Raw genomic sequence first — 144,179 nt, 5'->3', positions numbered from 1 at the left:
GGTACCCAAGGCTGCCTGTCTACAAGCCTCATACGGCATCAGAGACACCCAGACAGAGGGAGGGGAGGGGAGGGGAGGGGAGTTGAGTAGAGGATGATACAGGGACGAAGGGAGAAGAGGATGAAGGGTTGTCTGGAAGTCACCCAGGGCTGCCTGTCCACATTGCTCATAGGGCATCAGAGACAACCAGATGGAGGGAGGGATGGAGGGATGGATGACAGTGTAAATGATGATGAAAATGATAGAGATGGGTGAGGAGGGGAGCGAGGGAGGAAGGTATATGTGGAAGAGTGACAGAGAGAGAGACAGAGAGAGAGAGGGGGGGGTGTCTGGAAGAGTGACAGACAGACATAGAGAGGGAGGGGTGGTGGGATGGAGGGAGGGAGGGAGGGATGGAGGGAGGGGTATCTAGAATAATGACAGACAGCTGGGATACATAGTGGTTGTGTGACAGCCAGAGGAAGGCGAGGCTGTCAGATTCCTGTCAAATCACCTCGGTCATCAAACATTGCAGTTGCCAGTGCAGAGGCAGGTAGTCAGTGCAGAGAAGGGTAGGGTAAGGTAGTCAGTGCAGGGAGGGGGCAGCCATGGAGAACCACAGGACAGTGGGGAGGGGAGGGGAGGGGAGGGGATGGCCCCTGGGACTGTTGTCACCTTGTTCGTAAAGCCTGGGGAAATTCGAGGATAAGTGTGTTTAGCGAGGGGTGGAGACCTGTAACGTGTTTGCCCACACTCCCAACCGGTCAAAAGGCAGCTCAATACGGAACAGCCCAACCATTTCACTGATCCCTACGTGGGCAGTGTTCCAACAACTGAATTACAATTCCAGGAAAAATAAAACTGATTCAGCAATGTCCATTTTCAAAAATATAGCTTGTTCGCTAAGTTGATTGGCTAATCCTTCCTTCTTCTAGCATTGTGACTGCCAAGGGCACCTGGTCCAAGCATCGATTTTTTCTTATGATTACTGATGTATCGATGATTCACTTTCTTTAGACAAATGTACTTATTGTAAGTCGCTTTGGATAAAAGTGTCTGCTAAATGTAAAAAATGTAAAAATGGAGGATGGTCATGAACATAAGTCTGATCTGCCCCAGAGCCATGATGCAGTACTATACTCGGCAGAAGTCAGTGTTTTACCGTGCCTTGTCTCGTAACAGGCCTCACACCCCTCACATGTTGACTGAGTCTAGGATAACTCTTCACCGTTTGCCCCCAAGGTTTCAGTGGTGAAATACCGCTGTCTGTTTAACAGGAAATGGAAAGAAGGCAAAGAGCTCGAAATTAATCACCAGAAATAAATTAGCCTAATAAACAAAATCCATTAGAGGCTTTTTAATATCCAATATGATTGTATTGTTTGATCTGAATAACCCCTATGTATATAGCTTTTTTCCTGTGCAGTTTTTAATCTATTTTACAATAGGTTAATTCTGACTGCTCTACAAAGTAATTTATTTCCCCTTTGATTTTCCTGTGGAGTTTGAAATAATTTGTTGCCTGCACTTCCCGATTGCTTTTTTTTTTTTGCATGTCTGTGCTGAAAAGTAAACGAAAAGTCAATTTAGCATCAGGTGACTTAATTAGAGTTCACGGTATTAAGGTCATTTCAACAGATGAACGTATGTTTTGTGGCGTGTCGGGAGCTAGAGGTTGGCGTTGTGGGCTATGCTATGCGTTGTCATCATCATTACCCTACCCTTGCCTAATCAAGTACTCATCGTTAAACACAAAGTGGACTATTGTCTCTGTCGGTTTCTTCTCACGGTGCCCTCTAGTCTTCCAGCTCTCTCTTTTAAATACACCAAGACATCCTGTCCTTTATCCGCCTGGCCTATCCCCTCTCTCTCTCTCTCTCTCTCTCTGCCAAGCCAAGTCTCCGAAATAGATTTTTGGAAATTAATAAATAAAATGATTTATTTTTTCAGCGGCCAGCTCTTCAATTTAATGTGTCCTTGAGACGTGGTGTGTGACTGGGCAGGTGAGGAGGTGATTTGCCTTCTAATTGCTAATCAATGTCCCAAAGTTTCAGAATCTTTCATCGCCTGCTCTGATCCCAACTGTCTCCAACGCTACAGGACGAACCGACCCTGGCGTGTGTGTGTGCCCGTGTGTGTGTGTGCCCGTGTGTGTGTGTGCCCGTGTGTGTGTGTGCCCGTGTGTGTGTGTGCCCGTGTGTGTGTGTGTGCCCGTGTGTGCCCGTGTGTGTGTGTGCGTGTGTGTGTGTGCCCGTGTGTGTGTGTGCCCGTGTGTGTGTGTGTGCCCGTGTGTGTGTGTGTGCCCGTGTGTGTGTGTGTGCCCGTGTGTTGTCTTTTTAGGTCCGATGAACTAACTAGCCAATGCTTACAACATTTTAATAATGTTGCTGTTGCTGTGAGTCATTTTTGCCACAGAGGGAGATATGCCAGGACCATTATTGTCGTCTCCTGCTGCTGTTGCACAGTCTGTGGAGCAGTGAATAATTAGCCTAGCCTACCCCCCAAGAACACTGTTTGTACTACTGGGCTATTTTTTTCCCCGTAGAATGACGGGTGTTCTGGGTTCAGTTTACTGAGAACAGCTTGAGATGAGAACCCACCCAATAAAGCTGTTTATTCAGTTTATTCTTTGTGAAGAAAATAAAATGAGTTGGCATCTGTGTTTTGTTTGCACCCATGCACCAGGAAATGAATGAGCATGCTGGGGGGAAACTTATTTTTGTGTGTGTATCTTTCGGCATGAGAAGCGTTGCTTTTTAAATATTCTGTCCAAAAACACAAATGTAGGCCTGAGTATGTCGGCCTGAGTCATCATAATTGCCTGGTTGTCACTACAGTGCAGAGATACAGAATGGCTGAATCGACAGCCCCCAGCCGGCTCTAACCCCCCCCCCCCCCCCCCCCCAGGGTACGGTTGGCTCAACTCTGCAAACACTCTTGTGATGCCAAGTTGAGCTCAGGTAATCATAGAAACATAATCATAAAGACGTTTTTTTTTATCGTTCTCTTCGTGAACCCCACCCCCCACCCATTAAGAATCGCACTAGAATCAACGACTTCCAAGAGCAGGCCTCGTGGCGGTTGTTATCTTCTCATCGATTCCTCCACAAAGTTTCCCTCGTCTCCAGCGATGCAAACGACCTTCAAAGCTCGCTTCCCGCTCGCCCTGATGTGGCGCTTGTTAGGGAGATCAAGGGAGATGTTACAGTCACTTAGGAGATGAACTACTGTCAGATGACGGACCCCTTTCCATCAAAAAGAGAGCCGCTGAAGCCTCGTCGGAATATATGAAGTACCTCATTAGCCACTTTATATGCGTTGCCTTTGACGGCGACTTCAGCCTTCAGACTTGTACAGTCTCCCCTTTCGATAGGACAGGGACCCAGTCGAGCAATTACTGTTTCCATTAGAATGCCATTTAGCCTGACTGCTTATCTTGACCTTGAAGTGTCCTCCGTCACTCCATCCTGTTGGCACTAATGTGCTTGTCTGTCTGTCTGTCTGTCTGTCTGTCTGTCTGTCTGTCCGTCTGTCTGTCTGTCCGTCCATTCTTTGGTCCTCTTCTCCCCTGCCATTCGTTGGGTTGTGTGTTTAAAGGGAGAGATTGTAGAGACGTCTTTATTACTCCCTCACCTGTCATCCTGGTGGCTCTGCCCCCCCTCCGACCTGCTGTAGAAGAAAACAACCTGTCAGGCACATTATTAGACCCCGGTGCCCTGTCACATGCTGTGTGTGTGCCTGTGTGTGCGGGTGTGTGTGTGTGCCTGTGTGTGCGGGTGTGTTGGTGTGTCACCACGACAGGTAAGTGAGTGACTGCCAAAGGGATCTGAATGGAAGAGAAGGACCCATTTGGGGAGTGTCACACTGTCACACTGTCATTCTGACGTATGTCCAGTTGGCCTGCCTCTTTCTGTTGTTAAATCCCCAATAAATTGCCTAACGATTGTTTTATACTCATACAGGTTTTGATTTATTGACCAGGTGTTGATGATGTATAACGGCTATTTAAAGGCTTGACATTTCGGTGAATAAAAAAAAAAAGAAGAAAAAACTGAAGCCAGACGTGAATGTCAGTGTGAGAAGTTCTGACTGACATGCCCATGCCATTTTCCACCTGCATCAGGCTGTGGAGAACTATCGCTGGGGTTTGTGCCGGTCTCCTTTTAGAGACTCACGTCAATCCCTCAAGGCAGAAAGGCTTTTGAAATTTCTCTCAAGACCCCTTTAGATGACCTTATAGACTGTATTCAGCCTGAACATTCCTGTCATCACAGCCACTGTAACTGACTCCATCTTGTTGTGTCTCGTGTGCAAGGAAAACAAAACGGCTAGCAGACAGTGAATTGATGACATTTTGTGCAGAGAGAGGTTTTGTTTCGGTTTAATGTCATTTGACTCCCAGATGATAACTGGCAGTCTTCTAAAGTTTGATGGCACAGCAACAACTTCTATTGTCTATTGTAAGAAAATCTATTCTCTCAATGGCTAAGACGGTTTACTTGCTGGTCTCATGAGAAATGAGGAATAACATTTGACCCTTGTTTGTGGGGTGGTCCTGGGGGGTGGTCTTGGGGTGGTCCAGTGGTCTAGCACCACGGCCTATAGTGCACACATATGCCCGTGTCGGCATGGGTTCGAATCTGACATGCTGACATACCCTCTCTTCCTTAATTTCTTGTCTTTCTCTACTATCTCTATCCAATAAAAAAAATAAAAAATATGAAAGTGGGACTAACACACTCCAAAAAATAACCTTGAAAAAAAAATCTTTAACTGGCAAAGTGGTAGCGTGCAAAGAAAATTGCCCCTGCTTATGCAGACTCTTATAATGCACAATTAGAGAAGCCCATGCTCTTTCTCACATCCTCCATCCCTAGCCGTAGTAGTTTTGTAAAGAGTGGGAGCCAGGCTGTGCCTCCAAGCCGTGTGTGTGTGTGTGTGTGTGTGTGTGTGTGTGTGTGTGTGTGTGTTCTGTACTCTGTACTCTTCCTTTGTTTGGTTAAATGCACCTCAGCCGTGTGATCCTAGATTAACAGGTGGATTATGGCGGTTATGATTGCCACCTTTCCACCCTCACCGCGACCTCACAATGGCAGTCGAAAGGAAGCTTTTTCTCACCCGCTTTTAATAAGCTTTACTGCTGTTGATACATTTTAGTGGCGTTTTAGTGTCGATGTTAATCTTTATTTTGGCCGCAGTTTCTTTGGCTTCTTATATTCTCTGGTTGAAGAGGTGAATAGTTATGTACTAAAGCAAGTAATATGTGCCGCTTATTACTTTCAGCGAGGATGTCGAGGAGAGAGAAACGCATGATTGGACTGAATTGAAGGCCTTTTTTAGCAGGACTTTGACTTTCTTTCTCTTCATCTTAAATAAAGGGCTTTATACCTGTCTTTGAAACAATGAGTCAATTTGGACACTAAACCTTTTAAAAGATTCAATTTTGTGACTTGATCAAGGTCACTTTGAATTCAGAATGAAACGGCTCTTTTTTCCAAGATGGCTTGTTGCACCAGTTTTGCCTTGTGTAATCTGCAGTAGCCGTCATTCATTTGTAAAGGACATCAGAGAGAACATTCCCCCTCTGGTTTTCTGGGCTTCTGTTCAATGAGGATACAGCCCCCCCTTCTATCTATCTATCTATCTATCTATCTATCTATCTATCTCTCTCGCTCGCTCTGTCTCGCTCTCTCTCTCTCTTTGAGGATTTGCTACCCAGAGAGAGAGTGCTCTCATTCGACACCCCAAATCCATCCAAGGAGGGGGAGAGAGAGAGAGGGGAGACTTCCGTCATCCAGGATGAGCAGCATGTGTACAGTAGAGCTCTCTGCAGCCTTTCATGTATTCCAGGCCTGCAGTCCTGCTCTCCACTAAGATGTTATCTACAGTGTGTATCTAACGCCTCGCATATGTCAGACAGATCCTGGATCTCTGGAGCAAGCTCTGCTTGTTTTTATCCACATTCATCCAAAACTTCAGTGGTGAGGTTATGCATGGTGGCTGCTTATAGGCGTCGGTGTGAAATGTGTGTGTGTGAAATGTGTGGGAAATGTGTGTGTGTCTGTCTGAAAAGCCCTTCATCCATCCATCCATCTGCATCCCATTCCATACCCCCCCCACTCTCCACGGATTTAAAAAACAACAACAACAAAAAAACCTCTGGATTGATTCAAGCACAGGATAGAGTGAGCTTTTTCCGCTGCATTTCCCACAACAATCCAGTGATGGGAACTCCATGAGGAGAGAGTGAATGAACGCACACTTCAGTGAGGATGATGGAAGAGAGAATGAGACTGCAGCGGTTCTTCCCTCCGCCATGGAGTGATGCAGCGATGTTTCACTTCTGCACTTATGATTATGATGCTGCTGTGAGGCGTTGAAAGCCTGGCCTTGTCGGTGGTGATATTTAATTAGACGTGGTACAAAAGACTCATTGTCTTTCCTCTCTTAGAAATTAGAGGCACAATTAAACCCAAATCTGCCTGGGACTTTAATTCACCAAGACGGATTGAACCACTTTTCTCTGGGCTTTTCGCGAAGTCTCCTGTGGTGATTTTTTGTATCCTGCGATGGTTACTACTCATTAAATTGCAGAGATGATTAAGAGCTTTGGTACATCAAACGCTGCATGGTGCAGAGATGTCTTACCTCTAACCCCAGTATCGACTAGAGACAACTATCTCAATCTTGTACAAAGAAGGGATTTAAGAATGGCAGTTGTTTGGTTCTGAGGTCTTTGAAGTCTTGAACGTCAGAGACGAGGGGTGGAGGCGAGTGAGTTATTGAACTAATGGAGGGGTAAAAATCTAAATGAGGAATTTGCAGGCAGTGTATTTTTCTTCGTTTTGATTTGGTTTTCTTCACTGTTCAACATGCAGAGCCATGCTCCTTCACTGTTTTTGCATTTTAATGTCCCAAATAAGACCCCTTAAATGGCTTCTAATTGTTGAGAAACTTTGTTTTCTTTCTATTAATTGCATTGTTAGGCCTAGACTCCATAATAGCAACGATGACAGAGAGAGAGAGAGAGAGAGTGAGACAGTAATGTATTCTGTCGGGAGCTCACTGAGTCGAGTGAAGTTTATGTAGTAGCTAAGTGTTCAGTATTCACAGTGCATTTGAGCCGCTTGCCAATTATATGCCCGAGTCACTCAGGCCTTATTGTATTCCAAACAAAAATATTTGCCGCAAGCAACACGAATCCATAACAATTACCAAGGTCAGTGAAATTCTGTTTCTTTTCAGTCTTTTATCCCTACTTACATTATAGGGGGAACAACAGCTGAGACTAGGGACAATGGTGTGAGAATTCTGGAGACCCGCTCAGACATTGAGAGTTTGAAGAACTGACTGATTTGATCTGTACCTTTTTTACTACTGAAGCCTCAAAGCTCACATTCGGCACTTAGTGTGCTGAACAATGACTTGACAACCTTGGACAAAGGCTACAGTACAGGCTGAAAAAGGGTTGGTTTTAACACTCAAGCATCATTTGGGCAAGTTTCATGAGTTCCAAGGTGGAGTGGAGGAGTAAACTGAGGTGAAGGGTGAGGTAGTGTCATATTTCCTTTCCCGTTACATTGCATTTACATTTACATTGATGGCGTTTGGCAGACGCCTTTATCCAAAGCAAACAAATACATTTGTTTAAGTAAGTGAATCATCTATCCATCAGTCATCATAAGAAAAAGGAATCTATGGTAGGACCAGGGGCTATTGGAGAGACACTTTTAGGAGAGAAACTTGTAGGGGGGGTAGTGGGAATGAAGAGGTCTTTAGGAGGGACAGTTAAGATGTATTTAGGTGAGACAGTTAAGATGTAACATTGACACCATTCAGCACAGAAAAATGCCTTGAGTAAACTAGAACTATCATTAAAGAAATAAGTACACAATATTGCTTGAAAGTGCGATGGAGTGTGTCTCTTGACAGTTCACAGTACACAACAGATTTGTATCAATGCTATTGTGTGAAGTGAATCTGTTATTATAACACTGACTGTCAGTGGAATCCTAATCTGACATTTATTGGATTCCCCAGGAAGGAGGACTAACACGGCATAGACGTGGAATCTAATTTTGGGTGCGATATCAAATATGGTGAAATATTAAAAAGGGGGTGTTGTCGAGGTTCTTATTCCAGTTTGTGTGAAGTCTAATGCGCCTAGCTGCCACCGGTTGCTCCGCTTCGATGATACGCCTCATAGTTAATTCATGGCCCCGCACTTGATTAATTCATCGTCTGCAATTTAATTTCAACCATACATTTTAATTTACTCTCTTTATTCATATCCCAGATCCCTGTTAAGACTTAATGACTCCGTTACAGGGAACTGAGAGAGTGGCAGCTGGTTTCGCCAGCCTCAAAGGAAAGAGCAAGTCTCACACTTCTTCACAAGTCTAATCATGCTAGTTAAGGCTAAAAACGGGCCGCAGTTTTTCTCTGTATTTGAAGTTGATTGGATTCTCCCACTGCTCTAGCTAGAACTTAGACATACCGTATATCTCAGATTTGATACTTTTGCACTTTTAAGTCGTCGTCCCTGGAGAGCCCTGTCATCCTAATCGTTCGTTGGCCTTGTAATTAGTAAGAACCGCGGTGTGGCAGGAGATTGGAGCCCCATAAAGGGGATGTTCCCATTGGACTCGTTCACAGTGAAATATAGTCACAGTCAGGCATAATGGCAGGTAAGGGGGAGGGGGGCAGGGGATTTATGCATGTACAGTAAAGTCTCCCCGTGGAAGTATGAATCATCGACACTCACACTCGCACCTCTCCATTCCCCCATTATCTCAGAGCTAAAGAATATGCAGCCGCCATGTGTTTGGCAATGATGATGAAGGGTTTGAGGGGGGAACAGAGACAGTGTATAATTACAGGGCACGGCCACTAAATTCTCCGACCCCGAGCATTTTGGAACAATATTGCTCCGTTCATCCGGCTACGGTCTCCCTGGACCAGTAATAACTTGTGTTTCGACGTAGCTTTTTACTGTGTGGTGATTAGCGAGTTCCTAGGGAGAAGTGCTGTAAAGTATGTAGCCTAGCCCTCTGCTCATCCTCTCTGCTGTCTTATTGAATCACTCTCGCCTGGTTGATGTTTGGGCCAATGAGGCGAGGATGTATTTCAGGGGCTCCTTTGCTATCTCAGTGTTTCCAGAACTCATCGAGGCCTAGGCCAAGTCGTTATGCTCTTAGGCTAGATGATAATGATCCTTTGTCTGGCGGGAAGAAGAATTGCGTTTAGACAGCTTGATTGTCCACAGCTGTGGTTTTAGCACCTCATTTTACGTTTTTTAATTCAGCCTGTTGAAGGTTTGTAATTACAACTTTATTCCTCAAACCACACACACACACACACACACTCTCACTCACACACACACATCATGAGGAAGGTGGGTAAGAGGTGAAACAGATGTCTGATTTGAAGCTTGAGTGCAAGGTGGGTACTACTCAGTTCGCCCTCCCAGCAGGTAATTCATCTGAGCTTCTGAATTGGTGGGAGGGAAGGAAGTGAGGGAAGGTGAGTGTGTGAGTGTGTGAGTGTGTGTGTGTGTGTGTGTGTGTGTGTGTGTGTGTGTGTGAGTGAGAGTAGCTCCAAGATCTGCAGCCAGGGCTCTAAAAGCTTAGGGCCTTTCTGCGTCCCGCTGAAGTCAAGCACTTAAACCTGCCACATCAGGAGAAGACTCAGAGAGGAGGGTTCCACGCAGACCTAATTGTGTTCAGAGGTTTGGAAGAGAAGACAGCCTAGGTAGTCATCGTGAGCAGGCAGTATTGTTCTTAATTGCGGTCTTGAGGTAGACTAGAAGTTTGATCCAAATCATGTCAAAAACAACATTTATTTTGTAGCGTTCAGTCGAGCTCGCAACATCACGTGATGATTTTAATTACAACTACTGCTGTGGTCCTCACTGTTTGTTTTTATGACATTTCACGTTAATTACTGAGCCATTATGACAGGGCAATCATTGTCGCGATGCAATTACTCCGACATCCCTGAGTGTTTACTTGTGGCCGTGTTCCCAGGCTTCTCTCAGCGCCATTCCTAATCATGGCTAATAGAACCAGCCGGGCTTGATAAAGGAGTCACTCTCGCTCGCTCGCTCGCCCCGCTGGACTCCTCTGCTCCATGTTCAAAATTAGCATCTCCTTTATCCGCTCCCTTTGATTCACATGCTACTGCCGTTTGAAGTTCAGATGGTCCTTGCCTTTGGGAACTACCTTTTTCTTTCTAAAAGATTTGAATAAAAAAAAAATAATAATAATAATAATAATTATGATATGTTGTTTCTTGTGTTTATGTTTTGTATTATGGGATTCATAATCCCCGGTTTAGTATTTTTTGAGTGTCAACTGTGGGTTTATCTGACAGGTGTCAGCCTGTAGTCAGGTAGCAACAGGTATGATCATGCCATTTGGCGAAGCCTCATTTGGCCCATGGAGCAGAGGGCCGGAGATATGAGAGGAGCCGAGACTAAGAACTCCGTTATGATGACTATAATATTGATAATGCATCAAATTTATAAAGCACTTTTTGCATTACAAAAATAAGTGACTGGTACGAGGGGAAATATCAGTCAGTGGCATAGCGTTGGTCTCAATCAGTACTTTATTTGTTTATCTGTTAAAACAGAATACAGTATTTTTCTGCTCTGCTCCCATTGAAGCCCATTAGCAATATGCAGGGCTGGCTCGGCAGTGTCATTGGTGTGCTTCTACGAAAGATCAATCCTGTATTTCACATCACTCTTCTATCTTTAGTTTGTGTATTATGGGCTCAACAATTTTGATGATTCATATTGCGGCTGGCAGGGGTATTCGGTTTTGACGTCTTGCATCGAGGCCTTTTTTTAAGAATCATTAGTTTTAAAATTGTCAAACCCAGCTCCATTTCACTGGCAAAGCTGTGGTACTATAGCTTAGCCTGCAGTGCTGCTGCTGCTGTTCTATTCTTATGTTCCCCTGCAGATTTATTTCATAATAAACAGCCTGAACCACTATTTGTTTGCTTTCTGCCCCCACAGTCTCACGCCTTCTCTTTTGGGAGGCCGCTTAGATCCTCGGAGGCAAGAAGAATGCCCCTGGTGAATCTCTCCAAATACTGTGAAGAAGCAGCTGAAATCGGTAGATTTGTCTGTCGACTCACAGCAAGACTCTATTCGCTAATAGGGTTTCTGAGCACAAATCTGAGAAATCATTTCTCTTTCTCTTTCAGTCGGTTTGACCCCTCACTGTGACCCCCCCCCCCCTGCCTACTGCCCGTCCTATATATAGGACCAAGCAAGCACTTTTCACTTGCTGATTGTCCGAAGAGTACTGTAGTGTGTTCTCGTAGCTAGCTACAACTTTACTGGGCTGGCTGGTGGGCCAGATTACTGGGGAGATGGGGGGCTAAGTGCTGCAGGGACCGGTCTGGGTCTGCAGCTCCTCACTGAGACATGCCTGCTCTTGAAGCTGGAAGTCTTAAATAAGTGAGGATCATTTGCTTTGAACCCTGACCCGTTGGGAAATATCTTCAATCATATCCCAGGATTTAAAGTGTAGAATGCATAATACAGTGCCCTGTGTAAGTAATGGGACAGTGAACCATTGTTTCTTCTTTTGGCTCTATACTCCAAAAGTTTAAATTTGAAATCAAACAATTACTATTGAGGTTAAAGTATAGATTGTCAGCTTTTATTTAAGGGCATTTTTTTTTACATATCAGAATTTACAACACTTTTTATACACAGTCCCCCTATTTCAGGGCACCAAAAGTAATTCATATAATGTCCAAATTGAGGACATTACTCATGTTTAGTATTTGGTCGACAATCCTTTGCATGCAATAACTGCCAGAAGTCTGCGACCCATTTACCCCACCAGATGCTGGGTATCTTCTCTGGTGATGCTCTGCCAGGCCTGTACTGCAGCCATCTTCAGATGTTGTTGTGAGGTCTTTATGCCAAAAATGTGATGATCAGAAAATGTTCAGTTGGATTTAAATCTGAAGATTGACTTTGCCAGTCAAGATCATTCCACTTTTTGACGTGATGTTATAGACGTTATTACACTTGTCATTACACAAACCGTTTAACTCTTATTATAAAGCAATAACTCATGTATGTGTAACAGCATTTTAATACAATATTATTGCTATGTAACTAACGACATAGGTACAGATAGGGGCAACTTCATGTGAAGTGTGACTGTTATCTTGTTGTCATGTATATCAATTAAATCCTGTGCCAAGAGCAAGAGCCAACAGGTCTGCAGGTGGTTTTAAAGTCAAACATAGCCTATTTGATTAAAGTCTACTTTTAGGCTTTTGACACAGCGTCTTTACCAACACTTTCCCAGTCAATGTCGATGCTGAGACGCTGAATTAATTGACTCTTTCCTTTTCCCTCCCACCTGCCGTTCTCTTCAGTCACTCATTGTTCACAAGGTGTTGCTTTCATCTCCAATGGATTCATCTCGTTTCCGTCTATCTTCTCCCCTTCCTCCTCTCACCGTTTGCTTCACGCTCATTCCAAAACTAGTCCTTGAAGTCGTGAAGCGTTGAGTTTTGCCAGGAAGGCTTATTGATGGTCCCTTTATGCAATTTAACAACCTTACTGAGAATTTCTCAAGTGGGGGGTTAGAACTAGAGCAAGGGAAGGCATCGTTTCAAAATTCAAATAAAAACAGGAGGAAAAAAAAGAAGCTGCTTACAGTATTTATCCTGTGGTTAGGGTTAAAATAAAAAAATTAAAAAACTTCTCTGGGATCTAAAGCTTAAAAAAGTTTCTTATTAAACTGAAGTCTTATGAATTGTTTGTTGAACATAAACATTTAATTGGAGGCAATCTGCATAAAGCTCCCCCTTCAGACATTTCAATAACCCTAATGGCGAGTGTTAAAGCTCTACTTTTATCTTACAGCCGTAGAAAGCTGCCGGCTGCTTCGGCCCTGATATTGTGCAGCGGCTGTAATAAAAGTACCTTAGTGAAAGACTTCATTATTTATTTATTTATTTATTTATTTATTTATTAAGGCCTTTAGACCGCCTCAGTGCTATTTCCCTGGATTGTGGTACATGTCTCTGTGGAGGGTAAAAGCTTGCCTCCCTATTCTCTGAGGAGCTTTTGTGCTCAGCGGGGCTCTCGAATTACTTCCAAACTCTCCCCCGGTTTACAATAGCATAGAGATAGAAATGGGCTCAGATGCCTCTTTTCTTCATTTTAAACCTGTGCCAATTCACTGCAGGGTAGTGTGTCCTTACAGTGGGTCACCATAGGTCCTCAGGCAGTATTCAGGCATGTATTATCAGGCAGCATTCAGTAATGAACACATGAGCAGGAGGTTAAAGTGGTGTTCAAGCCAGCGTCCTTGATGTGTTCCTGTGAGATTCTCCTGTGACGACCTGGTGACAGTGCCACTGTCGAACACCAGCTCTGAAGTCCCCTGATGGGGTTTAATTGAGTGTCAGTAAAGAGTCCAGATGAATTGGCCTCATTAGCTGGCTTTCCACAATGGGGCTTACGTTGTGCTTGCCAGTGCCAATTGCTTTTCCACAGTCACTCCAGGCTTTAACAGTGCTTACTCCAGGCCTATTCGGTGCTTAAAACTCAGGCTTTTAGCCTACTCTACTCGGTACTCTACTCTTGGTACTTATGAGGCAAAATGGGGCTAGGGCCATGGTTTAGAGGCAGGATATATTCTTATCATCCAAGTGCTTTCGTTGGCTAGTGAACTTGATAAGTGGCAAGCATAATCCACGTTAGCTCTCTGTAACTACACAATCTAATGGATTTTAATAGAGCTTTTTACAAATACAGTCATACAGTCATATAATTATACAGTCATACAGTGCCTAAGTTACCAGAAACTGTTGGGAAACCAGAGGATTTGATTTGTTGCTAGTCTCCATAGTTCGCCACCTTACAAACTGCAGAATGTAAACAAACTGGAGATCATATGGGGTGGGACTAAAAAACCCAACTGTGGAAATTCAAACAGGCTTTTTCACTAGGCTTGAAGAACCGGCTTTGAGCGCTAGCTGGCCGCTAGTAATCCTTGGCATGCACTGGCACCGCTGTCGAAAAGCAGCTATTGAAGGACTGCCTGCCTATTACGCTCTGCTTTGCCCTCCATCCAAAATGGTCGAAAGCGTATTTGGCCCATTGTTCAGAGCCCCATTTGCTGACTTTTATTTTTTTTTCTCTTCAGGAAAACTGCAGTCAGTGAAGTGCGAAATGGACTTCTGTACCAAACACAGCCTTTTAAAGTTTTTAATAGGAGCTCCACAGCTCTGGACGCACTCCTTCCAGTATAGTAGCCGATGCGTGAACCATGAGGTTAAACACCCGGCATTTTGTCTTTGTCAGAAAGCTGTGTACACATTTGTTTAAAGTTTGGTCATGCACTGTCGAGACTTGCTGAGCGAAATTCTGAGGATCTTTTGTAACTAGAACTAGGCTACTACTTTATTTTAGAGCCAACCTGACCTCCAGAGGTTTTAGACACAGTTAGCAAGCTTTCTATCCACTCCAGTTGCTCTCTCAAAGGGCCAGGCAGTAGCTGAAGCGTTCCTTCTGCCTATGGCCCAGAGTTTGCTTTGTAATTGCATAGTGATGGGCGTGAGCAGAAGTTAGTCTATAGTTAAAAAAAAATAAAATAGGTTAATGTTGTTACTAGAGTGATTAAGCTTTACTACACATGTGTAGGAGCACCTTGATGAGCTTGTAGTTAGTTTCAAACCCTTCATTTACAGCCTATGGTCTTCTTATAGTACCTTTAACTATGCCACAACTCATCTTTGACTTCTTTATGGGCCTTGGGGATGGAGCACTGGGAGTCTCGGGAAGACTTTATCAGACAGTGCTGCTCCACTTTAAGATCTGAAGCCTCTGTGCCCCAGCAGCCTTCTCCAGCCCAACTCTGGTTTATGTGCTCTTCTTTGTCTTCATTCCGTCAAACTCGGGAGCTGTGTTGAGCTAATAAACTGGGCTGCTTTTATTGCCTGCTTCCCCCTCAGGCCAAGCCCAAACAGAGAAGGAGAATACGTAATCGAAGTTCAACAACTCTTGTCTGTTTCTTGTACACCGGGGAAATAAATCAAAAAGTTTGGTTCAGCATTTGGCTCTTCAGGGAAGGCTACAACACAGTTTGTATCCAGTGGAACTTGACACGCTTTAACAGTTTAATATTTCTATTTGTGTCATAATTATGTCTGTTGCCTAGCAGATGCCCTTCAATAGCCTGTCATATTTCAGGCATTGATTTGAAAAGACAGTTGCTAAGTTGCTCGCGTATTGACATGATGGCAGTATGCTCCACCTAGGAATTCAAGCGGCAACCATCTGGTCCTGTTTCCCCAACAACTACCGCCAGCTGGCTTGTTTGGAAAAGTTTAGAATGGTGACATTTGAGTTAGGAAGACTAATCTGTGGAAATTAATGGGCTCCGCTGCTAATTTGACAGTAGATTTTTCACGAAATTAAGATTTAACGACTTTTCCATGGATGCACTTTGTGCACTGACTGCACTTGATGAGAGACACATATTTTTGCTGTTTCAGCAAGTGTTTACACATACTGTGAAATTATGGTGATGAATTTTTTAATGCCCCGTTCAGTAATCCCCGAAATGGTTGACTTGGCAGAATCATTATCTTAATTTGGTATTCATCACATACTGTACAGATCTTGTTTGTGTAGAGTTTTTCTTACCAGTTCTTGTTTCCACTACACCACTGCATCAGCAGTGACAGAACCCCATCTAGCCTGTGTACTGGTGGTGAGCAGGTCATTACAGCCCACATTTAGATCCAGAATTATTAACTAATTTCCTGTAGCATCTGCACAATATTGCTATTAAAGATCTACAGAATGCAATTAACGTGTTGGTTTGATGGGCATGCAACACAGCTCGGTAAACTAACCCTGCTGTGTCAAAGCAATTGGGTACAGGGCCTAAACCTCAGCTCATATGCCAGGAAAACCTCCTGCTGCTGTCAGATAGGCCTATGTTGGACCCTCGGCAGTATTGTACGAATATTCTTTGCCACCTGTCCAGTAAGCCAGCATTAGTCAGCCCTTTTCCAGCATGGTCATACATTCCGTAGGGGGAACAGGCTGAGCATGCTTTGTGCACAGTGTTACCTAATGGGGAAGGCCCTTCCCCCTGAGTGGCATTGAGTCTGGTGGAGAGTGACTAGGCCCACACTGGTAGAGCCTTGGCTAATGCTCCTTCATCTCCCATGGGTCCCTTGGAGCCTGCTATGATCTCCAAGTTACCCAACTGTAGTAGCCCTTTACAGTGACCTTTACCTGGCCAGTATGTAGGGATAGTCGTGTTATTTAAGTGATGGGGGGGGGGGGGGGGGCTTGGCACTTTGATTGAGTTATTTAGAGTATCAGATTATCCCTTATCTCTTATCCCTGCTTTGGAAGTTACTGTTTTGCTTGCATGCAGGAGTCAGTAAGAATTTTCTGTTGGCTTTGAGCCCCTCAGACTTTTTCCATTTTCTTTAACCTTTCTAGCTCAGTATAAGACTTTCTCTCTTCTCTAAAATGTCAACACAACACCAGCAATGGTGTGTGAAGAGAATTGGGAGTAAACAAATCCAGGTAGTAGGCCAACTAACCTCAGGAAAGGCAGAAGAGCCTGAACCTGCAGGGCACTGTTTGCTCCAATAATCACATCGGGGATATTCTGTTGATTTGTTCTGTGAGCTCAGCCAAGCTCGAAACTTTGACTGAAGAAGGTGGGGTGAATACAAAGCTGCTGTTTTTTTTCTTATGCTGTGTTTTTACAGGAGCTGTAGGCAGGACTGGATGTGTTTGTTGTGACTAGCTCCTGGTAAAGGTCACCACTTGGGAAGCACCTAAGGTCGGCTCACAACCTGCAAGACGAGTCCTTGGTTTGTCGATGACTTTTGGTGTCCTTGTACAGCGGTTCTTCTACACTTTTACCTTTTTGATGTTTGATTTGGCATTGGTGTTGTGTCATTAAGCTTTGAGCTTTTGCTTGTACTTTGAAAAAACGTCACGCAAGGACTGTGTTATAGCTTCACTGTAAGCTGCTGTTGTTTGCAGCTGGGCCCTTGCTAAATATTTGGTACCACTGTTATCTAATTCTCTGTAGTCCCTAAGTGCTCACACTTACAGGTAATCTATGCATAGGGTGTGTGTGTGTGTGAGCGAAGCGGGTAATTAGTCAAGGTGGCAAGTAGGGCACTCCTGAAACAAAAGTCAATTTGGACATTCACCAAGTAGCCGGAGCGAGGCAGGCAGGAAAACCAATGATGCATTTGATTATGTGGTTACGAAAGAGGCGAGGCTTTACCGGCTCATAAACCACAAAGGAAAACCCCCCTTTCATGCTTGGGGGATGGGGGGCTTTTTGAGAATAGGAAACTAACTACCTGGAAAAAGTGCTCTTGATCAAAGTGAGTAGTGACGCCTGCAGGACTCTGAAAGGCAACAAGATGCTGCTGCTAATTTGTATTCTGGCTGTGAAATTTGCTCCGGTGTTGACACATATTTTTCCGAAAGCCTGCATTTTCAGTTTTCATGCCCCCGAAGCCTGAAGAGATTTAAGCGGTAGGCACCCGCTGGAACGCTCTCAGCCTCACCTGCTCCTCCCGTTGGTGGTGCAGCGCTGTTTTCCGTCGGCCGGGACCGAATCTGCAGTTATGCATTACGTTTCTAATGCGCTTGGCAGGGCCACATTATCCGCCCCATCACAGTGACAAGCGCAGGGATAAAACACTCCGCTCTGCTGTCCATGAGATCATTGGAAAATGGGTTTTGTGGATGATGGCAGCGGGGCCGGGTGGCGGGCAAAGTTTTTTTATTTTTTTATTTTTTTTTAGAGTGCTTTCTGTGGTTCTCTTTATTTCTGCCTCTGTGCTTTCGACAGTTGGCTAACAATCCCTGAGCTGTGTGTGTGTGTGTAGGGGGGGGATGAGAGTAGTGGCTGGCTGGGTGAGTAGGTTCTGTAGCTGCACAGAGGTATGAGGGCCTCTCTCTGTTGGCCAGTGATCTCTTACAGGGCTGCATCTGACCAACTCTAAAACTTTATAGGCTCTCCATGATTGAAAGTTGAAGGAAAGAAAGTAGGGTTTTTTTTGGCTGGCTTTTAGTGCTTGTGTTCCAGCTGGATGGACCGCCTTGTGATGTGTGAGGTCTCAGACCTCCCGCCGAGGCCAGGTGATGGAGTAATGTGATCTGAATGCCTAAGCAGCCAGAGGGATCAACAGTCCTAGTTTCCTCTCAGCTTGTCAACCAGCATCATGTGGCAATGCATTATGAGATGTGTGATAGATAGATAGATAGATAGATAGATAGATAGATAGATAGATAGATAGATAGAAACTTTATTTATCCCTAGGGGAAATTCGGGATGTGTGTGTGTGTGTGTGCAATTTGCGGGCGTGTTCACTTCTGTGTGCTCAACAGTAGTCTGTCACACCAGGCGTGTGACTTTGTGCATTATACATGAGCCAGCAATGTCAAGAACACGCCATGTTCTACTTGAAAGTGAAGCTACAATAGTGAATGCCCCCAGGCCTTAAAGCCTGTACAGTTCATACACACACACACACACACACACACACACACACACACACACACACTTCACATCCTTCCTCATCTTCTGAACAGGTGCCAAAACTTTGTGAATACCCCAAATGTAGAAACTGAAAGAATACAAGACTTTAAACCAGGATAGACTGTGTACTGAGCCCTGCTGTTGTGTATAATTTGGCCATCAAGGGCTTTATTTAAAGATGTTGGCCCCATTCTTATCCCCCAGCATGGAGAAAAGACTCCTTCAAGTTTAGTTACAGTATGTAGAATAAAGCACCTTGCGATGATTAATGAGCTGCACCACATGCCAGTCATTTTGGGAAGTGTGTGTGCATGCACGTGCGTGCATGTGTGTGCGTGCGTGTGTGTGTGTGTGCGTCTCTCAGGCAGCACACTCCAGCAGCTCTGTGACATTGTGCTGCCAGCTTCCCACTTTACGCAGGCGCGCACACACACACACACACACACACACACCCTTACCACCCCCTCACTTGAGTCACAGCCTTCTGAATCATCCGCCGGCTTTGGAGAAAAGGTATTCAGAGAGGATGCTGCTGTTGTGCTCAGGCCTGGCAGACAGGCTGGTGCCACTACTGTTTCTGCTGATCTGTCACACAAGGCTGAGTGTCACTGTTTCAGGGCCACAGGTGCACCTCATAGATTGCCTGACGATGACTGAATATGATGGCTTAGTGTTTCTGGGTGTCATCACTCTCGCGTTCAGGCTGTCATGTTAAGGTTGAATGCTTTAGACCTGCTTTAGACCTACCAGGGTTGTTTTTTTTTGATGATCGTCTCAAAAAAAAAATACATGCAGAATTAATTAATTTTTCTTATCTTATAAACATTTAATTGTTAAAAATGTAGCCTAAGCCTATCCATTTGTCAGAGTGATCACAGAGTTGCTGCACAGGTATACCGTCAACATAAAATGTGACTGTTTTTTTAAAATTCATAATCTGTAATAGCAAACAACTTTTCCTCTGCATGAATCTTCACGTCTGCATGTTATCTGCAGTGGCTTTGAGCAGTTATTTATTTCATTACCCTCAGAGGGATACCTACAGGTACAGCCTGTTGTTCCAGAACTGAATCTATCTCAGTAGTACTGTACCAAGACTTCCCAATCAGCGTCAAGGAATTATCCTTCAGACTTCCAATAGAAGTAGTCTACTCTCGCTCTCCTTTTTAGAGAATGTCTTAGAGAAGTTATATGGGCTTTCTACTGAGGCGCTATAAACCAGGCTTCTTTAATGAGGCGGGGAGGCAAGACTCCCGTTTATTATACTGAACTGGTGCTTTTTTCTGGCAGTTGTCCTCCCAGTGTCAGCTTTTTTATAGTCCAAATCATTAGGCTACACCTAGACCGTTGGAAACGAAGGTAATTCGGAGACGTTTTGCATTTAATTGTTTCCTAAGGCGTGTTTTTTTTCTTTCTCTTTTCTAAAACCACTACCTTTTCTTTCGTTGTCTTTTAAACTTGTGCTAATAGCTGGGACAATGTAGGCGCAAGGCTTTTGAAAAGCGCATTTATTTTGTATGCGTTTGAACCTCCAGTTGACCTGAGAGCTGTTGGCATCATTACAAAAGCTTCCATGCTGAATGGGAGTTTTAACAGCCTCTCCAACCACACAAAGCTGATGCAACCAGCCACACACTAGTTACCCACCTTCGGATGGAGATAATAATGCAATTCTTCTCAGAAAATAATATTTGTTTACCACGTTCAACAGCCAGTGTAGCTTCAAAGCGTGTCCCTTTGTGAGTGGTGTGTTTTCTATTTGCCTGCTGCTGTTCTGTGTTTTGTTATTCTACTCGTACCAAACCAGCCTTCTCCTCTCCTCTCCCCCTCTCTCCTCTCCCCTAAGGTTCAACTACAGATCTACACATCACCTCACCACCAATGGCTTCTATGAGTTCCTCAACTGGTTCGATGAGAGGTCGTGGTACCCCTTAGGGAGGATCGTGGGGGGCACAGTAAGTTTAACACACTCCTCTACACAGTTACACACCATGCCTGCTGTACAAAGCCTATTTTGAACACTTGAAAGTGATATAGGGAGAATATAGGGAGAACATTGGAATTTATTAATCAAAGGCTCACTAAAGTGAAAATCATCATTTCTAGTGTTTTGAATTTTGGCATCACCAGATCAAATTACTGTCACCCAAATGTGTAAAATGAGGTTGCAGTCATTTTCCAGCACTCTTTATACAGTATAAAAATCTAGCCCTGTTACTCTCCCTCCAAAAACAATTCTGTACGATTTAAGAGGCTATGCATCCTTCAGCGTGAGCTGCTCATTTTGTACTCAAATAGGATGCATGCTCTTGGCGGTAAAACTAAATCAAATAAACCATTTATATCATTTGTTTACATTTGACATCCCTCCCATTATAGCCAGCCCGAGCAGTGCACACCTGCTTCCGGCAGCTACAGATAACAGCCAGCTAACAGCCTAGATGAAACTCGCAATTTAGAATATTGTCGTATAATGTAGTATGGCTGTTGATGGCTCAGAATACAAAGGATACAAAGGAAAGAAAATTATGTCGCTAAAGTTTTCTTGTTGTTTGAGCTAGCACAGTGTTGTATTTTGCAAACTAGAAATACAACCTGTTCACTAACTCATCATAGTCGAGTTGCTAACGATTTTACAAAGCTTCAAAGTATCTCACCGAAAATGTAACAAGCATCCAACTGAAAAAACTAAAACACTGTAAGCTGCTGTAGGGTCCAGTTACACTATCTAAGGGCTATACGAGTACTCTCTAAAATACTAAAATAATGTGAGTATTCCAACAGCCAAAACAACTCAACTGCCCATCCCTGATACCGCCCCGGGGACCATTTTATACCGTTTCATCCACCTCTCTCCCCGATGCTCTTCGGTCTCTCTCATGCCCCGGTAGCAACCGGTGAGCCGTTAAGCTGACGGATTCCCCACGACTGCTACGGCCACGCTGTTTACCAACAGCGGCAGCAGCTTTTGTGAAATCACAACCTTATTCACCGTGAGTTACTACCTGCCCATCCCGCTGAGATTTATCTTCCCCCTCCTCACCCGCTCCTCACCCGCTCCTCCCTCTGCTTAGCCTCCATTTTTTTTTGTATGCCCTGTAAACTGCTCTGGAGGGACGCTTTTTCATCTCTCCTTCTGTCTGTGTGAGATGGCCTACCTCCATCCCCAGCTCCTGCTGGGTTGGCAGACGGTACTGTAGCTTCTCTATCTGTCCCCCTGCTATGTGGTTACACCCCCAGGCTGCTGGTGGTGGTGGAGGGAGAGGAGAGGAGAGGAGAGGAGAGGAGAGGATGGGGGAGGAGAGGATGGGGGAGAGGAGAGGAGAGGAGAGGAGAGGAGAGGAGAGGATGGGGGAGAGGAGAGGAGAGGAGAGGAGAGGATGGGGGAGAGGAGAGGAGAGGAGAGGAGAGGATGGGGGAGAGGAGAGGAGAGGATGGGGGAGATGAGAGGAGAGGATAGAGGAGAGGAGAGGGGCCGTTCAGACAGCCAGGCTTCTTACCTCACAGCACAGTTCTCTCCAGGCCCTGGTGAGGTGGTAGCAGTAGCAGATGCTGCAGCGGTAGGATGAACAGATCAGCAATAGCAGGTGTCACTGTGTCATATTTTGGCGACGTCTGCACTAGAGATTCAAACCTCCTAACCTGGCGCTAACAAGATGATATGCTACTTGTAGACTGCTAAAGAGGCAGGTGCTAAGCAGTGGTGTGTACTCTTATAGGGCCTAATAGGATGGCAGTTACAGAGGGAAGGTTTGGCAAGGGAATTTATCTATATATTGTTAATAGCAAAGCATAACTTAATATCAATAATCTTACTCCATGTCATTTAATTATCAAATGAGGCTTTAATAATACTGGAGAAAGAGAGAGAGAGAGAGACTGATGAGAACATTTGCCCTTGTGAATAATTGCCTATACGCATGAATAAAAACATTTGTGATACAATTTAAAATATTACTTTCGCTTACTTGCACTTCGTTGTCCAGCTTCTTTCACAATGTTTACAATTTATAAGACAAAATATGAAACCAAGCACTGACATAGCTCTCTGCACATACCTGCAGTGGCTACGTAGCTAGTTTCCGGGGTAGCTAGTTACAGCTACCATTGGATTTCAAGCCTCTCAACAATTTTCTAATTATAAAACATCTTGGCTAAAGGTCATACTTTTTGGCCATGCGGCTAAACCAGAAGTACTCTGCTCTATTCTTTTTCTTCTAAAATCCTATTTTAGATGACCTCCTCAACCCTAACCTCATCCTCAATCCTAACCGCATGCCTAACCCTAAATGAGACAAAACGGCTAATTTAGTCACTCATCAATTTCCACAAGAAAGACCATTTTCACTTTGCTGCATGGCCGTATTGGGATGTTGCACCAGTAAGCAGTGGACCATACTGCCCCCCAGCGCACCATGCCGGTTTACTGGTCACAGTCAGCACTGACAGAAGGGCAGCCGGGTTTAGAGACAGCAGGCAGGTATACAGAATGCAAATGTCCTCCAACATGCAAATCTATGCAAAGTGAGTGGAGATGCAGGTTCAATACATATGGGAGATAGGATAGGCTGAAGGCCAACACTGCTGATAAAATGTGTGTGTGTGTGTGTGTGTGTGTGTGTGTGTGTGTGTGTGTGTGTGTGTGTGTGTGTGTGTGTGTGTGTGTGTGTGTGTGTGTGTGTGTGTGTCTCAGCTACAGTAGCTACCTGGCCCTATGGTTTATGTTTGTGTGTTTATTTTTACACTGTGAATGAGAGAAGTGCCCCCCTCAGCTGTACTGCTGTGGTAGGCATGTAGCAGGGCTTAGATGCTGTCTAGGCCTAGTCCTGTACAAGGCATGGCTCCTCTTGTCATGCATCTTGACCCTTGTACACATTATCTAGCCTGTTCTTCCCCTATGAGGATTGTGAAATCCACTCAGACGTCCTCAGCTGTTTCAGGTGAGTTCAGTTCAGAGCACCTCAGCTGGCCTTTTCCTCAGAGTGCTCTTTCCCAAGTCTTTCGGGGCTGGTTGGAATTCACAAAAACACCTCTCCGCTCCACTCTGAGCAGCACCACCTTGGCTGTGCTGCACTCCGGCTCCACCTCTCTTCTGCTCTCTCTCTCTCTCTCTCTCTCTCTGTCTCTCTCTCTCTCTCTCTCTCCGCCCCTCTCTTCACTCTCCTCTCCTTCCCCAAACTGCTTGCGATGAGCCTGACAGCCCCTCATTAATTCTGTATGATAACATAAATTTCTTTGCACAAGACGGGTCGCACCGTTTTCAAGACGGACGAGCAGATATCACTTAATGTGACAGTGAGTGCCTTTCTGCGTAGCCCTGCCTTTTATCCCTCCCGTTCCTCTTTATCCCCCCCCTCTCCTCTCGACCGTCTGCTGGTCGCTCCTTCTCTTCAGAGTCATAGATAAGAACTGAAGTCTTGAATTAATGTGACACTCTTTAACAATAGGGCCCATTCAAGGCAAAGACATGATGGCACATCTTTTATTGATTTGTTTAAAGCCAGAGGGCCAAAACTCTTAAGCTCCATGGGGGAAAAATGAGAGAGTGAGCAGAGTGTCTCTCTGAAACACTAATTATTGGAGACGTTAGTTTTTTCTTAACCATATCGCAACAGGCACTAACGGCTAGCCCAATCCGAAGGACGGACTGAAGGAGTTGGATGATTTGAAGGAGATGGAGAGAGAGAGAGAGAGACCGAGTAACAGGGAGACCGAAGGAGAGAGAGAGAGGTGCAAAAAGACCCTAGTTGATGGCGTTTATCCCTCCCAGGCTACAGCTAATTAGAAATGAGAAGATAAGAAGTGAGGACGTTGCTGACAAGCAGGGACGAGCCAAAGTGCCTGTCTGGACTCCAGGCGTAGCCTAGCATACATCAGGGCATCACTCGCACTTAAACACCCCGTCCCGCCCCTCCTTCTCACCCTTTACTTCAGACCCCCAATGTATTGCTGGGGCCTAATTAGCACCAGACTCATGTGTTATAGAGGGGGGGAGCTGTGGGGTTGATTGGGCTGTTTGAGTTTCCCTCAGCCTTGAATGGATGAAGTAATTAGACAGTACTAGGGGTAGAAGATCGCCTTCCCTTGTCTGCCATGTGTACATCTAAAGGATGATATCATAAACATAACTCTGGTACGTGGAGCAAGTGGGCGCTGTGACAGCTGCTCGAACATATAATTGATCATTTCAATTGACCATGCTTTTAGTCTCGAATTGGGCTTAATCTGTGTCCAGGAAATCAGACCTATAAAATACTATCTGGCCATGCTGCTAACCAGGAAGTACACCTCTTTATCTCCTAAAATCCTACTTTAGATAGCGTCCCTAACCCCTAACTCTAACCCTACCTCACTCCTAACCTTGTGCCTCAGCCAAACCCTAAAGTAAGACAACATAGCGTATTAATTTCGACAATGTATACCATATTCACTTTGCAGCATGACCGTATAATTGGGATGTTGTTGTACCAGTAAGCAGTGGACCATACTGCCCCCCAGCACACCATGCCGGTTTACTGGTCACAGTCAGCACTGACAGAAGGGCAGCCGGGTTTAGAGACAGCAGGCAGGTATACAGAATGCAAATGTCCTCAAACATGCAAATCTATGCAAAGTGAGGGGAGATGCAGGTTCAATACATATGGGAGATAGGATAGGCTGAGTACAGGCCAACCAAGTCTGCCCGCCTTTCTTTCGATCTCTGCCCGTGTGTGTGTGTGTGTGTGTGAGCTACAGTACAGTAGCTACCTGGCTGTATACGTTCTGTTTCAAGGGTGTTTATTCCAGTACATGATTCCACTATGAAAGAAAGAAGTGCCACTTTCAACTGCCCTGGTAGTCCCTATACATAGGCAGAGAGCTGTGAAGGTCCTTTAGAATTTCAGAGAACCATAATTAGCCTGTTTTGCGATTGCAAACTAGCACATCACTTGTTCTAAACACAGAGCTCTATATTAAGCTATTTGAATCATCACCAGTTTTGAGAGTTTTACAGCTCGACAGAGTGGTATATGTTCTTGTTGTTGTCTACACGTCAGCAGAGAACTAAACATACCTCCCAGTGTTTAGATCCTCTCACTGTGCAGTTTCTCTAGGAGACGTTTATCTTGTCTAACCCAGGAGGGTTGTGGAATACCCCCAGGTCAGGGATGGAAGGACTTTCTCAGCTGTTTTAGGTCAGTTCAGTTCAGAACACCTCAGCTGGCCTTTTCCTCAGAGTGCTCTTTCCCAAATTCTTTGGTGCTGGTTGGAATTCACTGAAACACCTCTCTGCTCTGAGCAACCAGCTACAGTGAGCTCTCTGCTGTACTCCACCTCCACCTCTCCACCTCTCCCTCGCTCCCTCTCTTCCTCAAACTGCTTGTGATGAGCCTGACAGCCCTTCATTTATTGTGTATGATAACATAAGTCTCTTTGCACAAGACGGGTCGACCGTATTCCAGACAGATTTTATTCCTCCCCTTCCTCTTTATCCCCCTCTCCTCTCTCTCTCTTTCTCTCTCTCTCTCTCTCTCTCTCACTCTCTGTCGGGTGGGGGGGGGGGGACATCTGCCGGTAGCACCCCCTCTTCAGAGTCATAGATGAGGACTGAAGTCTTGAATCAATGTGACGTTCTTTTAAGGTAGACTCTGGGATGTGACATCAGAGCAAAACAAGCGGGGCGACGCTGCCAGGGACTTTCAAAAACCGAGATGCAACGGACTAGAGAATGCGACAGAGCGAAAAAAGTAAAAAAAATCCAAATGAAATCCAAAGACATTTTGGAGAAGAGAGGAAAAGATTAGACTACAGAGTTGAATGCGATTGGTGCATGCGCTCTGCCATCATTTGTCAGAGGGCGGTGAAACAAGCGGACGTTTGTACGCTCTTGTTCACTACAATATCTTTGGTCAAAGTTGACGTCATGCTCCAGAGTCTACCTTTAACAGTAGGGCTCAGTCAAGCCAAGGAGGTGTCCTGGCCTCATCTTTTATTGATTTGTTTAAGGCCAGAGGGCCAAAACTCTTAAGCTCTATGGAGAAAAAATGAGAGAGAGAGAGAGAGCGGATTGTCTGTCGCTCGGAGACTCAACTGAAACGAGAATTATTTGAGCCACTGGCTTTTTAATAACCATGTAGCAACAGGCGCTAATGGCTAGCCCACTTTGCAGGACAGGGAGGAGAGAGTGAGGAGGATGATTTGAAGGAGAGCGAGTAACAGGGAGGCCGAGGGAGAGAGAGGTGCAAAAAGACCCTAGTTGATGGCGTTTATCCCTCCCAGGCTACAGCTAATTAGAAATGAGAAGATAAGAAGTGAGGACGTTGCTGACAAGCAGAGACGAGCCAAAGTGCCTGTCTGGACTCCAGGCGTAGCCTAGCATACATCAGGGCATCACTCACACTTAAACTCACCCTTTACTTCAGACCCCCAATGTATTGCTGGGGCCTAATTAGCACCAGACTCATGTGTTATAGAGGGGGGGAGCTGTGGGGTTGATTGGGCTGTTTGAGTTTCCCTCAGCCTTGAATGGATGAAGTAATTAGACAGTACTAGGGGTAGAAGATCGCCTTCCCTTGTCTGCCATGTGTATATCTAAAGGATGATTCAATTAACATGACTCTGGCCATGCCATGAGCATAGAGCAAGCAAACCCTGTGACAGCTGCTCTGACATTGACCACTTTACCAGCCATCCAACTGCTGTACAGAGAGAAGGTACACAGTATATTGTTGGTAAAAGAGGGATAGATGGGTGGGTGGATGAGAAGGTGAGAGATGGAAATCTAGATGGCTAGAGACACAATAAACTAGCTACAGCAAGTTTTAGATTCGCTATCTTACATATGGCGGTTTTAATCAGTGCAAAGGTATTTGTTGGACTAACGGCAACATGAGGTATTGAATTTCTGTTATCTTGACAACATTTGCACAGTTCAGCTTATTTCTTGTTAATCTACAACTGGTTGCTAAGCGATTTAATGGCCGCCATGAACTCCCTGTAAATTCTTAAATTCAATCTCAGTTATGTTTCGTTACATAACTTTAAAAAGTATAATAATAAACACTAGAAAATAAGTTCCAGAGGAAACTTCATTGTTCAGCTGGCTAAAAGTATTTTAATTATTGGCAGTAGAGGGTTTACTGATATAGTCCTAACTTTGAGATATCAAGTAAGATCATTGCAGCCCCCACTCTTTGGAACACTCTCCCAAACCACATCAAAGAATCCAGCACGCTCTCCTCCTTCAAACGGTCCCTCAAAATCCACCTTGCTTTTAATCATTAACTATTTTTTATTGTTTTTTTTACTGACTGCAGGTTTTACTTTTTATGTATTCTTTTTATTCTTGTACTCTCCATGAAGATGTAGTGTCATTGAGTACTGAGTAAAGCACTATACAAAATAAATGCATTATTATTGTTATTATTATATATAAACTTTTGGTGACCATTGAAGCCCATGTTGAGTTGTGCAATATGAACAGTATAAAAATAATTTCTTCAGCTTTCTTAATCAAGAGTTTTGTGAACATTATGATGTTGGTTTGGTGTTCCTAGATTCAACATTGTAAGAGCAGTTCTACGAATTTCAAGACCCTGGGCTTAGTTCAGGAGTGAGAGGGGTAGTCTACTATAAGTAACTACTATTCAGGAGTGAGTCTTCAGTCTACTATAAGTAACCTTCAGTTATACCTAACTAACAGTAAATAAAATGCTATACTTATGTTGTTGAAGAAAGAGAAAATGAGAGGTAGGGAAAAACAGTAAAAAGATATGATACATTTTCCACTGCTATGAGAGGGTTAGTGTTGGAGAACTGGGAGCCAAGAAAGTGTATTCCTGTGTAAATATTCTAAGAATGTGTTCTGTAGGTCTCCTGTTGTTTTTGTTCAAGAGTTCTGAAAGTTCCATGACAGTTGCAGTAACAACGGGGCTCTCAGAATGTTGGCCTAACTCAGCATTCTGTTTTTAAAGTTTTTGAGTTACAAAAAGCTGAATATAAAAAAAAAAAAAAGTATTAAGACTTTCAAAAAGTTGAATACAAGCAACTCAAGTTCGACATCTCTGCACCAAAGTTGGATTGGTGTAAATAGATTAAAAGCAGGCGTAATGATAATAATAATAATAATAATAATAATAATAATAATAATAAGTGAAATTAAAGTTTTGAGACTTGGACTAGCTGATGCAAGCCCACTGATAAGCATGACGGATATCTATAGTTGGACTTGCTGAAGCAAGCCCACTAATAAGATGTAGGCCTACATTGTTCGTCATCCCACCTCTTTGCATAAGAGCCACACTGAACTTTCTGTCTCTGGTCTCTGTCTCACTACTCCATAAAGGAGGCCCAGTACTGTACACCGTTGGGTCATAAACATCATTACATTTGCACATTATATCTGAGATCATATCTACAGCCCATGTGTTTGCACAACAATGCCATAATTGACTCTCTGTATCTCTCTCTTCTCCCTCCCTCTCCCTCCCCCTCTCCCTCCCTCCAGGTATATCCAGGGTTGATGGTCACCGCGGGCCTTATCCACTACGTGTTGAACCTCCTTCATCTGACGGTGCACATCCGTGACGTGTGCGTGTTCCTGGCGCCCGTGTTCAGCGGCCTCACCTCCATCTCCACCTTCCTGCTGACGCGGGAGCTGTGGAACCAGGGGGCGGGCCTCCTGGCCGCCTGCTTCATCGCCATCGTCCCCGGGTACATCTCCCGCTCGGTGGCCGGCTCCTTCGACAACGAGGGCATCGCCATCTTCGCCCTGCAGTTCACCTACTACCTATGGGTGAGCTGCCCAGTCGATGAGGCTTCAGTAGCAGTACCATTTGATCTGTTTTATGTTTTAACATTGCAAGGCATTTTCCACTTAATGTTGTCTCTATAGATATATCTGTTTTCATACTGACGCTTTATTGATGGGGAGAAATACCAATCATAACTTATCCACAGTCCTTGGCTGCCGCCAATATTTCTTTCACGGTGTGCTGCTCTGTAAAGATTCACACTCTCATACAATCTTTACAAATCACAAAACACCTCAGGCTGGAGGTGAGATGGCTTGTCTCTTTTTGCACCTATGCTTTAATAGTCATTCAATTGAACACCATTTATAAAAAATATTCAAAATGAAGGTCCTCCCAAACACTATTGGGATGTGTCAAGGCTACATGACCAGACCTTGGACAGGCAGCCAGTGAGACAACATGAAAGGCTTATCCATGAGCACAACAGCGAATGGAAATGGGAAGGAATTCTCAAGGCCGAGACACTCCGTTTGAAGCATGCCTTTCACACGGCTTGCCCTCAGCACATCTTCCCACCTCTCAATCACATTAGTGTTCTAGTCTGTCCTCGCAACTGACTCGCACGGTTCGCTGTGCTTCCCCAATGTCTCGAAGGCCATGCGCGTTATACAGTTGCACGTACTTGTCATCTAAACACACGCACACACAGACACACACACACACACACACACACACGCAAAGATCAAATTGGAGGCTCGGCCCGCTGGTTTTAGATGTGCGCACTTGGCATTCATCCTCAGTCATTCACCCTCCTCCTCGTGGTGGAAGGTGACCTTCACCGTGCCCTCCTGGCTTCTCTCTCCTCCATTAGCGTCATTGGCGGTGGCACATCTAAGCCTCCGCAGACAAGCGGCTCATCGCTAGGAGAAGGAGGAGCGCCTCCACTAAGTCACCCTCAACGATGTTTCAGGAGAGAGAGAGAGGAGAAGAAAGAGAGAGAGAGAGGAGAAGAAAGAGAGAGAGAGAGGAGAAGAAGAAAGAGAGAGAGAGAGAGAGAGGAGAAGAAAGAGAGAGAGAGAGAGAGAGGAGAAGAAAGAGAGAGAGAGAGGAGAAGAAAGAGAGAGAAAGATTATAATAAACTAACGGCAGGCAGAGTCAGTAAGTGCTACACTATTTATTTTGGTGTTTTTTTCTTTCCTCCTCCTCCTGCTTTGTCCTCCAGTTCAACCCGAGCCCAAGGACACAGTGTTGAATCAGGTATAAACATGACGGTGATTTAGCCTCTCTCTCCCTCTCCGCAACGCTCGGCTGGCTTTTGTCACCATCGGCAGCGAGCTTGGCGGTGTACTGCAGTACCACGCTGTGTTATGAGGGTAGAAAAACACACACACACATATGCACATATGCGCGCACACACACACACACACACACACACTGTACAAGCTGTGACAAACCCCGGGGAGGGTGTAGCTGCCACAAACTAAGCCAAATAACGAACGAGAATCACAACCAAAGGAATGAGATCTCAATCGGAGTTTTAGCGAACTTGGAAGGGAAAAAGGAGGGGGAAGAGAGTCAATTGTAGCCTTCAGGTATTCCGTAATCCTGGAGAATCGTCGTGGGTTGGGAGCTGGGGTCGGTACACGGGCAGATTCTCGTACGGTCCTGGTCGGGTCTTTCAACGGGGTAATCAGAGGTTCGGTACACAGGCGGGTTCAAAACGATGAATGGCACGCAGCACGACAACTTCACTGTTCTTCTCTCTACTCTCTCTCTCTCCGGGTTGATTCCCCTGGCGGTTCTGCCACGCCCCTCTTTGTAGCCCGGCCACTCAGCCCGGCGGTTCCTTTCAGGTGCGCTGTGCCTCTCTCCAGGTACAGCTTGACGAGCAGGAAGCCCTAATATGGGCATGGGTTGGAGCCAGCGCGCTGCCACATATCTGCCCTCTATAAGCCTACCCCTCCTTACCCCCAGCCAGAGCCCACTCGGAGTGAAAGACGTAGCCTAGGAGTTATTATGTCTTATCTTTCTCTTATTGGCCTGGACAAGGCTGCTCAAGCCTGTCAGATAGTAGACCCCCCCCCCCCCCCACCAGGCCTAGCATACAAATATGTAGTCAGATAGCGGACCACCCCCCCAGGCCTAGCATACAGATACGTAAGCAGATAGCAGACCCCCCCAGGCCTAGCTTACAGATACGTAAGCAGATAGCAGACCCCCCCAGGCCTAGCATACAGATACTTAGTCAGATAGTAGACCCCCGCCCCAGGCCTAGCTTACAAATATGTAGTCAAATAGCACCCCCCCCCCCCCCCCAGGCCTAGCTTACAGATACGTAAGCAGATAGCAGACCCCCCCCCCCCCAGGCCTAGCTTACAGATACGTAGGCAGATAGCAGACCCACCCCCCAGGCCTAGCTTACAGATACGTAGGCAGATAGCAGACCCACCCCCCAGGCCTAGCTTACAGATACGTAGGCAGATAGCAGACCCACCCCCCAGGCCTAGCTTACAGATACGTAGGCAGATAGCAGTGTGTGTGTGTGTGTGTGTGTGTGTGTGTGTGTGTGTGTGTGTGTGTGCACGCGCATGTGCTATAAGTCAGTCAGCTTCTTTCTGTCTGACACTTGACTTAGTGTGAAAGGCGACAGCATGTACCGTTAACAGAGCTGTAGACTCTCTGAAAGGTTGCATCTGTCCATACCTCTCCCTCTCCCTCTCCCTGTCTCTGTCTTGTTAACTCAGCAGACTGTGACTGAGCTGATGGCCCCACTCAGCACAGAGAGCCTCAGCATTCCTTCTCAACAGCCTCTCACACTTGTTTGTGTCAGTGTGTGTCAGTGTGTGTCAGTGTGTGTCTGTGTGTGTCTGTGTGTGTCTGTGTGTGTCTGTGTGTGTCTGTGTGTGTCTGTGTGTGTCTGTGTGTGTCTGTGTGTGTCTGCGTGTGTCTGCGTGTGTCTGCGTGTGTCTGTGCATGTGTGTGTTTATCCATGACACAGTTGGTGTGAGGTTAAACAATCTGACACACACACACACCCCCTGTGGGTGACACGATGGTGACTGACTCAACAGACCTAGGGGGTGTCTCACCCTCAAACTGGGAACCAGTAGTGGTGGTGGTGCCAACATGCGCTTTACACTCTGCTCTGAATGGTGGTGTGTGTGTGTGTGTGTGTGTGTGTGTGTGTGTGTGCTCGTGTGTGTTTCTATATGTATCTATTTATCTGTGTCTGTCTGTCTGCCTCATGGAAGAACAATGCATTTCCAAGTAATGCAGCTGTACCCCACCAGCAGTCATCACCGCCTGTTTTAGTGGTGTGGTGCTGTTGAAAAACACACACACACACACACACACACACACACACACACACAAGGCATCGGCCGCTCCCATCGTGGTTCCATTTGGCAAGAGCCCAGAAAAACAATCATCCTGGACACACACCACTGCTTTCCATTATCAGTCTCATTTACCCACGCAGTTCTCAGCTCGCTCCCTCTCTTTCTTTGACTCCTTCCCTCTCTTTCTTTTTCTTTCTCTTCTTCCTCTCTCTTTACCACATCCTCCCCATGGAAAAGGGAGGAGCCCATCATTTTCTCTTCCTCTCTCTCTCTCTCTCTTCCTCTCTCTCTCTCTTTCTTTCTCTCACACTCTTTTGCACTCACTCTTTCTTTCTCTCTCTTTCTCTCTTTCTCTCTCTCTCTGTCTCTTTGCCCCGTCCTCCCCTCCTTCATTGAGAAACATGGAGCCCCTCTTTCCCTCCCTCCCTTTCTCTTCTTTCATCCCTCTCTCTCTCTTTCTCCAAGTCCTCTATCTATCCAATCTTCATTATCCTGCTCCTCCAGTCTATCTCCTAATAACCCATTCAACTCCAGCTGCCTAATCTGCCTGTGTAGCCCCCACCTCGTCCCCTCCCCAATCTATAATTGAATCCCCTCACACCCTGGAGAGCTGCCCTTTGTAACACTCGCGCTCCATGTCATACACACACTACACACACAAACTACACACACACACACACACACACACACACACACACACACACGCTCCCCTCGTGACATGCTCACACAGTCGTACCTCTAATTCCACAGTTTCTCTAGGCTCATAATTAAATTAGTGTGTGTGTGTGTGTGTGTGTGTGTGTGTCTGTGTGTGCGCACACATTTCTGATTCGGGAGCTACGCCTTGCAGCTGTGTGACTCAAAAGACTCAAATACTTTAGTCAGTCAATTCCCTATTCCCACGGAGGCCAGGTCTCCCTGCTCCTGCAACCTATCAATCAAACCCATCAATCAATCCTTCATTAACAGATCAGCCGAGGTGTGATGTGTCTCCGTTGACGGCGGTCGATACGACACTGTCCCCATGACAACCTGCTGTCGGTAGCTCCCTCCGCCGCCGTGACCACCCACAGAGGTGTGTCAGGGGAAGGAGGGAGAACGGCAGTGTGTACAGCAGCTGTTGACTTTGTTTATTGTTTGTTGTCCTTGGGTTTGTACAGGTGATGTGAGGCAGTGTCTTAATGTTTTAAGCCTTTGTCTCTCTCTCTCTCTCTCCATCCACAGGTGAAGTCAATCAAAACAGGTTCTGTGTTCTGGTCCATAGCCTGCTGCCTGTCCTACTTCTACATGGTGAGTGATGGTTAGACTGTTAGTTATGGACACACACACACACACACACATTTATTTGTGGTAATGGGAATCTGGAAGTCATGATTCCATTCAGATCGCCCAGCGATACTGTAGCACTGCTAGATGAGATGGTTATAGGTGGGAACGAGCAACACACACACACACACACACACACACACACACACACAGGATGGATGGAGAGATCAGATAAAAGACCTTGTGATTGGTGCTGAACGAGATCCAACTCATTCACAGTTAAATCCCAGCCCCTGCCCAGCCAGCCATCAGACAGATGTCAAATGAAACAGATTACAAAAATTCAGCTTCATGGATCACAGCGGTGAGAGAGAGGGAAGGAGAGAGACAGAAAGTGGAGAGAGAGAGAGAGAGAAAGAAAGAAAGAAAGAAAGAGAGAGAGAGAGAGAGAAAGCCTGTAATGACCACATTTGAAAAGTAGGCATATTTTCTACCCAGAGAAACCATTGTCTTTTATACGACCCTGTCTCATTCAGTGTCTCTCTCTCTGTCTTTCTCTCTCTCTCTCTCTCTCTTTCTCCCTCTCTCTCTCTCCCTCCCTCCCTCCTCTTTCTGTCTACATCCAACTCACTGCATAGACACAGTGTGGAATATGTGGGCTTCTCACCTCTCCTGTATTCTCTCTCTCCTCCTAACTTCCCAGTGTTGACTCTCTCTCTCTCTCTCCTCCTAACTTCCCAGTGTTGACTCTCTCTCTCTCTCTCCTCCTAACTTCCCAGTGTTGACTCTCTCTCTCTCGTTCTCCTCCTAACTTCCCAGTGTGTTCGGATGCCTCTGTTGTAGAGTCTGCTGTCATATTGACACGTTCCCTCTCCCTCTCCTCACTCTCCAACCCTCTGCTGGCTGTTGTGTGCATTGCACTGATGACCCTTCCTGCTGGGTGGGAGAGGGAGAGAGAGAGACACAGAGAGAGAGACACAGAGACAGACTAGAGGTAAGGTGTCCTGGCTGTCACTGACCCAGCCTGAGAGGGAGGGATAGGCGCTGTAGAGGGAAGGACAGGGGAGAGAATAAAGGGTTGACAGCGGTAAGAGGACACCTCAAACTGACGTGGGAGAGAGGAAGAGACAGACAGAGACAAAGACAGAGAGAGAGAGAGAGAGAGAGAGAGAGAGAGAGAGGGAGGGATGGATAGAGAGATGGTCTGTGGTTATGCTGTGATCGTACGTCATCGTACACACACACACACACACACAAAGACTTGATATTAGAATCTGGGAGTTGTCCAGATTTGTCTAGGAACACACACACACACACACACAGAGAGAGAGAGAGACACTGACATCCTGATGGACAAGTCTGCTGAGAACCCCATTGTTAGAAAAGCTTGATGTTCTCTTCATCCCCCAGGAGAGAACACACACACACACACACACACACACGCATCATGAGAGCACTTTTGAAGTTCTATTCCCTCATAAAGTATGTATGAGGTGTTTGTGCGGTGATTGTTTCTCAGGTGAAAGATTCTGGAGGCTCCCGTAAAGTCAAGGGGTTGAATCACGACTCCCAGGTTGTTCTGTTCACAGCGTACAAAAAAAAAATCAATCTGGAGCCAAAGCTCCGATAGCAACGATGTAGCGGTTAGAATCACCCACGGCCCATCTACCTCCCAGGGCCCCCCACACCTTGCCCTGGAACAAAGCAGCCTAGTCCCCACAGAACGGGGCTTATCTCTCATGCCAGACCACTTGCCCCCTTATCTACCCCCCTCATGTCACCGTATACCCCGACTCATCACTAACAGCCTATCAGGTTCCCCTGCTCCAGCACCTCAGACAGAGGGGTCTCAGAGTCTGCGTAGACCCCCACGGAGGCAATCTACTCTACCCTCTTCCAGACAGACGTCGCCCCCACCACCTCTCTATGGGATCATGAAGTCTGTATCCCATGAAGTCCATATCATTCCCATGAAGTCCGTAACATTCCCGTGAAGTCTCCGTCCACGCTCTAAACCCAAACGGTTATTCCCGCCGGTCTCCTGATACCGTTGTTTCCTTCAGCGGGAATATTGATTTATTGTGTTTCTCTGCTCCGTCAGTTACCTTGACTGGGTCCCAGTAGACTGGGGGAGAGGGCGGAGCGGGGGGGGGGGGGGGGGGGGGATAAACACAGTAGTTTAATTTACAAGATATTCTTTGTTTTCTGTTGGGGATTTGGGGCTGTAGCCTGAGGAGCTGTGCGAGTGGTTTTTCTCCCCCTCCGTAGGGCTTGGTGCCTCAGAGGTTGTAGCCGACCCTACAGGGGCTTCACACGGATGGGGGAGTAATGCAGAGTGTCCTGTCTTCCCAAAGACAGAGTAGTCTCTCTCTCTCTTTCTCTCACTCTCTCTCTCTCTCTTTCATCCTCTCTCCCTCCCTCTGCCTCTCTCTCTCTATCTCTCTCTCCCTCCATCCGCCTCCCTCTATCTATCTCTCCCTCCCTCCCTCTCTCTCTCTCTCTCTCTCTCTCTCTTGCGCACTCAAGTACACACACACACACACACACACACACACACACACACACACACCAGCAGTAGCTTTAGAGCTGGCTTGTCAATTGTAGTCCTCCCTCAAAGGGAACGGCTGCTTCTGAGTCAACAGCGAAAATGAGCCCGAAGATTGGAGTCATGTTCATGTTTATTCAAGCTCCAGAGCTTCAAATGCCCCTTTATTAGCTGACGCCATCGACAAACCACTCTGAAGAGATAATTGCACTTAACCGCTCCGGAAGGAACTTATGAAAGATTTTTATTTGCTTTCTTCCTCTTAAATGTAGGCGAGGCCTCGCACTTTGTTGTTTACAGCAATAAGGCATGGTGAATGATCTTTTGAGCTTAATGTGTGTGTGTATGTGGGTATGCGTGTGTGTTTGCGTGTGCGTGCATGCACGCACGTGTGTCTGCAAGGCGGTATTGAAGAAATGATCAAACATTTAACCACTCTCCCTCTCTGTCTGTCAGCTGTTGCCCACAGGGCAGATTTCAATGGAGGTGTTTGAAATTCTGTGACTGATGTCTCTAATCTCACGCTGCAAGTCTTGGGTACCAAGTGTTGCTGCATATTTTAAAATTATTGTAGCTCTTAAAGTTATTGATGCGTTTTACGTTTCAGTCACAGTATTCAATGAGATTGCGTTGGTTTTATGAGGAGCTGCCTGCCAAAGTCAATGTATATGTGTTTCAGGTTTCGGTGTAATGTAATATGTGTGTGTGCGTGTGTGTGTTCGTGTGTGTGTGTTCGTGTGTGTGTTCCAGGTATCGGCATGGGGAGGCTATGTCTTCATCATCAACCTCATTCCTCTCCATGTGTTTGTGCTGCTGCTCATGCAGCGCTACAGCAAGAGAGTCTACATCGGTGAGAGACCACACACACACACACACACACACACACACACACACACACTTATATAGAGTATACTGAGACTGACTGGCCACAAGCAGCGTCTTCTTTTACCTTAAAACACAAACATTTAGGCTGCATTTCATTCAAGAAACGTGTTGGCTCCGCTTCAGGGATCTGATAGAACTGGGTAGGTGTTAGCAACATAGCAGAGCTAGGTAGAGCTGTAGCTCACAAATGCCCAATCCTATCCCAATCCTGTCAGATCGGTGAAAGAGAGTGAACAAGGGCATTTTGGAGAGAACTCGCTGCTATGAAATGCAGCCTTGTTTCTGCTGGCTTTTATGAATTGATATTGCAGACTCCCGGTTTGGTAACAGAATCAGATGGCCATCGTTTGTCACCGTAGTGGAAATCCCCCTGTGTGTACGACTCGTAGATATATAGAACAGTATCTCTGTGTTCATTGTAAATGAAGGTCAATGAATCACACTTGTCATTTGGAGGCTCACAGAATAAGACACATCTTTAGTCTGAGAGTACAATATTGTACACAAATGCTGCAGAGACATAACTACAACACACACACACACACACACACACACACAATGTAGTGCTGAGCTGAAGGAACAGGAGGGCTGCTGAGGCCTAGATAAATGGTCCGGCGTCAAGCATCATTTACACCTGATTACACACATTACTCAATGCAACCAGCACACCCCAGTCCTGTCTGCTGTGACAATAAATGACCTCCCCTTCAAGAACAGCTGGCCTGACCTCCCTGTACTCATTCTTCCACTAGTTCTCTAACAATGGGGTTCCTCCTCTCCACGGGAGACATTTGCTAATGTGAACTTTTTCCTCATTGTTTTTGGACAATCTCTGGCTTTAAACGCTGGCTGACAAACTCAAGTGCTCTTTGATAGCGTAGAGGGCGTGTGATTATTCGAGCGGACATTTTGTGCAGAGAAGCCGGGGCCTCGGCGTTGAGTTGAATCCTACGCCTCCGGTTTGCGAAACTTCTCGGTCCGCCAGGGAGGAACCGTGTTCACAACCACGTTGTGCCTCTCTGACAGTGAAGCTTTTTTCTTTTTTTTTTCTTTTTTTTTTTTTATTATTTATTCATCCTTTATTCATTCAGGGAAGTCTCTTTGAGACCAAGGTCTCCTCCTTTAATCAAGGGTGCCCTGAATAAAAAACACATACACATCACTATTATATCCATCACGATTTTAGAAGGACACAATTTACAAAGGCAATACAATTTCCTTTTTACAGACACCAATCGATTATAACAACAGCACTCCTCCACTGAGGAATCATTTATCGGGTCCCTGAAATGGCCCAGTGATACGAAAGCAGAGTATCTTGGAGTATCCAGCAGGTCATTCCATGCTCAAGGAGCACAATGAAAGGGTTATGGAAGAGTCTGTATTGCTAACAGCTTTTCCTCCTGACAGACAGTCCACACACCCCCTCTCTCACTGCGTCACTCAGCAGGCAACATGTTAGCGCTCCAGGCGGTCACAGCCATGCCACAAAACTCCACAGAGGCACTCAGAAAAACCTTGAAATCTTAATTAAGGTGTGCCCTTTGCATCGACTCCTCCTTTGCTGCAAAGTTTGAGGATTGTAAAGTTCCACTGCACCACCGTCTCATCTCCTCGGACCCCGACTGTGCTGTTTCTTTCTTTTGCCAAACTTGTTATTTTTCCTCCCGTTAATGAGTTGAGATAAGAGGTCCATTGTATCTACTCCCTGCAGTGAGAATCAATAGGCTTTAAATACTTCTAAGGAGAAGGTTTTTTTTTTTTTTCCTCAACAGCCCAAAGTGAAATGATAGGGTAGGGCTTTCAATAGCACAGGCTAGTTATCCACACTTCATTACTTGTTATCCTCCTCTCTCTCTCTCTCTCTCTCTCTCTCTCTCTCTCTCTCTCTCTCTCTCTCTCTCTCCTCTCTATCTCCTTTGTTCTGTCCATCCAGCTTACAGCACTTTCTACATCGTGGGCCTGGTGCTATCAATGCAGATCCCTTTTGTGGGTTTCCAGCCAATCAGGACCAGCGAGCACATGGCTGCAGCAGGTAAAGCTCCGCCCCTCTGCCTGAGGGTGACTCAGGAGGCTACAATGACTTACACACACACACACACACACACACACACACACACAGTTCTATCTGCTGGGACCAATAGCAAGCAATAGCCATACACTGTACAAGTATGGGCATTGCCTCATAGGAGTGTCTCAAAATATCGGGACTGGTCCCATCTGCCTCCTGCCAGCTTTTGGGTGTTCATCCAGTCTGGAGGGAGTTAGCATACAGCATGACTCATCCACTCACTGAACACTTTATTAGGAACACTATGCTAATACTGGGTAGGGCCTCCCTTTGCTCTCAAAACAGCCTCAATTCTTCGTGGTATTGATTCCACAAGATGTTGGAAACATTCCTTTGAGATTCTGGTCCATGATGACATGATTGCATCACGCAACTCCTGCACATGCCAAAGGTGTCCTATTGGATTCAGATCCGGTGACAGGGAAGGCCACTGAAGAACACTGAACTCATTGTCATGTTCATTAAACCAGTTTGAGACGACTTTTGCTTTGTGACATGGTGCATTATCATGCTGGAAGTAGCCATTAGAAGATGGGTAAATTGTGGCCATGAAGGGATGCACATGGTCAGCAACAATACTCAAATAGGCTGTGAGGTTCAAGCGTTGATTGATTGGTATTAACAGGCCCAAAGTGTGCCAACAAAACATTCCCCACACCATTACACCACCTCCACCATGAGAAGGTGTACAGGTGTTCCTAATAAAGTGTTCGGTGAGTGTATGACAGCATCTGTTTCAGGCTCCCTCATAGCGGGACGTAGCCTAGCGGGACATAGCCTAGCGGGACGTAGCCTAGCGGGATGTAGCCTAGTGTGACGTAGCCTAGCGGGATGTAGCCTAGCGTGACGTAGCCTAACGGGATGTAGCCTAGTGTGACGTAGCCTAGCGGGATGTAGCCTAGCGCAACATAACATCACGCTAGGCTACGTCCCGCTAGGCTATGTCACGCTAGGCTGTCTGATTTTGAAGCATTACTAGTTACGACAGCATCCATTCCAGGTTCCTCTTTCGTGTGAAGTGAGTGTATGATCTGATGTCAGCTGGCTTTGAAGTGGCTGTATTTGTATGCAGCTGACTGGGATCAAGTGAAATGCTGCTCTTGAATAGCGAACGCGCAGCCATTGCCCTTTCTTCTCTCTGAAACACACAGCCTCTCTCAGAGGATGGGCCTGTATGGATTGTCAACTAGCAGCAGCTGGCAACATCTGGCAGGGACAGGTCGCTGGCGCAGCGGGGGGGGGGGGGAGCAGGAGAGGAAAGGAATAAAAGAGGCTCAGTGGGGTGGAACACAGTGATGGGCGGCGTGCCGGAGCGTCACAGCCTGCGCTCCGGGAGGCTGCTGGAAGTTTTGACCTTGGAACAATTGCAGGGGAGGGAGGGGGGGGGGGTGCATCTGTCAGAGAAGCGTTCTAGCTCTCTGATTGTGTTACCTCACGGGAGGGGAGGGAGTGATGAAGGGGAGGGGAATGACCTTCCTGTCAGTCAAGGTCATCGTAGTCTCCAGCTTAATGTCGCTCCTTTGCTAATATTTCCGTCGGTGTGTGTGGTGTGTGTGTGCGGTGTCCAGGTGTGTTTGCCCTGCTCCAGGCCTATGCGTTCCTTCAGTACCTGAAGGACAGGCTGACCAGACAGGAGTTCCAGACCCTCTTCTTCCTGGGCGTGTCACTGGCAGCAGGGGCCGTGTTCCTCACCGTCATCTACCTCACATACACAGGTACGGACCCCCCCATGTAGCTCACTGTTAAACCTGTCATCCAAGTCTTCATACTGCATCAATGTGTGTGTGTGTGTGTGTGTGTGTGTGTGTGTGTGTGTGTGTGTGTGTGTGTGTGTGTGTGTGTGTGTGTGTGTGTGTGTGTGTGTGTGTGTGTGGAAAATACACTCACCTTCACAGACCTCTCAATATACATGACCCAAACCATCTCATGCTGACCTCCATTTTGTCACACACACATACATACAAGCGTACACACACATGAAAGTGCACACACACACAAACACACACACATGCAAGCGCACACACACACACACACACACCCTTCACCCACATGCACTGTAACGTATAATGAATGTGTGTGCAGAGCTCTGGCCCCAGCGGTCTCTAGTATTGAGTTGTGTTTGTTCATTTAGGTTACATCGCTCCATGGAGTGGCCGCTTCTACTCTCTGTGGGACACTGGGTAAGTTCTGCTGACCTTCTCTGTTTTCGCCGTCTCCCTCTGTCCAGCGAACACTCGTTTTATTGACTGTTTGTTGGGTGTAAAGAGCCCTGCACTGTATAGTTCACAGTCTCGGAGGAACCACTCGAACTAGAGCTAACACGGCTCAATTTCAATTAAAACCGCTACATTCTCCCAACATGCAGCAGGGCATGTCCCATGACTACATTACCAGGCGATTGATGGTTGCTTTGCTGACAGCAGCAGTTTGGGTTTTTCTTTACTTTCCTGTGAGGCTGGTTCCCGGCTTTCTTTTGAAGTCCCACGTTTCCCTCTCTTTCTCTATCTTTCTTCTCTCTCTCTCTCTCTCTCTCTCCCTTTCTCTCTCCACCTGTAGAAGAAGTAGGAGAACTGTATTTATCCCCAAAAAGGGGAAATTGATGTATCCGCAACACAAAACGCTCACAAGATTAGACAAAGATCAAGTAACAACAAGATATTCAACTCTCTCCTTCCGTCCCCAGCTATGCTAAGATCCACATCCCCATCATAGCGTCTGTGTCAGAGCACCAGCCCACCACCTGGGTGTCCTTCTTCTTCGACCTCCACATCCTGGTCTGCACCTTCCCAGCAGGCCTCTGGTTCTGCATCAAGAACATCAACGACGAGCGCGTCTTCGGTAAGGGGACCACGACACGTCAACACACACACACACACACACACACACACAACGTACAGTAAATGTCTTTATTTGCTCGATACAGGGATCATACAGGGATCATCACACTCCCCCCCCCCTCTACAAGTACACAACAAGAAAATAGATGATTTTTCACATTCTTTAGTGTGTACTATGTTAACTCACATACAACTGAATGACACATTGACTTATGACGAACTGAATGCAGTTGCTAGAGAACTGTGGCAAATCGTCACGTTATTGATTGACACGGTGGGAGGGGCTTATTAAAACAGAGGACGCCGTGTCGATCAGGGCCACGCCAGCCCAGCCCAGGAGGGCCGCAATCCTCAAGGTTTTCATTAGCTTCTCCCTTTGGCACTTAATCAGCCAATTAATGTCACGGAGTTGCCCAGAGTCCACACACCTGTTCAGCCTCATTTGAATTAGTCCCAGATTAAAGAGCAAGGGCGAAAAAGAGGTTTGTGTCTCTCGAGGACCGCGGTCTAACATGGATGAATTATCCTAATGTTTGTCTCCCTCCCCCTCTCCCTCTCCCTCCCTCCCCCTCTCCCTCTCTCACCCCTCCTCCCTCTCTCCCCCCCCCCCCCCCCCACCTCTCTCCCTCTCCCTCCCCCCCCCCCCCTCCCTCCCTCCCTCCCTCCCTCTCCCTCCTTCCCTCAGTGGCGTTGTATGCCATCAGCGCCGTGTACTTTGCCGGGGTGATGGTGCGTCTGATGCTGACCCTGACGCCCGTGGTGTGCATGCTGTCGGCCATCGCCTTCTCCAGCGTGTTCGAGCACTACCTGGGGGACGACATGAAGAGGGAGAGCCCCCCGGTGGAGGACAGCAGCGACGAGGACGACAAGAGGAACTCTGGGAACCTCTACGACAAGGTCAGAGGGGGGTCAAGGTTCGGGGGGGTGGGGGGTGGGGGGTCACACACATACACACACCTCTCTCATCTTTTCACACTTATTCTGCCAAAGTCAACCAGTAGGGTAAAGGTCTGGGAAAGGTCAGTCACATACCTGGTGTCTGCTGCAATAGGGTGCATGTTAAAAGAAAGCAGGCATGGTTTGGGACAGCACAATAGCATGAAAGGACCCCTGGCGTACTGCCCTCTGCACTCACTGTGTCAGCAGTGTCGACTCAACACTGCTTTCAGTTTATCCTCCTCAGTTTATAGTCTCTCTCAGTAGAGTCTGACTTCACTTACTCATTGGTTGGACTCTACTTAGCCCATGGAAAGTAAGTGGACACATTAATTAAAGTAGATACACAAACGACTTATCAATAAAAAATGCTATCACAGTTTGCAACTTGCTTATGGCGTTGTGTGGGTCTTGGTGCTTTTGGTGCTCGGTGTCTTATGTTGTGAGTGTGTGTTTGTCTCCCCCTGCAGGCAGGAAAGGTGCGTAAGCACGTGTCGGAGCAGGAGAAGGCTGAGGAGGGCCTGGGGCCCAACGTTAAGAGCATCGTCACCATGCTCATGTTGATGCTGCTGATGATGTTCGCTGTCCACTGCACCTGGGTCACCAGCAACGCCTACTCCAGCCCCAGTGTGGTACTGGCCTCGTATAACAATGATGGGTGAGAGAACACACACACACACACACACACGCACGCACGCAAGCGCAACTGCACGCGCATACACACACACACAGGGAACATACACACAAGGAACATATACACACACACACACACACACACACACACAGGGAACACACACACACACACACTCTGTGCCACACATTGCTGTTAATATTCCATTCATAAGTTGTGGTGTTTTATGAGGAAACAGTGTGAGTTTTGTTATATAACTCGCCTTGTTATTATTGTAGTAACGCATATTGAGCAGTCGTATCCTGCTGTCCTATGCCTTTGAGAGTGCTTTTCAATTATTCATCACGTATCATGCTGCGCTGCTGTTTCAATGGCATGACGTCTGCCTTTATAAGATTAAGTGCATTTTTTGTTTTTTTTAAATATTGAAGACAGGCAAATAGAATAGAAAGTCTGACTTGGACTCTTCATACATATATGTATGCAGCTGTCATTTCTAAGGCTTGCATCATATGGTATTACCTGTCACTTTGGCTCAGAGCACACACACACACACACACACACACACACACACACACACACACACACACACACACACTCACACACACACACACACACACAAACACAATACAGTACCATACTGATGGTTGCCTGTCTGTCAACCCTGTAACTCCTCTGCTGACTCTGTCAACCACATAAATATTGTATAAAATTTTACAGCATAATATAAATAACTTTACTGAAGCGAAATATGAATTTAGGGACTACCCTACAGCAACCATACAGCAGGTTTGGCCTAGCTGTCATCTTGTCAACCCTGTAACCCGCGGTGCTGCCTGTCAACTCTGTGACTGATGAGCTACCTGTCAACCCTGTACCGCATCATCTCCCTCCCGCCACTGGCCTCAAAGGACCTAGGAACAGGAAGCTGTCAACCCCATAACCCATGGTGCTGTCAGTCAACCCTGTTACTCATCATCTCCCTCCCGTCCCTTCCATCACAGGACCAGGAACATCCTGGATGACTTCAGGGAGGCATACTATTGGCTGAGACAGAACACGGAAGAGCACGCCAGGGTCATGTCTTGGTGGGACTACGGCTACCAGATAGCGGGCATGGCTAACCGCACCACGCTAGTAGACAACAACACGTGGAACAACAGTCACATAGCACTGGTGAGGCCATACAAAACAGTACAACTTTATTAGTCCTTTATTCGTTTGTGACAATGGAAGTTCTTGTTCTGCAATGCTCCTAAACCACACAATGTCAGCATTTGAGTAGGTGGCATCAGGAGGATACATTTTGTTCAAATCCCCAAATCCCCAATCCTTTGCTCATGCCTGGTGCTGTAGCCCTCCTTGTTCTTGAAGGAACATGGGGCCAATCAAAAACAGCATGCTCTAAATTAAATTGATAATCTCCCTGGCTCTCCCTCTATTGTTTCATCAATGAATTCAATTAATAATAATTGGGAGATGCAATGTGTGTGGGATTAATTTTGTTCTAACGTGTTGATTGATTTTTCCCGACACCAGGCACCAGCTCAGACTTTCAATGGGGCCTCAGGTCATTTTGTGGTGCTTGACTCTCTCTCTCTCTCTCTCTCTCTCTCTCTCTCTCTCTCTCTCTCTCTCTCTCTCTCTCTCTATTTTCCTCCCATATTCCCTGTCTCATTGTGTCTCTCTTTCTTTCTCCCCCTCTTCTCTTATTCCTCCTCCGCTTCTTTCCTCTCTCCGTCCGTAGGTGGGCAAAGCCATGTCGTCCAATGAGAGCGCAGCCTACGAGATCATGAGGAGCCTAGACGTGGACTATGTGCTGATCATCTTCGGTGGCGTGATTGGCTACTCGGGCGATGACATCAACAAGTTCCTGTGGATGGTCAGAATAGCGGAAGGGGAGCATCCCAAGGACATACGGGTGAGTGACAGCACAGCGCTGTCGACATGGAGACATGCTTTGTAATATAAGCAGACCATCACATCACTGGAAATGTTGTATTTGTATGATGTATCCTTACAATAAACCGTCCTACAGGCTGTGGCTTGAAATTGTCTTATCATTCAACCTTTGTTTATCTAAGCAGGTCAGTTAGGAACAATTTCATATTCATCGTAATAAATCTTACAGACTGTGGCAGTTCACTTTCTGGCTGGGTCAGCACGCGATTTGAGCTGCTATTCTATAAATCATCAGTTTGTGCAAACCTAAGGATATTGTCATTGTTAACATTGCTGGTTGCTTTTCAATTACACTTTGCAGTTAGACAGAGCATCCAATATGCTGTTTTCGAAATCACATTTTCCTGAATGGGAAAACATTAAAGACGCAAACGTAAATTCATTAAAATAAGGCTGAATAATATAATGTGGCACAGACTTTCCCTGGATAAGAGTCAATAACATCAAACACCAGAAACTGTGTTTAGTTTTTTTCCCCCCCCGTACCCATTAAATTCAGTCTCCGCTTTTCGATGTCCTTGAAGAAGGAAGGCTTTGTTCCAAATCTCAAAGTGTCTCACCACACATGTCCTTGTTTTCCATGTGCCCTTCACTTGCATACTTGCTCACTTTCCCTCCTTGTTTTCCGTGTGCCCTTCAGGAGAGTGACTACTTCACGCCCCAGGGAGAGTTCCGCGTGGACAAGGCTGGCTCTCCCGTCCTGCTCAACTGCCTCATGTACAAGATGTCCTACTACCGCTTCGGCGAGATGCAGGTTTGTGGTTTTATTTTATTGAACCTTTGTTTATCCAGGTTGGTCTCATGGAGATAACAATCTCATTTACAAGAGAGGTCTGGTCCTGGTGTGAAGTCAGCTAGTCAATAAATAATATTAAAAATAAAAAATATTATAACAAGTGTTGTAATTTCTAAATGGTTAAACCAACATTTACAAAAAAATACCCTCAAATAAAAGCTGAGATGTTAAACGTTAACATCTGAGTTTAATACGTTAAACTCATATTAATTGTTTGGTTTCAAATCCAAACTTTTTGAGTATAGAGCCAAAACAAGAAAAAACACTGACGCTGGGCCCTGTATATTTATGGCCTACAAGCGTTGGTAGGAGCTTCTGTTGAAGAAGCAGATTCTGGGTCTCTGTTTTCTATAATCTCTGGCTGCAGTAAGCCCTAACTGACATGTGAGCCTGTCTAGTTAGCTAGCTAGTGAACACTGACTGACAGGGAGAGCAGGCTTGCTGACATGCTGACAGGAACGCACCAGGGAGGCCTGTGGGAAGCTCTCAGATGTGAAAGGGCTCTGGCAGGTAACAGGCAAGATGCAAGAGAGAGAGAGAGTAGCTGCCGGGTACTTATAACTGTGTGTGCGTGCGTGTGTGTGTGTGCGTGCGCGTGTTAAGGCGAGGATCAGTGAGGTTCAGTAAAAGAGGGAGAGGCAAGAGAAGAGGAAAAGAAAGTGACAAGGACAAACAGAGGCAGCAAGGACAGAGAGAGAGAGAGAGAGAGAGAGAGAGATGAGAACGTCAGGGAATGAAGTGTGGAGGGAGAGGGGGAGGGAGAGGGGGAGGGAGGAGAGAGGGAGAAAGGGGTGAATCGAAGCTCAGAGGGATGAGAGCCAGAACATCCAGTAAGAGGAAAACGACAGTGCTAATGTGAAGGTCACAATAAACCCTCACACAAGCACTTTAGACTCACCTAAGCTCTGCACAGTCACTGAACGACGGTCCTCTCCTCTCTGACACCCCCCCCGCCCCCCAACCAAACCCCCCCTGCTGTTGTACCGTCTCTCTCAGCTGGACTTCCGGACGCCCCCAGGATTCGACCGCACCCGCAACGCCGAGATCGGCAACAAGGACATCAAGTTCAAGCACCTGGAAGAGGCGTTCACCTCAGAGCACTGGCTGGTCCGGATCTACAAGGTCAAGAAGTTGGAGAACCGGGAGCCTCTGGACCACAAGCCCCGCAACATCCTGCCCAAGCAGAAGTACACCTCCAAAAAGGTACGGGAGGCTGCGTCTACTTCTTCTGTGGTTTCTTGTCATACATTATCATGATGATCATGTGATGATATGATGATTTTTCCGGTGTAGTGAGTTTTACACGTGGTTTATTTTTTCTTCAAATTTCTTAGCCACCAAATGGAAATGTTCATAAAATGTGAGCCAACTGACTTTACTTTCTACGGTTACTGTTAATGTGCTAATGTTATTGTTAAATTTCTGATGTGTACTGTGGTAGATGTACAATACGGCACAAACGGCGGTGGTGATCTTTGTTTTAGTAAATCAACTTTTTGTATTTGGTGCTCCACAGACTGCAAAGAGGAAGCGAGGACACATCAGGAACAAGCTGGTCGTGAAGAAAGGCAAGAAACTCAGCAAGAAATAATGAAAGACAAACGGATGGACACAACAATAAAACAAACAAAAAATGCAACTTAGCAAAGAAAACTCTACCAATGAAGAAGAACAACATCAACAACGACGGCCATTGTCTGGAACCTTAGCTAGCCTTAGCGCTTAGCCCAGAGCGCTAATCCTCTCAGCGAGCGCATGGTGAGGGAGGAGGGTGAAGTCACATGTCATAATCTGGCTTGTTCCAGAACTTTTGTCCGTTTTATCCAGACGATCTTTTTGTCTTGCTCTTTTTTTGTCCTTTATTTTTTTTATTCGTATTTTTTTTGTTGTCTTTTTTTTTTTACTTGAAAGTGTGGCACGGCACAGAGCTGCCCCCACTGGGGGGTGAGCACCAGCGATAAATGTTGTGGTACATTTAACTGTTATCCAGAGAAGAGGGGGACTAAATGAATAAAAGAGAGGGAAGGAAATGTGAAGAGGCTGGGAGCAACTGCACCAAAGAGCCCCTGTCCTTGCTCCTTGGCACATTGTAAACTTGTTACCATGGTGAGAGTAAGGAACCGTTGGAGTTGAGGATATTCTGTTCCTGACGCGTGTACAGATGGTAGTATACGGTATGGAGGAACTCCACGGTTTAGACTAACCAACTAACTAGATCTGTTATTATTGATTGATACATTTTTTTTTTTTATCCTTTTTTTTAATTTTTTTTTGCTTGGCTCTAATTTGTCGTTATAGCGAGAAAATTCCCTAGAAAAAAAGGCCTAATATGTAAATATGTTATGTAAAGATAAAATGTCTAAAAGGGTTATAATATATTGGATTATTGTGGTGATTTTTAAAGATGCAGATGATTTTTTTTTCTCTTTACTTTGTTGTGATGTACTTGTTATTTTTATGGCAGCAGATACAGTGAATGCAATAATTCTCGTTAGGAGGGACTTTGAGATTTTGTTTAAAGAATGTGAATTTTTTTTTTTTTTAAAATCCCCTGAAAATTGCTTAGATTGTATATTCTGCTGCTAGGTTTAAAAAGTTGAAGCAATTCTATGTATAAAAAAAAAAAAGAAAAAAAAAAAGAAAGTAGTGATTATTAATTAGACCTCCCTCCTGTAGGGGGTGCACTCTAGTCCAGTGTGTGAGCCTAGTGCCTCAGTGCTGGTCTCTACAGAACCACATAAGCATGTCCATCTGTCTTCTGCAAGTACTTTTTTCGCCTGTCCCCAAACTCCATACACGTCAAAGCTGCTGAGTAGAGACAGAGCAGAGTGGAGTATAGTATTGTCATCTAAACATGGCTGCCAGGGAGTGAGTGGAATGGGAGTGGTACTGTCTGTTAGAACACTAGGGGTGCATTCTGACACTGGTGCTTTGGGAACTCAATGGGTGTTAGGGTTGGGGGAGGGGGGGGATCTTTCCTTGATTCTCCACAAAATTGTCTCACTTCCTTCTCAAAAGGCATTGGAGGAGACGGTCTGATGGGAGGACCGTATTATTATTTTATTTTTTTGGAAGGAGAAGAGAGGATGCGAGGAATCAAGGAAAAATACTTAGATTCACCATATGTACTGAGGGATTGTATGTGTGTGTGTGTGGGGGGGGTGTGTGTGTGTGTGTGTGTGTGTGTTTGAAAGTCAGTGACACATGATACACTTCCCAGGAATACAGAGGGCTTTTTATCATTGACATACTCAAGTCACTTGACAGTTTACTCGTTTGATATTTCTCTTGCTCTCCTTTACTCAGAGAAAGTTTTTTCTTCACTTGTTTTTCAATGTAAACATTGCTTTGTTCTCTCTCTCTCTCTCTCTCGATCGATCTTTTACGAGAAAGACAGTTTGTCACTGCTTCAATTTCATGGCTCTCTTCACTGAACACAACGCCATATCCACCGTGCTCAAAACACAACCTTGAGAAACTCATTTATTATTTACATGTTTAAAATCACTTTTATATCAATCATATTTTTTTTTTCTCTCTCCATTTCCTTCAATGTGTGAGGAGACAAACGGTTCGGATTAAGCCTTAATATGATATTGAAGGTTTACTCTTTTATTTTTATTTTATTTTTACCCTTTTTGTCCTTTATTTTGTGTCTGTTTTGTTGGGGATGGTGGACTAGTTCCCTCCCCTCCTGGGTTCCAGCGTTGCAGCACCTTCTCCTCCTCTCTCTGCCACACTAACTCCACCACTATGTTGATTTTCTTTTGATCTGACACAACTTCTGCCCCCACTGTTCCCCTCTCATGTTCTCAAGTTTACATTTTTACATTGTTGTTCAGTTCGCTCATGTTTAAATGTAGACAAAATAAAAAGGTTCAAGTTTGTGTAATAGAAAGTGGTCCTCGAATTTGTCAGTGTCACAAAAGATTTCAGTGTATCACCGTATGCTGTTTCCTTGGGCCATGTCAGGAGTTGTCAGTACTTGTTAAAGGGTTTTGGTGGCAGGATACTTACAGGGGTCTTCGTAGTATATATTCAATGGAATTACAAGGAATACAAGGCAGCTTTTAAGAGGTGGACTTACAAGTAGGTCAATTTTATCAAAGCAACAAAAAATGTTTTAAGTGAAGTTATGGCTTATCAAAAGCCGCAAAAGACAGGAAATTCTAAATAAGCACCACCATCCATAACTTCACCTATACACTAACAAGGTTTTCCAGCACAACTTTGATGCTTGCTATTCAAACAACAATGTTCACCACTGGGCAGGTTGCTTAGCCCTTAGATACCCGGACCCAGTTTTCCTTGCATGAAAATTAAGTAGTGATTATGACTGCCCAAGAACAATGTATTTCACAGATGTATTTGTTAAATCCACCACAGGATGGCAGCACTAGCCTTTCAATCAGAGATGCCTGGTCTCATTGCATGCCACATTTGCAGACTAAAATATCTTGAAATCTATGTAGCATCGATCGAATGTAGAATTATCTTAAAAGGATAGTTCGGGTTTCTGGATGCTGTACTACATTTTCACCTTACTTGGAGTGTTGTTGACTCATCCAGACACTTATTTAATTCATAGTCACATTCTTGAGCAATGTTTGCTGGGCTTAGGGCTAATGTAGCATTAGCCATGCTAGTGTTGATGTGTCAACACTTCAATTAAAGTGGAAAATTAGGTATAACGTCCAAAAACCTGAACTGTCCCTTTAAGAGCCTTACAGTTGGTCAACACTTACTTTAAAGACAACAGAGACACTGATTGCCATAGCACATTTATTAGAACAAAACTATTCTGTTAAAACACGCTCCCTTCCTCAGCCTATGAGGTTAAGTCCCGCCCTACTGTTCATTTGTCAACCTATAAGGGTTTGGCTTCCTTCTGCCACCCATGATGTAAGAACATGAGGTGTTGCATAGGTTGTTGCCCAGGTGATAAGGAGTTTGGTTCAAGCTCTTGGATACATTGCAGTTCTCTTACGATTAAACTTAACTTCAACGGAATCCAATGCACATACATTCAGGATATCCTTGGGGGACACTGGTATGGTTTAAAAAAGGGCGTCCATCTTTGAGTACAGGTCTTCCCCAACCCACAGTCCAATGTTTGGGTAGAGACAAGTTTACAAAAGTGCTTCTTGGTCCAAATAAGGCCAGTCTAGAGTGAGTTTTTTTTGTCCAGCAAGCAAAATAAACGTGAAACAAACCTACAAATACCATATTCCTTTAAGAATACTTTAGTTGAAGTTGAGTTAAAAAAATATAATGAAGGCAATCAGATATAACAGTACAGTATTGAACTAAATGTGTATACATATATGGGAGGTTAGTACATTTAGTAAATATATAGATATATAATAGGCTATGATGATGATGACCCAATACATTCTCTCTCTACCATACAGCACCTGTCTCAATAGTCTAATGTGGCGCCCTTGCCTTCATCATCACACTGACGTGAAAACTAATAATAAATTCCTGACGGGCATCCACTTTAGCGCTTTCACCCATTCTGTCTTTTCAGAGCAGCGTAAAGTAGACAAAGATGAAGGAGAGAAGGAACAACTTCAGACTATTGAGATGCAAGGGAAAGAAACCACTTTCCTATTGAGATGCACCCCTGAATCCCATTTCCTACTGAGAGGACATCCTGTCAGCGTGGGAGTGAGGCTGCGTCCTCCTGTGAGAAACCTTATCCATATTCACCAGCAGATAGTAACCTGAGGAGTCGTTTGCTGGGTACAGCTCCAGCTTAATCACCTCAATGCCAACCTGAGGACACACGCACACACCCAGAAATACACACACACGCGCGCACACACACACGTCCCTGGAAGGGGAAAAAGACCTCTCCATAAGAGAGCCTTATGTACACTGCTGAGTGAGTGTGTTGACTGAGTAAAGAGACGCAGGGATGGAGGAGAATGATGAGCAGGTGAGTAGGTATATCTGGATGTATGGTAGAGCAGAGGTGGTCACTCATTGGACTGAATGGACAGGATTCTTCTCAGAGGTCCATATGGGCCACAGATGGGTAGAATGGCACAGTGAAAGTGATCAGATGTGGACTGCCCTCCCACAGCCAAAGTAGCTACTGTAGTAGCTTGTTAACAGCTTTTAGAGTGTGCTGGAGATACAGCATACGTTTAGGGTCGAGGAAATACAGCCTGGGGCAACAAAATGGTGTCAAAGAACGAGGTTATCATGAAAACCACAAACATTATATGACTCCAGCTCCACTGAGAAACAACATTTGGAACGTATTCTTTTTCTGAGTCCTACTGAAGTTGACGTCTCATGACAATGCAGTTATCAGTGACCTCATTGGATAAGACGTTATCCAATGCTTGTCCCCCCCATCTTTCTGCTACCGCTGCATTCTAACGCTGCGTGGCAAATAAAGGCTTCGAGAACGACGGACGAACGGTGTGGTGTGTGTCGACACGGAACGTGAACCGAAAACACAACACGTGGTAAAACCGTAACCAGCTCCTACTGTGCATGTGCAAAAAAAGGCTGTGGCGAAAAAGTGAAAAATAGAAATTCTCTACCTTTTGAATACTATAAAAAAATGTCTACGATATATCTGTCCCTCACCCTCACCCCTACTTGGTATAAGTAGAGACCGCTTTGGCACCTTGCTCCCTGCGTCTCTCCCCTCCTCTGCCTTCCTTTAGAGTCACTATCTCCTGCCTAATGGGGTAGATAGAGGGTACGGTAGCAACCATCCACAGAGAGGCTGCTCAATGTCCTTATCGTCCCCCAGGCCTGGGGCCTCGTTCTGGGCTGGAAGTGGAGGGACGGGGGGACGGGGGACGGGGGGTCTGTGGTAGTGTCCATTAGAGCAAAGCAGTCTCTCCCTGGTCCTGGTGTCAGTGAGACTTCCATAGAGGGTTGTTGTAGAGCCAACCTTCTCCCTGAAGACAAGAGGAAAACCACAAGACAGCGATTATACCTACCTACCTTTTATTTACCTTTATTTAGCACTTTTCTAGAGGCCAAAGCCACGTTGATGACGACCTTCAAGCGTTGTGTTTCTATACAGGAGAGGCAGGCAGGAGCCGTCCTCTGTTAGTCTGCTGTACGTTACCTCTTTGCTGAAGTATTTTGGCGTCCAGGGAGTGTTGTCTGCAGCTCTCTGCCGCTCCTGCTCTCTCTGATGTTCCTCCAGGCGATGCTTGTGTTCCGTGGCCTCGTCAATGTTTCCTTCCTTCAGAGACTTGGTGACGTGCTTCCATAACCGCCTACACGCACACGCACGCACGCACGCACGCACGCACGCACACACAGAGGATTAACTATGACAAATATACACACAGCTAACAAGACGTCTACCTGGAAATATGCAAGTACCGTTTTCTTATGTTCATCTATCTTACCTGGACTCGGTCCGCCCCTGCTTTTCCACTGGCCGGAGCTTCTTCTTGATGATTGGCAGTTTGTCGGTGTCAATCACTTTGGTTTCCCCGGTGCTATAGGTGAACTCCAGAGTTCCGTTCCACTCCCCCTGAGCCTTACACACGATGGTGTTGGTGGGGTTGTGCTTCACCTCAGCAGTCACCCTGAGAACAACAACATGTCAGCTGTGTTCAGGATTAGACAATTACTGAGGCTACGCCACACACAGTAATGTTAGCTGACCCTGGTTAGTAATGTTAGCTGACACTGGTTAGTAATGTTAGCTGACCCTGGTTAGTAATGTTAGCTGACCCTGGTTAGTCATGTTAGCTGACCCTGGTTAGCTGACCCTTGCATATTATCATTATCATCATCTAATGGTGCCACTATATAGCCACGCACGCACGCACACACACACACACACACACACCACATGGACACGCACACGCACACGCACACGCACACACACCCACCCACCCACCTGTGTACCTTCCCTCCATAGAAAGGCTTGGTGTGGAATGTGACGTTGGCAGAGTAGCCGCTCTTGGCACAGGTGATGGAGACTTTCCCGCCCAGCTCCACCCAGGGCACAGTGAGGATGGAGCGGGCGTAGGCACAGGGCAGCGTGAAGACGTACTCCTCGTCATGCTCCAGAAGACATAGGACCCCTGGAGGGGAGAGGGAGAGGGGCAGGGTTAAAGGTCACCCTCCACCTCACTGGTGCATGGTGGTAAACAAATACCCAGAACAACAAGAGAAACATTCATTCCCATTCTATTCTATCTTTGAAAAGGCAGCTCTGATCTGCAGACAGACGAGACAACCCCACTTTGCAGAAAAACAAATTAAGAGACACCAGAGACAATGAAATTGTCTTAATTCTGAACGGTTTCCGACCTCTTCTCCACTTGGGGCAGCAGATCAAATAAATCAAACCACACGAGGTCCGGTAGCACCATCTACCACTCGGACCAGATGCATGCTGGGATCTTAGCCAGCAGCCTCCCCTGCACACTACGGCTCTTTGTCTCTCACGTGTAATCAAATACTCACCGGCCCGGAATCACAAACTCAATCAATCCATTAAGCGGAGTATGCCGCTCGAGTGGACGACTCTTCTTTAAGTGGGTTATGTTGCTAATGCTGAAGCGCCCGTCCCTGGTTTACCCACCTACCTATCTATCTATGTTACCTCCTCTTTCTCCTCTGGTAGAACTGGACCTGCCCTTGGATACAGAAGAAGCTTTTGAAGAGGTAATGCAGCAGCTGTGACGGGCCCCCCCCCCCCCCCCCCCCGCGCGTTGTCGCCCCTGAATGATTTCCTTTCCTTTGTAATTTTCCCTTTTGTGCTGAAAATTGCTTTTTGTCCCCTCACGTCACATGACCCCACGTATGTTTCACTATACAAAACACCTGGGGGGATAGCACTTAAACCTATTGTGGACCATTTACTGTACAAGCAAAGAGATATACAGTCCAGTACTGTACATGCACCTACTCAGTACCACAGACAGGCAAAGGGGCCTTCTGCCCTGTATCGGCTCGTATGAGCATAGAACACCGGATTGAAAGAGTGACCCGCCCGTGACACACACACACACACACACACTTATTATTCCTAACTAGGTAAGTTGAGTCAGGGTAGAAGTCATGAGGAAGGTTGTCACATGACTGGCATACTGTATATTGGTTTTACTAAATGAAAAACATGCCAAAACAATGCCTTGGCCTACCTATCTCCTTAAAGGTGCAGTATGCAGATTTGAGCTGTAAAATGGTGCTCAATGGCCGTGAAAAAATGGTAGCGATCAAGGAACGAGATCAACATAATATGAGATGATGATGAAGTTTGTTTAGTGGAAGAGTGCTTTCCAAAATCGGGTGCTTTATATGTCCCTATGTTATAGTATAGTTTTGTTTGTCCACAAGGATATGCACATACTGTATTCGCCACAATTAGAGAACGTACATACATGTCAATGTTCTGTGTGGCCAAAGAGGGCAGCAAAGAGCAAAACCAGTGTTGTATACAGTACCAGTCAAAAGTTTGGACACACCTTCTCATTCAATGGTTTTTCTTTATTTTTATTATTTTCTACATTGTAGATTAACATTGAAAACATCAAAACTATGAATGAACACATATGGAATTATGTAGTAAACAAACCAGAATATGTTTTATATTTTAGATTCTTCAAAGTAGCCACCTTTTGCTTTGATGATAGCTTTGCACACTCTTGGCAAGTTTGTGTCCAAACTTTTGACTGGTATACATGACTCACCACCATCAACATGACTCACCACCAATCAATGAAACTAAGATATCTCTAAAATAGCATCACCATGTCATCAGAAAATCATTACTCATTCAGATGCCAAAGCACAGATGCTGCTACCGCTGAGGCAACAGTCACCATACGCAACATCAAGCGATCCCACAGCAAATGCCACGGTATGACTCACCGCCGGTTTTTAACAAAGGTGGATCTGTCTGGCCTCAGTGATCAGATCATACAGTACGTCAAGTGTTGGGTGGATTGACTTCAAAGGCTTGAACTAACAGGGTGAGTCATCCAGAACAGCCTACGTACTGTAGACACCGTGGACGGAGATGAGAACAGCCATGAGTGGATGGAGAGAAGGCTCCCGTATTGATTGCCATCGGAGTATATATATACATTTATGGCATTTACATTTATGGCATTTAGCAGGGGCCATTGGCAGTCGTTTGCCAGAAGCCAATTTATTTTTTATTTTTTTAAATTATTTATTAACAGGAGAGAACTACTATATACTCATACCCTTTCCTGATGTGACAGTATTGTTCCTGACTTCCTACTGTAGGCATCTAAAACAGACACAGTGGCCAAGTCACTAACTGGATGGTCTCTTTACTCTATAATGTATAGTACATCACCAGTAAACATGATTATGATTAAAAGGTAGACTAAGCCTAGATTATGATATTTCAATTGAAAGAGTCACTAAACACACTTTCACAAAACGGACATCTTTCACAAAACATGAGGTTTGCAGATGAAGAACTTTGAACTAAATGTGACATCAGCTTCTACACCAGGGGAGGCTGGTGGTGGCAGAAATCAGAGGACGGGCTCGTTGTAAAGCATGGAATGGAATGAAGAATGATATCAAACCCATTCTTCATTCCATTCTATGCATTACAATGAGCCCGTCCTCCGATTTCTACCTCCACCAGCCTCCACCTGTTCTACACGCACCTCAGCACAAGTAAGCCGCCACGCCTTTGTAGCTGTCACTCACCTTCGCCGACCATGGACACGCCGATGGACATGCCCATGAACTTGCTTTTGGTCCATACGTGGGCGTTCACACACATGGCCCTCTCAGGACACTCGCAGTAGAACCCTGAGACGGGCGGGTGATGGGAAACCTGCTCCGCCACGAAGCGCACGCGGTAACGCCCACCTGACTCCGACAACGGATCGTCCTGCTGTAATAACAATAATAATTGTAATTTTTTTATTCATCCTTTATTTATTCAGGGAAGTCCCTTTGAGACCAGGTCCCTTTTTCAAGGGTGTCCTGATTACAATGTATACACATCACTATTATTTACATCAAATAATAATAATAATAATAATAATAATAATAATAATAATAATTGATTGGATTTCGATAGCGTTTTTCTAGGCACCTTTACATTGTATGGGGGAGAACTCACCTCGTTACTACCAGTGTGATGTAGGGTGTTGTTGGAGCCCCCCCTGGTGGGCTCTTTGTTGGGGGCCGGGTGGGACCGGAGGGGCCTGACCCGGTCCCTGGGGACCTCCCAGGAGCAGTGGAAGGTCTCTCCCAGGGCAGGGTTGTAGGGCTTCTTGGCCACGGCGCCCCTGCGTCCCTCGTGAAAGGCCGTCAGGTAGTACTCTACGAAGCGCACGATGCGGTCCTCGGCTGTGGCGCCGGCCGCGATGGATAGGAACATGTCGGGGTGGGCCATGAAGTTGGCGTACATCTCCAGCAGGGAGCGCTTCTCCAGGATGAAGGTGGGAAGGACCACCTGGTGGGCAATGAAACCACATACAGTCACTGAATAATGCATAGCTTCTTCAGCTCAGTGGGCTAATGTAGTCTTGCAGCACTAGATTCGAACCCAGTCGGTCACGGGCGGGAGGAGACAATTCAATCACATACGGGAGACTCTAGAGTCCTGAAGGGGGACAAATGCCATTCTGTGATTGTCTCATCGTTCTACATGATCCCACCATGTATCTTTACCTTGAATCCTAGACTTTGATTGCTGCTTTTCTGATTTGTTTATGTGTATATTTGTTTTGCTTTTGCTTTTGTCTTTTTAAAAAATATATATTTTATCTTTTATTTCATGCACTTTGAGATTATTGTTGTATAATGAAAAGTGCTTTATAAATGTAATGAATAATGATCCTTATTACTAAACTAAAGACCACATTACTCAGCGTGTACAGTACAGCCCACGCAAGCCCACAGTATGAGCAGAGAGCAGAGAGTATGAGAGCAGAGAGCAGAGAGTAGAGAGTGTGGTCTTCCTACCCGTGTGAGGTCCATGCCCAGTTTGAGCTGGGAGAGGAGGTGGAGGATGACGCTGCGTTGTTCGTCCAGAACCCCCAGGTCTTCCTCCTCGTTATCCTCCATATCTGTCCCCTCCTCACTGGGACTGATGTCCTCCAGCCCTGGCTGCTGCTGCTGGAAACACACACACACACACACACACACACACACACACACACACACACACACACACACACACACACACACACACACACACACACACACACACACACACACACACACACACACACACACACACACACAGGATGAGATCTCATATAAAGCGGATGACAGACACACACACACACACACACACACACACACACACCACTAATAGGGCACAATGGCCAGCAAGTGGGCGAGCATGAGTGAAGGCCATTATGCTTGCCAATCGTCCCTTGCTTATTCAAAGGATAAGATCATGTTAAATCACCCATCATCCGACATTGAGGGAACTATGAAGCTCTTTAAGGACAGAGCCGAAGGATCCTAGAAATACATATCTTCCTCACTATTCTACCCATTCATTATCCACTCATCACTGTCATATCCCTACCATTGTCCTACTGATAAGAAAACGTCATTGTCTATTCCTTTTTTTCCATCAAATATATGTTTTTCTTCGGCACAACGAGCACAATCATTGTAAAAACAGACATATGAAACAACAACGTACAGCTTGTACAACATACAGGATATACACAACGTGGAGAAACGTTGACTGTGTTCCATGATGGTGGTTCAGCAACTGAAACAAGGGCAAGGAACTCGGAGGAAAAACGTGGATGACTTTAATGAACGTTGTTTATACCCTACAAGTAATGACTTTCATTAATTGCATGTATTAGAGAGCCTGCCCTTTGTGAGTGCACATCCGGATTCCTCCCCTAATTCCACCCAGCATGGTTTCACAGCACCCTGACAGGCCTCAAATACGGAGCAGTGAGAGTGTGGAAAGACGTTGTGTTCCTGCACTCAGCTGGAAGCTCTTTCTGTCTAATCTAGGTTAAAGAATGAGAAGAAGAAGAACTGTCTGTGATATCTCCTGCTGTTACTCACAGGGGGGAAAAAATGAAGAGCCTTATGTATAATGCAAGAAATTGCTCTGTCAAGCCTGTGGGCAGCGACAACTGTCTTCCCTCAATCTCTCTCTCTCCTTCCCTCTCCTTCCCTCTCCTTCTCTCTCTCAATCTCTCTCTCTCCTTCCCTCTCCTTCTCTCTCTCAATCTCTCTCTCTCCTTCCCTCTCCTTCTCTCTCTCAATCTCTCTCTCTCCTTCCCTCCCCTTCTCTCTCTCAATCTCTCTCTCTGTACATGCCTAAATGACCATCAGCGGTAAAGCTGGTGGTACCACTTCAGTTCAGAATGTGTGTGTGTGTGTGTGTGTGTGTGTGTGTGTGTGTGTGTGTGTGTGTGTGTGTGTGTGTGTGTGTGTGTGTGTGTGTGTTTGGGGGGAGAGACATTTCCAGGAGGAATCAGTCACCTGAATATTTCATTCCATGCATGCCACAAGCCAAGCTCCACACATCGTGCAAATGTACGCCATACACCACACACACACACACACACACACACGCACACACACGCGCACACGCACACGCACACGCACACACACTCACGTTCACTATAGAATTACAACTCTAGAACTCATTTCACTATAGAACTAGAACTCCAGAACTACTTTCACTATAGAAGTACAACTGTAGAGCTCTAGAACTACTTTACTTCCACTTTCTACACTGTGCTGCACAACAGAAAACAACGACAATATGAAGCCATGGGCATGTATGGCTGTCTGGTCACAGCACACCACTGAAAGGGTTATCTGTTGTGATGGAGCCTGAGGTTTGTATGATTGGTGTTGGGAGGACGTCTTCAGGGTTTTCTTCATGTCCTGTTATGAGGACTGACAGTTGGTCATAAACAGGGGCAGGCCCTCATTAGAACAGACCGTATTCTAGGTCAGCTTGTCACAGAGGAATACGTACAGCACTGTACAGGGGAGGCTGGTGGAGGTAGATGCATGGCATGGAATGAGGAATGGTATCAAACACACATTCTCAGATTTCTACCTCCACCAGCCCCCCATGGTACTGAAAGTTCTGCAACGCAGCAAAAGCACTCCAGGACTTTACATAGCCCATCAACTTGTGTCCATCAGATTGATTTAATTTGTGCAACACAAACAGGAACTGAACTTTGCAGTCAAAAAGAGATCACAGAGACACACTAAGTTATAACTTTCAAGGGGGCTTGAAAAATATATGCCAACTCTCTTTCCCTTAAAACATCTCACACACAGACATACACAGATACACACACACACACACACACACACACACACACACACACACACACACACACACACCAGCCAAACTAGCTAATTTAAAACACCCACACTTACATTGCACGGTTGAGAAGCTACAGGCTTGTCCTCAGTACAGCTGGATCTCATCTCCAGTATGGTGTGTGTGTGTGTGTGTGTGTGTGTGTGTGTGTGTGTGTGTGTGTGTGTGTGTGTGTGTGTGAGTATGAGTGTGTGTATGTATGTATGAGAGTGTGTGTACGGTAAGACACACACTCTACACACAGAGAGAGGAGCTCAAGATGTCCTGAGGGTGAATTTCCTGCTACAGTAGCTATCCACAAGTCCAGCAGCAGTCTCTTGCTCTCGTTCCCCAGCAAAGAGAAGAACTCCTGAAGTAAGAGTCCAGCGTTGGAGGCGATATCCAGTTACCAGACTCTAACTTAGAGGGAGGATCCTTCACTTCTGTTGCTCAAGATGTTCGCAGGGCTCAAGTTCTTAGAGACAACCTCTGCTTCTGTAAGAATGTACAGAATTTCTTCTTCTACTGGTACTGATAGAATACTTCAGTCTTCTTCTTCTTCTTCTTCTTCTGTTGAGAGACTGTGCCGAGCGTAAGCAGCTTGCAGAGCTGTCCTGCTGGGTGGTCATGTGATGGTAGAGGAGGTGAGCCCCGGAGCGTGACTCAGAGGAGAAGACTAAAAACCTCTCTCGATCGCCCACGCTACACGGATTGAGGGAGAGTCCCTATGACGCTGGCGATCCCCTTCGTTCCACCACCCCCTCCATCCCTTGTGTTTCCTTCCCCCTTCCCCCCTCCTCCTCCTCCTCCTCCTCATCCTCCACTCCTCCACCCCTCCATCCCTCATGCTTCCCTACCCCACCCCCTCCTCCTCCTTTCACACTTGTCGTTCTCTTCTTCATCTCAAACTCATCCTCCACCCCCCCCTCTCCCTTCTGCTCTCACACTCGCTGCCCCCCTCCTCCTCCTCCTCCTCCTCCTCCTCCTCCTATCACATGATGGTGTGGATCAGCCTGGCTAATGAGTCTGGCAGCTCAGGAGACCCCGACAGCCCCGCTTCAGAGACAGACTGTTGGTGGGCGGTTCTCAGACACACACACTGTCCTTGATCTCTCTCTCTCTCTCTCTCTCTCTCTCTCTCTCTCTCTCGTTCTCTTTTTCTCTCTCCTATCTTTCCCTCCCTCTCTCATGTTCTCTCTCATGTTATCTCTCTCTCTCTCTCTCTCTCTCTCTCTCTCTCTCTCTCTCTCTCTCTCTCTCTCTCTCTCTCTCTCTCTCCGAATTCCCCTCTAATCTTGATCTTTCACTGCCTTCATCTCATTGACTAACTTCTCTTTCTCTCATTTCTTTTCTTCTCTCTCCTCTCCCTCTCTCTGTCATTCATCACTGCAGTTCTTTCTTTCATTCATCCTCCCTCTCTTCTCATTTCATTCACCCATCCTGACTATTTCATCATCTCTCCCTATCTCCCTCCCTACCCTCTCTCTCTCTCTCTCTCTCTCTCTCTCTCATGTATAACTCTAGGCTGAGATGTTTCTGAAAGGGAAGGAGGCAGTGGGTCTTAGCAGAGTGTCACCTTTGTGCAGGTGCTCAGTGAATAGATGAATAGATTACTGTGTTACACAGAATAATGTGTTACAATGAGTCTGTCCTCCGATTTCTACCACCACCAGCCTCCCCTGACCACCACAACCACCACTCTCTCTCTCTGTCTCTCTGTCTCTGTCTCTCGGGAGTGTGTAGGCGGACGATAGGGGGAAGTCTGAGTTCATGGCAAACTTTCTCTTGACATTCTCTGGTCTTTTCCACACCCATATCCCACCCCTACCCGCCTCCTCATCCTCTTCATCAAGCATCCTCCTCATCTCAGCCAAATGTCAGCCCCTACCATCCCCCAGAACCCCACTACACACACACCCACACACACACCCACACACCTACACACACATACCCACACACGCGCACACACACACGCACACACACACACACACACACACACACACACACACACACACACACACACACACATCTGCACCCACTGTAAACTGGGGGAATAAACTAATGTTACGCCTGACATGGAATTGCCTTTTTGGTATGAGATTTCTCCATAACAGAAATGTCCTCTTTCACCTCTAACTTTAGAGCACATCACATCACTAGACCAGATGACTCCTCCTCTGTCTCCTCCTCCTCCTCCCCCTCCTCCTCCTCCTCCCCCTCCTCCTCCTCCCTCCTTTCATCACGCTGTCCTGAAAACAATACGATGGGGAATCGCTCACTGCATTAGTCACCATCACAGACGCAGGAATGACAGCTTTTTGGTGGAAATGAAACGTTTGGTCTCCAGTTGGCTGTAACCGCAGCTTAATGACTTCTGCAGCCGTCCCTCAATTCCACACTTAAACAGACAGATTTCAAGGAACAAAAAAAAGAAAAAAAAAAAAGAAAAAAAAATTATAATAATCTTTTCCCTGTAAGAACCCACCCTGCTGAGTCATCCCAGTGTGTATGAGATTCACCATCTTAATTGGAGTACATCACCGGGGGTGTTAGAGGATGGATCAGCCCCAGAGCACACTGGATGCTGCTGCTGCTGCTGCTGCCTCTGCTGCTGCTGATGGGTACACTGACCTGACCTGCCCTGCTCTCTTCCTACTGGGCCGCCTGTCTCGCTCTGCTTAGCCACTGACAGATAACACACACACACACACACACACACACCCAGGGTGAAGACACACACACTGATACGTACACTCTGAGACATACACGCACACACTGACACGTACGTACATACATACACACACACATACACACACACACACACACACACACACACACACACACACACACACACACACACACACACACACACACACACGCTAACACGTAGGCACATTGACCAGCACTCAGCACTGTGGAGAGAGCTCCACAGTCGGTGGCTAGAAGAGCACTAATAAATGACCATGTGAAAATCTCAGATCAGATGTGAGCTGCTCTGAAACTAGGTCTCTGCCCACTCTTTAGCCTGTGGGTCAAATTAGGATACAGTCTGGCACTACTGATGGCAACTGGGTTCAATCTGTTTTCACCAGGGGAGGCTGGTAGAGGCAGAAATCAGAGGACAGGCTCATTGTAACGCATGGAACGGAACGGAACGGAACACAGGCGTTTGATACCATTCCTCATTCCATTCCATGCATTACATTGAGCCCGTCCTCCGATTTCTACCTCCACCAGCCTCCACTGGCTTTCACTCCTATCACACTTTCAGTCAAGCTACCGTACAATACCATCAATCTCTTCACCCACTGCAGCTGTCAATACTGTCTAACTGTCACCAATAACCACGTACGATACTTTGAGACCTGGTCTTAAGCACTTCATAAATGCAGTCTGTCAGGGGAGGCTTGTGGAGGTAGAAATCGGAGGACGGGCACATTGTAATGTATGGTACAGAACGAGGAACGATATCAAACACGTCCATTCCATGCATTACAATGAGCCCGTCCTCCGATTTCTACCTCCACCAGCCTCCCCTGCAGCCACTATAATAATTGGTAAGGAATGAGGGGTAAGGGGCCGTACTGAATGTATAGTTAATGCTGGACAGAGGGAACCATGTCCCCACAGTCGAGCATCAGCGAAGGACAGGCCAACAGAGGGGTCACATGAGGAGAGATATTCTCTTTGATGATTTGATAAGGGACAGAGAGATGAAACATCACGAGCTTTCGTACTGCTTCTCTCTTGTTAGGCGCCAGGAAGGAGGGAGGGGCATTTAATGAACGAGAAGAGACAAAGAGAGACACTCAGAGAGACTGGAGGCTGACGTCCAAAATGTCAAGAAATAACCTGTGACGAAGTCAAGTAGCTCTCTCTCACTCAGCACACACACACACACACACACACACACACACACACACACCACCCCCCAGCTCAGACCTCCAAAATTCTCTCACTCTTCTTCAGAGAAGCTTTATTCTAAGCAGAAAGAGCAGAACATTGCCAAAAGCATGAACAACATTCTAGACCATTATTTCCATGTACAACATCCCTTACAAAGACAAACATTAAATCAACATTATCAACAAAAAACACACTAACTATCACTGAATGGGTCTGGGGCAGAGCCTGGGGCAGACCTCCCAAATCTGGTCTTCAGGAAATGATGCTCGTAGAGCTGGAAGAAAAACAAAGCTTAGATCTTAAGGAGGAAGTTGATTCCTAATTGGCAGATGTGATAACCAGGTTGACAAACAAGAAAATGACTACTTCCATAAGAAGACAAGTGGTGAGTGGATAGATGCAGTCAGAGTGACTCACGGGGTTCATGTCCCTGCCCACACACCTGTCTCACTGACATTAGAGGGGGAAGATGGAGTTGGTGTTTTGCCGGTTTTCTGGCAGAATCTTGGTGAGGGGGTAGCGGCTTTAATTGAGTTATTTACAGAATGTTGTTAGCTGAGATTGCGGTCTGAAGCACTGACCTTTTGTTTTGCGCAATGACACTGACTGAAATGTTACATGAATACCAATTACTGCAACGAACACCATGACAACTACAGTATGTGTTTCATGATATTTGACATTTCCAAACATTCACTTTTTCTTTTCTAAGCTTGACTATGGAGCATTCAAAAGGGGTGAAATGACTGACTACAGTTATATATGATCAATGTGAACATATAGACTTGCTGTAAGCTTCAAGCTACAGTACTGTACCTCCCCATGATAGACACTGACAATGGTGTCAGGTTTTGTAAGTGGAGGGGTTTCGTATTGAGAATCATTTCAGATATTGACCGACTCATTATTATTGATTGTATTTAGTACTTTACTGCCTTATTAGTACTTCACTGTGCCTTATTAGTACTTTACTGCCTTATTGCCTATTGTGTTTGTTATTATTTTCTTTTATTCCTGTCTTTATATTGACACTGCACTATTGAGAGGCTGCTCATTACAAGCATTTAATTGTACCGTTACATCTGGTAAATGTATGATGGATAAACTTTGATTTGATTTGATTTGATTCCAGGGGGAAACAGGACGCTGCAAATGGTGCAGTCACGGAGGCAGAGTACCCAGCACTCATTTGTTTACACTACACACACACACAACCTCCTCTGCTGCCCTCTACTGGAGACTGGACAAACTGCCACTGAATCAATGGACGTTCGTGTGAAAGACAACGGGTGCGATGCCATTGCATGTGACATGTCTTTCAGTTTGACATAAAATATAATATCACTGCAACATTCCACGTGCAGATAATTCAACAAAAGTGAACACCACAAACGTATAGTTTGTGAATACTGAATACTCTGTGGTCCCTCTTCTTGATACCCCTACATCCCTCTGCAGATTAATCTGTACAGCAGAAGGAAATTGTATTTCCGCTATAAACTAGTTTCCATGTAAATGACAGCAACATTTCGTCCATCTCTGGTGGACTTCACTGGAATGTTTCCAATCATTCTGCATTAGCATACAGATTGATGCAGGGGTCAGTATAATACCTGACAGGGGAGTGCACTGTGGTATTGGAAATGTTTCCAACCATTCTGCGTTAGCATACAGATTGATGCAGGGGTCAGTATACCTGTCAAGGGACTGCACTGCTAGTGCACTCTAGTATTGGAAATGCATAAAACCACATGATTTCTGCAAACACAAGCACTTGTGTTTATTTTTACTATTTTTACTGGGACTGCAGTCATTTTCAAGGCCACCAGGTGGCAGGCTTGGCATCAGCTCCTCTGACCTCTACCAAGTTCACCCCCTGCTCCACTGATAAGCACATCGATCTACCTGTCAATCACTCCAACACTTCATTCCTCCTCTATCAGCTATGCTCATATATCTCTATAACAGTTATATAATAGTTCAATGACCAAAAAAAAAGGAAAACCCCATCCACTTCAGATGAATATCATCATCATATTTCAACCTCTAATCTAAAGGAGATGATGACAAATGCTCGGTTGCTCTCTCTCTCTCTCTGATTGGAAGAGAATAATAATTAAAAGAGAATAGATAAGGGTGTCGCGTATCATTAATCATCAGGATGAATAAACGGCTGTGTCAAACTGGGATAATTAGCCTTGACAGTTAGCTCAATCTCCTCCCCTGGCTAGGCTTGTATGCTTGACCCCTCTCTCTCTCTCTCTCTCTCTCTCTCTCTCTCTCTCTCAAAGGTCTACTTTGGTCAGAAATGGCAACAGGGATTTCATAAATCCAGAAAATGTATATGCACACACTCTCTCTCTCTCTCCCTCCCTCGTTCTCTCTCTCCCTCACTCTCTCTTGCTCTCTCTCTTCCCTCTTCCACACCTCCTCTCCCTGTCTGCCCTCTTCTGGAGCTGCTAATGAAATAGTTTCCCTCTGCAGCATAAACAGTCCTAACTCCTAACAGTTTCAGTACAATAAGGAGACAATGTAGATTGAGGAGAAAGTTACAGATTAGAGTGGTTCTTGAACTCTGTTGCAGCAGGACAGGCCCCTTTCAAGTGAACGATATGGATATATCATATTCAATTAGTCTAGTTTAACCACACAGGGGATTTCTTCATGACATGACCATGACCAAGGGCTCTACAGTAATTAAGGTTGTCAGGGAATCTCATTGCTGGGTCTTTTCTACATTATAGCGTGTCAACTGGAAATCATTTCGTAATGAAGTATGACAGATTACATTTCAATCACTCTGAATTACATTTATAATACTGCGTATAACCTCACAGTGGCATTTCTCTGAGTAGCTACTTTTGTTGTCAAGATCAAAATGTCATTCCTCTCACATTCTGGCTCATTGTGTATTCTGATTGTAATTGAAGTTACCGGTGTAACCACTGACATGACTTTAATATTTAATAACATGGATTTCATGTTATACATATTATAATAATTCAATCATTTTACATGGCTTTTATGACCGGGCACGACAGCAAATGTGTTTGAGGTGACATTCTGCTTCTAATCTAAATCTCATTATCTCAATATTCATGACATAGAATTTCATTAAACTGTGATAAGAATAAAAGATCAAATCGAGGGCTTGGCGCGCAAAGGGCCTGAGTGACATTTTGGGCCAAAATGAGATCTATGCAGTGGTGAGAGGAGCTAACAGAGACCCTTAACTGCATTGAAATAGAGTGTGTCAAGTGTGTGTGTGTGTGTGTGTGTGTGTGTGTGTGTGTGTGTGTGTGTGTGTGTGTGTGTGTGTGTGTGTGTGTGTGTGTGTGTGTGAGTGTGTGTGAGTGAGTGTGTGTGAGTGTGTGTGTGTGTGAGTGTATAAACAATACAATCAGCTCAGAATCAATGTTTTGTTTTGGCTCTCTTGTACAATTTAGAAAATTTCACTTAGGCCCCTTGAGTGCTAAGTCCTTGAAAGGCAACTCATACTACACAAACCATTTCCTGTGACTTTGTAACTTTGAATAGACAGATCATTTAAAGATAGAGTGCTGCATTCTAAAAAAAAATAATAAAAAAAAAAAAAAAAAAAAAAGTAAACAAAACATTTTCATAACAAATCTTAAGATGTGTCTTGTGTGAGTCTCAGACCACCAGTCTGTCTCAGACCACCAGTCTGTCTCAGACCACCATCACCATTCCAAAAGGTGTTCTTTCTTCTCAGTGTACACATTCACAGACAAACATATTTCAGAATATATTTGATGGAAATAATACAAGTCACAAGGCTCACTGATCCTTATATTGCACAGTGCATAAACCTCCATCCACAGCAAAGACATGGAAAGGCTTAGCAACACACACTCACACACACACACACACACACACTCACACTCACACTCACACTCACACTCACACTCACACTCACACTCACACTCACACTCACACTCACACTCACACTCACACACACACACACACACACACACACACACACACACACAGTAATACCAGGCATCAGCAGCTCTGCACCCGGCAGCATTTCTAAACCAGAGACATGCTGAAGTGTAGCTCCTCACTGGTTGACCCACTTATCTGACAGGAGCACTGTTAAAACTTTCACAAGCCTGGAGTGCTCCCCCCCCCCCCCCCCCCCCGCCCCCCCCGCCCCCCTCCACCCCACCTCCGCCCACCCCTCCCCCTCCCTGACTTACACAGGCACTGCAGAATAAGCTGACTACAGAGGGCAGAATAATACAAGTGGATTCACAGCTGCAACATCAACACCATCGGCTGGTTTTCGGTACGTACTTTCAATGCTGTGTCCTATTTCTGGACCCTTGCCCTGAGAAAATAAATAAATAAATAAATAATTCCTTCTTCTAGCATTGTGACTGCCTATGGCCCCTGGTCTGAACATTGATTACTTTATCTTATGATGGCTGATGGATCGATGATTCACTTACTTAAACAAATGTATTTGTTGTAAGACGCTTTGGATAAAGGCGTCTGCTAAATGCCATAAACGTAATGTAATGTAATGTAATGTAATGTAATGTACTTCCCCTCACAGGGATTTAACAGCAGAGTATTTAGCCAAGGCATCGCCTCTGAGAACCAATCCATTCCAATCTAAATCCATGTGAGAACAAGTGCACAAGTGCATACTTCAGGAAAAGGGTGGAGAAATGGGAGAGTATATAAGTCTCCATTGATGCTGAGAGCACATCTGAAGAGCAACCATCACATCACATACAGGGTGTTTCAGTGACAACATGCTAGGATGCTAACACATTGTAGCATTCACATAATGGGAAGTCTCATAAAGTATGCTAATTACGCGCTATACAGTGAGAAAATGTGTAGTGTTTCCCTTCTTTAGTTCTTAGTGGTCCCTTGGAGCCACCATAGATCAAATCTGACATGAGGACATGACCAAGGTGGGGATATACTCCTGAACTGCTCATGATGAACGCTGTTCACTCATGTGTGAAGGCCCTACACTACATAACCTCAAACACACACACACACACACACACACACGCACACACACACACACACATCCCCATGAGTGTGACCGTGCAGTGCAGAAAGAGTCACGGTTTGCTGAAATCACTGGAGCAGAGAGATGAGAAAGAGAGAGACAGAGAGAGAGAGAGAGAAACAGAGAGAGAGAGAAAGAGAATCAGAGAGAGAGAAAGAGAGAGAGAAAGAGAAACAGAGAGAGAGAGAAAGAGAATCAGAGAGAGAGAGAAATAGAGAGAAAGAGAAACAGAGAGAGAGAGAAAGAGAATCAGAGAGAGAGAGAAACGGCGAGAGAATAAGAGAGAGAGAGAATGAGAAACGGAGAGAGAATGAGAGAGAGAGAGAGAGAGAGAGAGAATGAGAAACAGAGAGAACAGGAAGTGGTCTTACTGTACCTCAGAACTATGGGTCAGGCTCCTCCTCCTGAGGGCAGGGGAGGGCTCTGCAGGGCATAGAGCGGTAAGGCCTCCGTTCTTCAGGCACTCCTCCGAGGGCGACTTTGGTACAGTCCACACAGGAGCACCATCTGCAGAGGGGACATAGGAGATGGTTAGAACCAACCGATATCGGACGGCCTTCAGAGGAGAGTTAAGGCTGTTTAAAAGGGCTACTGTGATCTAGGAGCCATCAGAGAGATCTAAAGCCTTATTGATCATCTGTATCGATTGACTTCTAATGAATGTTCTGCTGGGGCGGACCTCTTGTTCCTCAAGAGGAGAGGTCAAGACAACAAGAAATGGCAATGGATCAAAGAGGTTGGGGGGGATTCAAACCCACATCATCCCCCGTCTTTGTGTGTTAAAAACATGTTGAATATTAGAGATGTAAGATAACCAGCTGAACTGGCTGAGAACATCTGCCACATAGACACAGGACAACAGGAAATTGTGTGTGTGTGTGTGTGTGTGTGTGTGTGTGTGTGTCCTTTCCTATCTGTGGTTGGGGAATTGCTTTGTGTCCTAACACCAATCATAAGATGTTTATCTTGTTTTCTTGCGCCTTTCCATCAAAACATCAAGTCTTGTTGAAAAGTAATAGACCATGTTCAGGAACGAGGTGATAAGTACATCGTCAGAGGAGTGAACTGAATAACAACAATCATCCTCTTCAATTCGGGGGACAAGTGCGAGCGCTTTGCAAAATGATTGGATGAGTCACAATGGCGACGTACTGTATATAGCTGTTGTATAGGAAATCAGTTCAATGAGTTAATGAGCAACTTAAGGACTAAATTGCCAAATCATGGCCACGCTATCAACTATCATTGAGTTATTCTCATTTCTCTCAAGAAAAATGTGTCAAGAAATAGCGACCAAAACAAAGATGGAGGAGTTTAGGTACTTATCAGCTACGGTAAGCTAACACGTAGCCACCCATATGTGAGTCAGGGCAATCAAACCCCTGTAGCTACTTAAAGTGCCAGTTAGCAGTCCCGTCCTACCATCCCCTCCCCCCCAGTTCAAATTGGGCTAACTCTGGCTTCTCTGCCATCCATTATTCAAGGGGCCGGTTGCGCTGAGTTGACTGAAGAGGTGCCCAGAGTGTGTCTACGTAGTGTCTACCATGACAGAGTGTGTTAATGCTACCAACTGCCCCCAGGCAGAGTTCTGCTCCTCTGACAGGACCCTCAGTAGATACCCATGGCATCTTATTACACTTTAGACATGATACTGTTCACAGAGGTGGAGGAGGAGGAGAGGCAACACTGCCGGGCTGCTCCACGGTCCAACGTGAGTTCTGGATGGGTTCTTTAGTTGCATTTTTATTAGTATACACATAGATTTGAGAGACAGAGAGAGAGGGAGAGAGAAAGAGAGAGGGAGGGAGAGAGAAAGAGAGAGGGAGGGAGAGAGAGAGAGAGAGAGAGAAAGAGAGGGTGTCATTGAGTGTACAAGCATGCATGTGAACAGGGAATGATGCAGGGTGTAAGGTGGACATTCATGCGCTGTGTGCCTCCAATGGTTTTAACTTCCATTACGGGCTGAGTGACCTTAATGCTCCTCATTTATGTTGCTTTAACACCACTCAACTTTATACCAATACCCTCCCACCTCACTCACTCTCTCTCTCACACACATACCCACCCACCCACCCACGCACACACCCACCCACCCACCCACCCACCCACACCCACACCCACACAGTTCTCTAAGACATGCCATTGTCCTCCCAGTTCCATCTCAATGGAGACATGACACATTCCTACTCGTCTGACTGTGGGATCGAGCTGAGGGAATACATCTAAGACTGGTAGCAAGGCACATTCATTCCTTTATGGATTTGGATCTCCAAAAAGGGAAAACACTCCACATGTGGGAGCAAGCTGTTTTAGAAGGGAGGGGGGAGGGTGGGTGCGGGGGGGGGGGGCACCAGGAAGAGTGTGGGCAGCCAGACCCACCCACCATACACCTGGCTACAGGGTTTGTGGTGGCTCACAAACACCCAAAGCTCCAGGCATACTCACTCACGATCACAACGCCAAGCGGGGTTTCACCGCGTCTGTGACACCTGCAGCGTCTGGGCCCCGCTCGGAGGGACCACCGTGCCAGCCAATCGCGGTCCCCACCTCATGCTTTGGTCGCCGCGCTACCGGCGCCATGGTAACGGTAACGTGATCCCGCCGTGCCATGCAGTCAGAGGCCGTGGCAAGGGTTGCCAAGGTGACAAGAGTGTGGGTTGTCTGGTTGTCCAATGCCAACCACTCCAATGCCATAGAGTCAAATCCATGCCTGAGCCACCACCACCACCACCATCATCATCCACCCCATAATAACCCCCCTCGAAGACCCCCAGACACCCCAGAACCCCGCTAAGCTAGGCTAGGCTAGGAGCGTGTGGGGGGGGTACATGCCGGAGGCGGGGGACGGTGGGACCCCCCACACACGGTGACGCGTGAGCCAGGCAGCGGAAGGAAACAGGTTTGTACTTGCGGGCCGAGCCGGGTGGTCCGACTCCACACCAGCGCCTGTCTGACACACAGGACAGGGGGACTGTGGGTATAAATGAAGGACAGAGACAACCAAGAGATATGAGGAAGGACACGGACACTAGCCCGACCCCCCCCATCCCACCCACACACCCACACACACACCTCCAAGTGGCTCCTAGACTAGAGAATGGCGGTCTTTAAGCGGACCCTGGGTCGATGTACTGTAACCCCACCCTCGTCTCAGATATGACCATGCACTGACAACAGGCTAGATGGTCTAGTACCAGTAGTAGAATGAGAGAAGGTGAACGTTTGATGTTCTGGTCTGAAATATATTGGTTTTTCTAGACATAGATAGATATCTTCAATGGAGAATCTCTTTTGAAAATGCTTTTTAGTCTGGGGTTAGGCTTAACCTGTCATTGAGAGATTAGCCCTGGGGTGAGCACAGCTGATTCCAAAGCCTAGGAGCATCTTCTCCCACCTTCTCCCATCCAAGCCAGGCCTAGGCCCTGTTACACATTCATCTCCCATCTCCCCTGTGCCCTACAGAGGGAGCCAGAGATGCGCCCTTAGAAGCACACATGGAAGCACCCTAAGGCTGCGACAGATTTGCTTTGAAAGATCTTTATTGGATCAATAGTTTTCTGGCACAGAGAGGGTTAACATGGCAGAGAGATTTGAGTTGTAGTTAGAGGCACCTTTGTGGGTTTCTTTTGTTAAAGACTTTATTCCAAAGTGGAAAATTATGGTGTAGACTCACTCATAGTGAATAGTGGATACTTACTGTTTAAGTGCATAGGTGTAGTAGGCACTCTCTCTCTCTCTGTCTCTCACACACACACACACACACACGCATACGCATACACGCACACGCACACACCAAACATTTTCTTACATGCACCGAGGGTCATGGGCTAGACCAAAAATGCTTTTGTGACTCGAGGTAAACAATATCCACCATAAATACAGACTCACTCATTCATCGTTCATTCTTACACAGTACTGGGAGAATTAATCGTTTGAGAGTGAACATCAATGCCATTGAGAACAACCCACAATATCAATGCCATTGACAATAGGACATAACAGAACAATGAATGAAAAAACAACATCATCAACAAAGAACAATACAAAACTACAAAACTATGGAAAAATAAACAACAACAAACAAACAAACAAACAAACAAACAAACAAACAACAAAAATGCACATTCAGCAACATTTATTGCACACATTCAAGTTCATGGCTCCCGTCAGATAAGGACAAGGGCCACAGTCTACCTCCAAGATGTGACCCTTGTTGGTGCTGTCAGGATCAGGCTCTGGGACTGTTGGGGGGGACAGGGGCCCCAGCATCAGAAGAGAGGGGCCCGGGGCAGACTCACCGGAGGGCTGTCCTCCTTCTCCTCCGCGGGGGGTGTGGTTGTGGTTATGGTTGTGGCTGGGCTGGGTGGCCTGGGGCTGGGGCTGGGATTGGTTCTGGGACTGGGTGTGCTGGAGGATGCTGAGACACTCCCCCAGGCAGCTGAGGGTGGCAGCCGAGGTGGCCTTGAGGAGAAGGAGGTCCTGGTCCAGGCAGGAGAGGGGACCCCTGGTGGGGAGGGACTCGATGGTCTGGACCAGGCTCTTCTGTTGGCTCTCTGCCTGGCTCATCACCTGGAGGGGGGGAGGGGGACACAGTCAGATGGAGGTTTGGTTCAAAGTCATATCTACATAAGTGAGGCTGTTGGAGAACATTTTGGTCTTAGGTCCCAGAGGGGATGAAGAAGGTTAACCTTATTGACATAACTGACCCATCATACTTCATCATAAGAGATCTTGTTCAACTGTCTTTATCGGGAGACTACACATTACAATACCATACAATACCACAATAATCACGAGATATGATACAATATAATCAATAGGTAGTTGATACCTGTGGTCATGAACTCCATCTAGCATTATAAATGCCACCCATAATTATGAATATGATGTGTAATCATATTGTAGAGGTGAATAGGTCTATAGATAAATTATATATAACATGAATCTAACACTTCTAACCTCCAGATGCAGCCATAATATCCATCCATGTTGTTTTGTTCTAGTTTCTATGGGAACCAATGGCCGCAGCTGTCTAAACTCCCCAAGCAACTGATCTACGGACCCCCCCACGACCCAGAGAATGAGAAAACCCACACAGCGTAGAAATACAGCTCATAGAACAGACATCTAATACCCCCTCAGACATAGAAGGGACAAATCCCTATGGCAGTTTAGCTGGTCCACACATGGGTACCACTCAGAACAGCCAAAATGGCACTGTGATAAACACTTGTTCTGTTTGATATCATTGCTGCAGATGTAGAATACAGACAGACGCTCTGAGTTAGAAGGCTATACAGCATAGTCTCTAGAGACATCGTGGTCAAAACAGGAGGCAAAATAGCACAATGCTGCTCTTATTAATATCTATCGAAGCCTTAACGACTACAGGTACCCATAACCATGTAACCAACTAACTAATAACCATGTAACCAACTAACTAATAACCATGTAACTAACTAACTAATAACCATGTAACTAACTAACTAATAACCATGTAACTAACTAACTAATAACCATGTAACCAACTAACTAATAACCATGTAACCAACTAACTAATAACCATGTAACCAACTAACTAATAACCATGTAACTAACTAACTAATAACCATGTAACTAACTAACTAATAACCATGTAACCAACTAACTAATAACCATGTAACCAACTAACTAATAACCATGTAACCAACTAACTAATAACCATGTAACTAACTAACTAATAACCATGTAACTAACTAACTAATAACCATGTAACCAACTAAACTAATAACCATGTAACCAACTAAACTAATAACCATGTAACCAACTAACTAATAACCATGTAACCAACTAAACTAATAACCATGTAACCAACTAAACTAATAACCATGTAACCAACTAACTAATAACCATGTAACCAACTAACTAATAACCATGCAACCAGCTAACTAATAACCATGTAACCAACTAACTAATAACCATGTAACCAGCTAACTAATAACCATGTAACCAACTAACTAATAACCATGTAACCAGCTAACTAATAACCATGTAACCAACTAAACTAATAACCATGTAACCAGCTAACTAATAACCATGTAACCAGCTAACTAATAACCATGTAACCAGCTAACTAATAACCATGTAACCAGCTCATGCTCTGTTTAGGGTTAGGGTTAGACACTTGCTGTTAAATCAACTATATTTGCCCTCTCAAAACTCCCAAGAGACCATTATGTGTTTTGACTCTCAAAAGTCATGCTTTTCCGTCCACATTTTACATGTTTGTGTACAATGTGCGGTTATTCCTGTACAACTCTGTATGGAGCCAAAACATGGCATCAAAGCTTTTCAATCCTAGCGCCGGCCTTGGCAAGCGGCTATGAATGAATCCGCGCTTGTTTATCAATCTGGTAAGTGTTCAATTCATTAATATTGTATTAGCCAGCCGAACCACCAGCCAAACACTTCAATGGCACATCTGTTCACTGAATGACAGATGCTGAGGGAGCTTTATTTAGAGTTCTTAAAAGTCGCCTCAGGGTTATATTTGTGGCCCTGTTGAAACTGGCATTGAATAAGCACTCGCCTAATTAGACAAGTCTCTCACCAGCAGACTGGAACCCATAGGAGAATACGTGCTGAAATGCAGGTCCTAGGGACGTTCGCTAACATCAACAGATGTTGTATGCTAGGTGTAGGTATCAAACTCTAAAATAGATTGTGGACAACACCATATACAGTACCAGTCAAAGGTTTGGACACACCTTCTCATTCAATGGTTTTTCTTTATTTTTATTATTTTCTACATTGTAGATTAATATTGAAGACATCAAAACTATGAATGAACACATACGGAATTATGTAGTAAACAAAAAAGTGTTAAACAAACCAGAATATGTTTTATATTTTAGATTCTTCAAAGCAGCCACCTTTTGCTTTGATGACAGCTCTGCACACTCTTGGCAAGGTGTGTCCAAACTTTTGACTGGTACTGTAAATACAGTAAGTACAGTTTTCTGTGGACACTGCAGTACATTGTCCTTCAGATACACAATCAATAGTCACCGTGGAACGGTTTGTACAGACGTAGAGTATCTGTTTGTAAGGACATAGCATATCCATCACTCGGGGGTGGAGGTGTCCTATTATGAAGGAGCTCTGGTTTTCAGGGGGCCTAACCTGGGCGCAGTGTATAGAGAGATACACCCCAAGGACAGGTTCTAAACACTTGTTTGTTGTTTCCTAATATCCTTCCGCCTTCACACTCAATCCTGTTAGAGTGCTCAGAGACCCCCAGTAGCGTCTATCACATCTCACTGAGAGAGAGAGAGAGAAAGAGAGAGAGAGAGAGAGAGAGAAAGTCTGCCTTGAAGAGGAAACTCAAACTTCCCCCTATCATCCACCTACACAATCCCCTGAAACCTTGAGAGAGAGGGAGAAGAGAGGGTGACGGAGGCAGAAATGGAGACGGAGAGGGAGAGGGAGAAGGGAGATAAAGAGGGAGAGTAGAGAGAGAGAGAAAAGACAGAAAAATAGATAAAATAGAGACAGCCACTATAAGCAGAGATGGCCTGACTGAATTAGGTCAAAGTCTCTCTCTCTCCCCTCTCTCACTCTCTCTCTATTCAGGTCCTTATTGTAAAACTGTCAGCTGCTTGACAGGCCAGCTGCATAAGGAGGCCCCCTGTGTGAAGCAGAGCAGAGGTGACCTCAAAAGCTACACCTTTCCACATTGTGACGATTCCCAGTGCATGTTTTATGTACACACACATCATCCTTACAACAAGCAACAACACACAGTTGAGTTGAGCCGCTCCAACATCCTGCTCCAAAATGGCCGCCCATTGTGAGTCGGTGGGCAGTGAGCAGAGAGTGAAACTGCTCTCCTGTCCTCTCCCCACTGGAGACCGTGAGAATGATGAAAACGGTTCCAGAAATAGCCGTGACCTGGCTGACCCAGTGAGGCACGGCAGTCTGTGTGCTCAGTGGTGCTGTTCTGCTGAGGCTTTTGACGGGTTCACCTCAGCCGGTCCTGACAGGCAGCTCTGGTGGTGACAGACAGTCACGCTGTCTCTTGCTTCTCCAGACTCTGCCTGTCATCATCTGTACCTTCAGTGCTTTTAATTGTGCCAGACAAAAATTCACTCAAGGGCATTAAAGTACTCTGTTCTAATCCATTCCATTTTCACAGCTGGTTGTGTTCAGATGCCTACAACAGTGGGACAAGCCTCACAGTAAGACCAGTGAGGAGACGGGTCGATGGGGCTCTGTGGGGGGGGGGTGGTGGTGGTGGTGGGGGGGCTCAGATGCCCTAATGAGGGGTGTCTGCTGTGGTTCTGTGAGACAGACCTGAGCAACTGGACCATGTAGAGACTAGAGAGAGGTTCACTGGGGTGTGACACCATGTTTGCTCTCTGCCCCAGTGAGCCAGAAAATGCCAGGCTCAGCCTCTAAAACTCACCAAACCACAGCTGGTCTAAGGTGATTTCCTGATGCAAACTTTTGTGTATGTGTGTGTGTGTGTGTGTGGGGGGGGGGGGGGGTGTGTGTGTGGGAGTGTGTGTGTGAAATGATGAGTCAATTCATCAATCATCATCATCATGACGATGATGCAGACCATAACTGTCCCTGAGCCAATGGCACAGAAGGAGAAGCCCACCACCTATCACCATCACTAAGCCCACTGTCAGCCAGTCATAACTCTCCCTGTTAGCAGCAGGGCAAGCCTCGCTGCCACCGCCATCCTGTTGCTGTATACACGAGTGTGTAAATCTCCCTCCAGGCAGGCCAAGGCTCTGTTCCCTTTCCGTCACGCACGCACGCTCGCACGCACGCACGCACGCACGCACACACGCACGCACGCGGCTCTGTGCCAGTCATGTCTGCCATGTTTATGGGCCTTTATGACCATCGTGATAAGGGAGCAACTATAACACAGCAACGGGAGATAGATAAAGAGAGAGAGATAAAGAAAGAGAAGGAGAGAGAGAGAGAGAGATAGACAAAGAGAAGGAGGGGGGGGAGAGAGAGAGAGGGAGGGGGTGAGAAGGGAAGGAGGGAAGCGATAGGAGGAAAAACAGGAACTAGGGATATAAACCAGGCCATAGAACTAGAAACCCTGCTCTGGGACAGAATGCAGGTTAGCAGTTCTCACAAGCACAAAACAAAACAGATTAGGATTTCTTCTACTAAGAGGACCCGGTTTTGAGTAATCGTCGAGGAGTCCCAACTCCAGAAAAACATATGCTGTGATTCACAGAGAGAAGACACCAAACGAGTGTTTGTTTTATCTAACGATCAAACCATCTGTTCCATAATTCACTCCGCATGTTCTGGGTTCATTTTGGGTGATAGCAGGCTCCTTTTTTCCAGCAGTGAGAAAATGGTCCACTCCTGCAGTGCTGTAGCTTAGCATGCTAGCTAGATAGCTTCTCTAGTTAATGTGCTATTACAGACAAGACACCCTGCTGTTTTATAGACATCTCTTTCAGCCAAGTCATTCTGATTATGAATGAGACTAACACAGCATGGGGCATCTGAATGGGGAATAGAACATCAGCTTCAAGTCAGCCGCCAGCATTTCTATGAAAAGAAAATCAATTCTGACGAAAACATTTGAATTTCTTCCAAGAGTGTCGATATCTTCACAGCACAATACTGCTTGTAATAACAAGTCGGAAATCTTTGTTGACTTGTGCCGTTGAGGAACATCCCAATGCAATCGTTTTTAAGGGATGTTTGGCTAAAATGTCTCCTTGATTGCTCCCAACTGTTCGTATCCTCTGTTTCTTATGCCACAGAGTTACAGTGTGTAATGCATGTGTTTGATACCATTCCTCATTCCGTTCCATGCATTACACTGAGCCTGTCCTCCGATTTCAACCTCAATCAGCCTCCCCTGGTATAGACTATGAGGTGAACCAGTCCTTCAGTCAAGATTTGATTACCTGAGTTATTAGGCATCGTGCTAGGCGCTGCTATACAATTCCCCATTGCTCTATTGGTGCACAATGCTAGACGGAGCCTGTACAAAGCCACTCTGTCCTAGAGGCTAAGCCTCCATGAGAGCCGTCTTTGTTGGTGGCTCCTATAAATGGCCACTGCTATGGTGTCAGGTAGCCACAGTTGGACAGACACATTCTGACTAGCTTATCCTTGATCAGAGTAGCTGGGGCAGGATTGAGCAAAGGTGAATGAGAGTAATGGTGTTCTTTGTACTACGCAAGCCTACTGGTGTCACGGTAACCAGACTGGAATACCTTCCAAATGCCTGCTCATGTTCTCTCCTTCGATCCACACCCCAAACTGGAAGTACCGTATACAGTGACCTCCGTCAGTACGATATAACCATGTCTACATTTCTGCTGTCTATGACTCTCATCATTAACAGTGGAGGCTTCACTTCAACAGAAACATATTTGTTTCACTTGCACAATCCATCCATCCCTCCTTCCAGTCATCATGCCATCATTATACCCAAATGCCCCAACGCCTCAGAAAAAAAGACTCAAAAACACAAACTTTTTTGCACAGCAAGAAGAAATAGGTTTCTCCCCTGACGGGCACAATAAGCTCTAGAAAAGTATTTCCATCACATCAGCTAGAAATGTATGCTAGTTCTCATCTGTATAACTCAGGACACAGCTCACTGATGATAGCCTGAATGAGAAAGCTTCTAAACAAAAGCATCCAAACCAGGCGACTTCTGCTTAAAGCGTGACAGATACAATCAGCTCCTTTATTGTTTTTTCTACTCACAAATGCCGCCCCCGGCAAAATCTTTTTTATATTTTTTTTAATTAATCACTCTAAGCCAAGTGCAGACAGGGCTATTAAGAAGGCCTGGGCAAAGCTGCCTTTCCCACTGAGCGATAAGCACAACATTGTGACTGGCTGCGTCTGACTGTGTGGTTGAATATGAATATGAAGATGTTATAGAAGTGGACCACCTGGGACCAGAAGTGGACCAGAAGTGGACCACCTGGGACCAGAAGTGGACCAGAAGTGGACCAGAAATGGACCGGCCTGGGACCAGAAGTGGACCAGAAGTGGACTGGCCTTCAATTTGGAGTATAGACGGGCACAGTATGTAGAGAGAAATGCCAACCCAGCTAAATGTACAGTGCAGAGCGGATCGCAATCAATGTGTCTCAGGTAGGTCAGATACACAGCCCAGCCCAGGCCAAAAATATCTGCTGAACACACTGCATCAATGGCCACCAGAGACCAGGGCAGAGGCACTAAGGCACACCAGGGCTGGGCCACACAACTGTGTTGAGTGTTGGAACAAGAGTTGGCTTCAATTTAATTTGGATTGACTGCGTGGGTCAGGCCAAAACACACATTCGATGGAATTTCAAATCGAACTGACATTGTGATGACTTTGACCTGTCGTCTGTTCAAAACTGTAGCTTAGACACGTGAATGAATCCATGGCGTCAATTTCAATTTAAGCTGAAACCCATACAGCAGTCGATACACATGGAAATCCATGACAGGAACGTCAAACATTCTCATTAGCATAAACAAAAATAGATTTACCATGGGTAATAGACATGGACAAGTACTGAAGACAAAACATGAAGGACACACTACTGAGAGCGGTGTTAAAGACACATTCATGTCATGACATCACAGAGGGACAATGTTCCACCCACCTCTCTCACCTCCAGTAGTCTGCCAGGGTACTGGTTCTTGGCTCGCCGGGCCGCGGCGGGGGACTTGTGGTGGGTGATGGTCACGATGTTGCTGGGCGGCGGCCCGGGGGGCCCCAGGTGCCTCTGGGTACCGGGGGAGGAGGTGGCGGGCGGGAGGAGGGAGAAGCTACGGGGACGGCCAGCAGAAGACAAGCCCTGAGGGAGAGAGACAAACGTAGAGAGAAAGAGGGAGTGAGGTGGAATACACGTAGAAATTGCTAACATCTTAAAACGACCTTCAACTTCAATCTTCCACTAACATGGTGAGTACCAATATCTCAGAATGAACGGTCAACACATTGCTTCACAAGTGGGATGTTGAGTGTGGATATTGGAACACAAGCCATATGTTTCGTACAAACTTTGAATCCTCTCAGAAAATCCTCATTAGACACGGCGAGGGCTTACTGGAGCTTTACTGCTTGGCTTCAGGTATTCTAAGCAATCATGTAAGCAGTGTGTGGGTAGGGTAGAGAACAGAGCAGAGAGACACTCGTAATTTTCTGACCCCTGTTTCAGTTGTCCCCTGACCGTGACTGACCCCAAATGTAATCCTGACAAGAGCAGGAGAGTAACAGAGGTCACCTGCCCAGGGCAGTTAACAGAGATTTAAGAACACCATCAACCTCTCCTTTTGTCTTTATAGCTCTGTACTATAACCGAAATCAAACTTTTATCTCTGTCCCTCAATCTCTCGCTCTCGCTCTCTCTCTCTCATTCTGTGTGTGTCTCTCTCTCTCACTCTCTCTCTCATTCTCGCTCTCTCTCACTCTCATTGTGTGTGTGTGTGTGTGTGTGTGTGTGTGTGTGTCTCTCCCTCTCTCTCCCTCTTTCCCTCCCTCGCCCGCCTCTCTGTCTCCCTCCCTGCAAGGCAGAGCACAGCACCTCTGGAGATAAATACATTTATAAATCAAATAAACGACCGTCTCTCCCTGAGCCACTACCGCTCACTGGAGGAGAAAAGACTGGGCTTCTGTTCTGGAACAGTGATTCTTACTTCACAGGAACCTCGGAGTCACCAATATCACCCAAAACAAAATAACCTCAGAGTCCCGAATTCACCCAAAACTAAGAAAATGATCAGAATAATACTGCAAAAAATACAAAAGATGACAGTTTATTTTCAATGGTTTTAAAGTATGCAAATAGCGATGGACGGGGGGGGGGGGCTTTGTGTAATCAATTTAATAGGGAATTATCAGCTTAGGTGAGAGGAGACAGAGGCAGTAGCATTGTTCCTGAGAGCAGACGGGGCTGCGTGACGCTGCAGATGGAGGGAGTCATTATGACAGTGAAACACAGAGTTTAGACACGGCAACCGTCGCTCAGGTCCCAACGCCAAAATGGCCACACAACCTCAGGCACTTCAGTAAGCTACAATGAGGAGGACACAGCCCAGCTTCAAAGTACTGAACGAGATGGACAGAAAGGAGGAGGGGGGAGGGAGGGGGGGAGAGAGAGAGAGAGGGTAGAAGGAATAACAAGACAGGGCACTGAACCCAGAGAGAAAACCATGGGTATAACTGAAGCACTGTGAGAGGAGAAGTTGTTATATCATGCATAGCCTGTGAGATTATTCAGAGTTTGAGTTTCTGTGGAACCAGAAAAAGAAACATGTCTGAGTATAACCGGATGTGGAGATAAATTGCATTACTCTTGCTATAAGGATGCATACTGTACAAAATACCTAACAGTGTCAAGTATCAAGTATCATACACAACATTAAAATACACTGTGAACAATTCAGATCACACTCTCCATTTCTGCAACTTCAGCAGTATGGAAATGAGCCCCCCCCCCCCCGCCCCTCACAGGTGTGTGCCCCCCATCCCTCCTACCTCGGTGCGTGGGCACACTTGGCCCTCCTCAAGAGAGCGTGGGCGGCGGTATCACAAACAGCTGACTGGCTATGTTCCCACACCCAGACTAGCATGGCACTTAGAATGCATGAACTAATTACATTGTTTCATTTTAAGTAGTACTGGTGTAGATTTTGGAATACAACAACATCAGAAGCAGGGGAGGCTGGTGGAGGTAGAAATCGGAAGACGGGCTCATTGTAATGCATGTGTTTGATACCATTCCCTATTCCATTCCATGCATTATATGATGAGCCTGTCCTCTGAGTTCTACCTCCACCAGCCTCCACCTGAGAAGCAGGCTGGATCTCCCAGCAGGACACACTGACTCTCCTGTCATCAAGAGCCTACTGTGGGAAAGGTCAAACGGCCCTATGGGGCATGCTGGGAGTAAGGTCAAACGGCCCTATGGGGCATGCTGGGAGTAAGGTCAAACGGCCCTCTGGGGCATGCTGGGAGTAAGGTCAAACGGCCCTCTGGGGCATGCTGGGAGCAAGGTCAAACGCTGGGAGCAAGGTCAAAAGGTTCAAGACCAAAACCTTGCGCCACCTGAACAGTTTCTTCCCCATGGCAGTGGGGATCACAAACAAGCTCCCTGCCTCTCACTGACTCAACCCCTCCCACCCCCACCATGTCACATAATACACACACACAATGCACTGACAGTGTAATTTATAATTCTTTAAAATTATTCTAATGTATAGTGTACATGCCCCATACCCATTTCACAGCCTCTAGCCTCATTGCCTACAAAATGTATTGTTTTGCTGTTCTTTTTTGTAAATTTGTACATTTGTTATTGCCATTTTGTTAATATTTAGCTATTTTGTAAATTTCTTGTCAATATTTGCTATTGTTTTTTATGTCCCATGCACCAACCTCACCAAGTCAATTTCCTGTATGTGCAAATATACTTGGCCAAATAAAATAATTCTGATTCTGATTCTGAACCGCTAGAAGCAAGGTCAAACACTGGGAGCAAGATCAAACCTCCCTACGGTCCACAGTGGAATATGCCCAGTTAATGGGCCTGTCAAAGTGTCAAAGATTCTAGAAGCCAGCACAGTGACACGTTCCCTTCCACGGTCGCCTCAGAGCAGATAAAAAAGGCTCTGTGCTTCGTACTCTCCACCTCCACCCCCAACCCCCCCCCCAACCACCACCCCCCATTGTGGCATCTTATTTGGTGCGTCTCAGTGTTAGAGATAACAAACACAACAATCCAGCTGTTCTGTGGTCAGGCTATTGTAAATGCATGCTACGATACTCATATATAGAGTATACAACTCGGGAGGAGGTGAGATCTCAGATAGCCTACACATCTTGGAGAGAGAATGTGAAGCTTAGAAAGGATTAGACTCCAACAGTATGTGTGGACGGATGCTGGTGGAGGTAGAAATCAGAGGAGGGGCTCAGTGTAATGCATGGAATGAAATGAGGAACGGTATCAAACTGATGAGGAATGGTATCAATGGTATCAAACAGGCGATCTGTTAAGCTACCACCCCAGGAAAGCAGATGCACAGCTGGCTTTCACGTGTTTGATACCATTCCATTCCATGCATTACAATGAGCTCGTCCTCCGATTTCTACCTCCACCAGCCTCCCCCTGGTGTCCGGTAATGACAACTCCTGCTCTCCAACAGTCACGCTACGGGAGCTGAAAAGAAAGGGGGCGAAAAAACTCCTCCTTCTCCTCTCGCTCATCCCTCTCTTCTTTTAGAAAGTCCTGCCTCAGTCAGTCACGCTACAGGGACCAGAAAACCATCCTGATTTAGAGAGAAAGAAAGAAAGAAAGAAAGAAAGAAAGAAGGAAAGACTTCCTTTTCTTGGTCTTCCATCTCTTCTTTTAGAAGTTCACTGATCAAAGTTAAGCAGCATAATAAGACTCTGTCGTCTACCCAACTCTGCAGTGTTTTCAAGAAGTGAATGGGTACATCTGTGTGTGTGTGTGTGTGTGTGTGTGTGTGTGTGGTGTGTGTGTGTGTGTGTGTGTGTATGTGTGTTGGTGTGCATGTGGGTGTGTGTGGGTGTGTGTGTGTGTGTGTTTGTGTGTGTATGTGAGTGTGTGTGTGTCAGAGCATGTGTGAGCAGAGAGGAGTGTGAGCTGAGGGAGGAGCGGAGCAAGGGTATTTTGTCTGGAGCGTGGAACGCATTTTTAAAAAGTCGGAGCATGGACTTTTTCTCACGCTCCATTTCCGCTCACCTCACAAGCTCAGGACAGCGATTTCAAAGCAAAAATTGTCCGGTTTTTCCTTCACTAGTTAAATGTTAGTTACATCATAGATGGTCACAAGAGATGGTGGCTCTCATTAAAAATGTCAAATTACGATGTGAAATATTAAACCGATAGGAGCGCCACCATGTTCCTTGTGAGCAGCGAGCAGAACGGGAGAGCAGATCGTAAACACATCCTTGTGAGAGAGGAGCGCTTTTTTTCTGACAGCTCAACTCTCACATACCTCTCACATACTCTGGTGTGTGTGTGTGTGTGTGTGTGTGTGTGTGTGTGTGTGTGTGTGTGTGTGTGTGTGTGTGTACACAATTGTGACTCACCAGTCCCTCCTGGCTGCCTCCTGTCCTCTCCACACTCAGGTGTTCGTCAGATCCCTTCAGCTTCCTCACCTGAGGTCAAACACACACACACACACACACACACACACACACACACACAGAACCCTCAATACAAACATAATCAAAACTGATTTGTCTTTACCCTCTGTTGAAACCAACTGCGTTAGCTGCTTGCTAACAGTACTGTCCTGTACAGTTCACAGTACAGTTATCCTGCACAAGGTAACACCCCTTCCCAAAATAAAGTTTACATGATAAAGAAGTATCCTTAATGCACAAGGGAGCTTTGCTTGTTTTGTCCCAGAGCTGTGTTTAGAGAAAGGAGGAGAAGGAGAGTCACAATAACAGACGAGAGGAAGAAGGAGCAGTAGTGATGGGTGTGACTGTCCTGCAGCACCTGTCAGTGGTGGAGGAAACAGCAAGCAAGGGCTGAGAGGGACAGATGGGGACAGGGAGAGGGGGAAGGAGAAAGAGAGAGAGAGAGAGAGAGAGAGAGAGTGAGTGAGAGAGAGAGAGAGAGAGACAGACATAGACAAGATTGACATTTTCATACCAAGAGCATACAGAATGTTATGGTAGATAACAAATACATAAACCCTCACAGAAGGCAATTCCTGCAGATTTTTCAGGTGCACTTTCAATCTGTGAATCTCCCGTTCTACCACATCCAAAAGGTGTTCCATTGGATTCAGATCCGGTGACTGGGAAGGCCACTGAAGAACACTGAAGTCATTGTTATGGTCATGAAACCAGTTTGAGACGACTTTTGCTTTGTAACATAGTGCATTATCATGCTGGAAGTAGCCATTAGAAGATGGGTAAATTGTGGCCATGGGATGCAAAAGGTCAGCAACAATACTCAAATAGGCTGCGGCATTCAAGTTATGATTGATTGGTAACGGGCCCAAAGTGTGCCTAAAAAACATTCCCCACACCATTACACCACCTCCACCATGAGAAGGTGTATAGGTGTTCATCATAAAGTGCTCAGTGAGTGTATATCACATACAGTTGTAACTGACACAGTGAAATGCTTTGGGATCTTGCTCCACGCTCCACAACAGCAGTCGGCAACAAAGAGACAGGCGGGGATGGGTGTTATTGTGTTCACTCAGAACTAACGGCTGACTCACACTCTGTAGTAGCCGCAGCAAAGCTAAGCCCTACATAGCATGAGAGATGGCCAGAGAAAGAAGAGACAGGGGGGTGGAGGTGATAAGCCCAGGGAGGAAGATCCCCTGGGATCTATTAGAGAGGATGACTGGTGGGCATGTGTTAGGGGCTTTACACACTACAGGGCTGATCCCAACTATACTGTGCTGGCTCGGATATTTTCTTTTCACATTGTCCTTTCCGGCACTGTTTCGGTAACTATGGCGACTGCGTAACCAGGCCAGCCCAGCACAGTTCAGCTCAGCTCGATTTGGCCCTGTTGTGTAAATTGAGGGGTTTTGTGTGCATTTACTCATCTAGTATCTGAATGTTATCTGTTTGAGGCGGCTGTGTACAGTATGTAAAGCCTGCAAGAAAGAAAATGTAAAAGTGTAAATACTGAAGAAAATAGTGTGTTGTCAGTGTGTTTCCACAAGGTTTTTCCCACTACAAGAGTTTCCAGCAACATATTTCTCAACAACACAAATCAACATGGCTTAAGCCCCCGTCTTTCAAACTTTTGATCCGTACACTAATACTGTGGCATGCCATTGAAATCATACCTCTACAGCTATTTCAAATGAAATCTATTCTACTAATATCCTGCACACAATATGTTTGTTTTTGCCTGAACCTAGTTCATACAATGAACCTAACAAAAGTGAGATATTGCCCACAATGCAATTTCTAGACTAAAAGGGATAGGAATCTTCTGAGTGGTAGAGTCAAGGATTTCCTCTCAGTGTTCTTGTTGACACATTCTTGAGAAGTTGGTAGTCATGACTGCAGTATGTATGTGTGTGTATGTGCGTGTGTGCGTGTGTGCGCGTGTGCGTGCATGTGTGTGTGTGTGTGTGTGTGTGCATGTGTGTGCGTGTGTGTGTGTGTGTGTGTGTGTGTGTGTGCATGTATGCATGCATGCATGTGTGTGTGCTGTACTGCACATACCTTGGCACCACTGTCAGAGTGACGTCTCGCACACGCTTGGAGTTGGTTCATCCAGAACTGCTGCTCTTTGGCATCGGACGCTAGGAGACAAGAGAAGATATTCATAGTGTGGATTTTAAATAACCATGATTGGAGAAAGATTAAGTCATCATCACAGGAGTTCACTGTCATAACCATCATTTCTTGAGACTGACAGCGCTCTGATTAGCCAATGCACTTTGCATCGTGCGGAACATTTTCGGATAATGGCTTGAGGTTTTCACCTTAACTCTCAATGATAAGGGGTGTGGTGTGTGTGTGTGTGTGTGTGTGTGTGTGTGTGTGTGTGTGTGTGTGTGTGTGTGTATAAAGCTTGAGGCAGTAGTAGAATAACCAGAGATCTACAGTAGGAGCAGACTAACTACCAATCCTATCTATTAGAGGGGTCAAAACATAGCTGCTCTTTGACCAGTGGCTCAGGCTAACCTGTAGCAATGCTGTGAAGCAACACTCTGTAACATTCACCAGGCGCAGAGTCAGAAAGGGCCTGCCAAAGACTGCTATCCAAACACACACCCTGGAAAGAGTGACTCACTGGACCCCTTTAGTTTCACGAGACAGTAAAGAGGTGCTGCCACTGGCCCCTTCAAGACCAGGACCAGACTGCTCTCACTTCACCTATTCACTGTGGCAGAGCATGCTTTGTACAATAGCCGGATGTCTCTCCCCAGCTGTACAACTTCCTCATTGGTCGATAGACTCTCTAGACCAATTAGGCTGATCGATAATGACTAGACAATATCTTGGCTTGTTGAGTTAAACTCAATGTGACATTTACAGGGTCTGTCTGGTGGACCTTTGCCAGGTCTTCAACCTCAGTTGCCTCTAGATCGGGAACTCAAGACTATAGAGTTAGGACCGGAATCTCCATTCAAACCAGGGCGATGTATACGTTCTACGAATTCTAACTCTACGTTTAAGACCAGCCAGAGGCTTCTGAGGTGGAACATGAAGAACTCGCCTCTCTGATGATGCCGAAAAGACGGCCGTCTCCATGGTAACTCAAACCTTTTTTAAATAAATACTTGATTAGCAGTTGAAGTGAACGCAGAATCGTCTGGAGTTCCTAGGAACGATTGGCTGAATCAATAGCCGAGTGCTGAATCTTTTCATGTGGGTTAAACGAGAGCATGAGGGCTTGTGCTCGGAATGCTGGCAGACTTATCTGAGCGACCAAATTAATTTGTAGCTGTGAAAAAGCAAGTACTTCCAAAAAAAAAGTACTTCCCTGTTGAAAAGAGGTGTTAGGCTGAAAAGAAGTATTAGACTTTTTCACAGCTGCAACTTCATTTGGTCGCTATAGTTATACCCCCCGTTCTCCGATAAGCACCTCTCTTCATCTTCATAGTTGATGCCAAGGCAGCACTCCCTCTTTTTGCATTTTTTTGACTAATTTGAGCATTGGCAGAAATAATTGTGTTCATGCCACTCACATGAGGCCTACGCTGTTATACACACACCTGTAATGTCACTCTTGAGTGAAGAGGATCCCCAGAAAAATTAGAGAAAGAGAGAGAGAGAGAGTGCGCGAGACAGAGACTGAGAATGCGAGAGAGAGAGACAGAGAGAGAGAGGGCTAGAGACAGAGAGAGAGAGAGAGAGAGAGAGAGGGAGAGAGAGAGAGTGGTGGTTGTGGTGGTCAGGGGAGGCTGGTGGTGGTAGAAATCGGAGGACAGATTCATTGCAACACGTTCGCCTCCAATTTCTACCTCCACATGCCAGTGGTAATCTATTCACACTGAGCACCTGCACAAAGGTGACACTCTGCTAAGACCCACTGCCTCCTTCCCTTTCAGAAACATCTCAGCCTAGAGTTATACATGCATTCAGATCAGCCATTTTGTTTGTGATTTATACAAGCTTCGCCGTGATTAGACATAATTATCTTGCGGTAATGAACTAGAGGGGGATTTGGCAGCGGCAAGCGGGTATGCTAATTTACACCTGTTTTTATGTTGAAAAGGAAACTAATATGAGCACTGCTTGCACACTAATGATTACTTTGATTCTTATTTTATTTAATTTTTTTACTATGACCATGTTGTTCTTATGTTCGTTCTAAAAGGCAACTTACATTTTTTGTTTTAATAATAATCAAAGCTGCTATTTTGTCAAAAGGCCTCCTATTCTGAGGTAAAGACCTATTAATTTAATTAATGAACAACAACCTGACTTGGCAGATGAAGGCAATACAGGCATTACGTACAGCCCATGCATGTACTCCATAAGGTAATACAACCATTGACTGGTACAGCCCATGCATGTACTCCATAAGGTAATACAACCATTGACTGGTACAGCCCATGCAACATCTCCCATTGAACTGACAATCTCTCTACTGCTCCCCAGCATCTCCATTGGGTCAAACAGCTCTTGGATGTAAGTCCAGTAGAGGCGGGTGGACGTAGAAATCAGAGGAAGGGGTCATTGTAATGCATGGAATGAAATGAGGAATGTTATCAAACACGTGTCCTCCGATTTCTACCTCTACCAGCCTCCCCTGATGTAGTCTCACAGAGAGACAGAGCTAATGGGTGTTCGTAACCCACTGAAACGTACGGCCACACTGTCACCATGTAATTACACTGATGCTAATTACTGTGATAGATAGACTGTTGTTGGTCATAATGGCTCTGCTTTAGGACCGATGGGGATAAATCTGATTAAGTTGAATGGGGATAATATGACAGGGCACTCAGACGGGACAAGGAGCGTCACGGCTGATGGGAGCCATTAAGATGTAAGTATTATGGGATAGGAGGGGGTCAGTTGCCGTGGGGGATGGTATTGAAAAGCTTGGGGCGTATTCAATTGGGTGCAACGTTCCGAAGGAATTGTAGATAGAAATGATTAATAGGATGTATGAACTGTATGGAGCCGTAGTCGACATGAAAGAGAATCCAGTGTGTTCAATGTAATCTGTTTGGACTTTGTACAACACTGCAACCTCCGAAATAAACCTCAGCAAGGTTCTGTATTAAAAACATATTACATTAAATATTAAAAACTTGGATATCTTATTGTTATTCAACAGCATGTAATCTTTGTCAGGGGACTGAAATCTTGGCCTTACTTATATAGCAAATTACAGTATCAACTGTGTTTTGATTAATGTACAATCCACAATGGTTTTTATAATATGCTGTCAGGCATTTCAATTAGCCTCTGGGAATGACTTGACCCCTTATTAACACTGAAAATATCATGACTATCATCTATGAATATCATCATGTGATCAGCTTAATCTGCCATTTGAAATTCCTGCTGTTTTTCCTTTAGTTTTTTCTCACACCAGTGCAATACACATGGCTCAAGGCTTAGCCTGGAGCATAACATATTCTACTTAGCCCTGTGGTTCAGATGGAGATGGAGACTGAGCCTGTTTAACTGCTTCATATCACATCCCAGAGCCTTCCCTGTGGCTCCAATGCACATTCTTAAAAGAGGCATTTTACTAGAAACATATATTCTAGTCATGGGACAGTGAAGCATTTTTTGTTCCTTTGGCTCTATACTCCAAAAGTTTGGATTTGAAATCAAGCAATTACTATAAGGTTAAAGTTAAGACTCTCAGCTTTTAGTTGATGGTATTTGTGTACATATTGGTTTCACCATCCTGGGGAGAACCCTAAAATATGATCATGTACGAGAGTGATTGCAAGCGAAAAATTTGGAGAAAAAAGGATCTGCCCGAGATTTACAGCATACAGTACCACCTCAAATGTGGTGGAGGGGGTGTTATGGTTTGGGCATGTATAGCTGCTACTAGAACTGGGTAACTTGTCTTAATTGATGATGTAACTGCTGACGGCAGCAGCAGGATATATTCGTCGACCAAATACTAAACATGAGTACTTAATTTGGACATTATGTAAATCTGTCCCATTACAGTTGGTGCCATGGGAAGGACTATGTATAGAAAGTGTTGTCATTTCTTAAAGGTGAGACCAACGTGTACAAAAATACCCTTAAATATAAGCAGACAATCTGTTCTTGAACCTCATAGTAATTATTTGACTTCAAATCCAAACGTTTGGAGTATAGAGCCATAAGAAGAAAAAATGCTTCACTGTCCCATTACTTACGGAGGCCACTGTATATCCCGGCAGGCGACCCTTCATATAGGTCAAAAATATCATTACATTGCAAACAAGAGCCTCATATACTAGAAAATGCTTTTTAAAAATACTTTAAATCCATTGTAACCAAGTGAGATCAATATCGCCACCAAGGACAGCTCAAAGGGGATGCTAAATTACAGAATGTAGTTACTTACACCACCTCAGGGAGCAGTGTGTGACCCACTGGGTGAGTTTTAAGGGTATCAACATGGGAATAAAGGACACATTCACACATCACAGTTCTGTCTGGTCCAATCACCAGTAAGACAACACCACTGTTGTTGCCAAATCCCCAAAGGACCGTTGAAACAGGAAACTGAAAGTGTTCCTGGCTGAACCTTGACCTTCCCCACTGAGGTCCCCCCAGGTTGTCATGGAAACTGTTCTGAGATTTTAAGCTTACTAATCTTCATCAACACGTCTTGGAAAGGCCTACACACAAGAGCTGTTTGGCCTTTGGTGTTGTTGACATTTTTAATACAATGTCTAGACCCCATTTATAGTCATAGGACTAGTCTACAACAATGAAACTAAGGAGTATTTGGACTTGGTTTAAACACTACAGCCACCAAGACAGAGCCAATGTCCCTGTGTTGTGCTGTTTTCAAAAGATCAAATACAAGTAATTTCAGTGGATTCAAGACTCTATGTAACAGTCTTTTGAATGTGCGTGGTATCAGATTTCCTCACATCCCTTCACTGGAAACCCGATATCCCTATCCCAACATTGACCTCTTCTACACTGTTGTATTCTCTGGAGGACTATCGCCTCCTCTGGAGCTGGATACATGGATCACTGCGTCATTTCTTGATATAGGGCGAGTTATTCCCATATTTCCCTTGGGTGAAGTACAGCGACGAGGATTCTCTCTCGCACGTCCGTGGACGCACAGGCTTCTGACAGGGATAGCCTGTAGCTCTAGCGCAGTGTTCAGTTTAAACCCAATGGCCCCGGATGTCAACCACAGCTCTCAGAGAACAGTGGAGGGTAGGCCCTCTGTGCTAGGGTGTATCGACCATCTAAACCATCGAACACTACAGCCTTTTTTCTCAATTGTTAGGAACACGACTCCCCGCATCCTCTCCCCTCCCTCCTCCACTCGAGTCGTCGTCAAAAAGCATTGGAGAAGAATATCCAGGAGGAGGAACCTCTTCCTGCTCTATAGTAGCCAGCGTATGCATTCACGTAATAATACGTTAACTTGAGAGGAAGGAGTGAGATGGAGTACATTCGTCAATGGTCTATGTTCTGTGAAGGAGCCGCAAGTCAAGCCCCTAAACTGCGTATTTTCTATCTATGAGGGCGACCAAGCCCATTGGCCGGGCAGTACCTCTGAGCTTGTACAGCTCGCCATTGACCGAGTTGATGATGAACATGTGGGGTGCCTCGTCGCTGGGGGTCACCGAGGCACCAATCAGGGGCAGGGACCCTCGAGGCTTCTGGCTCCTCCCCTGCTCATTGACAAAGTACTGCAGCTGCCCCAGCTCTGGATCCAACACAAAGTACCTGTGGAGGAGGAGAGGGGAGAGACAGAACGTGACATTATTGTACTTATACAGTTATCATTGTTCAAATGTCTTCTAATATAATTATCATCGTGTTTTGTTATTGTTCTAAATTGTCTACTAGCCTTTAGCAGTAATTGCAACTGTAGGGGGAGAGAAAGAGAGAGAGAGAGAGAGAGAGAGAGAGAGAGTGGGGTTGGGGGGGGGGGGGAATTCACCCTACTTTCATTTCTCATCTCCCATGCACATAGCCTGCAGGGGTACATATTCAACCACAGGAAGTATTTATTGAGAAGCTTCTCCCACATCACAGCAGGGCAGAGCGCATTAAGACCTGACCTGAACACCTACCCACCAGCTAAATCCCAAATAACCCTGGATGCTATTAGAGTAGGCATCTAGAGAGAGAGAATGTGTGTGTGTGTGTGTGTGTGTGTATTGCAGGCTGTGAGTGGAGTGGAGCAGGTGAATCGCAGTTCCACTAAACAGCCCCAGGCAGGTTGGTAACCTTTATGATTAATGAATTGCTCACCTCTTAATTGAATCTCTCTCTCTCTCTCTCTCTCTCTCTCTCTCTCTCTCTCTCACACACACACACACACACTTCAGTCCTGGCTATGTGGGGCAACACCAATCATCAGTGAGTTAGGCTAGCTTGTCAAAACAAAGCCTTCATGACAGACAGACACAGACAGACAGACACCAGCCAGTCTTTTGGGTTGGTTGGCCTGCCTTTCCCTCGCCGTATGTCCATGTAAACCCCTACATGTGTTGTTAACCAGAGATTCCCTCCCTGTGGATCGATGGGCTCTTTCCATGGACAGTAATATTGACCCAGCAATGGAACACGGCATGCAGCAGAGTGCTTGCAGGTCAATACCGCCCACAGACACAAGCTACGCAATCCTGCACACAGCTACTAGAAACACCAGAGAGAGAGAGAAATGGAGAGAGAGAGAGAGAGAGAGAGAGAGAGAGAGAGAGAATCATCTGGACTTGGAGCTGGTTGCTCTCTTTCATAGGCTCATAATCAGAGTCCAATCTATTCTGTTCATATGCTATTGTTCCATTTGACTCTAATCATATGGTATTTTCTTTGCGCAGGGGCATTGTCCCTCTACCTTTCAGGAGCAGGACTTTCATCCATGATAGCAGTCATGATTCACCAGTTTAATGATTCACCGGTCTCAACCTTTGCACCACACCATACATTCTATTGGCTGACAGTTTCGTTTTTGTTTAGCCAGCAGCTGACCAGCCAGAGGAGGATGGGTCCACTTGAAGCCTCCTCTCAAGGTTTCTTCCTTCTAACCTAGGGACTTTTTGCTTGCCACTGTTTTCTTCCCGACAGGGATGTTTCTCTGTGTGTTGCTTTTTGTGTTGTTCTATTTCGTTTTTTTACTGGTTGGTTGTTTACTATCGGTTGTTTCTGTTGTTCTGTTGTAAAGCACTTTGTGACAATTGCATTGTAAAAAAAAAAGTCAGATTTGATTTGATATTCAATGTTGTACAACTAATGTGATATAGCAGAACAATATTGTTCATTGTAGTCTTAACAAAATCACTGGTGCACAGCATGTCATAAAGGCCCACATAATTATATGCAGTTTCTCAAAAAGGAGTGTTATGTATTCAACTCATAATGCCAGAATCAACCTTTTGAGCCTAGCCACAGCCCACAAATATGCATTGCCTCAATGTCATTTGTTTGCAGCAGAGTTCCACTGTAAGTTTTGCAGATGTAAGAGGAGAAAGCTGTGTCCTTCACATTAGACATTATCCCATGAACCCTTATGATTTTCCTGGAGAGCAGCTCTGTTTGGTCATTTATCCCACCACACACACACACACACACACACACACACACACACACACACACACACACACACACACACACACACACACACACACACACACACACACACACACACACGCATGCACACAGACACGCACGTGCACACACGGACACGCACGCACACACACACACCTCCATTACAGGAGAATGTTATAGAGAAGGTCCAGTCAGCACAGAGCAGAACTGACCTTTTGACCCAAGACATATAGTCCTGGGCCTGCAGGTGGAATATAAAGCTGCTGTTCAGAGTGATGGATGGTGCTGAGGTGTAACCTCATTCCTTACATACAGACCGTTGTTTCAGTGCAATACCATGGTAATACTGCATCAAACTGAGAGGTCACAAGCTAACAACTGGCAAGCCTGGAATCCATTGCATCTATTCCTAGTGGTGAGCAGTGGTATTACACCCAGTTTACCACCAATGGCTCTGCTGTGATGATGCTATCCAAAGTGCTTACAGTGGCACATTCTTCCACATCAAAAGATAGCAGGCCATTTCCTAATGATAATATCATTGACCGCGCAGAGGGAAAGAGTGCATCAGCAGAATTTGGGTCTCCCCCCGCCGAGCGTTGGCAGGAATCCCACCACAGCGTGAGGAAACTTGGACAACATGTTGACAGACTAAAACCAAAACACCCTTGCTCCTGTCAGGCTAAAGGACTGACAGCACTTTTGTAACTATTATGATTAAATATATAATCATAATCAGTTTATGATTAATAAACTTTCCATAAAGATGTGACCGTCGTGTCTATACATACTTCTGTCAAATAGATATAGTTTTATATACCTAGTCATTATTCTCTAGACATGAAACTTAGGAGACATTGTGCTGTATAACGCATTAACTCTAATCCCAAGTTGGTGAACACATGGAAATTCTTGACTAAGGCCAGGAGTCTAATTAGACCACAGTGTGCTCTATTTTGGAAAGCCAGAACTACTTAGGCCCATGGTTCCCACCTCCTTTTCCAACAAAGACACACACACACACACACACACACACACACACACACACACACACACACACACACACAGCTTTGATCAATGGAGCCCTGCAAAGCGTTAGCAGCATGCCCGTCTCCAGGAGACACATCTGCAGAGGAGTGATTCATTCCTCACAGACTCTCTGGATGACGAGAGACACGTAAATAGAACCTCCATATATACATACAGATGTAGGCTCATCATAGAACTAGTTCAACAGAGGTGAACACACTTGTGTGTTGAGTGACCTGGTCTGAGACCTGGGTTACAGCCTTACCTTTCCCCAAGCTTATGCCTATAGGCTTTAGCTTAGCAACATAGCTCACAGATAGCTCTAAGACCCGAGTTCGAATCCTGCCTCAGTCACACAAAAAGCCGCATAGCACCAAGAAAGCAGCAAGTGAAGAGGTGGAAGAGGCCCTGAATGACAAACATCAGTTTAGGAAAGTGTGTCCAGGGTGAGATGAGGCCGATTAGTGTGATACATCTGCTCCCTCAACAGCACACCCAAGTCTGGAGTGACAGTGACAGGAGTTTGTACTTGCATAGTATACTATTATTATGACCCTAAAAACAGTTTTGTCTGAGTGTGTTTGTGCTCACACCTCCCAGCCCATTCCTTATAGGCGTTGGTGAGGTACTTTATATATGAACAAACAGTAATAAACAAGGTCCATTCCAGACCTACTCACATATTCTACCCATTCAAAGATGAGAGAAGTGCAAGAACCATACAGTGTCGGAGCCCAATTCTCTAACCACTTTGAAATGAAAATGAAAGAAATGTAGGGAGATGTGAGTATGCTAATGTGCACAGAGCCAAGTTATAGGCCTTATCGTGTGAACTGGGAGATATTTTTGTATCCATTTATGTTTTCAAAAGATCTCCGCCTGTCAGTCGTAACCGTGGCAACCCTCCTCGAGCCACCGCACACCCTGTTCTATTTCAAAAGAAACAACTTGGTGCTCAGGTGACACAGTGACCCCGAAATCAGCGTGGCGTACTTCAACCACACTTTAAAAGTAACTACTAAATTAACTCTTATACTCATTAAAAGATTATTATTATTTTTTTAAAGGAGGCTTCATTCCCTTCAAGAGACTTTATTGCTGTCGTGTTTTGGGAAGCGATCTCTTTCGTCAGAGAAATACTGAAACACAGTGTCAGAATATAGAAGTTTGCACAGTCACTCTTGCAAAAGAGGGTTCCCTTTCAATGACTAGATGCACCATCAGTAGCTGAAAGGGAACATTTTCATATAGGATACCCCTCCTATATTCTCTCCCTTCCCTCTTGACAGTACATTATTTGATGTGCCATAATGGTCCAAGTACAACATATTTGTGCACAATGTTTTTATATAAAGACTTGAAAAGGCCAGTGCTATTTCCTCCCTCACCACAGATCTTTTCCCTTGAACATGGCAGTACTGAGACGGTTGGATGTGGTGTGTTTGACATTTGGATGCAGGCACGTGACTTCTAGACGTTCCTTCAGTGGAGACACATCGTTGTCTAGTGGCCAAAGATGGCCCATTCTTACAATGGGTCTTACCTGGTTAAATACAGGATACATACAGATGCCAGTACAGTAGAAGTTAATCAGCTGGCTCAGCAGCTTTACCCTGTATGCCTGTAAGCCAGAAAGCCACGATCATCTATATTCTCCTCCCCTTGTTGCAGGTGCACTGCAGCACATTATGGGCACAATAGCAGCCTCAAGAACATCTTGGCTGGCTCTGCTGTTGTCTTGGCACCTCGTCCAAGACTTTTCATTGAGAGGCATTAGTTTGGCACAGGGGACCCTGTGTGATACTGTACACACATTAATCCTAACAGCAATGAGACCTATGTGTGTGTGTGTGTGTGTGTGTGTGTGTGTGTGTGTGTTCAGACACTGGGACCCCTAATGGAGGAGCATCCACACCAGCCACACAGGTGGTGCATAGAGAACATGCATAAAACACTCAGACATGTGTGCACTCAGACACACACAAATGTATACACAAACATCGACACATCTTGAAAACCCTTCACATTGACATGACACAGACACAGACACACACACACAATATGAAACTGGCAGGCAATGTAATTACTCCAGCACAGCCTCTCACTCTGACTGAGTCTTACATTCCTTGCCATTTCTGAACACAACTCAAATCTTTACTTTCCTACACTTCTCGTGTCCTCTCTCCTTGTCTCATTTTCAAACCGCATTGGAGGGGAAGGTCCAAGGAGGGGGGATCTTGGATCTTCCCTTCCAATGCATTTTGAGAAGGAAGTGAAGAGTTAAGACCTGTGAAATCAAGGATCAAGGAAAGGCGTTTAAGGTTCACCCACACGGTAGACACGGAAGGTTGTTGGTTCCAAATAGTTACAGTTGTCGTGTGTGGCAGCCTTAGACTCTTGGTGGACATTGGAGAATATGTCAGAGGAGGTTTTCTGGAAGCAACATACTTTCTGACATATTACATTTTCAGCTTCTTCTTTTTTTTTTCTTCCTCAGAATGTGCCAGCTCTGGCCACAAGACAAGGATCTGTCTTCACTGAGGGAACGTCTAGAAGGCATGTACCTGAATCCAAATGTCAAACACACTACATCCAACTGTCTCAATACTGCCATGTTCAAGGAAAATAGATCTCTGGTGAGGGAGAAAATAGTGCAAGACAGTTAAGCAAGTCATCCTATAAAAACATTGTGTTCTGAGGAAAAAATATGTTGTCCTACTTGGTCCATTATGGCACATCAAATAATGTACTGTCAAGAGAGAAACGGAGAGAATATAGGAGGGGTATCCTATAGGAAAAGGTTCCCATTCAACTACGGATGATGCATCTAGCTGAAAAGCAGTGCAAAGTGCCACACACATAACATAATAGTCAAATAACCCCAAGGCCAAGCTATCATCTTGGCTGCTGTCCTTATTTTCCTGTAGCAGGTGCGTAAGTACAGCCTTCATCAACGCTCTGGTTCAGATAGGTAAGCATTCGTTTCCTTTGACTGAAGAAAACAAGATGGTGGTGTTGCTATGGATTTGAGTTTGGGAATAACAGGGTTTTATTACGATATTCTGGGCTGGTGCTGACTGTACCTGTACCTGAAAGCCAAGCTGGCCAGCCTTAGGCACATACCAATGTATTGAGTCATGTATTGATATCAACTCAAAAGAACAAATATTAGTCTAATTTAATACACCACCACTTAAGTAGTTTAAAAACATATTAAGGAAATAAGGATTTAGTTCTTGTACGGGTAATTCACCATAGTTATTCATATCTCAGAGAGAATAGCCAGCAGATTTTACATAGGCCTAATTAAACTGGCATATTTGCAGACTTCACCTGCTTGACATAGCCTAACCTTTTGAAATGAGAGACAAAGAGAGAGAAAGGTGTGTATGTGTGTGTATGTGTGTGTGTGTGTGTATGTGTGTGTGTGTGTGTGTGTGTGTGTGTGTGTGTGTGTGTGTGTGTGTGTGTGTTAAAAGGTCATACCCCCTTTCAATAAGAACAACAACTTTGGTTTGGATTCCCATTAATCAATAACATCCCACCGTCACCTCTCTAAATGAACACCATCTGTACCAGCTCAGGTACCTGGCATCTGTCACTGCAGTGTATGGGCCCAGGGCTGGCGCGCGCACACACACACACACAGAAATACAGACAGAAAGACACACACATACACACACACACACACACACACTGATGTGCTGCCAGGTTAATCACTGGTGGGTTTGTGCTGCCAGGCTGAAGCAGGCAGAGGTTGGGAAAGGAGGCTTGGGAGAGAAGCCATCCTGACTGGGCGTCTCTGGATGTCAATCACCTTACCTGGTGCGCCCCCACACCCCGGCCATCCTCCCACGCACACTGGCTGCCTGCCCAGACCATACAACATAGTATTCTCTAGATGCACGCTGTTCTATTCAGCTCTCTCACCTTGATTCTGCAGTGGTATGACTACACTGGGTAGCGTGAGGCTTATCCACCAAGACTGTATCTGTTTAATGTAAACAAACCTGTGCTCCATCTCTGGCGTGTGGTGTTTCAATACGTTGTCATGTTTAATTTTTATCGATTGAGGTTTGATTTCACGCTCAGTCACTGATTACTTACACTACTAACACAATTATAGTGCCATGCGCTGTCATTCAAAACAATGACAGTAACAATAAATACATTTTTAAAGCTCTTTGACCATAAACCTTGACTACTCCTTGCGCTCTCCATCTCTCCATGTGCATCAGATAAGTTGGCTACAATAACAACCCGCCGCTGTATAGTTGGCATCATGCTGATCTGTGTCAGAGTGAAAACTTCCAAGCGGTTGGACTTCACAACGCTTGACAAGCTTATTCCATTAGTGGTCTACAAACGTGGCTCTGCGCCCTAAGTGGGCCATAGCAAGAAAAAGGAAATGTGTCCGCCGGGCCTAGTAATGATGACAGATCCTGTACGGACCACTGTTGCCCAATACCCACGGCTGTGACTGTCGACATATGTTACAATTTCAATATCCCATTGTGGATGAGTGGGTTATGGATCATAACTGCGGTCAAGGACATTGATATCTGAGCCAACGGAAAACTCCAAATATTAAAGAAAAATGTGATGTCTCTTATTAAATAAATAAAAGAAAATCTTTCACAACTGTTTGATTTACTACACGCAACAAAGCTGACGTTTGCAGTGCAACGTGGACGGTGGAGAAAAAATTCCACGCACCGATGGACACTGGTATGACAAGGCGATTAATAGACCTCGTAATTATATGAAGTGCTTACCTGTTCTGCCATCCTTGTAATAGGTTTGTGTATTTACTCAATACTCCTTCTAACTGCCGCTTATGAGCTTGCTGCAAATTCATGCTGTTCCCCAATAAACCTCCCCGACTGCCTCCTCCGCCTGCCGAGCTACCGAGTGAAGCTGAGCCGGGGCTGTGCGAACCAGTCCGCCCGATCTTTCGGGCTGAATTCCCCCTGTCCGATGGAAGAGAACCAGAGTTCGTTTTATTTGTCCCAGGATGGGGACTGCAGAGCGTCTTCTCCATGCTGGCAACGGGACGGACGGAGCAGCAGGAAGATTTCGCTAGAACATACGTCGTCAACAGGGCAATGTATGTCTACTGACCTAAATTAAAAGCATTAAATATGCAATATCCATGTTTCGCTGGTGTTTCGAGCGTCCCGCTTTGCCCGAGAAACCTGGCATATTCCTCGGTGATGTATCAAGGACTCGCTCCCTTGCTGCGGTTGTTTTAGCACCGTGACTCTCTTCTTCAAACGTTTTCCTGTGGGGATACCACAGCGCAGACACTCCCTCCCGACTCTTGACCAACCCCCGGATATTTCAGTCCAATCTTATTACACATCATCACAACCAAGAACACAACATGATAGAGCACACTAAAAGCACCTGTCTCCGTTGTGTCCAAAACCTCGATCCCCCATGTTTGTCATTTCTCCAAAATATGTAAATTGTGGTATGTTTATGCATGTAGATTATAACCCTATGTCTCACAACCAAACAAAACACAAATTAGGGGTTTAGGCCAACCCGAACCATACTGTGCTGGCTCGGATATTTTCCTTTCCGTGGTCCTTTTCAGCTCAGTTTTAGCAACTGAAGTAGATGAGTAACCTGGCCAGCCCAGGACAGTTCAACTCAACTCCACTTGGCTCTCGAATGTGACTTAGGGTTTAGTGTGTTATTTATATGTTTTACACATGGAAAACAGATGGTAAATATCAGGACAGATAACATGTTCTTGACCAATGCATACAGTATCATCATTCTGGCAGGTTAGGGATACTAGGCTAGGGGTGGTCCATCAGGTTACCACCCCAGGGGAGCAGAGGCATGGCTGGAGTTCTTTCAGGAGAGGCTGGTGGAGGTGGAAATGGGAGGATGTCATTGTAATGCATAGAATGGAATGAGGAACGGTATCCAACACAAATTAAGCCTACTCTCAGTATCTTCATCATCACCATCATCACCACCACTACCAAAGGCAACATAAGTGGTTCTATGACACAAACCCATCCACCAATAGCTCAAACCAGTGGCGTGCAACACAAAACATTAAAGACCAGCCCATTCCCTAGAGCAGAACAACCAGGATATGCAATGTCCACATCCTCTTGTTGTCTAAATAACACGGCTCCCTCAGGCTTTACTCACTCACTCAGTGGTGCCTCACTAACATTGCACCAATCCATTCCATTAAGCTTGGCGTCAGTTCAAATTTACTGCAGCCCAAGGCTGTCCACTCCCATGTCAGAGGCCCCAGTGCATCAGGCTAGAGTGTAGATGTATTACTAGTCATCTAGTCATGAGGATAAGAGCTGTGGGCTCTCCTAAATCTTCCCCCCTGAGGCTTGCATTTACGGCCTGGCCAGGCCTAGCTGCATGGGATCTCTTTGGAGAGGGAGGAGGAGCCTGACTGGCCCCTGCAACTCTGGCTGACAGAGAAGGTCAGGAGAGCTGTAGGATAATGGTGACAGATGGGACATGGTGAGATGACTCAAGGCGGCTGAACACTGTAGCTGTTTCATACGCTCCAGCTTTACAGGGGTAGACAGATCTTCATAAAGCGATGTTGACATGGGAGGACAACAGTTTTACGAGAAAACACAAAATACCACCAATACCACCATTTTTGTACGATATCCTGTGTAAAGTAATGTCCCAGAATCTGATATTTACATGTATTGGCAGTCAGCGCGATGTACAGATGTTTAGGAATCCTCTCTTGGTAAGCAACATCAACATCAACAGCAACATCAACATCAGGTGGTAGGTTGGGGGTGGGGTGTGGGGGGGGGTGTGTGGGGGGGGGGGGTACTATAACTACTCAAAGTGAATGCCTAATACTGCCCACATAAGTTGTTGCTAATGCAATGCTTTGTGGGAAACTTTCACACTTTCACAGCGAGGTCACACGTAGACATCTTTACAGATTCTGGGATATTTATCCTGGGATTTTACCTACGATATCGTTCAAATGATAATGAGATTTTGTTGCAGGTGCTTGTAATGGGAGTGACATAGAGGTGTCACCATTTCTTTGAGAAAATACAACTTCCACTGAAAACCTATATCTTCTTTTTTCCATTATCACTATACCAATAGACACCTAAGGTTTTTTTTGTTGTTGTTTGTTGTTGTTTAATACATTCTAGGGCATTTCTGCTTCATTGGGATAGAGACAGTAGAGATTGACAGGAAGGATGGGTGAGAGAGAGGAGGGATGACATGCAAGATATGTTGAGGGTCGGAATCAAACCAGAAACCTCATGATTATGTGTTATGCGCATTAGTGTGCTACGCCACTAAGCACCCCGGACACCTAAGGTTTTAACCTTGCCTACGCTACATGAAGAATCAGAATCAGCCTAAGACAAGTGACAACCAGCTTGTGCCAAATTCTGACACTGGACGTGTGGCAGCAGAGTAGCTGGTCATCCATCACAGAGGAGGACAACAGAGTCACAGAGAGAGTCGGTGAAGAGACCATTTATCAGCACTGTGTCCTCTGCTCTGCTCGTCTCCCAGAAGAATAGCGAAACACACACTAACGAGCCATGTTAGACTCTCTTTCTTTCTCTCTCTCTCTCTATCTCTCTCTCTCTCTCTCCACCAGTCTCCCTCTCTTTCCCAGAAACGTACAAACAGGAGGCGGGTACTGGAGGCCAGTGCCAGTTCATTAAAGCAGACAACTGAGTGACCTTGGTTCTCTCTGCTCTGTGGCTGAGTCTGACTGGGACTTCTCTGTGCATACAGAGAACCCTTGGCATTAGATTAACATGCCACCTGATCTAATTGTACTTGGCAATGAGGACACAGAGATTATCTTCCCATTTGTTTGTTTTGGAGACATTTTTATCTGTCTGGCTCTTTTTGCTCTGTGCCTAAATGTCCAGTAATTTGTGTGGGTTTGGTTGGAGCTTATTGCACTTTAGTAAAAACTCACTTTGAAAAACTGTTACAGTAATAGCAGTGAATGGGAAGACCTTTTTGGGAACTATCATTTTCATTTAGTTACAATGCCCTCCATAATTATTGGAAAGAGGAAGCACTTGTCTTCTTTTAGCTCTATACTCCAACAGTTTGGATTTGAAATCAAACCATTACTATGGGGTCAAAATTAGTCAAAATTAATTCAATGTTTTTTTTTTCTTTCAGATTGGAATCTCTACTTTAACCTCATAGTAATTGTTTGATTTCAAATCCAAACTGTTGGAATACAGAGCTAATAGAACACAAAATGCTTCCTCTTTCCAATATGTATGGAGGGCACTGTATCTCAATTGGAGGCTTGATTGTGAGATATTATTTGCTATCCTCGAGGCCAGCTCACAGAATACTCATGACATTTGGCATCTGATGAAGTGTTGTCTGCCAAATCTTGCGGATGTTTGCACAACACTTTGTATTACTCACAGAGGCTAACACACTCCAGCACATAATGGACTTGAGGGGCTATTGACTTCGCATGCTCAAAAGGTTAACCCTGGTTGTGTGTGTGTGTGTGTGTGTGTGTGTGTGTGTGTGTGTGCGTGTGTGCATGCGTGCGTGCGTGTGTGTGTGTGTGTGTGTGGTACGTGCATCTCCATGTCTCCCTATATGGTTGAAGTGTGGAACCATGAATAAACAACAGAACAGAGCAGCTAGCAGTGTAATGAAGAGTTTTATGGTGGCAGGGGATGGGCAGGTAGATATGATTCATGTACCTGCTCTTGAAACCCATCGTAAATCACACAGGGCCAAAGGCCAATATGCAACAGCTTCTCCAACTCAGAGACTGGATATTTATTTATGACCTGTAAATCAACAATACACTACTTTACTGAATATCGATGAGATCATACACTCCACCACTCACCAGCCTATAGGGCGTGTTCAGGCCTAAGTCTTGTAACATTGAGATGACAGACAGACAGGATCTAAGAATAATTAAATGGAGCTCTTGCAGAGGTGTTTCAAACTTACTGAATAAAAGTGTGTGTGTGTGTGTGTGTGTGTGTGTGTGTGTGTGTGTGTGTGTGTGTGTGTGTGTGTGAGGCTGATTGCACCTAATTGGTCTATTATCTAACTATCATGTCTCCTTCGCTGTCGGGCTGGTGTCTCTGTTAAGAGTCTGGACAGAAAAAGAGAGGGAACATGGCTTGGATAGAGACAGAAAGGCTATTGACAGATCTTCAGCAGAGACAGTTAATTTGTTCTCTGAGGACTGTGTGAACATGTAGAGGGCCCCAATTAGAGCTTCTCTCTACACCCCTGTTAGTCATACACTTCTGGAGTGAGTTGACACCTCCGAATAGGAAGATTACTGTTAATTGACTCTCTTTGATAAAAACGTTATTATTTCCGAGGGTGCCCTAGGATGGCTGGTTAATGAGTTTGGAGGAGGGTGATATATGCTGCCATTGTAGGGGAGACCGGGGGCAAATGTAAAAAACTAAATGTGCATTTAACTCTAATACTCAAAGACTACTTTACTTAGACCAGTGCTATATTTGATATAAGAAACGTACATTTGTCGACTAATAATTCATACCATTTATAGGTCTCCAAGGAGGACACTTGGATCACAGTATTGGTTATAATCCAAAAAGTTTGATGTTACTTTTGCCCCTGTGAGTGGTGCCTGTGGTCCTAGTGACAAATGTGGGTATATATCATAGACATGTGTTTGACACAATTCCTCATTTTATCCCATGCATTACAATCCCATGCATTACTCCACCAGCCTCCAACCTCAACCACCACACTCTCTCTCATTTTTCTGGGGAGCCTCTGATCTATCATTTACAATATTGCGAGTAAAAGCCATGTCTATGAAACAGCTTTGTTAAGGATAAGACACACACATTCTTGTGAAATAATTTAAATAGATTTGTTACCCCAACACTGATTAGCCTACCTTGATAAGAACTAGAACAGAGACTTTGCACTATGCAGGACTATCCCTGAAGCAATTGGCCTAGGCCTCTCAATTCATGAAGATGGTTTATCATTTTCTCTCAATGGTCTCAGCATATAGGTCTACACAGAGAGTATGGGATTATTGGACCTGGTTATTATTGGTAGGCTACGACACTTGATGTTAATGCAAAGGCACTACTGATTTACACCCAATTTATCTCTTCTACTGTCCAGAGTAAAACTGGCCTAACGATTCATTTACATCTACTAAATATGTAGTGATTCACAAGACTATAACATTGGAATGCCAGGAATTCACAGCTTGGCCTCGCCCACCAACTTGTGGACAGGTTGTTGATTAGTTTCTCTTTGAGAACAAGAAAGGATCCTACAACATTTGATTAAAATAAAGGAACTCAATTAAATTGATACAGAAGTATGAATGTAGGTCAAAAGGCTGTTTTTAAAATTGACAGATTTAATATATGTCAATTTCTCTTGAATTAAATCTTTAGGTTAGGCAGGACCTAGACGTATACAAAACTGTCCCTGTGATAGCTACCATTTGATGGGATATAGGACATAAAGATAATGAAACCTGTGTGATGGTGGGCAGATAATATAATAATTAAAGAGTAAGATTATTTGGTTAACCAAATTGTTGATCGAAATATTGGCGTCATGACGCATGGGACATGAGAGAAGAAATCTAATCAAATGTGGAAGCATATCATCATTTCAAATCACATCGTTTTATTACAATGCTTCCCTGAAAATGAACACGGCAGTGACGGATTTTTTATGTTAACTTTATTGAAACATCAAAAAAGCGTCAAGTGCACAAGGAGAGTTTGAATGATGGAGTCCCAGACCTCTGGATATAACTATGTCCAGCTAGAACAAAGGGACAACATACTATATGCATTCCAGGTTAACGATGACCTTTTCATACCGGAGAAGGTGTTAAACGTCGGGGCGGGGTCTTGGGTGGAGGAACATGCCCTACAGTATTCTATAAAAGAAGATGGACTTGTGCTGTTTGGTGAACGAGCAAATAACAATGGTATGTTTGATTTATTGGGTTGTAACAAACTTGTTTCCAATAGTTAAAGATCGAAATGATTAACATACAAGGCCCATGAGGTTTGGAAAAGTAGGCCTGTTTGTGAAGTAAATGTTTTTGTGATCATGTCAATGAACTTTATTTGTTGTTATCATTATGTTTCGAATGAATGTCGTGTTTATTTCATCTTATTTGGTTCCATTTTAGGCTACTTGCACAAATAAAGTAAACACAAGAAGAGGCCTAATGCTCTATGCTCCAGTCTTTCTACCAGAGAAGCCTATCGCACTGAAAACATATGTTGAGGAATTAGAAAAAAAATGAAATAAGGAGCGAAATGTAAACAATATTCACCTCGAAACTAATAAAGTAGCCTGAAACTTGGTGTAACCCGGATATCAGTCGAGTCCTGTGCACATTTACCATAGACCAAGCAGCACTAATGATAATTGCATATGCACAATCGTGATAACCTCAAACAAAACAGATACTGAATATATATATCCATAATGAAATGACTAATATATATTATATATATATAATGCCTTAATATCTGAAATAGGAACTGAATGAAGTTTATTTGATCAATGATGATTAAAACAAGGGACTTACTCACATTCCAATTATTTTTATGGGATCATTAAATTGGGTTACTCTATTTTTCCCACAGCAATCTTTTCTGAAGTTCATTAGGTCTAATGAAAAGCATTCCAATCATTGTCACCTATTTGATCACGTCCATTGTCCTAAAGCAGTCGTCATTAAGTGAAGCCACCTGTTGTATTTACATCTACTAAATATGTATTAGTGATTCACAGGACTATAACAATGGAATATGGTCAAGTATTGCCTCGACAGTCCAACCAAATGTCCCAGGCATGGACAAAAATGAAAAGTAGCCCTCACAAGCCTAGAAAAAAATTGATTTTGTTTGCTTTAAAAGAGTTCTTAAGAGATATTATAAGCTATAACGACCTCTGGGGAATAAGGTAGCAGCTATCTGCACCAGGTGATGGACTGACCCCACCACAGCCTCTACTCTCACAGAGCCTAAGAGGGAAGCTAGTCTTCCACAGGCCTGGGCCGATGAAAGGGAAATTGTGTAAAACCTGTGTGAAGGTGTGGACAGAATATATATAACATAATAGTTGGAGTAAGATGACTTGGTTAACTCGTCGAATGATCGAAATGTTGGCGTCAGCACGCATTGGACATGAGAGAAGAAATCTAATCAAATGTGGAAGCATATCATAATTTCAAATGATTGTCTATCGCATTGGTGTAACAGTGAGTGTTGCGTAACAGTGAGTGGCTGCGTAAAAGTGAATTAGCAATTTAATGTTTTTCTATCGCAGAAAATGAACACAGCATTGACGGATATTTTGTTTATGTTAACTTTATTAAAAAGCTTCAAGTGCACAAGGAGAGATGGACAAGATTTGTCTTTACAGTCGAAAATGGCGAGAATCATAAGCATATGTAGACACATTACAGTTCTGTGGGCTAGTGAAATGAGGAGCAGCGCTGTGGGTTCTGAAGATCACGTAGGGGGGGTCAGCACACATGCGCATCCTCTTGACAGGCCTTGCACCACCACCAATAAGTCCATGGGCTGTGTCGCCCCCTGTCGTGTAGATGGGGTAACTGTCATCTGCGCGGAGGAGAGGGTGTTGCATCTCAACAGGTGGGGAGTCCAAGCTCAGCCTTCTCTTCGTTCCAACGCCTCTGTCTGTGGCGGCGCACCAAGTCTGCTGCTCCCCTCCGGACACAAGAGGGGAGGGATTGGGGCACAGATGAGAAGCAGGGGGACTGTCTCTCTTCAGCAGAGATTCGATGGAGAAAGGACTGTTGAATTTCACCTCGCATCTCTTCTGCGCAGTTGTGAAGTCTGCTGTTGGAGAGTTGGCCGTTGCGCAGCGCTCTGATGGTCTGTCCACCTCCGTTGCCACTTTGCAGGACAACTCGGGGAACTGGTCCAGGACGCCCTTGAAGTGGCGTCGCACCATCTTCGCTGTAATTTGACTCTCGTCGACACTCCAAAAGTTTTTCTTGGCGTTTGGCATATGGGGACTGACTGGAACCTGGAATAAAGGAGCACATGTTAATCTTTCTGTTGAACTCTCTCACTTTCTGTCAAATGTAGACATGGTAAATGAATGAAACTAGAACGTATGGTGTGTATATCGTATGTAATATGTCTTAGGGAAATACATACCTTGACAAAACAGTCGTTGGTTGATAAGCAGACTCTGATGTTGTTCTCAAGACCCTTTCTGTCGCCTGAGACAAATGCTACCAACTTGTCCATCAACTGCAAAAGAAAGGTTCACATCAGTACTGGGAATTGTAGTTTCACATCAACATTGAAAAGTTAGTCGTATTACAATATATGCCATAATACATTACACACTGGTCTTTACCTGACTAAATGTGAGCATCTTGTCTGGAGAATCCTGAATGACATAGGCGATCAATCCCAGGTAGGTAGGCCTAGTGCACTTGATGTAACGGGTATACTTCTTTCGCGGGGCGCCGTTGGATGGAGCCTGGAGGGGCAGCAGGTAAGTTCCCACGTTCTCAGACATGTTGAGCCTCGGTCGTTCTAGAGTTCCAATACCAAGTAACACACAGAGCAGTAGTAATCCGAAACTGACTCAGTGGAGCTGTGGACCTGGAATGATGGAGTCCCAGACCTCTGGATATATGTCCAGCTAGAACAAAGGGACAACACACGATGTGCATTCCAGGTTAACGATGACCTTTTCATACCGGAGAAGGTGTTAAACGTCGGGGCGGGGTCTTGAGTGGAGGAACATGCCATACAGTATTTCTACCAACTAAACTGGATTTATACAGTGTGGTTAATTTGCAAAAAAAACAATGTTATTTTTCATTCATTGGTTTGTTACAAACTTGTTTCCAATAGTTAAAGGTCGAAATTATGAACATACAAGGCCCGTGAGGTTTGGCAAAGTAGGTCTATGTTTGCTGACTAAATGTTTTCACGATCATGTCAATTAACTTTATTTTTTGTTGTCATTATGTTTGAAATGAATGTCCCACATAAGTCATGTTAATTTCATCTTATTTGGTTCCATTTTAGGCTACTTGCACAAATAAAGTGCTCCAGTCTTTCTACCAGAGAAGCCTATCGCACTGAAAACATATAATGAGGAATTTGAAAAATGAAATAAGGAGCGAAATGTAAACAATATTCATGTCTAAGTATATAAAGTAGCCTAAAGTATCAGTCGAGTCCTGTGCACATTTATCATAGACCAAGCAGCACTAATGATAATTGCATATGCACAATCGTGATAGCCTCAAACAAAACAGATACTGAAGATGTATCCATAAACAAATGGCTGATACATTGTATATATAAAATGACTTAATATCTGAATTAGGAACTGAATTAAGGAACTGAGTTAACTAAGTTTATTTAATCAATGATGACAATAAAACAAGGGACTTACTCACATTCCAATTATTTTATGGGATCATTAAATTGGGTAACTCTATTTTTTCCCATCTTTTCTGAAGTTCATTTGGTCTAATGAAAAGGCCCTTCCCACATACCAATCACTGTCACCTATTTGATCACGTCCATTGTCCTAAAGCATTCTTCATTGAGGCCACCTGTGGCATTTACATCTACTAAATATGTATTCGTCATTCACAGGACTATAACATTGGAATGTGGTCAAGTATTGCCTCGCCCTGGACGATCCACAGTCCAACCAAATGTTCCAGACATGGACCCGGTGGCAATGGACAGGGGTGCGCCTGCCCACCCATTCCGGGGGCGTGTTTGAATGTTTAATCTCATATTTGTATTTACTGTAGGTCCATATACTACGTCTATCTATTTAGCGCTGGCCATAGCCACCGCCGGCCTGGCTACCACCCCCCCCAGCCTGAAATAAATGTGGATCTTGTTAGCTTTAAAACCGTTCAAATTAATATTCTAACATATAACCATCTTGGGGAAATAAAGCAGCAGCTACCTGTCTTGTGATGAGAGTGAGGAGAATGTTGGGTTCAAGGTGTCATGCATACCAAAGAACAAAACGAGCTTTCATTGGATGGGTTGACGGTGTACGGTGCAAATTCGATCCTATAGTATCAGATAATATACAACTAATATACAACTAGTATACAACCAATTGTCACATGGTATTTGTTCGTGTTAGACCTCGTGTTAGACCTCTTCACCCCCACTACCCTCCCTGTACTAACCCTAACCCCAACCCTTGAGACCTCTTCACCCCCACTTCCCCCCTGTACAAGTTCTCTCCTGTTAATAAATAATTTAAATAATTAAAAAAATTGGCTTCTGGCATTACGACTGCCAATGGCCCCTGGTGTGAGCATTGATTACTTTGTCTTATGATGACTGTTGGATAGATGATTCACTTACTTAAACAAATATATTTGTTGTAAGTCGCTTTGGATAAAGGCGTCTGCTGAATGCCATAAATGTAATGTAAATGTGTTACCTTTCTTACTTTCAAATTCAATACTCACGATGGGCATAACTAGGACCGGAAAGACACGTTGTGAATTGGAATTGTTTTATGTTATTAGATCTATGGCTGTTGGGAAGTGTGTCTCGGACACAGTAGACCTACTGTCCAAACTGTCAGGGAAAGATCGGGAAAAAAGCGATGTTGTGCGCTGAGCTCTGAGGGGTCAGTAAAGCGCATGCTGACTCCTCTGATCATTCCTCCCTCATTATGGAGCAAGGCCGAGGAAGCCCCTAACAACATTCGGACCAGAGTCACTTATCCTCAACCAGCTCTTCACAGATGTACAACGACACAGCGAATCTGTTCTCAAGGGCGATGTTGCACCAGGTGATGGATACCTTCTCTGTGGGATCGGACCCCACCACAGCCTCTACTCTCACAGAGCCTCAAAGGGAAGCTAGTCTTTCACAGGCCTGGGCAGATGAAAGGGAAATTCTTGATTTCAAAGCTCGAGATCAAACTCAAGGTAAATCAGAAATGTACATATAATTCATCAGAAGATGTTCATGTTCGTAATATTTACTCTATAAAAAATAAAAAACCTTGCTATTAGAAATAATGAATTCAAATAATTTACAAATAGTGTCTGCCATTTGTTCCCCTTATGTAACAATAACAGAAGATCTGAAGTCAACGAATTTAAAGTTGGCCTTTCACCATCACAAATGAGTCAATGGGCTGTGTCGCCCCCTGTCGTGTAGATGGGGGAGAGAGGATGCTGCATCTCAACAGGTAGGAAGCCTTCTCGTTTCAAGTTTTCAAGTTCAAGTTTCAAGTTTATTTGTTACGTCTCATACACGAGCGCAGGGAGTAAAGTTCTTGGGCTCGGTTCCTTGACAATGCATCATACAAAATACAAATAATACAAATACGGAGTAGTGCAATGAGGTAAGGAAAAGACAATAAGTGACATAGTACAATATAAGTGAGACGGTTGGACAGTGACAATTGTTGGGGACACAAGACAATAGACATGACACAATTGCAGTATATATAGTAGAGTAAAAAAGTAAAGTGGTTCAGTGGAATGTCATTATTATTGCACTGTGCCGTTGATGTAAGAGGTGTTGTTTGAGTTCCAACGCCTCTCAGTAGCCGACAGAGGGGAGGGCACTGACGAGAAGGAGGACTGTCTCTCTTCACTTTATAATATTATAGAATTAATCATTATTATTTCTATGTCTATAGGCAATCTATAAATGTAGAGTATGTGATTATTGGACTTAATTATTGGGAGGCTACTACACTTTGTTACACTTTATCTTAAAGTTCGTTAATGCAAAGGCACTACCCACATTCCAGTGATTTACACCCCATTTATTTCTTCTACTGTCCCTGGTAAAACTGGCCTAATGAAGGACGCTAACGAGACATTTACATTTACTAGTTATTCACAGGAGTATAACATTGTAATGTCAGGAATTCACAGTTCAGGATGGAAGAGGTTGTTTTCTTTGAGGAGAATCAAAGGATCTTTAAACATTTGATCAAAATAAAGGAACTAAATGAAGCAAAGCGATAAAACTCTAGAAAATGTTTCATTAGCACTGCGGGGATATGCTGTACATTGTTGTCGTGACAACGGCAGCTACAATTCCTCGACATTTATTGCGTAATAATTGCATTCTAAAATAGTTGTGTCTCAACGCTCCACAAGAGTAAAACGAGTACCAGAAAAGAAAGCCTCGATTCCACGTTCAGCTTTTGAACTGATTCATTAACATTCATTTATTCGCAGCAAAGTTAAGATGGAGAGAGGAATGATTCTTGATCTGCTTAAAGCAAAGGACAACACGATTAGTCAACTAAGACAGACCCTCCAAAACGGGTCTGTGAGGGACAGCATGAGTAACAACATGCAGCTACAGCAGATGGAGAGAAAGAGTAGAGAGGTGACTGCATGGTACCAGACCGCTCTGAAAGAGAAGGATAAGAAACTCTACGCTCTCCGCCAGCTCCTAGACAACCACCAGCTAAACCAGCAGAGAGCCATCAGGGCCCTGGAGGATAAGTGGAAGAAGGAGAGAGAAGATTTAGAGAAGGGGAGGAGAGATGTTGTCGAGTGGGGCATCTCCAACTTTAAACAAAAAGATGAGCACATTCTTTCTCTTCGGCTCAAAGTGGAGTCCCTTGAGAAGGAGGTTGAAGCTATCAAAGGGAGAGAGAAGAAATGGGTGGAGGAGAGGAGAGAAATGGAGAGCAGGGTGAGAAATGTGGGGAGGGAGATGTTCAGGGTCAAAGAGAAAGAGGAGCAAATCAACTATCTCCTTCAGGCCATTGAGGGGTCTAAGACAAAACAGGAAAAAATGGCCGAAGCCCACACAGAACCTCTGTGCTTCACAGAAGAAGAACTGGAGAGAAGAGAGGGAGGAGATGGAGAGGCAGGCCAGAGAGGCAGAGCAGAGGAAGATGGTGGAGAGGAATGAGAAGACCGCCCTCCAACTTTTCTCATAGCAATCTTTTCTGAAGTGCATTGGGTCTAATTAAAAGGCTTTTCCCACATTCCAACATTTGTCATCTATTTGATCACGTCCATTGTCAGGCTTTGCAACATCTACTAAATACTTTATGTGTTAGTAATTCACATGACTATAACATTGGAATGTGGTCAAGTATTGCCTCACCTTGGTCCAACCACAGTCCAACCAAAATGAAAAGTAGCCTTTGCAAGTCTAGTTGTATTTATTTTATTTAGTTTGCTTTGAAATTAAATTAAATTCAAATTAATATTCGAACCTATAACCACAGACACATTCTCTGTGGGATCGGACCCCACCACAGCCTCGACTCTCACAGAGTCTCAGAGGGAAGCTAGTCTTCCACAGGCCTGGGCAGATGAAAGGGAAATTGTGTGAAACTTGTGTGAAGGTGTGGATAGTAAATATATAACATAATAGTTGGAGTAAGATGACTTGGTTAACCCATCGAATTGATCGAAATATTGGCATCATGACGCATTGGGCATGAGAAGAAATCTAATCAAATGTGGAAGCATATCATCATTTCAAATGATTGTCGCGGTATTGTCAATCACATTGGTGTAACGCTGCGTAAAAGGGCATTGTCAACTTAGTTACAATGTTTTTCTATCACGGAAAATGAACACAGCAGTGACGGATTTATTGTTTATGTTAACTTTATTGAAAACATCAAAAAAGCTTCAAGTGCACAAGGAGAGATGGACAAGATTTGTCTTTACAGTCGAAAATGGCGAGAATCATAAGCATATGTAGACACGGGGTAGTACACATTACAGTTCTGTGGGCTAGTGAAATGAGGAGCAGCGCTGTGGGTTCTGAAGATCACGTAGGGGGGGTCAGCACACATGCGCATCCTCTTGACAGGCCTTGCACCACCACCAATAAGTCCATGGGCTGTGTCGCCCCCTGTCGTGTAGATGGGGTAACTGTCATCTGCGCGGAGGAGAGGGTGTTGCATCTCAACAGGTGGGGAGTCCAAGCTCAGCCTTCTCTTCGTTCCAACGCCTCTGTCTGTGGCGGCGCACCAAGTCCGCTGCTCCCCTCCGGAAACAAGAGGGGAGGGATTGGGGCACAGATGAGAAGCAGGGGGACTGTCTCTCTTCAGCAGAGATTCGATGGAGAAAGGACTGTTGAATTTCACCTCGCATCTCTTCTGCGCAGTTGTGAAGTCTGCTGTTGGAGAGTTGGCCGTTGCGCAGCGCTCTGATGGTCTGTCCACCTCCGTTGCCACTTTGCAGGACAACTCGGGGAACTGGTCCAGGACGCCCTTGAAGTGGCGTCGCACCATCTTCGCTGTAATTTGACTCTCGTCGACACTCCAAAAGTTTTTCTTGGCGTTTGGCATATGGGGACTGACTGGAACCTGGAATAAAGCAGCACATGTTAATCTTTCTGCTGAACTCTCTCACTTTCTGTCAAATGTAGACACGGTAAATGAATGAAACTAGAACGTATGGTGTGTATATCGTATGTAATATGTCTTAGGGAAATACATACCTTGACAAAACAGTCGTTGGTTGATAAGCAGACTCTGATGTTGTTCTCAAGACCCTTTCTGTCGCCTGAGACAAATGCTACCAACTTGTCCATCAACTGCAAAAGAAAGGTTCACATCAGTACTGGGAATTGTAGTTTCACATCAACATTGAAAAGTTAGTCGTATTACAATATATGCCATAATACATTACACACTGGTCTTTACCTGACTAAATGTGAGCATCTTGTCTGGAGAATCCTGAATGACATAGGCGATCAATCCCAGGTAGGTAGGCCTAGTGCACTTGATGTAACGGGTATACTTCTTTCGCGGGGCGCCGTTGGATGGAGCCTGGAGGGGCAGCAGGTAAGTTCCCACGTTCTCAGACATGTTGAGCCTCGGTCGTTCTAGAGTTCTAATACCAAGTAACACACAGAGCAGTAGTAATCCGAAACTGACTCAGTGGAGCTGTGGACCTGGAATGATGGAGTCCCAGACCTCTGGATATATGTCCAGCTAGAACAAAGGGACAACACACGATGTGCATTCCAGGTTAACGATGACCTTTTCATACCGGAGAAGGTGTTAAACGTCGGGGCGGGGTTTTGAATGGAGGAACATGCCCTACAGTATTTCTGTCAACTAAGCTGGATTTATACAGTGTTGTTAATTTGCAAAAAAATAATGTTATTTTTTGATTCATTGGTTTGTTTCAAATAGTTACAGATCGACATGATAAACATACAAGGCCCATGATGTTTGGCAAAGTAGGTCTATGTTTGCTAAATAAATGTTTTTGTGATCATGTCAATGAACTTTATTTTTTGTTATCATTATGTTTCAAATGAATGCCCCACATAAGTAGTGTTTATTTCATCTTCTTTTGTCCCATTTTAGACTTCTTGCTCAAATAAAGCAAAGACAACACAAGAAGAGGCCTAACGCTCTATGCTCCAGTCTTTCTACCAGAGAAGCCTATAGCACTGAAAACATATTCGAGGAACATTCGAGCGAAATGTAAACAATATTCATGTCTAGACTAATTAAGTAAAACACATAAAACGTTCTCAAGAATAACCCGGGCATAAGTCTAGTCATGTATCATATGCCTAGAAGCACTTGTGATAATTGTATATGCACATTTGTGATAGCCTCAAACAAAAAACATACTGAATATATCCCTAACACAACGCGAATAACATTTACTTCATCTGCTTATTAAATCATTCTATACAGTATGACCGGTAATATATACATACATTTCATATCTTAATCAGTAATTAAATTCGTTTATTTGATCAATGATTATAAATACAAAGGACTTATTCAGATTCCAATTATTTTTATGGGATCATTAAATTAGGTTACACAGCAATCTTTTCTGAAGTTCATTTGGTCTAATGAAAAGGCCCTTCCCACATTCCAATCATTGTCACCTATTTGATCACGTCCATTGTCCTAAAGCAGTCTTCATTAAGCGAAGCCACCTGTGGCATTTACATCTATTAAATATGTATTAGTGATTCACAGGACTATAACATTGGAACCAAATGTCCCAGGCAGATTAGTTTCCAAGCTCATGACCAAAAACGTACATACAATTTACCTGAGAATTTACCATAAGAAACATTACTTAGATTCTAAAGACATAACAACCTATCAGAAATCAAGCTATGAATTGCTCAAGGTTGCCATAACGATGAACACTGCATAGCTGCAGTATTCAACGTGGTAGAGCACAGCTGTCATAGGGTTAACACGTGGTCCTCCTGTGAAATGAAATGAAAAATGTCTGGAAGAAAATAAACCTAAGAATCAACAATAAAATCAGACCAAGTGCATAACATCAGCCACAAGTCCATCGTTGTCTGAGTTAATACTAAATAGTATTAATAGTAAATACAATACCTATATTGAGCGTGACAATATCTGGTGAAAACAGTTGCGCAAAGATTGACTGAGATTATACCAATAGCATCACGTTTTCTATTCTATTTAATTATTATCTGGCCTGTAGGGAGTTCACCTACTTCTCAAGCCCAGGAGAAGACACAGAAGCGGTCCCTCTTTTCATGATGCTCTCTGCTGTCCACCAAGGCCTGTGCTGTCCATGCAAACCCCCCTCCAACCCGACCCAGTAATCGTCGTCAATCATTTAATACAGTATCATTGCATTCAATATCGTATTCTTTATGCTGATTGTGCTCAAAAGAGAGCAGCATGATGAGTCTTCCTTTGAAAGGGTGCATTTGCTACAAAACAAGAGCTGGACAAATGATGTGATTTTTTTAAGAAACAAAACCAGGACACAATGGATGAAATAAAAGGCCATTTTATTATTCAGCCGTCATGTCATAATATCCATGTCTCCAAAATAAGCACAGCAGGCTACAACTGTTCCATATCATACCAACCTACCAGAGATAGATAGCATATAAAAACACTGTTTCAACACACTCCCTAGGATAGCATATAAAACATTGCTTGTTAGCATATGCACTATCAGACAACCAGTGATGGTAGCATACAAAAAACAGTTTGGTTAACCTACCAGTGTAGCATTATAAAACACTGTATCTGATAATAACACCCTCCCCCCGCCCCCCCCCAACCCCACCTTTAGAACAGTTGTAACACTTGACATATGTTATTATGCTTCAACAAGCACGTATAAGAATGCATTATAATTCCCCATTTCTGGTTCTGATATAAAAAACCTACACAATGTTACACTGTAGTCAAGAGTACGATTCAACTGATGATTAGTGTTCTAAACATTCCGTGATAAAGAGATATAGTAACTGAATAGAACATTACCACTATAACTTAACACTACATAACATACTTTAAAAAAAAAAGAGTTTACAAATGATTGGCAAATAAGAGGGGAAACAATAAGAATGGCTAGTTTTAAAGCAAGCTGGGTCAATAGAGTACCATAACAGACTTGAGGATTACAAAAAAAATAAAAATGAGAAAAAATAAGAAAAAGAAAACAGGCAAAAGGCCAAAACATGTTTGTGATTCCATCTTTAGATCCACCTCGTGTGCGCTCTCCTAGTTAGGCTTCCAGCTCCAAATCCTCCCCTGTCTCCACTCCACTCCTCCAACTCTTCATCCCTTGTTTCCCTCCCCCCTCCTCCAAATAAGAGTACTTCCTATGACGTTCCCGTGGTAACAAGCTCTCTGTGTGTTCATATGTCAGGCACTTTCAGAAATCCCAGCCCCCCCCCCCCCCCCCATCCCCTCTCTAGACCTTCAGCGACTCTACAGGCCAATCACAACGCAGCTTCAGACGATACAGACCAATCACAATGTAGAGTTATTCAGACTACAGCTGCAGAGAGAGGGGGAAAGAGAGAGAGAGGGGGGGGGGGGGGGGGGAGAGAGATCATACATAAGCGTATCTTCTCATACACAAACATATGCAGACTTGATGGAACACTCAGAACTAGAGAGAGGAGAGACTACAGGGTTCTCCCCAAACAATGTAAAAGTGGCTGGCGCTGTGCCTCTCTGTGAACTTGGCAGCGCCACTATGTAAACATTTCAAGACAAATTAAACAATATATTTAGTCATGATAGAATAACCATCTTTGATCGCGACATTGTTGTTAAAAACTGACGTTTTTTTCTGTCCTCTTTGCGCATTTTGACATGAATAAATGCGAGGCGCCATGCTGTTAAAAAATCCTGGGGAGAACCCTGGACTAGTCTGTGAAACAAAGATACGGTGTGTGTGTGTGTGTGTGTGTGTCTTACCTCTCCTACAGGTCAGTGTCGAACCAGGCCAGCTGGCTGCTGTCCATCAGGTCCTGGGAATGGCCGAGGTCGGGCAGGGTGTCTCCATGGTGCCCCAGGTCGGGGAGGGCATCGCCATGGTACTCTGCCCCCTCCATCATGGGGTCCAGCAGGGAGTCCTGGCCATAGGCCGCCGGGAAGGTGCGGTAGCCATCTGAGAGAGGAGAGGGGGGGGGGGGGGGGGGAGAGGGTCAAATTAAGTTTTATTTCACCAAAATGTCATTGTGAAAAGTTCACAACTAAGATTGTACACTTTGATGTACCGGGTGAACAAACAAGTAACAAGAACACATCAAGAAAAGGGAGGAGGGAAAAGGAAGGGAAGGAGGATAGAAGAGGAGAGCACTGCATCACCCACACTGGGACAACAACCCATGAGAAGTAAACATGTTATACTATCCTTCAGCTACAGTGAATGGAAGGTAGGAAGGAAGGAGGGAGGGAGGGAGTGGAGGTAGATAAGGCTAGGCTAGAGGGATGGAGGGAATAGCCTAGTCACTCACAAGGGAGGGAGGGAGGGATAGATAGAGAGATTAAATGCTACAATTACAAAGAAATTGGAACTATTCCCACTCACCATCCTGACGATAGCCCAGAGAATCTCCCTGAGTCCCCATATCCAGACCCAGGTCTCCAGGCTGAGAAGAGATTACAAAAATGAGCGTACATACAAAAACAAAGCAGTGGTGTTTACCCAAAAAATACAAAATATAGCAGCATATTGATATTTCCATGACATCAGTATGACCTTACTGTGAACCCAAATGAAGGATTCAAGTGAGTGAGTGTGTGTACGTAAGAGTGTGTGTGTGCGTACCTCGTTCCAGGCCATAGACTCTGTCCTGAAGAGGGAGCTGGTGAGCTCCACTGACAGTCGTTTCTTGTAGTCCTGTGGTTTGTCCTCCGACATGCGGAAGAGAACAGCCGCGGCGTATGTGGCTACAGAGGGGAGAAGACAGTGTTAACACGCTAACAGTCACATCTAGCCCACATCTGCCAAGAAACAAATGTACCTGCAAGTGTGTATAGCTTGTTGTTAGCCCTGTGTGTGTGTGTGTAAGCGTTTGTGCATATATATGTATGTATGTATTCACACCCACAACATTCTTCCAGTGAGTACTCTGTGTGTGTGTGTGTGTGTGTGTGTGTGTGTTACTCACCGACGCCCTCGTTGCGTGAGTGCAGCAGCTCTGTGAGTGGGGCGGTGGCCCCCTCTGCCTCGATGGCCTCGGCTGCCTCCTTGTCCTGAGCCAGCTCACACAGCACGCCTGCAGCCACGCGCTGGATGTTCTCTACTGGGGAGTACAGCAGCTGGGGGGGGGGGGGGGGGGAGGGGGCATTACTCTTTTCATCCATATGATTATACACCAGAGAGAAGTAGTTGTGACCAAAGGGGTCAAAAAAAGGTTGAGTTTCCTGATATTGAAGACCCTTCTGCTTGTTTATCAGTGAAATGGTAACAGGGTATTGCGCCTGTATAGAGGGTTAGAGTTAAGGGTGTGTGTGTGTGTGTGTGTGTGTGTGTGTGTGTGTTTACCTGTACGAAGAGTGGAATGGTGTTGAGTCCTCTGATGACGATCCTGTTGTGGACGTCTCTGGCCAGGATATGCAGGGCTCCTGAGCATCCCTCTACGATCTCCTCCATACGCACACCCTCCTGTGTTAACAAACACAGTTCACACACACGCGGATGGGGCTAGTGAGTGGGTGTGTGTGTGTGTGTGTGTGTGTGTGAGAGATAGAGAGCAAATGTATAAGACAGAAACTGTGTGTGTGCGTGCGCGAGTGTGTATGTATGTTTGTGTGTATGTATGTGCGCACTTACCACAAACTGCTGTTGGTTGCCCCCCATACTGGTGCGTCTCTGGGTGTCCTGGTGGGCTCTGACCAGCAGCTGGACCAACCGAGGGATGGCTCCCTGCTCCCGCAGGGCACTGTGATTGGCCGGGCAGAGTGCCAGGTTGCGGATCAGACCAACGGTGGCCTGGAGACGGGGAGGAAGAACACACTTTAGTTCGTAAAGGTCGGCAGAAGTTAGTGTGTGTGTGTGTGTGTGTGTGTGTGTGTGTGTGTGTGTGTGTGTGTAGACACAATTATAAGGGCAGGTCAGTGTGTATATTTGTATGGCTCCAGTGTGTGTGTGTGTGTGTGTGTGTGTGTGTACCTTGATGAGCGGCCAGTGTGAGGGTGGGTGGAGCAGCTTCACCACCACGGGCAGGCCGTAGTGCAGCCGCACGGCATTCTGGGCCATCTCGGCGTCCTGGTGTCGGGAGGTCAGGTGTCTCAGAGCGCAGACTGCCGGCTCTGTGATGTCCTCCCTGTCCCCTGCCCTCAGCACGGTACGCACCAACGCCTCAATACCCCCCACCTTACACACAATTAGAGAAGGTGTACAGGTTAGACACACACTGCAGACAAAAACACACTAAGACTAATATTAATTTGCATGTCCCTAACAAGAATAGTCTCTAGTCAGTATAACACACCCAGACACATACTGTGATAAATAGCTGTGTGTGTGTCTCTACCTGGCAGACCATCAGCTTGTTGCCGTAGTTGTTGCAGGTGAGGTTAGAGAGGATGCCAGCGGCACACGTCACCACGTTGATGTCATCAGAGCCCAGCAGCTGCACCAACGTCCCCAACAAACCCTCCATCGCCTCCTAGAGGGAGGGAGGGGGAGAGAGAGAGAGAGAGAGAGAGAGAGAGAAAGAATCAAGTCAGCTCAAGTTTGTGTGTGTACACAGTATGAGTAGTTTTTGTTGGTGTTTGCGGTGTGTGTAGATGTCTGGATGAGGTGTGTGTAGATGTTTACATGACAGGGGTGTGTGTACCTGTTTAGTGGCGGCGTCTGACAGGTTCCTGAGGGTCCAGAGACAGTTCTGGATGAGTCGCTGACTGGGGTCTGTCAGGTGGAGTCCCAACGCCTGCATGCCTCCTACACACACACACACACAAACACATTCCAATTCAAACAACACCGTATAGCAACCAACCAACAATAGCAAGCTACAGGAAAATATTTCAGCACTGTGTGCTTGAACCCCCTAGCAATGTTTTGATCTCATCTTCATTCGGTGTGTGTGTGTGTGTGTACCTACCGGCCTCCACTATAGCGGGCTTGTTGCTGGAGCAGACAGACAGGACTTTGAGCACTCGGCTGGTGGTCCACAGGAGCTTCTCGTAGGTGAACGTCCTCATGATGTTGACCAGAGCCTGGGGACCGCCGCTGGCCAGGATGATCAGCTGCAACACACACACGTTAGGGTGAGGTTGGCTAGCATGAACAGCAGGGTTCTCCCCCAGGATTTTTGAACAGTGCGGCACTGGATTGCATTATCAAAACCTGACAAAGAAAAAATACAGCGTGTATGTGTGTGTGTGTCACCTTGCTCTCCTGGTTGCCGTAGGCCAGTATCTGGAGACAGTCGGTGGTGATGGCCAGGAACTTGACATTGGTGTTGGCCAGCAGGGCCACCATCTTCTGCAGGCCCCCGGCCAGACGCACGGCCATCTTGGCCCCCTCCTGGTGCAGCAGCAGGTTGTGGAGAGTGGTGATGGCGTAGAACAACACAGAGTCCACTGGGGAGCTGGGGGCAACACACACATGGACACACACACACAGACAGAGGATGAACAATTAGGTCCCCTCCAGCACCTTGACAAGTGTAGGTGTTCGTCCTAATTCAAAGTTATCCAGCAGCTCCTTTCCCGTTGTGGTCCTCTCCTCTCCTCCCCTCCTTCCTCTCCTCCCCCCTCCTCTCCACCCCCCACCCACCCTCAGGTCTTACCCCAGCATCTTGACCAGGGCGGGTATGCCTCCAGACTTGAAGATGGCGAGGAGCCCCTCCCGGTGGTGGGAGAGGTTGTGCAGCGTGCCGGCGGAGCAGCGGGCTGTCTCCACGTCGGCCGTATTCTGCATCGCCCTGACGACCGCCGAAACCATCTGGGGCGAGCGCATCAGGGCGTGGCGGGACGCCTCCTTCTTGGACAGCTGGTGCACCATCACCGCCGCCTTGTTCACCACCACCTGGGGGACGGACGGACACACACACGGTTAGAACGCGCCGTCATAATTGGGCACTTCATATTTTCTGGTCCTCATCGCCCAGTAGCTTAGTGAGTCCTAGGACAAAGAGAGTCTCACAGTCTCAGATGGGGCGTGTGTGTGTGTGTGGGGCAGTGTGGATGGAAAAACGCTGTTTTTTCTAAGCATAAATTGTCCAAACTTCTGTATGACCTCTAATATAATTTAAATCATATGTGGATTCAAATAAAGCATTTTTATTTTCATTTATTTCTGTAATTGTGTGAGTGTGAGAGTGAGTACCTGGTCCTCGTCATTCAGCAGCTTGGTCAGTTCCGGTACGGCCCTCGTGGCGAGCTCGGCGTCGTCCTGGTAGTTGATCAGGTTGACCACGGCGTATTTCAGCATCTGAGACGGCTCGGCCAATCGCTGCACAGCCGAAGGGTGGGCCGTGTCCAACTGGGTGGGCATCTGCAGACCCTCCTCCAGCGTCTCAGGGAACATGGCGGCGCGGACGCGCTGGGCCCGAGTCATGGCGTACCCCTCCATGTCTGAGATAGGGAGAGGGGAGGAGAGGGTTAACTCAGGAGCTTCAGAGAAACTGTTGTTTGTGAAAGCAACAGTCAAATATAATGTTATATTAGTGGAAACAGTTTTACAAGTCTACAAAACATCACACTCTGTATACAGTCCTTTTTGCGTAGCATTAATGTAACTCAAACACGTGTGTGTGTGTGTACACCTGCATGTGTGTGTACCTGCATATGTGTGTGTGTGTGTGTGCGCGCGTACCTGCGGTCTCAGGGGTGAAGGGCTGGCTGAACTCCCAGTCGTAGAGGCCGTCGTCCTCCTCAGCTTCAGGGTTCCCCTTCCCGCTCAACGAGGGGGCCGAGGTGGTCACCCCTGATTGGATGCCAGAGTCCAGGTAGGACTGCTGCTGCCATTGGCTGACCGCCGCCTTGCTGTCTCCCATAGCCATGTCCAACTCCATCAGATCAGCTATGGTGGGGGAGACGGAGGAGAGATGAGACGGTAGAGAGAGAGAGAGAGAAAGGTGAGATGGTAGAAAGAGAGAGAAAGAAAGAAGAGAAGGCGAGATAAGAGTTAGAACACACCATCACAAAGGCATAGAGCACAAATGCCTTACGCCATAATATCAATGCCATTTAGCTGACACTTTTATCCAAAGCGACTTACAGTGAGTGCATACATTTCAGTATATATGGTCCCCACGGGAAACAAACCCACGACCTAAGCGTTGTTAGCGCCATGCTCTACCAACTGAGCCACAGAGGACCGTGTTACGACCAGCAGAACCATCAAACTAGAACTACGTATGAGAGACATCGTTTTCTTGTCTGTTTCACAGTGAAGCAGACCTATAAATAAGGGTCAGTGACCGAACTGTTGGCTAAGTGCTTCATTAAGACGCAGTGATCTTCTGCCAGATGCAGGTGTTGCATGGTGGTGTTTTCATTTGCTCGTGTTATGACTCTGTTCAGGTGCAGGCCACACACACATACACTGAAGCACCACTCTGACCTCCCTTTTTTTTTGGCCTCCATCCCCAGTGGAGGTCCAGCAGAGGGACCTCAAGGGGCAGCTGGAGAGGGCCAGAGAGTGATAGAGAAGGGCAGGGAGTGGCTGTGGTCCATGGACATGGGCCTTTTGCTATCAGGTTTAAAGCTCGGTGCATAGTAGAGGAAACTAAGTTTGTGTTCAGACAAAACAGCGTAATTGCGAACAAAACAAACTGTTCATTGGTTCGCCGAAGTCACTCTGGGAAGTCACCGCAGCCAGACTCCAGCCCACTACAGTCAAGAGGTTTTAGTGCATAATTTAATTGGCCAGGCGATTGTCCACACAATTTGTGTTCCCCTGTGATCACTGACAATACACTGCGCCTGTCTTGTCCTGTGACATCTTTTAATCTAACACAATGCCGCAAACAAAATGTCCCTCAGCAGCATAAAGTTTAGCTTATCTGTTGGCTTGGTATTGGAGTTTCTTTCCATAAAAATGGAATTCATAGGATCCACTGCGATTTGTGTATAAAGCCTTCTGCTGTATTGGAGATAGATAGATAGATACAAACTCAAAACATAAGTGCACAGACTATGCCCTGCTACATTCGTGGCAAACACAGAAGAAACTTTGCACGGACTGTTTGATAGAACCATGCCCGAGGCTTTAGGGGCTTTGCGCACTACAGAGCCAACCAGAACCATACTCTGCTGGCTCTGTTATGGTCCTTCTTATGTTGTCCTTTTGATGCACCTCGGAGGATGACTAACAAGGCCTGGTCAGCCCAGCTTGGTTCAGCTGTCTCTCTCTGTGTATTTAACTATCTATGTATCATTAACTATTTTTATTGTTGTTTTTACTGATTGTGCTTTTGTTTTACTGTTTAGTTATCTATCTATTATTGTTCTCCCCATGGAATGTAGTGTCCTTGAGTACTGAGAAAACCACTATACAAAATATGTGTATTATTATTATTGTGTATGAGAGGTTACAGGGGGTACTTACACTGGGTAGCCATCGTTCTCTCTCGCCCTCAGCCTGCACAGCTTCCAAATCTGTGAAGACAAGAGAACAGATTAGAGGCCAAAACTGAAACCAGGTCTGTGGTGGTGACTGTCGGTTACGCAGCCGTTCAAAGAAAACTATCATAACCGTTTCAATACATTGATTTGAGAATTGTAAAAGTTTTTGTTTTTTTCCCATATAGATGTACTTTACCCAATATCAGGAGTGTAAATTAATTATGACTATGTCTATCAATTGTTTTGCTACCATAATCTGTCTAACTATCAAACTGCTCCTCCTACCAAAGGGAGGGCATTTTGAAGGTGAGAGCTTTCAGTATTAAGTTCACTTTTTTATAACTTTTTGCGTTTAATGTGTGCACGTTTTATGCTAGATGTTCTTGCTTTCTGTTGAATAAACACATAACGTCTATTTAAAAACGTCGGATGTGTCTGGCTATTCATTAGCTATTTAGTAAGAGCAACAGCAGTCCACCACAAGGTTATTCTGGCTCTGTCATGCGGTAATGTGTCAATCAGGGGTCGCATTTGCTTTCGCATCGCCTTGATAGATTTCATCTGTATTCTAATCAAACAAACGGATATTTCATCAAGCTGCTGTCATATTTTCCGCCGCTGTTCACGGCAATTCGCGCTTGCCTTCAGAAACATGTTTTTCTCAACAACACCGCATGCTCCGGTAAAATGAGCATCGCGCGCTCAATTTGGGGTGTTGGAACATAATTGTGTTATTGATAAAACACTTAAGATTATCCTCTCGTCAACAGTGGCCTTTGTAAAATAACATAATATACTTAGATGTGAACAGTTGGAACTGGACGGTTATGACGATCCCAAAATCCCATGACCGTCACAGCCCTAGCTGAAATCTAAATCAGGAGCCCAAATCCCCGATTTCATATTCAAGGTCTCTCTGTGTATCTGACATCTGACCTGTAGTAGGTTATATCCCTGTCTACAGGGAATATACATATCAGATACACGCAGCAAGGTCTATATAGGAGACGTTAGCCCTAACGGCTTCAACCAAACACTACAGTCACGACTCCGAGCTAAGAAGATCCAGGCTGTGTAGCAAGCCTGAGTCCATCACCTGTAAGTTGCTGTGTCCTCTAACTACCTACAACAACATCACGGGAAATGCCCAGCCAGACAAGACTCCACCACCGCAAGCCGACAGGGGAGCGGAGCAGAGCAGCGGGTATTTCCAGGCCAGCCTGAGCACAATTCACCATTCAGCGGCACCGGAGATCAAAGGCATATTTCACCCCCACCCCTCCATCGCCCCCACCGCTAAGTTCCGACCTCGCAGCTAGCTACAGTTTCCTCCAGTGAGAAACTCCCCACCGCCGCCCCGCACTCGCATTTCACCCACGACTCCTCCTCTGAATTGAAGCTTGTAGAGGAATGTAGGTAAAAGGAGAGGGCCCATTGTTTGGGAAACAGTCAAGGCAGATTACCGTGTAACATGGTCGTATCGTGTCACATTAATTCGACATTTACTGGGGAGAAAAACACAACAGCAGTAGCTAACTAACTGACAATAACGTTCGGTATCCGCACAATCATTCACTAAAACAGTGCTGGCTACACAACATGCACAGGCTAAACCCATCGCAACAAATGTCAACATTAAAAGACAAATCAACCCGTGTTAGCAAGCTACTCACTTTGGCTGCCTGGCTAGTTATGTTAGCTCGCTAATACGCTAGCTACTCTCACAACATGGAATAGCTAAGCTACCACTATTTATCTAACAACCCCCCTATGCAAACTCATGAGTCGAACAGCTGAACAATCAGCTAGCGATATACATTTTCAAACCAAGGCATGATGAAAGTAGTGTTTTACATTGTCTGCACAGCGAAATCTTCATCTGGAAATGAAAGGTATGGAAAAGTAGATCTGTAGCAAAACCTTACGGAGAACGTTGGCTAACGTAGCCCTACCGTCCACAGCCCCCTCCCTTTCCACATCTTTACTCCACACCAGTGGGTAGCTAGGTAAATAATCAACCATCATAAATACGATTTACGGTGGCTGAGACTTATGAATTTACCTGAGTCGAAGGGGCTCCTCCGTTTTCTCTGTCAGAACGGGTTGTATTATTTCACTAGTTGACAAAATGAGCGAGAAACTGGTAGGTGAACCACCCGTTAAAATTCACTCCTGCTGCTTCGCCCTTAACTGATGCCTCCGCGAGCCGAACTTCAAGATGGCGACTGGATGAAAAAGCTGCCGCACTAAGAAATATAGACCGCTGTTTTAATCACATACATTTCTTACATTGACTATTTGGAACATTATATAGCACATTTATTTCACAGCTAATTGACATTGCATATTTTTGAATACTTAAACATTGGCCTTAATTTGTAACGCAGAAGAAGAGAGAGTTGCACGCGCAGGGACAGTGGAAAAGGGCGAGGTGCATTCATTAGATTGGAATGCGAGTATTATTATTTGATGAAAGGATTCAACAAATTGTGTGAAAAACTATCAGACACCTCAACACAGGCCTACACAATGTACGCAACAGCTCTGACAATTTAATTATCAAGTTACTGTGTGTGTGTGTGTGTGTGTGTGTGTGTGTGTGTGTGTGTGTGTGTGTGTGCGTGCGCGCGCGCGCGCGTGTGTGGGATGTTGATGGATAGTACTGAATGACGTTTAGCCTCATATCTCATTAGCATTTAAGCAGATTTCGGTGCAAATCGAATAAATCATGTTTCCAATCAAGCTGCTCATCAGCCTGCCACACAAACACACACACACACACACACACACACACACACACACACACACACACACACACACACACACACACACACACACACAGACTTCCAGTTAAGTGACCATGTAAAAGTAATTGCAGAATGACCATGTATGGCCATGTACAAAACAAGTGAACACTTGTTTTGAACATACAGTAAATATGCCTGAATCAGCCATTGATTTAAAGATAAAGGATAAAAACCTGCAGACACTCACTGTGGCCTCCGAGAACAAGAGCCTGACAGTCTTTTATAGACTATAGAAACACTCAGAAAGCACAGGAGCAGCCATACACTATGAAATGCATCAATGTGATGTAAGATGTAATGATGATGTAAGATGTAAATATAAATACAATTATACAAACAATCTAAAACAAGAAGAGAGTATTGTAAATGGAAAAATCGATGTATGAATAAGAGGAGGACACGTGTTGGAGGGCACGTGTTGGGGAGAGATATCAAGGCTCTCACTGTTATCAGAGGGGGATCGGTCCAAAACAAGGAAGTCAGATAAGTCTTAGTCGTGGCATTGAGGTGGGCGAGGGGTGGGGTGGGGGAATGTCATTGAGGGGGCAGGAGTGTGTGTGTGTGTGTGTGTGTGTGTGTGTGTGTGTGTGTGTGTGTGTGTGTGTGTGTGTGTGTGTGTGTGTGTGTTTGTGTTTGTGTGTGTGTGTGTGTGTGTGTGTGTGTGTGTGTGTGTGTGTGTGTGTATGTGTGTGTGTATTTTACTTTTTTACTCTACTATTTATACTGAAATTGTGTCATGTCTATTGTCTTGTGTCCCAAACATCGTCACTGTCCAACCGTCTCACTTATATTGTACTATGTCACTTATTGTCTTGTCCTACCTCATTGCACTACTGCGTATTTGTATTATTTGTATTATTTGTATTATTTGTATTTTGTATGCTGCATTGTCAAGGAACCGAGCCCAAGAATTGTACTCCCTGCACTCGTGCACGAGACGTAACAAATAAACTTGAACTTGAACTTGAACTTGAACTTGAACTTGCACTGACACAACAATAACATACAGGTGTGACCAAAGTTCTTACAGGATGTCAAATGTGTTTATTGGAATTTTATTACTGTTTCTAAGAACCACAATAAGGAAACTGGGAAAAGTAATTCAGTGCTTGTATCAGTTAAAACATCGGCTTAACTCACGTGGCCATGTGAGTGCACGTTTCATTGCACTACTGCGTATTTGTATTATTTGTATTATTTGTATTATTTGTATTGTATGCTGCATTGTCAAGGAACCAAGCCCAAGAATTGTACTCCCTGCACTCGTGTATGAGACGTAACAAATAAACTTGAACTTGAACTTGAACTTGTGTGTGTGTGTGTGTGCATGAGTGTGCATGTGCATGTGTGTGTGTGTGTGTGTGTGTGTGTGTGTGTGTCTGTGTGTGTGTCTGTGTGTGTGTCTGTGTCTGTGTGTGTAGAAGGGGTGAGGGGTGGGGGATGCGATAGGGCATTGGTATGGCATTGAAGGGGTCAGAGGAATTGTGTGTGTGTGTGTGTGTGTGTGAGTGTGTGTGTGTGTGTGTGTGTCTGTGTGTGTGTGTGGAGAGGTGAGGGGTGGGGGATGCGATGGGGTTTATTATCGTTTCTAAGAACCACAACAAGGAAAGTAATTCAGTGTGTGTGTGTGTGTGTGTGTGTGTGTGTGTGTGTGTGTGTGTATGTGTGTGTGTGCATGAGTGCATGTGTATGTGTGTGTGTGTGTGTGTGTGTGTGTGTGTGTGTGTGTATGTGGATCCATTGATTGTGTTCGGGCTCATTTAAAGCACTGACACAACAATAACATACAGGTGTGACCAAAGTTCTGACAGGATGTCAAATGTGTTTATTGGAGTTTGTTACTGTTTCTAAGAACCACAATAAGGAAACTGGGAAAAGTAATTCAGTGCCTGTATCAGTTAAAACATCAGCTTAATAATCTCAAGCCTAACTCACGTGGCCACGTGAGTGCACGTTTCTATCCTCAATAACAAGACAACAAATCAATAAAACACCCAATAATTAACAGAGAAACAAGTGTAACATTAAGCAGAAATCCTGGACTCACATGTTCTTCAGGTATAAATATAGCAGAGAGTCTGAGAGAGACAAACACACTCAAACCCCAAGCTGAAGAACAAGAAGCTGAGACTCTAACAGCAAAGGTGAGTGATTCTGAGAGGACATCTTTCACAGCACTGTTTCAGTGAGAACTTTGTCTTAGACTGAGATGGCTTTTTCACAATGCTAAATTCTTCAATCACTGTATGAAATCAAATATTGTTATCAAGCCTATTTCTTTGTGAAATTGTTTCTCTGTTATCTATCTGAGTTTTCGTTCCTCTTTGCTTTTCAGATGAGACTAGCAGTATTTGTCATCTGTACCTTCCTGCTGCAATGCACCCTCGGTATGGAGGAGCCCCTCGTAGAGGATCCTCATATGGAGAAGCCTCTCATGCAGGAGCTCCTGGTGGAGGAGAATCTCGTGGAGGAGCCCATTGTGCAGGAGCCCCTGGTGGAGGAGAATCTCGTGGTGGAGCCCCTCGTGCAGGAGAATCTTGTGGAGGAGCCCCTCGTGGAGGAGCCTCGTACGGAGGAGCCTCCAGAGCTCTCAGATGAGAAGCTCTCATACACTGTCACTCAGACCGTCGTCACCACAATGAAGGGTGAGTGCTGCTGTCTGGTGCATGAAAGGTGGCTTTACGCTGGTCCTAGTGACCACAGGAGCGCTCATTTCAGATTTTTACCAGTTCTAACACACCTGAGTGAACTAATCAACTAGTCATCACCCCTGTGTGTCCCCAGAACTATGATTAAAAGCCTTCCTTATGTTCATCATGCTATTGTGATACTGGCTGATCACAATTTAAACACCTATTTTGATGATATACTGTTATGTTGTCTCTATTAAAATGTAAGAAAGTCGGATTCATACAGTCTGGTGATAGATAAATAGATAGATAGATAGATCTTTTCAAACTTGTGTTTAGCAAGCAATTGTTGACAAATTAGATGACTAGATGATTAGATGATTAGATTAAATGACTGATTGTAAACCTTAACTCCCAATGGAAAGTATATAATACCATGTGTATCACTGTGAACAACTGACCAATACATTTCATGAGGACAATCAATTAACAATCAATGAACATGATGCAGATGTCAACATGTTTGTAAAACACAAGACAATACTGCCCTCTAGCGGTATAGTCCAGTTGTTCTCAAAAGAGATTCTTATTCTATGCCCTTCTGTAGTTTCTCCTCTATTACCTGTGTCCTCCTTCCTTCTGAAAACACATTGGAGGAGAGGATCCAAGGTTCCTCCCCTTAGATGTTCACCTCCAATGCGTTTTGAGAAGGAAGCGAAGAGACTAGAGATGACGCGAGAAATAGAGGAGAAACTATTGAGACGCAACAAATGAGTTCCCAAGAGATCCTCTAAAAGCAAGCAAGACCAGAAGCAAGACTTTAATAATGTTATATCTCATGGATGAACAATGGTTAATACAACTGTATTACTATGATAGTGAATATATAAAATTATCGAAAACATTTCATGTTTTTATGGGTGTCAAACTCAAACAATGACTTTTCAGCTAACTGTGTCTAAACATAAGTAAACGATTATTGTAAGTGCACAAGTAAACAATTATTGTTTACCTTAAGTTTAGACTGTTACAGTAGTTGAATTATCTGTTTTATTGGGTCCTGAGACCTTTTGAAAGAAACTAAAAGTTGGCCTCATGCCCCTGCTTTATGCCCCTCTCTCCTCCAGAAGATGCTCAGCCTGAAGACTCTCCCGCCTTGAGGAGTCATAGACGGCCCACCTTTGGAAACAACGCACACGTGAAATGGATCCAATGGTCTGGGACTCTGCCTAAGTGGGCTGTGAAGGTCTTTCACCCCACAGCCAAACGCTATGACTACATCTGCACCCCTGCCATTGGCTACGTGTATGCAACAGGATTTTACAATCCTTCATTCGGGCCCTACTGCTACTCTTCCTATGGTGCTGCAGTCGAGGCCCGTAGCCCCAGCTTTCATGTGCTGGTGAATGAGGAGAACCTGGAGCCTTTGAAATGGATGGCTGCATCCAGTTCACATAGACCACCCAACCCAATCAAAACACATACAAGCCATAACATTTTTGTTGGAATGTCTGTGCGAGGTTTAGGAACAGCTCACACCAGCTGCATAGATGTGACGTATGAAGGCGTCAACGTGAGGACAACCAGTGGTTATCAGCTGCTGTCACTCAACACAAACCGGTACAACCAGAGAATGTATGACTTTGTGTATCACGCAGACCAGAAGGCCACCATCTCTGAGCCTCCGGTGGTGCTGGGGCAGTATGTAGTCTCCAACCACAACTGCCACGTGGTGCAGCAGACTGTCCAGCTTCAGGAGAGCACAGAGAGGCAGAGCGTCTGGGAGACCAGGGTGTCCAACTCCCTGACCACCTCCAGCTCCATGTATGTAGGCATCCCTCTCCTCTCAGCCTCTGAGGGGGTGGGCTACACCGCCGAGAAAACCTACACCAACGGCAACTCTGTGATCGAGACCCTCAACCTGTCCCTCACCGCCACCGCCCTGATCCCTCCCAACCACTCCTGCACCATCAAGATGGTGGGGAAGAGGTACAAGTTCAACATCCCCTTCACCGCACACCTCGACAAGCAGTACTCCAATGGTGACGTCTACACCACCAGAGTGACTGGGTTGTACCACGGCGTGCAGGTGGGGGAAATACAGGGGTCGGCGCAACGCTGTCAGCCAATCCCCAGCGCCCAGGCCTGTAGAAGCTAGATAGGACGCGGCTGATTGGGCCAACTCTAAGAGATGAATGCACAGGCCTTCTGTTAACTAGAGCCGAGACAGAGAGGGCTTGTTGTGTGTACAGTATCAGTAATATGAGTGCAATGATCTATATTGTTTTGATCTATCCGACCATATAGATTATGATGCTTTCAGTAATCAATGAGTGTTTTATATTTTTGGATTTCTTCTTTGGTGCTCCTGTAAAGATTTGAATCTTATGTTGAGAATATTCTGTACAGATCTTGTGAATGAAAAACCTGAAATTGTTGTGTTACCTTAGTCAACATGAGAACAATAAGGTCTTTCAATAAACCAATTGATATTGCCAAGATACCTGTGTGGCGAGTGTTATTAAAACTCTTACTGATGTGACACATTCCACACATTTATTCTATTTTACCTTTATGTATCAAAATACTTCTTTCTCAAGGTAGACCTGGCGATATTACTCCTTTCAATCTCACCAGTGTAGTTAAATATCCTGACATGAAGATGAATAAAGGGGAATGTTTGAAGAATTCTACAGATAGAAATAGATCTGACACGATTAACTACAGTGTGACGTAGAAGAATGTCTGTTCTACATGACATATTTCTATCTGAACGATCTGATATGTTCCACCTCCTGAAAGACCCTTTTCTAAAATCTGATTCTCCAGCCTTCTTGTCCCTGAAGTGTGCAAGTCTTATTCACTATCCATTTTCTACTCTCAATACAGTCAACAACATCAGATGTGTTTAAGTGTTGGCTAGAAAGAGGGAGTTTCTTTCCAGGACATTTCTTAGACAATTCCTTTTAGGGGGAGTGCACACTTAGGAGGTTAGGGAAGAGAATCAGAATATAGCACCAGTTTCGATTCACTGTCTATCTAGAAACAACCCACAGGCCCCACTACCTAGACACCTGTGTAGGTATGAGACTATTGGATAGGTACAGTAGAAATAAAGAATTGAACGTATTGGAGGAATATTTTAGAAATTCCACAGTGAATGTGTGTCTCATTGACTCTTTACAATAGGGGATGGGGTACAGTTTGATGTGGTGAATGAGTGTCAATTTCATCATTTCCTTTAGAAGTTGGACAAGTCCTATAGAACTGGCAGTCCTAAAGGGCATATCATATTTATGTTAATTATTGTAAGACTGCAGTCAATCACCATAGTAGGTGGTAAAAACATCCTCTTAAAAAAATGTTTTGGATTATGAAAATGGTATACACCCATAGGGATTTATTGTACAAATGTTGGTGAGAAAAAAAAGAACAAAAGATTATTAGAGGACAATAATCTGATACCTAAAACATGTGGATTATCCTCTAATAATGATTCTGTCATATTTTCATGTTGATATCTCACAGTGCTAACATTTGACATGCTTAACTTTTGCTTTTTTTTGGTAGCTTTGAGAACAAAGACAGCGTACTAATCATGTGTGACACCATCAAAGAAACTATACAATTCAGTAATTCCTACATGAAAACAAAGCAGGTGACAGAGTTCCTACTTTACAGTTAAAGAGAGAGAGAGAGAGAATAAATAAAGTAGGACACATGGGGTTGAATCCGAATAAATACACCTTTAATTGGCTGATTACAGACCTGGTAATACAAACGCCACCACAGAGCTCTGAAATAACAGGACCAATCAGATTACAGCGAGACGATGACTGTACATTCTTCACGTGACCACCCAACCCACCCAACCCCCCCCCACCCCCTGTAACTACGGAGTTGTATCACTAGCGATCCTATCTGTACAAATAAAGCTCAACTACCCCCCCCCCCCCTCCCCTCCCCTCTCCTCTCCTCTCCTCCCCCACCCATCCCAACCCAACCTCCTTTCAGTGCACAGTCTGTATCTACAAGTTAGAGCAGCATCATAGAGAGAGTTTGGTCGAACTCAGAGATGGACGCCATATTGCTGCCTCTCTGGCCATTCCGTTCATGATTAGTGTTCGGATTCGTGTTCAGCTTCTCGTACCTCAGTAAGTCAATTTGGTGGGTGAGAATACCACACTATGAAAGTCCATACGTCCAAAAACGGCAGAATGTAAACAGAACTGGAGACACTTTTTTTTTGACACGGGCATCAGCGTCACGGTTGCTAGCAGAAGTCAACCTCAGCGGTTGCTAAGGGAACGGTAAAAATGTTCTGATTTGCCCCAAGGTTTACTTAGCTTTCCAGATGACCTAAATTGAGTAATTTAATTGAGTTTACCATTAATTAGTTACTGCTGGGATTGCTAGCAACTGTAATCTCATGTTCATGTTCCTGATCCCTATGGCCCGGGAGGCGCCAACATGGTTGACATGGAATTATGTGATGTCATAATCTACCTACAGTACAAGCAGCATCATGCTTTTGGGCTGAAACCGCAAACACCAAAGTCTCTCTATGATTGACTCTTGGTCAGTTTAACTCTCTGCAACCCTAAGCACGCATACACAAACACACACACACACGCACGCACACGCACGCACGCACGCACGCATGCCAGCAGCAGGGATAATACTGGTAGGTTCATCCATATAGTGCATTAATCCATTTTGCTGGAGACTGACCCGAAGCTAACAAGAGGAAGTCCCTCTCACTTTCTCTCTCCTTCTAGCCCTCTCACTTTCTCTCCACCCCTCTCATTTTCTCTCTCTCTCTCTCCTTCTGTCCTTTTCACTTACTCTGTGTCCCTCTCTCTCTATCCCACCCTCCTGTCTACAAGACTACTGACACACACACACGCGCGCACACACGCACACGCACGCACGCACGCACGCACACGCACACACACACACACACACACACACCCACCCACATCCACACCCCAGCCATTACTACAGTACGCACTACGCGAGTATGCCTAACTCCACAAGCACCCTTGAACATCTCCTGTAGTACAAAGACTAACCCCACCACCCCATCTGGTGAATGGGTAAAACACTTCTCCTTTCTCTCATTCTCTGTCTCCTTTTCCCTCTCAGTCTCTCCCTCACCCCCTCCTTCTCCCCACCCCTCCCTCCCTCTCTCTCTCTCTCTCTGTAGTGATAAAAACAGCCCAGTAGGTAACAAGTATAGAGGTCGTCCCCTGACACAGCAGCCTGACGTTCAGCTCTGCAACACAGTGAATGAGGGGTGGGAGAGAGAGGGAGGGATGGAGGGAGGGAGGGAGAGAGCAGGAGGAAGACAGTGCAGCAGGTACAGTATGATATGGGGATGAGGGGTGAAATCTCTTTAGAGTGGAGAGTGAGTGTCTCCTCGTCATACTCACTCACTCACTCCCTCCCTCCCTCTCTCTCCCTCTCTCTCCCTCCCTCTCTCTCTCTCTCTGTGTGTGACGGGGGAAGTGTGAGGAGGGCGAGAAGAGGGGGTGAGGAGGGGTGAGGAAAGAGGAGGCCTCCTCTTCATGTATCCTGGCTGTCGGCGGCGGTCTCATTGGGGGTCTCCGTATCTGTCTCTCTGCTCGAGATCCTGTCCAGCTCCGCCTGGACATCACTTAGACCCAGCTTGGAACCTACGGAGAACACACACACACACACACACACACACGCACACACGCACACACGCACACACGCACACACGCACACACATCAATGTGACACATCATTGAAGCTACAGTCACACACGTCAATATGACCCATTATTGAACCCTCACACACACACACACACGGTAATGCATGGTAGCAAACACCCTCACATCCATAGAGCCCAGAGGAGAGAGTCAGAAGTGATGCAGCCTGCATGCGAGGGGATGGGGGGATGGGGGGGGAGAGGGGCGGGGGGGCTGATGCAAGGCAACGGTCACAGAACAGAAGTCAGGGGTGAAGGTGGGGGGTCAGGGGTCAGTCGGGGGGGGTGGGGTGGGGGGGGAGTGCAGAGAGGACAGGATGCTGTAAGAATGCTTAAGAACTTCACACACACCTTAACGTGGCCAGCATCCTCTGCCTGACACACATACATACACACGTTGTGAATTATGGTCAGAATGTGAATGTCACAATCACACACACACAAGCGCACTGTGAATCACATTCGAATGAGAATATCACACACACACACATACACACACACAAACACACAGTGGTATGAGGTGAGAGTTCAAAGGTGTGTGTGTGTGTGTTTGCGTGTGTGTGTCTGTATGTGTGTATGTGTGTATGTGTGTGTGGAACATGCGATTAGCCACTACCACACTGTTTACCATGTGCGAATTCAGAGTTCTGGAAGACAGGACAGAGGGGACAGAGTGAAGGAGAGAAGAGCACTGAAAAAACCCCACTGACCTCTAACCCCACCTACTGTGTTCTAGAGTCTAATATACCTCACCACTGTGTGAGCGTGCTTGTTGTGTGTGTACACGCATGTATGTGTGTGTGTCTCCTACCTGACTTGCGTACGGTCCCTGGTGTGTTGTTACCGCCGCCTGGCGTCCCTGGCCCCCCTGCTCCAGCCTTCTTGGTCAGCAGACTGTTGAAGAAGTTAGCCAGCACCCCCTCACTGGTCTGACCTGCTAGAGAAAGAGAGAGAACAGAGAGAGTGACACAGACACAGACACAGACACAGACACAGACACAGACCAGTAACGTCGGTACCTGATTGGGGCATGGCGTTTGCTACGTTGGCCGCCGCTGATCGATTACTTGTCCTGGGAGAACCACTCGGAGCTCTGCTGGTTGGGTCCTATGAGAGACAGAGGAGGTTACACACGCACGCGCACACGCGCACGCGCACGCGCACACACACACACACACACACACACACACACACACACAGTTACGGATACTCACCCCTGGTCGTCCTGCAGCCACAGGAGGCTGTTTGGAGAGCAGTGACTGAAACCAAACACACACACACACACACACACACACACATCAGAATGCCATACAGACAACACAGATGCATACAGACATTGTTTAAGCAGCAGTTAACAGTTAAGCAACAGTTAAGCAACAGTTAATTTACACACACACACACACACACACACACACACACACACACACACACACACACACACACACACACACACACACACACACACACACACACACACACACACACACACACACACACACACACACCTGCAGCTTCACCAGAAACATCTGGTCGTCTTCAGCCTGGATCTCCTTCTCATGGACAAACTGCAGAGCAAGAGGATGGATGGTAAATAGAGAGAGAGAGGGATTAGGCCTTTTCTCTCTCTCTCTCTCTTTCAACATGACAGAAAAGGCGGTCTGGGTGAAAACAGAGAGAGAGAGAGAGAGAGCATACCTTTCTGACTGGGGGTTTGACTATTACTTCCTCAAAGTTGTCTTCTGCTTTCAGTGTCTGGAAGTTCTCATGCAAGATGGAGATCTTCTTCTCATTGTCCCAGCCTGACGGACTGAGAGAGGATTTAGGTTAGATCTGGAGAAGGGCTGGGTTTGTACTGGACTAGACCTGGGTTTGGAATGGGTCAGGAATGGTTAAGACCTGACACAGTGCACAGGATCAACAAACTCTCACATGCACGCATGCACGTACGTACGTACGCACACACATGACTTACATGAAGACTGCGTCTCTCTCCACCACCTGAGCAGGGCATTGGAAGGGGAAGCCATAGAGTCGGTGAACCAGGTATTTATACAGGATATCCAGGTTCTTCAGCTCCTTCACCGACGTGTAGAGCAGAGATGCTCCGTCTGACACCGCAGTCAAGGACAACACAGTTTCACTGAACTAACTTAACTGTACACGAGGCAGCCACAGGGAAACTGCAACAGGGGAACCGCCATGTTGGCTCAAGCTTGTCTCAATGACTTTAACTCTATATGGGGCAGCCACAGGGAAACTGCAACAGGGACTCATATGAGCAAAGTGATTCTATTTTGAGTAAAATGCCTCTTTAATACACTACAGGCAGAGAGGTAGGTGGTGTTGGAAGGTTAAAAGGTTGAGGTGTCAGAGGTCAGCTGAAGGATACACTGCAGACAGAATTGTCTAATGTGTGACTGGATGAAGTCCAGGTGTTCGTCTTTGTAGTCGTGTTCCTTCTCCAGGGTACTGATGGCATCACACTGAGGACACACACACACACACACACACACACACACACACACACACACACACACACACACACACACACACACACAATTACTTTCCCCAGAGTTTGTTGTGGTTCTTAGAAACGAGTGGTACATGAGAACAACTGTGTGTGTGTGATGAAAACAGAACACAACCATTGGCCAGCAAGGTGAAAGAGATAGAGTGTGTGTGTGTGTACCTTGGTGCAGACTACCACCATAGGTATGCCCAGGTTGTGTGTGAGTGTGTTCTCTCCGAGTGGCAACAGAACGCTCTCCTCTTCTTCAGTTCTCCTCTGAGGGGTGCCCTCCTCACTGCCTGGCTCCACATACTCCTGAAACTGCTTTACCACTGTCACACACACACACACACACACACACACACACACTTCAGCTGTTAAGTGCCATTTGGTAGTTGTGTTACTATGTTAACTCACATCTGTGTGTACATGTGTGTGTGTGTATATATATATATATATATATATATATATATATATATATATATATATATATATATATATATATATACTCACGTCTGTGCTCCAGCTCCCTCAGTGTTTCCGGGGTGACCCGGAGCTTGTCAATGTGTTCCCTAGCAACGGCAGCCCACTTCTGCAGAGAGTCCAGAGCATTCCACGGCCGCGACATATCCACGGTTACCAATAGCAATGAGTCCCCTACGGAATCGACGGGCACAGCGACACCCTGCAGACCCTTATGGTAGAGGTCTCCATCTAACACCCACGCATTACACCTGGTCTGGTCTGGAATACACACACACACACACACACACACACACACGCGCGCACACACACACACACACACACACACACACACACACACACACACACACACACACACACACACACACACACACACACACACACACACAGACAGACAGTTTTAGTTTTACTTCCTGGTGAAAAGCTGTTTGAGTGAATGGCTGATCTGTGAGAGGAGAGCTGTGATTGGTTACCGTCAATGTCATCATCGTGGACACTGAAGTACAGATATTCCAGGCCACGCCCTTTCATGTACTCCTCAACACCCTGTAGCTTAGCAACCAGGGTGGTCTTCCCTGAACCCACCTCACCTGCACACACACACACAGAGCAGAAAGTAATACAGGTATTCAAAAACAGTATAAACATGATCAAACACAGTTATTGAAATGCTGACAGATGAAAACCCTACAGAGTTAGCAATCCCACTATCTGGGGAAGAAACATATCTTTTAAAACCCTTTTAGTGTATATCTAACTTATTACCAACGGTCCTCTGTGGCTCAGTTGGTAGAGCATGGCGCTAGCAACGCTTAGGTTGTGGGTTTGATTCCTGCCGGGACCGTATATACTGAAATGTATGCACTCACTGCAATGTAAGTCACTTTGGATAAAAGCGTCAGCTAAAATTGCATATATTATATTACTATCAACAATATGACTGATCTGGGCCCTGTTGAACAGAGTTCTTTGTCAGGAAACTTTGAATGGGCAGTCATGCCAGCCAAGACTATATATCACTTCTATATCTGCAACAAACTGGCCGTCACATCCGTCTACAACACCTTCTGCTCCAGCTGTAACCCCCACTAACCACAACCACACCCCTAATAACATCGCACACGATTCGCTCTTGTTTAAATATTGATTCATTTACAGTCACCTGACAGATCCTGGCCACCCCATGCCATGTATTGGCACACTCGTTTCTGAATGTACAGTCGATAACAGCTTCATTAGCTCGCTGCCTGTTTCTTTCGCCACACTAACGAGAAGAGATTGCTGATTGTTGAGAACATATTGCTAAGATTAATGAGAGGGCCGCCCGAGAATAATAAACATTGATTTCAATGACAGTAAACGGACAGACAGCCACGGGCAGAATGGCACAGCCATAATAGTTGCTACAATGATTAGCCTTCATCAACTAGCATCGGATTATCCCCGGTGTGGTTACCGGGGCGGATGCGGGTGACAGTGAGATCCGACCTAAGCACGCGGACCGAAACAGGGTGGCACCCCGTTGTCACGGTGCTGCGCGGTGGATGGATGACATAGCCAATAACACTGCCGTCGAGTAAGCTTACATAAACAAACACCGGCTCGTCCTAAAAGCCTCATCTCAAGGCGACACAAAGCGATGACTTGCACTGCATCCGTGCGTCCATGATTTTAATCGGAGGCGACAGGGTGCAATCGACGCTTATAATGCGTTTTTACTAGAGTCATAGCCTACTACTTACTCATCAGAATAGCAGCCCTGGCCTTGGCCTTAGTAATGCACAGGCAAAATAGCTGTAAATCATTCGCTGCATCTCCCTAGCCGGCTGACAGGTGCATGGACAGTTAGCTAATAAAGCAAGCCTTATAACGGAGATACTGGATAGCTACAGGATAGCCCAGGAGAAAGAGATACCCACCCATGACGAGGACATTCTTTCCCGATGGTAGTTTTGATCTTGAGTGCGTCGATACTTCGCTCAGGATAGACGACCTGCAAAGAGAACAGTCCGTTAGCAAACGTTTATAGCTAGTAGTGGCTAAATCTGATAGATCAGGCCAATTGGCACAAGTAGCTAGCACTGCTTCATTGTCAGTCACCATTCATACAATGAGGCTAGTACCACTGCACTGGCAATCTGCTTCTGCTAGCCGCTAGCTAGCTGTCAAACCATGGTCGAGGTGCATCAGCATTTGGACAACTGGCGCTATGCGTCTCGAACCGAATCATAATAAATGGACAAATGTCAATTGCGCCCACCATAAGTTCTGTCCATCCTCGTCCTCTGAGTTGGTGTTTTCCAGTGTGCTGTTATGTCCAGTAGAGTTGGAGGATAATAATGCACTCCTCCCTGTAGTCGCCATCTTCGCAGGCTTGTCAACCAACAAAGCGCCCGGATGTAACGCACAAGAGTCCGACGGGGCGTGGTCGGGCTGCACAATGCGGGACGGTATACCACCACAACAGACAAACAAATTAGGCCTAATCAATTCGGCCTAACAACACATGGAGGCCTAACAAATCTGAGCAAACTGCAGAACATCAGTGGAAGACATATGGAAGGACCGTTTAAAATTAAAAAAGCAATATGAATATACGATACATTTGCTGTTAGTAATGTCTAGAAAATGTGTTTTATTTGTGTGGTGTGCATCCTTACTCATGATGTTGGACAACAAACATTCAGGAAGAAAAAAACATTATTGAAGAATTTGAAAGCATATCTAAATTATAATGTTCTCTCCATAAAGGACCATGCTTTTGTATCGAATGCACATTCTCGGCACCACTCAAATCCATTCTCCTCTCAAATTACATTCATTATACAGATCCGCTGCTGGCTATTGTAGCCTAGGGCCTAGACTAGGCCTAAATAACGGGACGCATCTTTTCATTGCAGTAGTCGACGCACCTGCGCTCGAGTAAAAAAGCTGCAGGTCCCCAAATCCTCCACAAGGTGTCACTACAACAACATTACATCAGTGGTCCTGGTCCGCTGCACAGTGCGCTCCCCGTGGCTCCCGATGGAGGGGATTACAAAACTCCAGTTAACTGGCGCACGCTCCTCCTCCTCCCCATCTTTTACCGGGAGGAGAGACGCGCGCGGAACACACCGCATCCTCTGCGCTTGGGCTTTGAAGGGAACGGCTCACGGTTCGGTTTTGATTTTAGAGCCGTTAACGGCGGTGCGATGGAGTAACCTAGAGAGAGAGAGAGAGAGAGAGAGAGAGAGAGAGAGAGAGAGAGAGAGAGAGAGAGAGAGAGAGAGAGAGAGAGAGAGAGAGAGAGAGAGAGAGAGAGAGAGAGAATGGGTACAGAGAATGTGAAGCACACCTGATTTAGTTTACAGCAGCGAAGTTCTCCAGCTCTGCTCGGATCCCTTCTCCTGGTCGCTGGGGTAAGTTTCTGACTCCAGGGGACCGGACCAGAACGGGTTTCTACTTGGGTGATGGTAGTTTCTGTACGAGTTGATCCAGTTTCTATATTAAGGTCTTATGTTGATATAGCAAGGATTGTGTCATGCTGAAGCTGATGATGCGCTGCATGGGCGTAGGTTTGATTTTATATGTTGGCCTATATATATGTTTTTCTTTCCATTTTAAGCATATTTCTTGCATTTCTACGCAATTGA

The 144,179-nt window shown here is 45.3% G+C and overlaps 5 protein-coding genes across 8 annotated transcripts in view; 2 read left to right on the top strand and 3 right to left on the bottom strand.

The window, feature by feature from the left end:
- LOC310812307 (dolichyl-diphosphooligosaccharide--protein glycosyltransferase subunit STT3B) overlaps positions 1 to 49,197 on the top strand; it is a 60,802-nt gene extending 11,605 nt beyond the window's left edge. Inside the window, exons 2-17 of one of the 2 annotated variants that reach the window (XM_083680809.1) lie at positions 20,401 to 20,509; positions 29,041 to 29,328; positions 33,850 to 33,915; positions 37,187 to 37,286; positions 39,258 to 39,356; positions 40,961 to 41,107; positions 41,524 to 41,572; positions 42,076 to 42,230; positions 42,915 to 43,126; positions 43,636 to 43,823; positions 44,801 to 44,972; positions 45,544 to 45,717; positions 46,399 to 46,512; positions 47,551 to 47,757; positions 47,889 to 47,914; positions 48,071 to 49,197. In XM_083680809.1, coding sequence (XP_083536935.1) covers positions 20,401 to 20,509; positions 29,041 to 29,328; positions 33,850 to 33,915; positions 37,187 to 37,286; positions 39,258 to 39,356; positions 40,961 to 41,107; positions 41,524 to 41,572; positions 42,076 to 42,230; positions 42,915 to 43,126; positions 43,636 to 43,823; positions 44,801 to 44,972; positions 45,544 to 45,717; positions 46,399 to 46,512; positions 47,551 to 47,757; positions 47,889 to 47,914; positions 48,071 to 48,116 — 2,152 coding nt within the window. In that variant the 3' untranslated portion in view covers positions 48,117 to 49,197. The remainder of the gene's footprint in view (positions 1 to 20,400; positions 20,510 to 29,040; positions 29,329 to 33,849; positions 33,916 to 37,186; positions 37,287 to 39,257; positions 39,357 to 40,960; positions 41,108 to 41,523; positions 41,573 to 42,075; positions 42,231 to 42,914; positions 43,127 to 43,635; positions 43,824 to 44,800; positions 44,973 to 45,543; positions 45,718 to 46,398; positions 46,513 to 47,550; positions 47,758 to 47,888; positions 47,915 to 48,070) is intronic. The other variant, XM_083680808.1, reaches the window with a different exon arrangement.
- Positions 49,198 to 53,383: 4,186 nt separating this feature from the next.
- On the bottom strand, positions 53,384 to 101,745 carry LOC310811875 (oxysterol-binding protein-related protein 10-like). Its single transcript, XM_083680214.1, has 14 exons — positions 101,322 to 101,745; positions 93,512 to 93,687; positions 88,021 to 88,100; positions 85,903 to 85,971; positions 81,449 to 81,643; positions 74,108 to 74,378; positions 70,186 to 70,316; positions 58,510 to 58,662; positions 57,662 to 57,997; positions 57,241 to 57,430; positions 54,440 to 54,626; positions 53,940 to 54,122; positions 53,651 to 53,804; positions 53,384 to 53,477 (listed from the first exon to the last, which is right to left on the bottom strand). Exons 1-14 carry the CDS (start codon positions 101,585 to 101,587, stop codon positions 53,433 to 53,435), a joined length of 2,436 nt encoding a protein of 811 aa, XP_083536340.1. The 5' UTR covers positions 101,588 to 101,745; the 3' UTR covers positions 53,384 to 53,432.
- A 16,584-nt stretch (positions 101,746 to 118,329) lies between these two features.
- On the bottom strand, positions 118,330 to 128,573 carry LOC310812306 (catenin beta-1-like). Of its 2 annotated transcripts, none has more exons than XM_083680806.1 (17): positions 128,450 to 128,573; positions 126,371 to 126,420; positions 124,634 to 124,840; positions 124,145 to 124,392; positions 123,606 to 123,844; positions 123,203 to 123,404; positions 122,916 to 123,060; positions 122,649 to 122,752; positions 122,343 to 122,477; positions 121,979 to 122,182; positions 121,640 to 121,798; positions 121,352 to 121,471; positions 120,975 to 121,125; positions 120,632 to 120,753; positions 120,392 to 120,452; positions 119,776 to 119,968; positions 118,330 to 119,350 (listed from the first exon to the last, which is right to left on the bottom strand). In XM_083680806.1, the coding sequence occupies exons 2-16, from the start codon at positions 126,381 to 126,383 to the stop codon at positions 119,781 to 119,783; spliced, it is 2,298 nt and encodes a 765-aa protein (XP_083536932.1). In that variant the 5' UTR covers positions 126,384 to 126,420; positions 128,450 to 128,573; the 3' UTR covers positions 118,330 to 119,350; positions 119,776 to 119,780. The 2 variants fall into 2 exon arrangements, with proteins under 2 accessions (XP_083536932.1, XP_083536933.1); XM_083680807.1 differs by lacking the exon at positions 128,450 to 128,573 and adding an exon at positions 128,242 to 128,263.
- Positions 128,574 to 131,583: 3,010 nt separating this feature from the next.
- LOC310812572 (natterin-4-like) lies at positions 131,584 to 133,982 on the top strand (the record flags this gene model as incomplete). Its single annotated transcript, XM_083681195.1, has 2 exons — positions 131,584 to 131,839; positions 132,952 to 133,982. The coding sequence occupies 2 exons, from the start codon at positions 131,584 to 131,586 to the stop codon at positions 133,980 to 133,982; spliced, it is 1,287 nt and encodes a 428-aa protein (XP_083537321.1).
- Positions 133,983 to 135,833: 1,851 nt separating this feature from the next.
- Positions 135,834 to 142,911, bottom strand: dync1li1 (dynein, cytoplasmic 1, light intermediate chain 1; the record flags this gene model as incomplete). 2 transcript variants are annotated; one of them, XM_083681134.1, is made up of 13 exons in its annotated part: positions 135,834 to 137,499; positions 138,367 to 138,492; positions 138,575 to 138,662; positions 138,770 to 138,814; positions 139,061 to 139,120; positions 139,251 to 139,362; positions 139,528 to 139,663; positions 139,945 to 140,038; positions 140,245 to 140,396; positions 140,578 to 140,808; positions 141,021 to 141,137; positions 142,467 to 142,540; positions 142,808 to 142,911. In XM_083681134.1, the coding sequence occupies 13 exons, from the start codon at positions 142,909 to 142,911 to the stop codon at positions 137,390 to 137,392; spliced, it is 1,449 nt and encodes a 482-aa protein (XP_083537260.1). In that variant the 3' UTR covers positions 135,834 to 137,389. The 2 variants fall into 2 exon arrangements, with proteins under 2 accessions (XP_083537260.1, XP_083537261.1); XM_083681135.1 differs by having other exon boundaries at positions 138,367 to 138,489.
- Between the last annotated feature and the right edge of the window lie 1,268 nt (positions 142,912 to 144,179).

Source organism: Argentina silus (genome assembly GCF_951799395.1).
Source record: "Argentina silus genome assembly, chromosome: 11".
NCBI classification, from domain to species: Eukaryota; Metazoa; Chordata; class Actinopteri; order Argentiniformes; family Argentinidae; genus Argentina; species Argentina silus.
This window is presented reverse-complemented; position numbering and strand designations above follow the sequence as displayed.

What these genes read in the sequence shown, in the direction of transcription:
- LOC310811875 (XM_083680214.1), bottom strand. Translation starts at nt 101,587, where the DNA reads ATGGAGAAGACGCTCTGCAGTCCCCATCCTGGGACAAATAAAACGAAC. An exon ending in CGAGCTGTACAAGCTCAGAG is followed by an intron (nt 88,101 to 93,511) that starts GTACTGCCCGGC and finishes CTTGTCTCCTAG; the next exon opens with CGTCCGATGCCAAAGAGCAG. An exon ending in GACTACTGGAGGTGAGAGAG is followed by an intron (nt 74,379 to 81,448) that starts GTGGGTGGAACA and finishes CCCCCCCTCCAG; the next exon opens with GTGATGAGCCAGGCAGAGAG.
- LOC310812306 (XM_083680806.1), bottom strand. An exon ending in CAGACGCCGCCACTAAACAG is followed by an intron (nt 122,478 to 122,648) that starts GTACACACACCC and finishes CCCTCCCTCTAG; the next exon opens with GAGGCGATGGAGGGTTTGTT. An exon ending in TCTGGGCTATCGTCAGGATG is followed by an intron (nt 119,969 to 120,391) that starts GTGAGTGGGAAT and finishes CTCCTCTCTCAG; the next exon opens with ATGGCTACCGCACCTTCCCG.